The following is a 144,179-nucleotide window of genomic DNA, read 5'->3' as shown; positions in this document are numbered from 1 at the left end:
TTCGGTGCTGAGAGAGGGCTTGGTGCCAGCCCGCTCAGACGCTAGGTCTCTCTCTCTCTCTCTCTCTCTCTCTCTCTCTCTCTCTCTCTCTCTCTCTCTGCTCCCTCCCCCCTATTTCCCTCCCTCTTCCCTCACCTCTCTCCCGCTCTCTCAATGGGGGGGGGGGTTGGGGAGGAGGGAGAGAGAGAAATAGTGATGCTGTCGTATTGGAAAACATCCCTGTGCTGGCTGGGAACGGCCGGTAGGGAATCGGCGCTGGAAGCCGTTCCACTCGAGCAGATGGCTGAGAAACTTTGGCTGCGAGATAAATTGGGTCTGACGGTCTGAGGCCCAATCACAGATGGGTGGAATTCTCCGCACCGTCCCCAACGTCCGGGGCGGGGAAGGCACCTCGCTCACGCACCCCCTTTGTGCTCTGGGGCCTCTGCGCCTGCTTAATGCGGGCTGGAAAAATGTTTGCGGAGAAAGGCTCGGAGGCGCGGCCTCCCAACAAACAGTCTCATATTAAATGCCCCCTCCGTCTCCTCACCATTCACAGGACCCTTAAGGGCTGAGGAGGGCCAGGGAAGCAGAAGTCCTTTTGCCGCCACCTCCGAGCTGGCAGCCTGGCTTTTCCCCTCCTCTATTCTTCAGAGAAAAGGGCCTGAAGCGTGCAGGTGGGTGTGGGGGGCAGAAGATCCCTTTCCCTCCCCTCACCCCATCCCTTCCACTCAATCCTGGGGATCATTATCTTAAATAGGGTTGTGAGGTGTGAAGAGAGAAAGAAGCTGAGCTGCCAGAGACAGGGAAAGAGAGGCACACAGACAGGCAGCCAGAGCCAGGGAGCCAGAGCCAGAGATAGAGGCAGAAACAGAAACAGAGACAGAGACAGAGGCAGACAGAACAGGAGGTCAAATGCCTGAACCAGCCTGAGAGGGACACAATGAAAGAGGGAGACGTACACACATAATGAGGAAAAGACAGAGAAGGAGACAAGGAGTGAGATAGAAACACACACACACACACACACACACACACACACACACACAGGGAGGGGGTTAAGGAGTGGAGAAAGCAGACAGAAAAAGAGAGAGACAGAGCAGGAGAGAGCCACAAAGAGAGGCAAAAACACAGGAAGAGCTGGCTCTGTGAGCATCAGTTGTGCAGAACAGCTCCCAGAGAGCAATGGTCCCTGCACATCTGTAGAAGCCAAATCTCTGGGGAGGGGAGAGAAGGGGAAGGGAGGGAAGCAGCCCAGGGCCAGATGCTCCCCCTCAGCCTGTCTCTGGCTCCCTCAAGAATCCCTCAGGCACTAGTTCTATGGCCTCAAGTCCACAATCTCAGGCTCTGTTTCTATCCCTTCACCTCTCCCAGCCTCGGTTTCCCCAGGAGCTTAGGGGTGGTGATGGTGGTGTGAGGAGAGTGATATTGTGAGAGGGAAGAGGGAGGAGGGATGGAGGGAGGGAGGAAAGAGGGACTTGGATTGCAGTAATCAGGCTGCAGCAGATAGCCTTGCCAGTAGACAGAGGCAGTTTCCCAAATGCATCAGTCCAGCGAGCAAATATCGATCACAGCAAAGCCAAGCTCAATACCCACTTGAGCAGCACTAAATCCTGTCTTTCCCCCTGCGGAAGGCAACACCTGAATCGCCACACACCCGATCTCCCTGACAGCAGGGGTTCCTGGCTCCACTGGCTGCCCATCTGCCCCCAGCCCATCACACAAATGCTACCACTGCGTTCCAAATCTCAAAGCTCCTGCAGTCTCTGGGATAGGGAAGCTCTGTCCTTGAGGATCCCTAAGAAAAGAGACACTACCCCCTCTGCTTCCCTCCCCCACCTCTAGTCCTCCAGTCTGTCTGGGCCAGAGAAAAGGCCATTTCTGCCCGGATGATGAACAGAGTGCACTCCAACGCTCTTCCCCCCCCCCCACCATTCCACCAGGGTCCTGGACCCTGAAAGATTGGAAAATCCTCCAGAGTTGATGAAGTTGAAGTTTCATAAAGGGCTTGAGTGATGCAGCCAATCAGAATGTCCTCATTTACATAGGAATTCTGATTGGTTAGGCAGGCTTCCCTTTAAGATTTTAGTTTGAAAAACTGAAGAAAAGAACAGGCTCCTACAGGTGAAGGAAGGGGAGGGGGAGCTTAGAGGGGTAGGGGCTCAATCCAGAAAGCTTCTCAGGTCCCTTTGGCTGGGTCTTCCCTTCCCTTCTTCCTCCCAAATGTCCTCGTCAACCTAGGACTCTGAGCCTGAACACCTCCCACTCCATCCCTGGGAACTGAGCCCTCATGGAAGAAAGGGCCTCTTCCCTGGGGTCATTACTGCTTATTTCGGCAGCATCTGTGGAGAGAATTCAGAGTCCTTCAGGGTGATGATGTCAGGGGTTAAGCTTTGTCAGTCCCAAGGACAATCTTGCTCCCCAATTCCATATCCTGGGACAATTCCCCACTACCCCCAGGCTTCCCTCTCCACACATCAATGAGGCCAATTACTAGCCTGATCCTGGGCACCATCCTGACCTTGAGATCAGGTTTTCTCTTATAACCACAGGGCCCAACATGCTGTCTGACCTGCCACTGAGTCCCTGCAATTAATTGGGCCTGTTCACTTCCACTGCCTGCCCTGGATATTGCTACTTACCTACCCACCAGCCCAGCCTACCTTTATACATCACAGCATGGTCAGGATCTGGAAAGATCTGGATGTTCTCCAGTAGACACCTCCATACTCACTATGCTTACCCCACTAAAGATACAAGACAGGAGGTATGGGTTTGGAATAAAGTGGGGAGCACATGGGGTAGAAGGGTGGGAGATGGAGAGGAAGGCTCTGTATGAAGAAGTGAATTCATGAGGCTCAGTGTCAGGCAGGAAGGGCAATCAAACTCCCTACCTAGCTCCCCCTACCTCAAATCCTTCTCTCAACCCCATCATTGTGTGCCACCAGTTGGCCCACAATGACAGCATGCCGTATTTCACCATGAGCAAGGGGGGAGGAGGGAGAGAAGGAGGAGGAGCAGAGAGCATTCTTGGGAGGATGAGAGGGCTCAGGGGTTGAGAGCAGCAGAAAGACTCAGAGCAGTTCCGGTTAAAAGAGACAGCTTCCTCCACTCTCCGATTGCCCCCCTTCTACCTCACCCCTTTTACAGATTCAGCCAAGATTCTTTTCTTCCTGCTGGGAAAAGGTTCCCCTGGGGTTATCAAACAAACACTGAATCTTGTCTTCTCATCCCTCCCTTCTCTGGAGGGAGAACAAGAATATTAAGTCTACTTTAGTCTCTCAGGGATCTCTAAGCATGTTAGAATGTTATCAATTATTCTACACATAACACCCTCCTCCCCAAACAGACCCAAGATATTAGGTAGTGAGTAAAGAATATTAGCCCATCCTCTGGGGGGACTGGTGAATGGGAAAGGGGAGAGGGTCTCTCTGAGTGACACAGTTTTGATAATGGGAAAGAAATAGCCTAGAACCCTCAGACAAATGCCTCAGAGAAAGCTCCTTTCTCCTGACAGATATATTAATGTCCTTCACTCTGTACAGAGCCCAAATCAGAAAGAGGGGGGAACAGTTTATGCATCTGTGTATGTTTATGATGTATCTGTCTATCTGTCTTGGGATAAAGAAAAGGTACTGTGCCTTCCTGGATTTATGTGTATCTCTGCAATTACTTGTATATGTATGACTGTATTACATGAGTGTGTGCAAGAGAGATACAGTGTGTGTGTGTGTGTGTGTGTGTGTTTCTTTGTGCACACGTCTCCAGCCTGGCTTGGGCTACCCTGAAGCCCACAGCAAACATGCCTTGTTTGCAGAACGGAAATGCCGCAGACCCAGCCCTCTGATACAGCAACACTCAAAGCCACCTGACAAAGCAAACAGCAGAGGCCTCCCTGGGCTGGGAGCCTGAGTAGAGGGAGGAAGGGACAGAGGTCACCTCAGAGGGCTCAGATCCCCTGTCTCCTGCTTAAACAGGCAGGCCTTCCTTCCCACTTCTGCCACTAACCAGCAGAGAAGAGTTGGACACTTGGGTTCCAATATGGCTTCTAAGTCAGATTTGCTGAGACCTTGGGCAAGTCACTTTGTCTTGATATGCCCTGGTTTTTTCCTCTGGGCAATGCCAGCTTGAAGATTATGTAATAGATAGACACTAGTGGGGGGGGGCTAAGATTGTAAGCAAAGGGATCTGGAAATACAGACCTGAGTGAATTCCGGCATCCCTGGTCTGGCTCAGAGGAGAGCCAGTCCCACCTGGAGGCAAGGTAGGCAGTAGACCTGTCCTAAACTAAGAGATTCAGATTCAAGTCTGGAGGGCTTTTTCTAGTCTGATTTCTGCAGTTCCAATTTCACTCATTCCCGACTCCCACTGGCATTTTCTTTTGCTGAAAGGAACCGGCTAGCATGGGGCAGGAGGGGTTATGTGGAAGTGGAGGAAGAGGGAGGCAACCTAGGAGATGAGCTCTACCACCAGGACCCACACTGTGAAGCTGAGATAATCCCGGGCCATCTGTCTTGTTTTTGCTAACCCGCTCAGCCGGACAGCTGCCTGGAGGCCCTGGGCAGAGGCGAAGGCATGCTGAGCGGCTTGTGAACTAGGAAAGGGAGTCAGGCTCACATGGGGACTGGATGGTAGAGAAGGGAGGCAGGGGCTTTCTGCCTCTAACTACAAACATCCCCATTCCCTCCTCCTGCCTCTCCTTCTCCTTGTCTTCTCTTTGTCTCTGCAGAGCCAACATCCAATAATCTTGAAGTCACCTAAGAATTCCTCTCTGTCCTCTCTCCAAGGGTAAACAAAAACAAAAGATTCTCCCCCTTCTCAACCAGGAAACATTCTAGGCTAGGAAAGGGGTTGTCTGTTATGGATGAAAAAGGATGGCCGAAATGACCTCAGAACAGATATGTAATACTGATTTTTTTCCCCCAGTTTTTTTTTTTTTGCCCAGTGCTGCCATGGCCTTTATGTGTCTCTGACGGGAGCCAGTGAAATAGGGAATCTGCCCCACTCGGTGTCTCACACTTTACACTGCTCCAGTCTTCCAGATGCCATCTCATGCATTTTATCACCCCCAGCCAGGACCCATAAGAATGTCTCCAACTGGATGGCTTCCCTTCTGCTGTGAAGATCAATCAGTGAAGGAGTATTTATTAATCACTTACATAGCATTCAGAATTCAGGATACAAAGAAAGGCAAAAAAGACAGCTCCTGCCCTCAAGGTGTGTACCTTCTAATGGGGAAGACAATATGTAAATAACTAGATACGGTAACTAGAAGGTAATGTGAAAGGGGAAGGCATTGCTAGCTAGAGGGACTGGGACATGCCTCCTGCAGGTAGGAGAGAGAGAAGGGAAGTGCCCTATTGCCTACTGGGAAACCCACCCAACCCCATCTCTACCTTTCTCAGCTAGGTTTTATGAGCCCACATTTCCCACCAGGAGAAAGGACCCACTTCCCACACCACACACACACACACACACACACACACCACACACACACACACACACACGTCACATAAAAACTCAGACCTGTGCAAACCCAGACAAGAGTCACATACAGACTCAGACATTCTTGAAGACAGAGTCACCAACTCAGCATACACATAGCTCACATAAACCCTCATATCCCCATGAGGCAATGGAGCCTAAGAGCAAAGAGCCCTCAATTAGGAAACAGTCAGAAAACCCATAACCTGATCTCATTCAGCTCCTGCCCCCAACTCACTGTGTGATCTTGAACAAACAATTTCCCCTCTCTGGGCCTCAGTTTTTTCATCTGTAAACTGAACAGGTTGAACAACATGGCCACAGAAGGCTCTTCCAGCTTTGGAAGTTTACACACACACACCCATATATTCACACTGAAAGCCTTAGTACACACAGATCATGAGACTGTAGACTGCTTCATCATAGCTTGAAGGGACCTCTAGTCCAATGACTTCATGCTACAGATGAAGAAGTTGAGACCCAGAGAAGTTTAATGACTTGACCAAGGTCTCATAAGAATAGCCAATAATGATGGTTAATATTTATATAATGCTGCCTACATTCCAAGCACTGTGCTGAGCACTTTATAATTATTATCTTATTTGATCCTTACAACTACTACTCTGGGAGGTAAGTGCTATGATCATCCCCATTTTACAACTGAGGAAAGTGAAGCTAAATGAGCAGATAGAGATGAAATGACTTGCCCAGAGTCACATGGCTAGTGTCTGAGCCTGGATTTGAACTCAGGTCTTCCTGACTCCAAGTCTACCTATCCACTGCATCACAGAGACAGTGATAGAACTGGGATATGAACTAAGGGTGTTCAGTTCCGTTGTTTTTAAGTCATGTTTGTTTCATCGTGACCCCATTTGGGGGTTTCCTTGGCAAAGATAATGGAGTGATTTGCCATTTCCTTCTCCAGCTCATTTGACAGATGAGGAAACTAAGGCAAATGGGGTTAAGTGACTTACCCAGGGTCACATAGCTAAGACATGTCTGAGGCCCAATTTGAACTCAGGAAGATGAGTCTCCCTGACTCCAGGTCCTGCACTCTATCCATTGTGCCAGCTAGCTGCCCAAACCAAGGATATGCTGACTCTGTACACAGCACAGTTTCTGCTGTCAGTCCATCAAGAAACATTTATTAAGTGATTACCATGTGCCAGGACCTGTAGATACCAAGAAAGGCAAAAGACAAGCCCTGCCCTCGAGAAGCTCACAATCTAATAGGAGAAACAAAAGGCCAACCAAAATGTACAAACAAGCTCTGTACAGGATACACAGGAGGAGATTCACAGAGAGAAGGCACTAGAATTAAAAGGAATAGGAAAGGGTTCTTGGAAAAGGTGGGATTTTAGGGAACGCCTGAAGGAAGCAGGGAAGCCGGGAGGCACAGATGAGAAGGAAGAGCATTGCAAGCGTGGGGGACAGCCCACGAAGATGCCCAGAGCTGAGAGCTGGGGTGTCTTGTTCATAGAACAACCAGGAGGTCAGTTTCACTGAATAGAAGAATTGGGGTAGGGAGCAAAAAAGATGTAAGAAGACTGGAAAAGCAGAAGGGGAAGGAATGCTGAGTTATGAAAAGCAATGTGCAGCAATCACAAATATCATAGACATGAACAAAGCATGGCGTGGGTGTGCCCAGTGTGCTAACCCACCTGGCACACCCTAGGAGATCATTACCCAGATAGATATGCTTCATGCATACCTATCTCGCATATGTGTGTGCATATACACACACATATGTACCTATATCACACATATACACATACATATGTACATATATCTCACATATACACATACATACATACATATACTCACAAAGCACCCAACCCAGAGACTCATATATAAATGCATACTTACATCCTCATACGCTTCATTCCCCCACCCACCCACACAGTTCACATGACCACCTCTCCCTGTCCCTGGGGAATGTCTCTGCCCCTGCAGAGACACAGCTGTTGTCATCAAAGAGTCTTGACAGTGACCCTCCCCCATCCCATGAACAAGTTAGACAGAGTCTGGCCCTTTCTGGGCCCCAGGCTGGGGCTCAACTGTTTCTGTACTATTGGACTCACCCTGACTTCAGACAAACTGCCCCCTGGAGCTAATCCTGAGAAGCAGCCCAGAGCCAAACAAACAAGGCTTCAGAGGTCAACACTGTGGTATCCAGATCCCAGCCCTATCCCCAGTTAGGTAGTCTCCTAATTCTAGACAGTTCCAAGTCCACTTGGGGTGTGTGTGTGTGTGTGTGTGTGTGTGTGTGTGTGTGTGTGTGTGTGTTGGAGGTGGGGATTAGCAGCCAGAACACAGACACCTTGCCTTGACTGTCACTGACCAGGGGCATCATTTATTAAACGGTGTACGTGGCATTATACGCTCTACTAGGGATTTGACTGTCCAAATTGGTGTGGGAAACTACTGGTGTGGAAACTCCCTTCACCAGCGCTGATCAACACCCCTTTGACAATTGAGACTTTAAGTGACTTGCAACAGCCAGTGGTCATACAGATAAATGTCAGAGTGTAGATGAGAACTCAGGCCGTCCTCATTCTGCAGTCAGCTCTTGGTCCTCTATGTCTCTCAGATGCTGGGACAGGAACAAAACCATCCCTGTTCTCAAGGAAATTACCTGTGGTATTGTACTCTAGTCATACAAAGACATTTAAATCAAACCCTTGCCCTCAGAAGGTCTTATAGTCCAAAACATTAAGAGGGTCACAAAAACAAGAAATAGCTAACAAATTCCTGAGCGGAGAATCATAATACAAACACATTCAATCTAATAAATAGGCATAGTAACGACAACAGCAATGTAATGAATAGAAACATTTTTATAGCAAGTGGTTACAACGTAATGGAAATCAGCTTTCTAGGGTAGAAATCTTTCCAGTGGAAGGATCGTTCATTCATTCATTCATTTGCTTGTTAAATGAATAGATTAAAAATCATTTATTAAGCAATTATTATGGACTCGGCTAAATGCTAAGAATACAAATAGGGACAGGCCTTGCCCTCAAGGAGCTTATGCTCTAGTTTAGGGAGACAATGCATAAAAGAAAGTTCAGAAGCAAGGGCAGATGGCAAGACCCTGACGTAGACATGTGCAAGTCCTAAGGGTGTAGCAGATGGCAAGGCCCAAAGATTATTAGAGAAACTGTAGTACAGTTATGAAGGTGTATAGGAAATAGAGTTTGTATACAGTAATTGGTAATAATATATGAGTACACTTTATAAAATTCAAGGATCCATCATACAGCCATTCAAGAGCTTCTTGGCCAAAAAAAAAAAACATGATCCTGAAGCTAATCCAGTGATGAACTTGTAGAAACAACCTTAGCTAGTTGAATCCTCAGACATAGAGCTGAAGTTTTGCCTGCTTGGTGGAGCCTGCTAGAGCTATGGCCCACTGGTATGGCCTTCAAGGACCCAAGGTCACCTCCCTGCCATGATGAGACCACAGAGGAGGACTCCCTTTAGTGGAGACTTTGTATGAGCAAATATTACTACCACATATAAGGAAATAGGCCTTGTCTAGTGAGCAACTGCATTGCATGATAAGCAGTAATAATATTAGACTAAATAAGTAGTTCAGATATTAATAGATACTTTCACTGTGCATAGTGAGGCAGGGGAGCTGCATTTGTACAAAGGAGAATTAACTATGCTCTGACCAGTCTATCTGGCCTAGCAATCCATCCGGCAGAAACCAAGTAGCAGAAGATAGATATTACCCAGGTTGCATGGCTGAAAGACTGTGGACTCAGGGATGTGGGTTAGAATCTTGACTTTGACACTTCTAACTGTGTGCCCATGGACAAGTCAATTAACCTCTTTATGCCTCAGTTTCTTCACCTGTAAAATAGAAGTAATCTTATTTGGACTATCTACTTAACAGAAGGCCCCAAAGCTCCTACCTGGTTGGCCAGAAACAGAGAATATCTGCACGTGTACAAGCCACATTACACTACCATTATGGCATGTAGTTGGACAAGTAGCCATTGAGTGAGTCCCTCAGTACATACATCTTGGACAGGTGCTGGAAATGGACAGTAAGCTGAACAGGAATTGAATAGGAGGAGGAGAGTGGGCTGAGTCACCTTCAGGAAACTGTGTAATTCTTTCAGTGATCCCAAAATGCTCCCTGCTACAAAAGCCTAGTCTTTTGAACACTGATACTCTCCCATCGATGTTGCAAACCTTGAGACGCCACAATCACAATATGACTTTATGAAGAATCACAATTGCAGGTAACCCAAAGGGCAGTGGGAAGACACCAGGTGGGCGTCAGTGGACTACAGCATCCTGCCAAAAATGACTTTCTTGTGAGAAGTGGTATAAAAGACATCAAGAGGGTGTGTAAGACTGGAAAAAAGAGGGAGGTTGGTCATAGAGTAAGAATAAGGGAAAATAGATGGAATCCCCACATGCAGCACTGGTGTCCATCAGACAGACAGACAGATAAACCTTTTGTTTTTTACATCACCTTCATTTCTGAATGCAGACTTCGGAGCCTTTCCAGTTGGGTAGGGGCTCCTGATGAGAGCCCAGCCAGAATTTTCTTTAATGGAGACTTTGCATCTACTTTCCCTTGTAACAAAGAATAAAAAGGCAAGATTTTTTTAAAGTAGTTCAACAAAACCTACCAACACTTCAACCCAGTTTGGCCATGTAATCGGTGTCCCTCCCACACAGTCCCTGACCTCTGCAAACAAGGGAGGTAGACAGTTGCATTTTCACAACTCTCTTGCAGATCAAGCTGGGTCTTCATACTTCTACCGGTTTGGATTTGGCTGTTGTTGCTTCCACTTCCATCGTTGTAGGAATTATGTATGCTGCTCTCCCGGTTCTAATTACTTCACTTTACATCAGTTCGTGTAAGTCTTCCTATTCTCCTCCATATTCATAGTATTCATTGCTTCTGACAGTGCCGCAACATTTCATTATACTTATGTACTTTGATTTACTTAGCTGTTCCCTAATTAATGGGCACCTACTTTGGTTCCGGGGTATATGAGGGTTTAAGGAGGACCAGCTCCTCTAATGTGACGACTTGCTGAGCCCTTTTCAGGTCTGCTCACATCCACCTTTGGTGTCCACCTAACACTCAACCCTCACCTAACGCTTCAAGAAGCTGTAGCGTGTGCAGCAGCCACACCCTGGTAAACCATCTGGGTAGACGGGCTAAACCAGGTTGAGGGGTAACCAATAGGCCACAGACCTGTCTATGAGTTAAGGGGATGTCTACCCCAAGCATGTGAAGACTTCCCCACTCAGAATGGTCAGGTGAAAACAATTTGTTGCAATGGCCATGAAGGCAGCTGAAGCAGGAGCTATGGAGTGCTTAGAGCTTGGTCAGAGATCAAAGACACCAAGGTTATCCACTGCATCCAGGGCCATCGGGACAGTTGTCCTGACTTTTGTCTTGCCACTGGACATCATTGAGTCTGGAAGACAGAGTGAGGCTGACGACTGTACAACTCTACCTCATTTGACTGAGAATACTTACGTGCTCTTGCATGACATCACTGGTCCCCGTGATGTCATTGGTCCTCCAAAAATGAAGGGCGAACAACAACAACTTTGGTTCTGGTTCTGGTTCACCACAAAAAAAAATGCCATTATGAATAATTTCGTGGAGATGAGACCTTTCTTTCTTTGATTTTTTTAGAGTACATGCCTAGCGACATGAATCAAAGGTTATGGACATTTTAATCATTTTTTAAAGTGTACTTACAAACTGCTTTCCAGAACAGTTGGATAAAGTCACAGCTCTACCAGCGTAAGTGTGCTTTTCTTCCCACAGCCTCTTCAACACTGACCATTTTCATCTTGGACAATTTACCAACTCTGAGATGATACTTCAGAGTCATTTCAACTCACATAATATTAAGAACATCAAAGAAAGATCTCCAGTGCATTGAGTACATCCTTTATGGAGGATTTATGGAGAGACGTGGATAAGAATCACATGATAAAAAGGCAAGGAAGGCTTGTGATCCGCAGGGATGGAAAGGATACCCACATGAATGAGACTCAGAGCCATCAGAATCCATTGGAATGATGAAGATGTTTATGGTATAGAAGAGGTTCCAGATATCCAGGGGGGAGAAATCTCCAAACTCCAGTGAGTCCCACCCTCAAACTTGGGGCCTAAACTACAAACCACCAACAAAGTCAACTGGTAGGATAAATAATCCTCACTGTCCCCTGTTCAAGGCAAGAAAATAAGAGGGAAGATACGGTCAAAACACAAGGGAGTGAGAAGGATGAGCCAAGAGGCCTAGATATTTCACTCCCTGTGTAATGCATGGTCTGGTCCTGCCTGGGAGCATAGATTTAGATGTGCCCTGGTACAGTAGAAAATGTATTTGGAGTCAAAGGACCTGGGTTCAAATCCCAAGCTTACTATTTTGTCTTTGTGACCTTGGGCAAGTTATTTAACCTCTCTGAGGCTCAGTTCCTTATTTATAAAATGAGGAAGTTGAATAGGCTGTCTCTGAGGTTCCTTTCACTTCTAAATGTATGATTCTAGAACTAGATGGGCGCCTGGAGGCTACTGAGTCCAACTCCTTGGTTTTGCAGATGAGAAGCTAAGGCCTAGGGTGAGCAGGGGGTTTAATGAGCTTGCCCAAAATCACGCAGACAATACACATCACAGAGAAAACTTGAACCTGTGACCTCTGACTCCAGAGCCCAGTGCCTTTTCTACTGTGTCGCCATATTCTGAACCACAAGGCTCCCTAAGAAAAGCATTGTCCATTTCCATTCTCCTGGCCTGCCATAGATCTGTGGACTGTAGTCCTCCTCTCACTGTCTCCTCCCCCAAACCCTGCTGCTCTAGTTCCTCTCTCTGTCCATCAGCCCCACTCACCACCCAGTTTAGGAGTGGGGGGGGAGACCTCTCCATGCTGCCCTCCCCTAGGTGCAAATGCAATGATTGTCTCACCTCCCTTATATAGACAGCAAAGGTCAACGGGGAGCCTCTGTCTCTCCCCGCACCCCAGGGGGCCACTCTATGACAACCAACTGCCGTGTGCTGAGTCAGACAGGAGCAGATGAAAAAGCTGGTGTTGGGTGTCAGGGCAGGGACCAAGGCATCTGATACCCCCTGGAGTGGAGGGGAGGAGAGGGGAAGGAGGAGAAGGGGCCCAAGCAGCAGCTTGGATAGCCCTGAATAATTCAGGGATGTTTGACCATATTTGCAGACCTGGTGAGTTCCTTGCCCTGATCCTCTCTCTCCTTCTCTGTCTCTCTAGCTACAGGAAAAGCTGAGTTTCCTGGAATCTCCATCAGATCCTACACCATTCCTGGAAAAGAACAGCCAGGTGTGTCTGGGAGCCAGACTTTTCTTCCTCCATGGGGGAGGGAGGTTTCTGAGGTTTTGCCTCACACTTAGCAGTAACGTCTTAAGCACCACTATCCCACCCCCAACATTAATCAGAGGAGTTTGAAGTAAAAGGGCCGCCTTAGAGGAAGATGGGTCTTCTACCGTTATCACTGGGGCTCATTCGTTCTTTTCTGATACTTCCCCCCATCCCTGGCAAGAGCAAGAGATGTCAGGGCTGGGGTATATCAGCGCTGGCTTCTCTGGGAAAACCCCTCCCCAATTCTGTCCCTCAGTCAGCATGCCAGAGGTTACTTTTTTCTGCAATTTAACAATCAACAAGTATTTATTAAGCCTTACAGTGTGCCAAGCACTGTGCTAGGTGTTGAGAATACAAAATCCTTGCGGCCCCCCACCCCTGTATCTAACTCTTCCTATTACACCTATACCCTGAGGCCCTTAGACATTAGCTCCTCAGAGACCTTGGCTGTCTTACCCAAACCTCCTCCCCACCCCACGCACAGAACCCTAGGACAAAAACTCAACACAATGCCCAACAGGACAGGGATCGCATTGGAAACTGTGTCTGTGTTGACCATATGTATCTTGAATACATTCATTCATGCAACCAGGCTTGACAGCATACATCTAGACAATCAGAGAAACAAACAGGTAGACATGAACAGGCAGGCAGGCAATGTGAAGAGTGTGTGTGTGTGTGTGTGTGTGTGTGTGTGTGTGTGTGCGTGTGTGTGTGTGTGTGTACATACAAATAGCTGGCTCCATTGCCAAGAGGACTTAGGTTCAAGCTCCAGTCTATGAAAGCAAGTCATCTTGAGGCAACTCGGCAACTAAGAATATAGAATATAGAAAAAAAGTATAGACCAGCATTGGCAGCAGTTTCCTCACCTAAGAATTCCCAAACATATATGTATGTACACATATATGTGTGTATGCATATATTATACATACATATAAATATAGGTATATGCATTGCAGTGTGTACATATGTGCATGCATGAGGGGGTGTATGTGTGTGTACATATATATATAGGGTAAGTCCACATTAAACTAGAAAGGGCTCAGATACAAACCTGGTGATGAGTTGTACATCTGTAATATCACTTTATATAGTGTCCTGCTAAATATATTCAGACGTTCCTTAAATGCTCCTGGATGATGGGGCAGCAGTTTATAAACAGAACCAGGAGAACAATTTATACAATGACCTTGGTAATGTAAAGGGAAAAAGCATTGAAAGGCTTCACAACCAAAATCAATTAAGTGACTTCCTAGGACTGAGAGGAAAGCTTACCTCCTGCCACTTGAAAGGTGCTAGACTAGGCAGTAGACTAGTACAAAAAAGATATTAGACTAGAGGTGAGGAATGTGACACACATGTCTAGACATATTCAGTGTGTAGATTTGTATTACTTAACTGTCCATATTTGTAACAAGAGAGCTTCATCAGGTTGTGAGAGAATACTTGGCAAGTAACAGTGATATTGAACACCTAGGAGGTGCAGTGGATAGAGTACCAGGCCTGGAGTCAGGAAGATTCCTCTTCCTGAGTTCAAATCTGGCCTCAGACACTTACTAGCTGTGTGACCCTGGGCAAGTCACTTAACTCTGTTTGCCTCAGTTTCCTCATCTGTCAAATGAGCTGGAGAAGGAAATGGCAAACCACGCTAGTATCTCTGTGAAAACCCCAAATAGAGTCATGAAGAATTGGACACAACTGAACAACAACAATGATATTTTTTAAAAGAGTAAAACAAACTGTGGTATATGATTGTGATGGAATGTTAGTGTGCTGTAAGAAATGACAAAGGGGAAGGCTTCAGAAAAGTCTAGGAAGACTTATGCGAACTGATGCAAAGTGAAGTGAGCAGAACCAGGAGAACATTGTACATGGTAACAGCCACATTGTAACAATAATCAACTGTGAAAGACTTAGCTACCCTGATCAGTCCAATCATAATCCACAACAGTTCCTAAGGACTAAGGATGAGAAAGGCTATCTGCCTCCAGAGAGAGAACTGATGAATGCTGAATACAGATGGAAACACTTTTTTCACTTTCTTTATTTTTCTTGACTTTGTTTTGCAACATGGCTAATACGGAAATATGTTTTGTACATGACTTCACATGTACAATGGATATCATATTGCTTGCCTTCTCAGTGGGTAGGGAAAGATCAAGAAGAAGGAAGGGAATTTGGAACTGAAAATATTTTTTTAAGAGTATCAATAAAAATACCTAAAAATGAAAAAAAAAAGTCTGTATGCCACTCAGATCTGACTTCCTAGTTATGCTGCTACCACTAATTTGCTGTGCAACCATTCTCTGGGCCTCAGTTTCCTCCTCTCAAGATGGAGCAGCTACCAGGGGTGGGGAACCTGCAGCCTCAAGGCCACAGGTGGCTTCTAGGTCCTTGGGAAGGACCTTTTGACTAAGTTCAAGTTTTACAGAACAAATCCTTTTATTAAGGGAATTTGTCCTATGAAGTTTGGATACAGCCAAAAGACGACACTTGAGAACCTAGAGAGCCACAGTTTCCCCATCCCTGAGCTAGACTAAACGGTCTTAAAGGTCCTTTTCAGCTTTTTTAGGATGATACATGCAGAGACAAAAGTTATGCAACTGAAAAAAAGAATGAGGTACTCTGATCACATCTTGCAGATAAAAGCAATAACGTACATTTTGTGTTTCTATTTCCTTTGTGTTAATAAAAGCCTAATACTGTAAGAGGCAGAATGGTGTAGTAGATGGACAGCTGGTCTTGGAACTAGGAAGAGGTGACTCTGGGCAAATCCACCTAAGCAATTTTCTAAGACTATAAGTTGCAAAGGAGGTGCCAACCTGCACTGGCCATGAGAATTTCCTCACCTGAGAGTTTTCCATACCAATGAAATCATAAGTCAAGCCCTTATCCCTACGCTACGCAGGAGCTTATTCTCACAATTTGTTGTTATTGTTCAGTCATTTTCAGTCATGACAAATGGTATCTCATGACCCCTTTTGGGTTTTCTTGGCAAAGATACTGGAGGGATTTGCCATTTCCTTCTCCAGCTCATTTTAGAGATGAGGAAACAGAGGCAAACCGGGTGAAATGACTTGCCCAGATAGTAAGTGTCTGAGGCCAAATTTGAACTCAGGAAGATGACTCTTTCTGATTCCAAGCCTGGTGCTCTATCCACTATGCCATCTAGCTGACCCTCACCATTTGTACATCACATACAAAAGCCAATAGCCAATGTCCAACATCAGCAGCTGACGTCAGCCAGACGTGCCAGGTTAACTCCAACATCTAGGCCAGGGGTGGGGAACCTGCAGCCTCAAGGCCACATGTGGCACTCTAGGTTCTCAAGTGTGGCCCTTTGAGTGAATCCAAACTTCACAGAACAAATCCCCTTAATAAAAAGATTTGTTCTATAAAACTTGGACTCAATCAAAAGGCTGCACCCAAGGACCTAGAGGGCCACATGTAACCTCAAGGCTAAGGTTCCTCACCCCTGATCCAGGCAAAGAACAAAGGAAGACTAACAGCAACTCAGGACCCAATTCTAAAAGACACAGGGTACTCTTCCCTTCCGCTCCCCACAGCATACCCCAGGAGATGCTCTCAGATTTCTGCTCATGCTTAATCCTGGTATCTATCTACACGCTCCTAAATATCTCCTCAGGAACAGTGTCTGCATTCCCCGCATGCTAGAATTTAAGTCTCTTGAGGGTAGGGGCTTTTCCATCTTGTCATCCAATCCTAAGCATCATTCTTCCCCTCACCCCTGACTGGACCTGTGATTTCATTAGTATGATGAAAAATCTCCCTCTCCTATTTCAGATCAGCGCCTACTCTGATACTCAGTCTTGACACAATCAGCATGGGTCAGAGTTAAAGGTTTAAATTGGAATCTTCCTACCCCTAAGATGGGTCTGCCGTAGCTAGTCTGTCTTGACAAAGTAGGAACTTGTTAGATACAGTAGTATGCAAATTAATTGGAAGAAAGTAAAACAATAAACTTTTGACATATAATAAACCTTACAGTTTATATTTTTTGTTAATAATAACAATAGTTACTATTTATGTAGCACTTCAAAGCATCTTCACAAATATTATTTCATTTTACCCTTACAACTCTGAGAGGTAGGTGCTAATATGATATCCATTTGACAGATAAGGAAACTGAGGGAGACAAAGTGACTTGACCAGCAAGTGTCTTAATTTTAATGTGCAATATACCATCTACTTGCTAAAGTTGCTTATTTTACATGGTTTGGCATAAAGTGCACAAGAGCACATTTTAATATTATGAAACCATCTCATTTTTCCAAGGGTAGCCTGGAAGAAACCAATAGAATTTCAAAGATGCTTAAAGATGCAAGTTCTCAGGCCACTGAAACATATCTATTTCTATCTTCTGGATAAACATCATATCCTTATTGATTAGTAGCATGGTACAAGGCTGAGTTATAGTACTACATCTACATTTGGGTATTTCTATAATTCCAGAAGAAGTCTGCTTCTCAGTATAACAATATATTTACCAGGGTTCATCATTCCTTCAGTGAAGCCAAGACTTTAAGGCCCCTCGGAAAAAAAGATACCCTAAATAATTTTTGGAGGGTGCTTTATGGTGTGATGACGATGCCCAGATTTCAAAGGCTCACTTGACCTTTTTCTGTCAATGGTTTCAGTATAGTCTTGAATTAAAAAATGGGTTTCCTCAATAAAAATTATCTATTTCCATTCTTTAGTACTTCAGATTTTTTATTGTCTTGCCCATGACAAACATTTTTCCTTCATAGCTGTTTTTAATGGTCTTCTCACTGTTCTTCCAACTTCAAGAAATCGATACCATACTCCAGAGGAATTAATAACCAGCCCTCCAACTGCCATGTCCCTCTGAAGGTCTTTGCTTGTTTTCTGAGGATTAATTAGGCTGCTTTGTAGCAAGCTTTTGTCAGTTCTTGGCAGTTTTTTTTTTTAACCATACTTTCCTTCCCATTTTTGTGCTATTGATCCTTGGGGGTTTTTTTGTAATCTTGAACAATCTTTTAAACATTTGATTCCCTTATACCAACAATCAATGAAATATCCCTAACAGTCACTGAAGTGTACCCTTCAAGAGCTACAATTTGTGCATGTTTCCTTGAAATAATATTCATTCTTTAAAACCACAGAATTAAAAACACAACGAGATAAATGAAACAGGTGTATAGCATAAAATTCAACACTGGACTGAAAGAGAACTAACCAGAGGTGGGGAAACCTGCTCAAACCAGTTCCTTGTAGTCCAAATCAGCCATTCTAATTCAACCTAGTGTCAGTAGAAGCATGTGCAGAACTGTGGCCGTCACACAATGAAACCATAACAAAATTACTGCTTGTCCCAAGTAATTTGCACACCACTGTGCTTGGATTGGATTGGTCTGAAAGATCTTTTAGATTGAGAGGTCTTAATTTTTCATGTGTGCCATGGACCCTTTGGTAGTCTGGTGAGATCTATGGACTCATTTTCAAGATTATGTTGGGGGAGGTGTTAGTGAGGAGCGTTAAACATTCCTAATTGCAAGAAATAACAAATTTCAGTTAGAGGTTAGTGAAAATAAAGATGTGACTTTTTTCCATCCGAGTTCATGGACTTCCCTGAAATGTCTCTATGGATCCCTTGCTAAAGGGGAAGAACCCCTGTCCTAAAAGCAGGACTAGGGTCTCAAGTGTGTCTAAATATGTTTTCACAGAGCACAAAGCACATAGTGAAATCAGTATTAGAACAGCAATCACCATCCCTAACCTGGTGATCTTTAAGGCATGGTTTCCCTAGAGAGGCCAGAGCTACCAGACCCCAACCCTGCTGCTCCAGGTCACACAATGCTCTTACCAATAGGGCTTATTCTCAAGGTCAATCACGTACTTCCCAGCATCATCCTGAGAGGAATGTGTCCAAGTCTGCATCCCGCTGGCCATCTGCTCAGGGGGAACAGAGAAGAGACTTTGTGTTGGAGCGGATGTGGCTGGATCCCTGCAGCCTGACCTTTTAGACACCAGCCTGCTGCACCCTTCCCTCCACCATACACACACTCTCTCTCCTGCTCAGTCTCTTGAAGGGCACTGATGCTTCCTCCTACAACCCTAGCAGGGTTCTAGATGGGGCTGCCTTCTTTCAGCTGACCCAAACCAGACTCAACACAGAATAAACTGCTAGCCTCTCATATAGTTCCAAAACAGTGTCTGTGAAGTGCTGTGGATAGCAGAACATTAGTAAAGTATGCACTTATTAGCTGTGGAGCTGACTGATACATCAGCCTACAGTAATACATATAACCCTCTGCCTCTTACCGCCCCCCCCATCATTCCCTTCACTTTCTCTCTTTGTCTTTTTTTATGGTTTTTTAACTCTCTCTCTTTCTCTCTCTCTCCCTCCCTTCTTTTTTTTTTAAATTTTGAAAAAGGATAAACATGTTGGCCACTCTCCCTCCCTTCTCATCATAAGATCCCTTCCCTCCCTCTCTTCCTCTCTTCCTCTCTTCCTCTCTCTCTCTCTCTCTCTCTCTCTCTCTCTCTCTCTCTCTCTCTCTCACACACACACACACACACACACACACACAACATACACACAATCACAAAGTTCACAGCTAAAACAGGCCTTAAAGATTATTTAGCCCCACATGCTTATTTATAAATTGGGAAACTGAGCAGGGAGGAAGTGACTTGCTTGAGGTCACATAGGTAGGTAGTATGTAGCAGAGCCTGGATACATGTCTAAGTCCTTTGACTCAAAATCCAGTGTTCTTTCCATTATATCAGGGAATCAATTTGTCAACAAGTATTTATTATGCATCTACTGTGTGCCAAGCACTTCCTGTGCTAGGTGTTAGAAAAATAAGTACAAAGAATAAAACTACTCTCAATGAGCTTACATTTTAATGGGGGAGCCACAAGTGTGTGTGTGTGTGTGTGTGTGTATGTTTGTGTGCGTATGTATGTTTGTGTGTATATACATATAGATATATATGTGTGTATATATACATATATATGCATATATGCATGTCTATGTATGCAGCTTAAATATAAAGTGAACAAATATAAATTTATATAAAGTAACTAAATACAAGGCTACTTTATGGAGGGAGGGCTCTAGCAATTAGGGAGATAAGATTTCAGCATCATACTTTGCTAGCCTTACACACACACACACACACACACACTTCTCTTCCCCTCATCTCTATCTCCTCATCAATGCATGTATCTGTCCCTTGTGGATGTCTCTCTCCTTTCTCCATGTGTCTCTCTCCCTCGGTGCTCTGTTTGTCTCTCTGCCTCTCTTCCTTTCTCTGGGTCTCCCCCTCCCTGTCTTTTTCTCCGTGCCTCTCTGTCCATCTTGCTCCCTTCTCCTCATATCCCCCCATTAGGATTAGTCCATGCTGGTTTCCCTCCTGCTGGAGGGGGAGACAATAATAGCTGGGGCCTGTGCCTGGAGGGAGTCTCACTTGGATATTATTTTAGACGCAGACAGACACGAGGCAGATGGTGACAAAATTCCTTCCCCGTTCCCCACAGATGATCAGTTGACGCCCTGAAGCCTCGGGGTTGTTCTCCCTCAGGAATATTTCCGTCCTGACTCTGTAGCTAAATGTGGCTGCTTGTGTTAGACACCGTGTGCTCAGTCTCCCCCCACCACACACACACACACACACACACACACACACACACACACACACACCCAAGCCCACAAGGTGGCACAACGGGCTTCCAGCCTCAACTCCCTTCTCTGGGGCCCACCCCCATTCCTCAACCCCTCCCAAGCCCATAGAAGGCCTGATCTTGCCTCTTCACCCAGTCACAACCATCTTGATGACAAGGTACAATGCCTTCACCTGGCACCAAAGGGGATGAGATAGGTCAAAAATCAAAACCCAAGGGAAGGAAGCAAGAGTAACAACCCACCCAAAATGTGTCCACTGCCAATCCAAGCCCTTCCAGGCTCTGCCCAAGCACTATCCTCTCCAGGAAGCTTCCCCTAACCCCCACCTCATTGGCCTTTCTCTCTATAATCTTCCAGCACTTAATTGTCCGAAAAACACTCATTCGGGCATTTATCACACACTGACTTGTATTGTCAATTATCTTTTGTGGCTATGTCCTGTCTCCCCAACTAGATTTCCATGAGCTTTGTGTATCCACCACAACATTCTTCTTGTAAATGGTTACTAAATTCCTGTAGATGGAGGGGAGGGGCACTGATGATGATGATGATGACTATGAGTCCAACATAAGGGTGATGATAAAGAATCGTGTGCTGTCTCTCCAACAAGACCCTCAGTTCTCCGATGGCAGGGATTTTGCCTTTTCCTTTCTCCCCTTAAGTGTCTAGCACAGACCTGGGCACACACTAGCCATTCAAATAATATATAAATTGAATTGAACCTGAGCCCAGAACCCCCTATAGGGAAGGGAGAAGTTAAGTCATGGTTGATAGGGTCAGGGCCTCAGTAGAAGCCACTGCGCCCCTCTGGGCTTGAACAGCAGCTATGTCAAAGGAAGCTTAAACCTTTCCCTTCGCTAAGTGGCCCCTTCCCTTATGCCGATGTAACTATTGGGGTCACCCTGTAAGCATGGAAAAAAGGACTGGATTGGGAATGAGATGATTTGTGTAAATACCCCAGCTCCGCTACTGACTAGCCAAGTGACCTTGGAAGTAACCTTCACCTCTCTAGGCTTCATTGTTTGTAAAATGGGGATGACCTCTGTCCTGCCTGCCCCCTAAGCTGACAAGAAGTTCCCAAATGATAGAATGCCTGTAAGAGGACTTTGTAAACCCTAAAGAGCTGTACAAACGAGCATCCTGCTGGTGGACCAGCTTGCTTGCTGAGCAGTGATGCTTGCTAATGGGGTCACATACCCTCACCCCAGATATCCCACAGCCAGGAACCAATCCTTTCTCCCTCCCAAATCAGGACCCATAACTTGCCCAGCTTCAGCTCTTGTTGGGAAAATCAATGTCCCCATCCATCCTAATCATTCAAAAAAGACAAAAACTGATGGATCTGAGGAGCTGTGGGAGGCTGGTGAGGAGAGAGTTGGGGAGAGGGGGAGGATGGAGCATAGTTCCTATTTCCTAGCCCAAATACTGAAACCATGGAGGGAGTCCTCTGACTGTATGAGGATGGGGAGGGAGGGGATAGGGATGAGGAAGCTAACAAGTTGGCACTTGTACAAAGTAGAAGAAGTGGCCCATTCCCTTCCCCTTCCTAGGGAGGCCCCCTCCACCCATGCAGGGTGTGGTTCTCTCCTACCCTCCCTTCCCCACCCCATCCCACTCTGAGTCCACATCACTGCTCCAGCTTCCTCTCTTTCCTTTTGTCTGCTGGCCCTCCCGGGGTTTGGCTAAGGTTACACCAATTCTATGTCTCTTTCTTTGTCTCTCCTCTTCCATCCCCCCTCTTAAAGTGCTTGGAGGTCTTTGGGAAGGCCAGGAAAATGAGGAGGAATCAGTGACTGCCTGGGAGAGGTGACAGTCTTCCTTGCTCTACCAGGGACAGTCCGTCCCTAGGGAGCTGATGCAGGGACAGACATGCTGTGTCTCCTCTCTCTCCGCGCCCTTCTTGCTGGCTCAGCTCTGCCCTCAGCCCTGCCCCTGTGCACAGCCCTGACACTGCTTCCTAACAAACAGCTCAGCCTGGCCCAGGATGGACAGGAGGCAGTGAAGGGAGAAGCTGTGAGGGGTCAGGCTAGGATATGAATTGGCTCCTCTCCGAATTAGAAAGCATCGCTGAGCAGATGAAAATGTGTTTACTTTGGGTAAGAACCCAGGCTCTGGCTCAGGAACCTTACGCAGCTACAGTACCACATCTTCCATCAGACTTGTAGCTGCCTCAGCACAGAAACACAGAGAAATACCACATACACACATTAGACATGAGGCTTTCTAACACATACAAGGACACAAACGGAGACACAAGGCACATCAATACACATATTCCACCATGAAGACACACAGATATGCCCAGACACATACTGTGCGCACAAATAAACACCTATAGACACAAGTACAGAGAAACATATTATGCAAATACCAGGCACACAAAAACACACATACTACATCCTAGAGACCCTGAAATATGTACCCAGATACAAACACATCCAACATATGATGCACACAATACACTATATATAGAAACACAAAAATACGTGCCACATTAAAACCAAAAACAATAGACAACTGAGATACAAGTGCATACTCTATGATGCACAGATAGAAATAGATGCCACACAGAGATGCACACGAAATGACACAGAGCTCCCACTACTTTATTCTCCCCAGGAATGATTCAGGGCCACTGAATTGACTGAGGCCACTTGCTGATGCAAACCACCAGGTCCCAGTGGGAGGGGATAAGGAAAGGGGAGATAGTATCTTTCAAAGAGTTCAGACACTGGGGGAAAAGGAAGAAAGGACAGAAGACATAGGCAGGGCTAAGGGCATCCAGACCCTGGGCATTGGTTTGCTTGGAAGACAAAGGGGGTGTGTAGCTATCTGTTACTGGAGAGCCTGAAGCCTATTTCCAAAAGTGCCCACACTTTTAACTCTGTTGCTAAATGTCACCCATCTGGAAGACCATGTAGCCAACCTCCTCATTTCACAGATAAGGAGCCAACTTCCAAAGAGGCTTAGTGATTTGTCTAGGATGAAATAGGGAGTAACAGAATAAGAATTTGAACCCTAGGTTCTCTGACTCCAAATCCAATACTATTTCTGCTCTACTATGCCTTAGAGTTGTCTTTGATTCCTCCCTCTCTCTAACCAAGTCCAATCCACGTTTTTTATAAGCCTGCCTCAAACCTGCACACACTGACAGATATTCCTAAAACACAGTTCTGATCCCACCACTCTCCTTAAAAAACCATCAGTGGCTCCCACTTGCCTACCAAGTAATGCCTCCATATTTCACCTCCCATCTGCCTGCCTTGCAAAGCCTGTCTCCTGTGCCAGGAATGCTCTCATTCCTTTCCTCTGCTCTTTGGAATCCCATGCTTCCTTCAAGGCTCAGCTTCCTGATTTCCCATACCTCCCCTGCTCCCACATTATTTTTTGTTTCCTTAGTATATTTTTATATCTACTTTTCTGTGGACCTGTTGTCTCTGCCCCTCCCCCAATAAAATGTAAGCTTTTTGAGGGCAGAACCTGTTTTATTTTTCTTTTGTTTCCCTAGCACCTGAGACAGCATCTGACATAAAGTGGGCTTGTACAGTGAAGAAGGTCCAAATTATTTAGCACAGCGTTCAAAATCCTTCACACAGTATGGTTCCAGACTATCTTCTCTGCCTTTATGTGAAAAGAGGGCAAAGTCATTTTTATGTTAACTTCATTCAACAAACATTTCTTTAACTGGTAACTATGGTCAAGGTACTATGCTAGGCTCTGGGGTTACAAAGATAAAACAGACACTGTCCTCAAGAAGCTTGCAGTCTAGTGGAGGGGATTAAAAAGTCTACTCAATGAATTAAAAGGCAGAATGCAGTAAGTGCACAAGAAGGGCACAAGACAGAAACTAAACAGTCTAGGGAAAGGGCAGATCCCATCTTTCTGGGAAGGTGGGATCAAAGAAGGCTTCAAGGAGGAGGTAATAGCATTTAAGAGAGGGGAGGCTTGAAGGACAATAGGACTTCAAAGAGTGAATATGGGTGTTCAGAAGACATTCCTAGTACAGAGAAAGAACTAAGGTGCTTGGAAAATAGGAATCTCTCTCCTACTCCACTCACATACCTGACACTCCAGCTGAACTCCTGCTACCTTTTCAACCTCCCTGAAAGAAAGAAGGAAAGACTTGGAAGGAAGGGGAGCAAGGTAAGGTGAGAGATAGGATTGAGAGATCACAGTCCCAAATTTAGAAGCTAGTGGTTCCAACTCCTTTATATTACAAATGAAGAAACTGAGGCTGAGAAAGTTTAAGTGATTTGCCCAGGTCATATGGCTTTTAAATGTCAAGGCAGAATTCAAATTCAAGTCTTCCTGGCTGCAGAATAAACCATCTGCCAAGATCTCTACTAAGGACAAAAGGAAATAGTATTGATTTTGCTAGAGGGAAGGCTACTGAGACCATAAACATGAAAACAACTTCCAGATCAGGAGGGTGGGGAGACACCAATTCTAGGGAGCAAAGGGGACTGAGAAAGCTTCCCCTTGAAGAATATGAAGAATAGGAACTTCTCCCCTTCTCTATTCCCTCCTCTCCTCACTGCTGGGAGGGCAGGGAAGCCATGTGGCCTGGAGGCAAAGGTTCAAATGGGACCATTCTCGTGACTTCCACCTTCAAATCTGGAACAGCTCAGACTATGAGTCTGATGTGGTCACGGGAGATGGGGGGATGGGGTGGGGGGACATGGATGAGGCGAGGGAGAATAAGCCCGTAACATTGGGAAGATGACCCCTCACCAGCTTCTATCCACCGTGGGACAGGCTAAGCTTCAGGGGGCTTGGCTCAGGACCGTGAACAGAGGCAGGGCTGAGGGGCAGAGCTGAGTCTTCCACTGGGCTCTAATCGGAGGGGTCAGCAGCTCCTCGGGGAGGCTCCACACCTTGTTTGAACACCACAGCTCTAGCTAGCCAGCCAGAGATGAAAGCTCTCGCTACCCCCCTCGTCTCTAACCACCCGCCCCCCTCCGCACAAACCCCTTCTTTCTGCCTCCCATGAAAAGGAGTTGGGTTTAAAATTAATGTACCCACGGAGGCGGCGGCGGCGGCGTCTTTGCGCACAATACAGAGGGGATATTATGTGCCCAGAGAGAGAGCGTGTTTTGTTTGGGAGAAGCAGACAGCAGGGTTGTGTTCTGGTGGTCATCTACAAACAGGGAGAGGGAGGGGAGGGGGCGCGGGGAAGGCTGGGCAAGAGGGCACACTGCGCTCACTCCCTCGCACGCACCTCTCCCAGGCCCGGTTCACAATTAAGCCCAGTATCAAACTGAGAAAGCATCGATTGAGGCCGGGCAGGCCAGAGAGCGCTGGCTCTGTCCCCGCGCGGCCGGCGCCGCCACCGAGCCCGGAGCCGGGGAGGACGCGTCCGCTCCGCTTGGCCGTGCCCACGGCGAGAGGACGCCTGCTGTGTCCTCCGGTACATGATTAATCGGGCTCAGGGCAGGAAGCTGCAGGCGAGGATTCTGCGACAGGCAGCGCAGGGGAGGCGAAGGGGAGGGAGGGAAGCGGGGGGGGGGGTGAGGGGAGAGGGAAGAGGAAAAAAAAAAGTTTTAACGCTTTCAACGCTGGATCCAGCGCAATGAAGGCCTAGCCTGCTGGAAAGAGGAGGAGGCGTGGAGGGGTCGGGGGAGAATGGGACTGGGGGGGGGGGGCTGGGCCATGAGACTGTTTTTCTCTCTGCCCTGCTCTGGGCCTGGCCCTGGGTGGTTGCTGCCTGTGCCCAAAACGGAGATCAAAACCGAGGTGCCGCTTCTGAGCACTCAGACAAAGGGCTGTATTGTTCTTTCCGAGCTTGGGTGTTTGCTCGCTCCCCCCTCGCCCCCCCACTCCTCCCGCTACCCCACCCCCGCCAACCCCTCTGCGGCCCAGGCTTCAGGAATCCGGCTGAATCCGGTGGCCCCAAGTTGTAGGGAACCCAGGCATCCGGCTCTCCCAGTCCAGTGGGAGCCGGTGTCCCTCCCTTCCCCCAGCCCTCGGGCTCACTGCACCTGCGGTGCTGGAGATGGGGGGGGCGGTGGGGGGAGGCCACTCTCTCCGACATCCCGGCCCTCCCGCCTCCCTCGCCTCATCTAGCCTGCGACCTTGCAGCTGGGGCGTGCCAAGGAGAGATTAGAGACAATTAATATATTAGGCCTCTAATTGCTGGGTTTGGGGGCCGAGGGGAGGGGGTTGCTGCAGTGTGGCAGAGAAGCTGAGGAGGGCGATGTTACACTGAGGGAGGAGCCCAGCTCTCTTTAGCACCAGGGCTAGCTAAAAGGCCTCTGTAATCGGCCCCCAGGGGCCTGCCAGGGTCTCCCCCAATCTCCTCCTTCACCTTCCTCTTGGAGGGTGCATCTTAAAACGCTTCCCAGTTGTAGGACTCAGAATACACAAATACATACAGGAAAAGCCTGAGATAGACCCTTGCCTTCTCCACTAAGCCTGTAGCCCCACGGCCATGCTGGCCACAGTTGACAGTATGCAGAGCAGGGCCAGTTCTTCTTCAGCACCAGACACCCCTGCAGATGTACACAAATCCCAATCATTTCTTCAGAAATAGTGCTATTGCCACTAACTGGCAGTGTGACCTTGGGCAAGTCAACTGCCCTTCTCTACACCTCAGTTTTCTCATCTGTTAAAAGAGAAGACAGGACTAGATTTATTTAATGTTCTTTCCAGCTCTAACAATCTATGTTTCTATGATTTCCCTCAACCCTGCCTTATCTCTTATTCACTCCACAAAGCTCCCAACCTCAGGGTCTGGGGTTCAAGTGTTTTAGGTCCCCACACCCCCACATCCCTCCCAGGACTGTACCCCACTGTCATAGTGGTGAGACCTTTCCCTCCAGCCCAGCGTTCTGGCCTCAAGGCAGCTGCTGTTTCCTGCAGTTTCATTCCTTCCCTCCACCCCCCATTTAGACAGCAGTTCTCCCCCCCCCCAGACACTCACACCCACAGCCCGAGGTCTGTGGCTGAGCCGTGTCATCTTTAATTAAAGGCAGCCAGAGCCAAGCAGAGAGCCTGGGATCTGGCCCGGGCCTTAGGAACTCTAGCACAGCAGTACAGCATTGGGCTGGCAACAGGGATGACCTGGGGCCAGGGGAGGTGGGGAGAGGGGGAGCTAGGGAAGTGGGGGCTAGCACGGAAGCCCTGGCTTTTTCCACCCGCCTGTGAGTTGATCCACCAGGCTAGGCTAGGAGTGTGCTGGCGTCAGCTCCGAGGTGTCCCTGGCTAATCCGCATGGCTGCTCCAGGAGGGGGAAGGGAGGAGGAAGAGGAGGAAGAGGAGGAGAGCAAGGAGGAGGGTTGGGTGGTGGTGGTTGTTTTTTTTTACACTAACTGAAGCAAGGAGGAGAGGAAGTGGAGAGAGAGCAGGGCCCCTGGGGACAATTGCAGAACCGACTGCAGGCCTGGGGAAGGAGCAGGTTTGGCTTTGGCTGGGGAGAAGGCAGTCCTGGGGGGGAAATGTCTGCGTGTGTGCAGTAAGAAGACAAACAAAGAGACATTCACCAGGCTTGCCCCTCCCAGCCTACCCCATAGCTGGCTTCCTCCCTCCCCTGGGGAGTTTCTGCCTTTGCACACCTCTCACCCCCAGAGCTCAGAGCCATTCCCAGACCCCCTCCCAAACCCACCCCACCCCCATCCTACACACAGGCCTTCCACAGACCAGAAGACACAGAGGGACCTGTGGCCTTTACAGCATGCTAGACTGATTGGGAACAGGCCTCAACAAGGCCCCGGCTCCAAGCTCCCTTCAACGTCAAGTCCAAATCCCAAAGCTTCTTCCAAAGATGAAAGACGGAGAAAAAGGCAATGTTCCAAAAGACCAGGTGAATGGAGCCAAGTGAAGCTTGCTCTCTAACTAGGAGGTCACTCCCTAGCCCCTGGCCCACCCACAAATTCAAGTCTGACACAATCATCACCACCCTACTCTGAGATAATGAATCAAGGCCCATCATTCACCTCTCGGCCTTGGTCACCACCAGCTCTGGTCTCCTACCTTTCTGTCAACACTCCAGGTCACAGATTAGATTTAGAGCTGAAAGAGGCCCTCTGGTCCAGCCTCATCATTTTACAGATGAAGAATTCAGTCTGAGAGGTTGACTTGCACAAGGTCACACAGGTAGTACTACTGGCAAAGCTGGGATTTGAATTCTAGCTTCAAATCCATCCTACCTTCCATAGTGCCACAGTGGCACTGTGAGAATCAACTCAATCTGAATCCTAATGGTCAGCACCCATGGTCAAGGCTAGGGGCTTTCCCCTCCATGGTCAGCAAAACCTCCCTGGTCTACAGCTCAGATTCAATGTCTTTTTTTTTTGAGGGGGGTGAATGAAAGGCCCATAAGAGGATTCATGTCCTCATAGTGTCCTTGGAAAAGTGGTTTGACAGCAAAGGAGGGAGAGGTGAAGAAAATTGTATTTAGCCCCCATATGATCATTGGGTCATAGATACAGAACTGGAAAAGGTCTTACATCATTTCACAGATGAGGAAACAGATCCAGAGAGGTTAAATCTGCCCAAGGTTATATAAGTAGTAAGGGCAGCTAGGTGGCTCAGTGAATAAAATACCTGGCCGGGACCCTGAGTTCAAATCCAGCCTCAGACCGGACACACTAGCTGTGTGTCTCTGGGCAAGTCACTTAATCCTGTTTGCCTCCTTTTCTTCATCTGTAAAATGAGCTAGAGAAGGAAATGACAAACCACTTCAGTATCTTTGTCAAAAAGAGTCAAACATGACTGAGAAAACAACTGAACTGAACACAAGTAGTGAGTAGCATATTTGGGATTTGAACCTTGGGCCTTTTTTATTCCAAATTTCTGTGTTCAAGTTTAACCCAAAACTTCTCAGGTCTTCCTCTTATAGCATTCCTAGAAATGGTGGAACTGGACCCATGATGTGGGAGATAAAACACTGGGCTAACAGGCTTGGGTTCAGATTCTGCCTCAGATCACACTAGCTATAAATCATAAATCATAAATAAAAAAATCATAGATATGCCATGTAAACTCTGGGGCTGTTTCCTCATTTGTGAAATTGGGATAATACCTTTAGTCCCTACCTCACAAGATGGTTGTGTGGAAAACATTCAGCTAACTTTAAAAGTGCTATTTAAATATATGTCATCTACTGACTGAAATAATGTAAATGAAAATAACAAACACACACATACACACCCATATAAAACATGAACACTGTGTTGTAACGACCACAAAGGAGTTAAGAAAATGAACCTTCCCCGATTTCTTTACAGAGGTGGGGGCCTGCAAGTGTGGAACATAGCACAGACTGTCCAACTTAGTTGAGGTCAATTTTGCTGACCAGCTTTTTTGTTCTTTTTTATTCTTTGTTACAAAGGACAATTCTCTGGGTGATAGGATGGGGAGGAAGGTTTATTTGGAAATAAAGATGATGTTAAAAAAAAAGATAGCAATGAAAATTTAATAATAGTAATAATAATAAATATGTATTAGTATTTATATCCCTTTATTCAACTCAAAATGTATTGGGAACTTCACCTTAAAGGACTTGTTCCTTAAATGCAACAAACTCTAGGAAGAAAGGAATCATGTGCTATCCAGTCCTTTCTCCTCCCCACAGTATCTAATATGAGTCCAGGAGCACTTGTTAATATTCAATAAAGACTTATGGAGTGATTAATGATTGAATTATTGAGTTATTAAAATTAAAAAAAAAATGTGCGACCCTGGGCAAGTCATTTAACTCCATTGCCTAGCCAAAAAAAAATTTTAATTAAAAAAAATTTTATTTTGCTCAATTAACAAAAATTCTTCTTCCTCTCCCCTTTCGTTCCCCTATTGAAAAAGAAAGGGAAAAAAAAGCCCTTATAACAAATATGTATAGTCAGGGGGAACAAATACCCACGTTGGGCATGCTCCAAAAATACGTCTCCATAGTGGGTCTGAGTCTATCTCCTTTCAGTCAGGAGGTGGGCAGCACGTTTCATCATGAGTCCTGTGGAATTATGGTTGGTGCTTTCATTGGTCAGAGTTCTTTAGTATTTCAAAGTTATTTGTCTTTACAATTTTGTTAATATATAAATATTTCTTTTGGTCTGCTCACTTTATATCAGTTCACACATAGCTTTCCAGGTTTCTCCAAAACCCATCTGTGTCATCTCTTACAGGACCATAATATTCCATCACATTCATGTACCATGACTTCTTCAGCCATTCCCTAATTAATGGGAATCCCCTTCAGTTTCTATTTCTTTACCACTGCAAAAAGAGCTGTTATAAATATTTTTGTACATGTGGTTTTTTTTCAAAAAGCAATTATTTATCCAAAATATAAACTAGGGAGTCTGAGGCTAGGCCTCCCTGGTCATTAACCATTTGCTTCTCACCTATGGGCCCTACCCAGAGCTGGCACAACAAATCTCTCCCAATCTGCCTCATCCAGCCTCTTACCTCTAGCTTTAATTGACTGTTGGGAGGTGTGACTCACTCCTTCAGCTATGACCAACTGAGTAGTGTTGTAGAAAGAGGACTGGACTTGGAAGCAACAGAAACTTGGGTTCAAAATCAACCTCTGACCCTTATCAACCCTATGTTTGTATGTGTGTGCACTCAATTTCCTCATCCTCGGTTTTCTCATCCATAATATGGGGATGATAACACAGCAGCAGCATCTCCTCACAACACTGTTGCAAGGATCAAATGAGGCAATGTGCATGCAGCACCTTGCAAACCTTGAAGTGTTTTGAAATATGTGCCAGCTGCTATCGGGCCTGGATCTCAGAGATATCCACTTCACTCTGCTGGGAGCCTGGGGAGACTGGTGACTTTAAGGTTTCTGGTTTAGGATTCTGATTCGAGGACACATCTTATCCCCACATAATCCCCATTCTCCCTTCACCAGGCTTCTGTTTCCAGAGTCTCTAGGACTTAAGGTCTCAATGAAATCCTCAGTGGCCATGATGGAAAATTCCTGATTTGGAAGGAATCTTTTTTTTTCTTTATTAATTTATTTTGGTTTATCAACAATCACTTCCATAAGCTTTTGAGTTTAAAATTTTCCTCCCCCTCCCTCTTTATCTTTAAAGTTATCTATCCAAACCTCCCTAGGCTCTCGGTAGGAAAAAGAGGACATCCATAGAACCCACAGCCCAGTTTCTCCAGGCTCTAGGTACCACTAGAGGCCTTAGCAGAGCCTGCCTGAGACAGACATGTAGTGAGATAAGTAAGAAGAGAGAGGTCAGGAGGGGGAAGGAAAAAGCTGAGAAACTATCCCTGGAAGTGTCCATTCCTAGGTCACTGACCCACAAGGACAACCTGTAAGGTACCTCACTCTTGGACCACTTCTATAACTTTTTGGTTGGTTTCCCTGCCCCAAGTGTCTCCCCACTCCATTCAGCCATCAAAATCTTCTTTCTACTCATGATGGAAAATGCTATCCACAAAGAAGAAAGAACTATGGAGTTTGAATGCAGACCAAAGCATACTCTTTGCTATTTTTTTCTTCTGTTGTGTTTTGTTTCCTCTTTCTGGTGGTTCCTCCCATTGGTTCTAATTCTTCCTTACAACATCACTAATGTGAAAACATGTTTAATAGGAATGTATACGTAGAGCCTACATCAGATTGCGTACCATCTTGGGAGGTGGGGAGGGAGGGGGAGAAAAATTTATAGCTCAAAAGCTTATGGAAGTGATTGTTAAGAAATCAAAATAAATTAATTTTTAAAAAAAATCATCTTGCTAAAGTATAAGTCTCACCACGTCAGCCTCCCACTCAATAAACTCCACTGGTTCCCTATTACCTTCAAGATCAAATATAAAACCCTCTGTCTGGCTTTTAAAGATCATCATAACCTGGCTCTTTCCCACCTTCTCAGTCCTCTTATACCTTGCTCCCTTCCATGGACTCTGTGATCTGAAGACCCTAACCTTCTCCCTGTTCCTACAACGACATGCACCATCTCTGGCCTCGGGGCATTTTCTCCGGCTGTCCCCCTTGTATGGAATGCTCTCCCTCTTCATCTCAGTCTCCTGGCTTCCCTGGGCTCCTTCAAGGCCCAGCTAAAATCCTACCTTCTACAAGAAGCCATTGTCAGTGGCCCCTAATGCTAGTGCCTCTCCCCCCACCCCAACCCAGATTATCTTCTATTTGTCCTGTTTATCTTTTCTGTATGCAGTTGTCTGCCTTTTGTCTCCCCTATCATCCTGTGAGCTCCTTGAGAAGACCGTGCCTTTGTATGCCCACTACTTACTGAGCACGGTGCCTGGCACATGACAGGCATTTAATAAATTGTTGGCTTGACCTAATAAGGTTTATTTGTCATCTGTGTCTAAGGTAGGATCTTTCACCAAAGCTGGAAGTTTCCCTTGATTGCCTCCAACCTAGATGGGGAGATCAGCTCCCTCTTACCTACCTCCTTCTCCATTCCCCATATACCCATGACAGAGAAAGGTGGTAGAGACATGAGTCAGTTCTTCTGACCCCTGGGAGGCTTGATCCCTCTTAGCTGATCTCCCTTCTCCAATCTCCAGGGGGATTTTGGCCCCCTTACCTGTGCTTATTGTCATCTTTATTAGGGCATTTATGTCCCGGTCTTATATTCTCTATTAAATTCCATGTTCCTTAGGGGAAGAGATAGAATCTTTATTAATTTATTTATTTGTTTATTTATTTATTTATTTATTTGTGAGGCAGCTGGGGTTAAGTGACTTGTTCAAGGTCACACAGCTAGTAAGTGTCAAGTATCTGAGTCCAGATTTGAACTCAGATCTTCCTGACTCCAGGGGTAGTGCTCTACCAACTGTGCCACCTAGCTGCCCCAGAAGAGATAGAATCTTAATCATCTTTGTAACCCCCAGAGCTAACCACATAGTAGGCACTTAATAAATATTTGTTAAAATGAATTCCTCCCTTAAAATGGGTGAAACAGAGAAAGGCCTTATCCCTATCCAGGGAAAAGGACCCACATGTAAAAAAATATTCATAGCAGCTCTTTTTGTGGTGGCAAAGAATTGGAAATTGAGAGGATGCCCATCAGCCGGGGAATGGCTGAACAAGTTGTGGTATATAAATGTAATGGAATACTATTGTGCTATAAGAAATGATGAACAGGCAGACTTCAGAAAAACCTGGAAAGACTTGTATGGTCTGATGCTGAGTGAAGTGAGCAGAACCAGAAGGACGTTGTACATAATAACAGCCGCGTTGTTCGATGACTAATATTGATAAACTTAACAATACAAGGAACTAAGACATCTCCAGAGGCCTAGTGATACAAAATGCTATCCACATCCAAAGAAAGAACTATGGAAGTTGAATCGCTATCTTTTTTTTTCTCTTCTGTTGAGTTTTGTTTCCTCTTTCTGATGGTTCCTCCCATTGGTTTTAATTTTTATTTACAACTTCACTAATGTGAAAATATGTTTAATAGGAATGTAAATATATAGCCTATATCAGAATGTGTGCCATCTTGGGGAGGGTGGTGGGGAGGAAGGGGGAGAAAAATTTTAAACTCAAAAGCATATGGAAATTATTGTTGATAAATCAAAATAAATTAATAAAATAAATTTTTTTTAAAAAGAGAAAAAGGCCTTCAGAACTCCGAATGTTGTGAGGAATCACAGAATCATGGAATGTCAGACCTGAAAGACAGGGCCCTTGGAAATGCTTGTATCCAACCCCTCCTTTTACAGCTGAGGAGACTGAGGCACAGGAAGGAGATGGAAATTATCTAAAGTCACACAGCAAATGAGTAACAGAGCCTGGAACCCAGGCCTCCTGACTCTCAGCTCAGGGAAGGCCAGATAGTTCCAAGTACAGGAGAAGTGGAGGTGAAGCCCACACCAGGTTACCCCATTCATCTTCTATCTCCTGCAGATAGAACTGTCTTCAAAGACACTAAGGACCTGGGGTTTCCCTGACTAACCCACCCAGCTTTTTTGCTAATCCCATCTAAATCCTTACTGGGCTTCTACTGTGGGGTCAGCCTGATCTCTCTCTCTCCCTCTCTCCTCCTCTCTTAAACACACACCCCAGTGACCCTTCCTGTCTACCAGAATCTCTGGGAATGATGACCCAATCTGCATCCCCAAGGAAGAAAATGCTCAAATCCCTTGCCTCCCTTCCTTGGTACCAGTGAACATCATCTCCATTTCCCCAGACTCTGGCCTTTCAGTGCTGTCTTTCCCAAGAATCACTCTTAGCAACGAATCAGCTTAATAATGGGAACACCAGGAAATCTAAGACAGGGAACCAGATAGACACATGTTCAATCAGGGATAAGGGGCTGGGTGGGGGAGGATATGGAGAACAGTGGGTAGCCTTGAGTGTGGGAAACAACCCTGAATTGTTTGTATATCATTTACTAAGTTAAATCCTACCCCCATACACACACTTCTATCCCCTCGCACAAATCCAGTCAGGGTAGCCAGCTACAGGGCAGTAAAAATTGACAACCTGGCTCAAGGGAGAGAGCTCTCAATTGTTAACTAGGAGAAAGACCTGGGTTCTTTGACTCCCCTACTGGCTCATTTCCAACTGACTTTGAGTATCCCTCTGAGATTCACTTTCCTCATCTATAGAATGGGGCAGAATACTTGAACTCTATTTTACAGACAAATGAACACTGGGAAAAATTCACATCAGCCAGTGTCCTGAGATCCACATTCAATATCTAGATGCTGTGTGTAATGGGCTAGGCATTAGGGGGGGAACCTAGATAAATAAGAAAAGGCCTTATCCTCAAGGAACCCCCAGTTTCGTAGGGGAAATGGGATCTGTACAAACATAAACATAATGCTTGTTATAATTTGATAAGTGTATCCCAGCTCTACCATTTACTATCTGGGTAACCTTGGGGAAATCACCAGTCCTCTCTGGACCTCAGTTTTTTCACCTGTAAATTGATTAAGCTTTAAATCCAGGTTCTCATCATCATGAGCACATAAAAGTCCGAGATCAGATGAGAATATTTTTAGCTGGTGAGATTAGGGAAGACTGTAAGGAATGAGTAGCACTGACCAGGAAAGGATACGAATATGCAAAGATCTTAGCACACAAGTGGTGGGTTGTCAAGGCAGAATTGGAACCCAGCTCCACTAACTTCCAAGCCAAGCTCTTTCCATTGCCCTGTGCTACCTTCTTCAGGAGTGGGGATGGCAGAGAGGGAGGAGAGGTATTTCAGGTGAAGAGGACAGGCAAAGTCAAGGGGGTAAGAGGGCGTTGGGGGGAATTACTGAGAAAGGAGGTGGTAAAGAGCCCAAATCATATCAATTCTGCCCGCTGAGCACTATGTCTGGGGCTGCCATTCCTGACGAGGAACCGACATGTGTAGGAGGAAAAGGACTGGATTGAGAATCAGAGGCCCTGAGTTCAAGTTTCATTCTGCCTTTTACTGTCTTTTCTGGAGCTCTCCAACATGTCTTACTTACCCAGGAAACTCATCATTGGGAAATCTCACTATGCTGCAAGATCAGATCTGCCTGGTACTAACAACTCATCCCTCTGCCCCTCTGATGGGACCCTATGACTGGAAAGCAGGGCCATGGGCACCAGGGCTTCTATTTAAAGAAGGAGCAAAACAGAGTTCTTCTTCCCATCTACACATGCTCCAGCAACATTCCCCCCTGCTCTGGGTACCTTCTTCCTCTTTTTGTCTTCCTTATATGTGTTGTTTTTCCCCATTAGATTGTAAGCTCCTTCTGGGAAGGGACTGTCTATGTTTTTGTTTGTAGCTGTATACCCAGTGCTTAGCACAGAGCCTGGCACAGAGCCTGGCACTTAATGTTGATTGATTGATTGATAGCCATGTGATATTGGGTAAGTCACTTAATGTGACCCTGTTTTCTCATCTTTAAAATGAGAGGGTTGGTATAGATAACCTCTAAGGTCCTTTCCAGCCTTGAATCTATGGGTCCTAATGATCTGGCACCACCTCCCTATGTTGAGGATCTTCCATTCCTTTATGTCAGTCGTAGTTAGGTATTGTCAAATGTATCCCCACCTCCACCCCAATCACCAGCCTTTGCCTCTGCCAGGCTCCTTCTGCCACTACCACCACCCACGCACACACCCTTTATCAGAGACAGAAATTAATTTCCCCTTGGCATAAACTGGTTTTGATGAGCCCATGTCTCTGGCTATTTATCATGGATGTGGCTGGGAGGAAGGGAGAAGCATGACTTATGGGTATACTCACCCTGGTCTCTGCACTGCCTCTAATGGCTCCATCCCTGTCCCCCTAAATCAGTCCACAGGCAGGGAATGGGTCTCATGGGATTTACATTTGGGGGGAGGGGGACTGGGAGATGCACTAAGGTCCCCCTCGAAGGTGCCTTGGGTAGGAGCTGGAGGCCACAGTGCAGTCTGAAATAGAAACAGGAGATAACTTCATCTGAGTCCCGTTCTCTCTTAACCCTGGCATCCTTGGGCATCAGATCTACCCACACCTGTCCCATATTCCCATTGATGGTCATGAGGGTAGAGGGGCTGATTGCTAAAAGGTGGGGGCTCAGCCCCTAAGAACCTTTGAAATCCCCATCTCCTGCTCTGATCTTTGTAAAACCCGACCAACCCTGATCTCTCCCCAGACAGACATCTGGCTTCCCATCCTCTCTCCCTCCCCTGTTCCTTATCTACCCTCCCCCTTCCTAGATTTCCCACAGGGGTTGGGCTGTGTGACTCCCTGCAGTGGCCTCCTCCCAGGGAAGAGCTCCCTGCTGTGGGCAGCAGACGAAGTGGCTGTCATCCAATCAGCATTTTCCAGGTGGCAACGTCTCCATGACTCCCTTACCCAGGGACAGGATGCTAGGGGGCCAAAGTGGTCTTTGGCCTATTCCCACATCTCCTTTCTGTAATACTTCTGCCACCCCCACCCCCCTTAGCCTAAAGCCTGTCCTGGGTTCCATTCCTTCAGGGCCCTACTCTCAGGGTGCTGGCACCAATCCTTGGTTCAGCATTATTACCTGATGAGACTTAAGGAGTTCTTCCTGCCAAGGAGGGGAATTTATATTATTTGTATTTTAACAAATACCACAGTAAGTCCTAAAGAAATGACGTTCCAATAGTAGAATTTCAGGCATTCTGACAGGCATTTGGGGACTTGATACCAGGGTACTTCCTAGGAACATTCATGGAACCTTCTCTGTCATATTCCCTACTCTGAGTGGTAGCAAGTGGGCATCGTGTCAGACTTCAAATCAGCAAGACTTTTGCCTCTACTGGCTGTGTGACTTTGGGCAAGTCATTTAACCTCTGTGAGAGCCCCATTTTCTCCATCTATAAAATGTAAATAATAATATATGTCATGTTTAAGAGTAATTATAAGGCACCAGCCCTGGATTCAGGAGGACCTGAGTTCAAATGAGGCCTCAGACACTTACTAGCTGTGTGACCCTGGGCAAGTCACTTAACCCCATTGCCTAGCCAAAAGAAAAAGTAATTATAAGGCTCAAATTAAGTAAATGCCACAATAATAGCACTTATTTCTCAGGGTTGTTGTGAGGATAAAGTGAAGTAATATTTGTAAAATGCTTTACAAACTCTAAAATCCTACATTAATAATAATAATCGTGATAATTTATATAGTATACACAAATACGCATATTAGTTCAGTTCAGTCATTTTTCAGTCGTGTCTGATTCTTTGTGGCCCCATTTGGGGTTTTCTTGGCAAAGATGCTGGAGTGGTTTGCCATTTCCTTCCCCAGCTCATTTTACGGGTGAAGAAAATGAGGCAGACAGGGTGAAGTGATCTGCCTAGAGTCACACAGCTAGTGTCTGAGGTTGGATTTGAACTTTGGTCTAGTCTGATCTTCCTGACCCCAGGCCTGGTACTCTATCCACTGTGCCACCTAGCTGATACATGTGTGTGAGTGTGACCACATGTGGGTGTGTGTATACATATTGTATGTATATACATACAGACACACATATATACATGCATGCATAAGTACACACATATGTACTGCGTATATGTATACATTTGTGTAAATCTGGAAAAGGAAATAGTAAGCCTATTAGATAGTAATGCTATCTTTGCCAAGAAAACCCCAAAAGTGGTCATAAAGAGTTGGATATGACTGAAAAACAACTAAACAACAATGTGTGTATGTGCATATATATCACTTTAGTGAGCATTTACATATAGCACATTAAGGTTTGAAAAGTGTTTTACAAATATTAGCTCGTTTGATCTTCACAACAACCTTAGGAGGTTAATACTATTATTACCCCCACTTTACAGATGAGAAACTGAGATTGAGTAGTTAAGTGACTTGCCTAGGGTCACACACCTCATAAATGTCTAAGGCTGCATTTGAACTCAGGTCTTCCTGACTCCTGCTCTATCATCTGTGCCACCTAACCACCTCATAAATGTAAACCTGTTATTTTCCCCTGAGTATTTCTCCTGAGTGATTCCCCAATCATTTCCATTCAATTCAACAAACATTAAAAGGCTACTATGTAATATTAGGGCTACCCTGGAGCATCTAGGTAGCTCAGTGGATAGGGCACCAAGCCTGGAGTCAGGAAGACCTAAAGTAAAATTTGACCCCAGACACTTACTAGCTGTGTGACCCTGGGCAAGTCACTTAACCTCTGCTTGCCTCAGCTTATTCATACATGTGTAAAATGATGATAATAATAGCATTTACCTCCCAGGGTTACTGGGAGGATCAAATGAGACATTTGTAAAACATTTATTTTTTTATGAGGCAAGTGGGGTTAAGAGACTTATTCAACATCACACAGCTAGTAAGTGTCAAGTGTCTAAGGTCACATTTGAACTCAGGTCCTCCTGACTCCAGGGCCAGTGCTTTATCCATGGCACCACCTAGCTGTCCCTTTGTAAAGCATCCAGAACAGTGCCTGGCAAAAAGGTAGGGGCTATGTAAATGTTAAATGTTATTATTATTATTAGAGAATTATGTAAGGCACTGGGGGCAGTGGATACTCAAGAATGAAATAAGACAGTCCTTGGGGTTCAGTAGTTTACAATCCAGTGGGGTAGGGCGAGAAGTACACAAACCATAGCATAGTGTAATCTAGTCAATGCAGAGGAGAGGTACCCACCGACAGGAGAGATCTGAGGATGGAGATCTTTCCTTTCTCAGACACTCCAGTGTGGTTCTTTTTGTAGGTCAACTGGGTTGGAACCAGAGAATGTTAGATCTTGAAGGAATCTTAGAGATCCCCTAGTCCAACCCTCTCATCTTCCACTAGAGAGAACTGAAGACCAGAGACCTCTCCAAGGTCACACAACACAACACATTTAGTGGAGAAGTCAGGACCAGAGACCAGAGCTCCAACAGAACAACTCTATCCCTGGGACCCAGGTCTTTTTTTTCTTCTGCCTCCCTGGATAGATGGTTCAATATTTATCTCAGTGACCAACTCAATACCAGCATTGCTTCTGGAAAGATGGGTTAACTGACTCCCATAGCTTCATTCTCTTTCTTCCCAAACCTCAACACCCTTTCCCATTCACCAGTCCCAAATCCTAAATCTCTGATTTTATATGTTGTCTCCTCCTACTAAAATAAAAGGTTCTTAACATAAATAATTTTTTATTCATATTCATTTTATTTTTTTCAAATTTATTTTTATTCAAATTATTCCTATTCAATCAACAAGCATTTATTAAGTCACTACTGTATGCAAGGCTCTGTGCTAGGTTCTGGGGATACAGATCCAAAAATCTAAGTCTCTGACCCATAGGAAGTTACTCTCTTCACTCCCGTCTGTTCATAGTGGACCCTCTACCAGTCACATGGATTAACTGATACTGGATGCTGGGAGACAAGGGAGGGTGGGAACAGCTCCCTCTTTCCCATGATGCTCCATGGCCATCCAGTAGGGAAAAACAACTCCTGCCCTTGCTGCAACCTCGGAATGCACGAGGTACAGTTCAGATTTTGGACAAAGGTCTGAGTGGGTCTTATTTTATCCAAATGACTGCTTTGCCTGTGGCTCTGAGAGCTGGCTCAAGGTTCTTGTGACAAGCTCAGGCCTATGACATCCCCCCCTTTCTCTCCCTCAGGCCCAGCTCCCCGCTCCCCGATCCCTGCTCCCCGCCTCTCCATGCATCTCTCCCACCCCCTACCCAGCGGGAAAGTAGGAACAGCTCTTCAAAGCCAACAGCCTCTGAAATGAGGCCGCGTGAGATGGCGGCCACAGCAGGAGGAAAGCACCAGGCTCCCCCAGCCTCCCTCCTGTGTTGCAGTCAAGGCTGGATGGAGCCAGGCAGAGCCCAGCCAATCATTTCCTCTAGACCAAGCTGGTTAACCCCACCCTGCAGAGTCTGAGGGGAAGAAGAGAACACCGGGGAAGAAGAGCACAGGGTGATGGGGGGGGGAGAGGACCAGTTTTGGGGAAGACAGACAAGAGCTATTAAGCAAATTTGCATGTGGTATTTTTGAGTGAGCAGCTCAGGCACTCTTGGCCTAACTCCTCCCTTCCTGTCCCAACCTGGCTGTTTAGCCAGAGCTGTTAGGTGGAGGCGGGGTCCTGTTCTATCTCCAGGGACTCACACTGGAACCAGACCAGTTTCCAGGGGGATTCACAGCATCCTGGGATGTCAGAGTGTAGAAATCATCCAGTTCAGGCCCCTTGGTCTTCAGTGAGCCTGTCCATATTGTCTACTGAATATGAAGGAAATAAATTCCAGAGTTTTCCATGCATATTCACCTAAGAAGTAAAATTCTTAGATATTGTTTGCCTTTTCAAAAGGTGAGAGTGGGGTTGGAAAGACAGAAAGAATTTGGAGTTCAAATTTTTTAAAAGAATGTTTAAAAATTTTAGATGTAATCAGGAAATATTTGATGAAATCAGTAAGAATATTGAGAAATAAAATTCAATAAATTAATTAACTATATAAAGAAAACTTTATTCAGTACATAAAAATATTTTTCCACCCTTACCATTCCTTTTGGAATATTTCAATAGCATAATGCAGTTATTTACCAAATAGTCCCTGTACTCTTGCCAAGCTTCTTATACCCCCTGTGGATATGCATACCCCACATTGGAAACCTTTGTTCTAGCCCAATCCCCTTGTTTTACAGCTAAGGCCCAAGGATGCTGAATTCTCCTGTGACGGAAAGCAGTCCTGAATATTAACTCTTTCAAACACCCCATCCCTGGGGAAGGAAAGAAGGAAACAAGCATCTATTAAGCATCTACTAGTACTATGTGCCAGGCACTGTTGCCATACGCTATGTAAATAATTATCTCATTTGATCTTCATCAAAATCCTGGGAAGCAAATGCAGTTATTATCTCAACTTTACAGATGAGGAAACTGAGGCTAACAGAGGCTAAATGTCTTTCCCAGGGGTGACTTGCCCAGAGTTACACAGCTAGTGAGTAAGTGAAGCTAGATTTGAGCTCAGGTTTTCCTGGCTCCATATCTCTCTCCGCTGCAATACCCATCTGCCTCAGGAGCCCCTGGCCATGGCTGTTAGGAAGGCTGTAAGGAAAGAATCACATGGGTCAGTGTGTAGTTAAACCATGAAGACCTGTCTGCCCCACCCACCCAGGGTTAGGAAGATGCCTAAATTGGTTGTCTTGCCTGTCTACACCCTTTCTCTAGAGAACACTCCCTTCTCAACCAGATAGAATGTTTACTATGGTTGATGCACGAGAAGAGAATTCCCAGTCTCTGCTCAGAAAATTCTTCCTAAGGCTTACCCTCCATCATCCCTAAGAGTCAGAGCAGAGTAAGCAAAGATGTGTGTGATGAATACAGAGAAACATGAAAAGATCTATATGAACTGATGCAGACTGAAGTAAGCAGAGACAAGAAAACCATACAGCAACTATAGCAGTGAAAATGGAAAGAACAATGAACGACCCATCAAAAAATCTAAAGTAAATGTAACAAAATTATAAAGATCAAAGAGGACTGGAATGAAGAGATAGAAGACACCCCCAACCTACCCCTTCTTCCTACAGATGAGAGGTCCACAGGTGTTACACACTGCATGTTTTTGGACTTTTTCAATGGAGCTATCAGTTGTGCTGACCTTTTTTTTTTCCTCTCTGAAAAGTCATATGTATGGTTCTGGAGGAGGAGGAATGATATTTAGGATAACTGTGCTGATGGAAACAGAAAATATCAATAATTTTTTTTTAGTCAGAGCAGAGCACAAAATGGACAATGGCCAGCCACCCAGGCTATGAGGCAGGTGTGTTGGGATGATACTCCAGAGATTGTCCTGAGTAGGGACTCAGAGTAGCATACCCCTCAAATGCCCAGAAAAGATAATAGAGTTTGATTGATTGCCAGCTCCCATCTCCTAACTGCTTTTTCTTTCTAGAAACCATACATTTCCCCCTTCCCAGCCTCTTCTTAGAAGCTAAGAAATCCCTTGGGTGAGGAGTGAGACCCTCTTCTGTCTTCACCATCATATCTAAGATTTGTGGAGCTCAGAGTGTTGCTTCTTGGGATTTTCACATAATATCCCCATTCCTCTGCTGAGGCTACCTCCCCCCAGTCCACACACACACAAAATCACCAGTCAGTCTAGATCCTGAGGCTGAATCTAGAAGCCCAGAATCTAGAGGGGATGGGGGGGGTGATTCACTGAGGCCATATTGCCTTCAAGTCTACAAAATTCTCACTGCCTCAATCTTAACTCCAATAAACTTCAGAAAGTGTTCCTTAAGCACTTACTAAGAACAGATCACAATGCTCAGCATTGGGACAGATACTAGGGCCTGACACGTCCATGTGTACAGACACATGGAATGTACAGGAGACAGAAGATGGCAGGCTAGGAAAAAACCACAAGCAAGCAGGACAGCTTTGAAAGTTACATATTAAATGTATTATAAATTTTAAAAGAAAAGTAAGCTGTACACGATGAAGATCCACAGTTTCTTCATTTTTGTTCTATGTATATGAACATAACTATGTTCATATGAACATAGTTATGTCTATGTATATGAAAATACATATGTATGTATGCATATGAAATAACTATGTATATAGTATATGAAAATAACCATGTATATGAAAATAATGTTTGTTAAGTTTTGAATAAATGGATGGATGAATGAATAAAAATATATATATAAGACACTATCCTTGCCCCCATGAAGCTCAAAATGTAGGATGGGGATGGTACATACACACAACACACACACACACACACATACAAATATAATGATATGATTGTGTTAAGCACTTGAATTCAGTGGCCATCTTGAAGGGAGAGAAGGAGATGTATTCTGGAAAGATTGTGGAGATAGGATTGACAAGACTTAACAAATGATTGGATATAATCATAGCTATTTTTTATGTAGCACTCTAAAGTCTACAAAGTGCTTATATGTCCCCTCATTTAAATTTCACAATAAGCCTTCAAGGTAGGTACAATTATTAGCCTCAGTGGTGTGTTGATAAATGGTTTAACAATCAGCTCTCTGGGAAAATGTTCCATGTACAAAAACTTTTAAGTTTAATTCATATTATTAACAAAAAAATGTTAATGCAAATTAAACTTACTTTCTTAAGTCCAGGCAATCAACAAAACAATAAGTCAAGCCCTGATTTCTAGCATTTGCTGGTTTCCAAGGTATGAATGCTCACACTGAAAATTTCACCGTCTTTGAGCTGGCTCCAGCACACTCCTGATTATTCTCCATTTTACAGATGAGGAAACTGAGGCACAGGATGGTTCAGTGACTTGAGCAGGGTCTCACAGCGAATAAATTTCCAAGTCAAGATCTGAACTCAAGCCTTCCTCATTCCAAGTCCAACATTCTATCTGCTATACTACCTAGATGCCTCCAATAATTGCTATGTGACCTTGGGCATTTCACCTCTCTCAGTCTCAGTCTCCCAAGGACATAGGATTGGAGATAGTGAGAGACTTGAGGGTGACTCAGAGGCTGTGAACCTGGGCAACTATGAGGATAGTGGTTTACTCAACAGAAATAGACTAAATTTGGAGGATGGATGGATTTAAGGTACAAGCCCATACAGACCTGCCCTCCAGACAGGGAAGTGATAGCATTTACATCTGAGCCTTAAAGAGCACTCTTGGAGAAGGTTTGCTTATTCCCAAACAACCCTGTATCTCTAGATCTGCCAGGGAAATGTGCCACTCTTGTTTTATTGCTACCATGGTTTTCCTTCTTAAGCTAGGAGGGGTATTTCTTCAAACGCATACCCGTTCTGGAGGAAGTAGAGAGAATACTAAGTCCTCAGGATTTCAGAAGTACATTGTCTCTCTCCCTGTCTCTAGGGCAGTGGTACCTCATGAAGCCCAGACACTCTCCCCGATACCTCTACTGTAAATATGTGCTGTTGTGACAAGAAGGCCTCTTTCTACCTGTTTCCTAACACTGGGACCTAGAGATTTGGAGGTGGGTGGATTCCGAGAGGGGACAACAGCCTTGGGGCTCAGGAAGAGCAGATGGGTGACTGCAAAAAGGGACTAGAGAAAGATGTGAGTCCTAAGCAGCCAAACAAAGGATGACCCCAGGCAGGGCCAGGCCACCCCCCCTTCTTACTGCTCCCCCCTCCCCTGCTGTCTGCGGCAGGCGGCTTGGCAAGGACTACGAGGCAAGCCTGAGTTCCTGCAGAGCGTGCTTAATGCAGAGCCGGTGACATTTCTGCCGTCAGAAGCAAAACAGGAATCCGGCCATTTTGATTGAGGGCGACCAGATCACGTTGGCAATTTAATCAGATTAGAGTGTTAGGGTTTTGGCCAAGAAATGGGTTCCTACAGTCTCCCAGCTCTGTCTGATTTTCCATCCTTCCCTCTGGGAAGAATCAGGGCCTTGAGCTCCTCACCTGGAGCCCCTTTCTGATGCCCAAGGACCCCAACATTGCCTGTAGTCCTCTGACCAAATGGTCCAAGGGACAGCTGAATATGAGGTTTTATATCATCTAAAGTTGGACTGGGGGGGGTGGAAAAGAGATCATCTGTATGAGCACTTTGGCTCTTGAGTCACAAAAAACCCCAAGCTCTCCCCCACCCCCACCAAGGGCCAATTAATTTCCTGGAGTAGAAATTTGAATCCTTCCCCACCTGTCTAATTCTGGCCACACAAGTCACTGGTAAGACAAAGCTCATTCTAGATCAAGGATTTTTCACTTGGGTTCCACGAATTTAATATTTTGATAAGCTGTATTTCAGTAGAATTTATTTCCTTTGCAATCCTACATATTTTATTTTATGTATTTAAAAGCATTATTCTAAAAAGGGGTCCATAGTTTCCCCAGAAGGGTACATCACACACAAAAAAGGTTAAGAACCCTTGTTCTAGACAAGGAATTGTAGATTAATAGAGCTAGAAGAGACCTTAGAGATGCAGGAGGAGGTAACAGAAAGAATCCGGGATTTGGACTCAAAGGACCCCAGCTTCAAATCAAGTTCTGTTACTTAGCTGTATGATTTGGGGCAAAACCTAACTGAACCTTAGTTTCCCCAGCTGAAGAATAAGAAAATTGGACTAGATGTTCTTTGTGGAAGTCCCTTCCAGCTCTAAATCCCATTTTTCACAGGAGGAAACTGAAACTGAGAAAAAGACTTGTCCAAGATCTCACAGCTTTAGAGGCTGGAAGCACACACACATAACCCATACCACTAAAGACAACGGGAGCAGGAGAACTAGCATGTGAAATAACTTGGATTCTAATGGTTAGAAATTACCCTTTACACCTGACCCCCAAGTACAGAGAAGAAAAATAAATGTTGGAAGCGGATGGGGCGCTACTATTCCTGCTGTTGTTGATGCTGCTGCTGCTGTTTCCAAGTCACCAGCACCATTTAGCAATTAGAGGGTTAAGTTTCCTCCCCGTACTTGCTGCATTAACTGGAAAGGAATGAAGTGTCAACTATGTTCTCACCACAGCGGGCTGTTGGATAGCAACCCCCCCCCTCCTTCAACCAACCCACCCCTCCTCCCCTCCCACTCCCCCCTCTGAGCGCGGAACGCACACCTCCCACTGCTTCGCCCAAATTATTCCCGATCCTCCAGGGACTCAGGATGCCAGACGAAATCGGCAGCCTGGCTCTGATTCATTGCAGAAGGATGCGGATGTAATATTCCCTCCTTCCCCAGGCTTCCTCGGCCAGGTCTTCGCCCCTGAGCGACCACTGGCCTGGGTCTATCAGGGAATGGGGTTCTAAAGAGTCTGAGGAAGCGTCTGTGCGTGGCCTGGAGAGGGGCGGGGGGCGGGGGGAGAAGGGTGGAAGCAGTCCCCTTCCCTCCCTAGGTTACCAACACCTCCCCGCGCTGTACACCACCCCCCCACCCCCAGTTCTTGGGCTCTGCGGAAGGCAGGCCTGGGCGCGCTAATTAGCTTCCTATTTCGCAGTAAATAGGTCTGATTGGCGGTAATTTCCTGGCTGAGCCGCCGGGCCGGGGATCGTTTGTCTCCGGCGCTTGTGAGCGCCGGGAAGGTGGGAAGGGAACCTGGATCAAAGGCAGCTTTCCTTTCCCCCCACTAGGCTAAGCAGGCCTGAAAACGGGTTTGAAATGCCTTCTACTCCCCCCCTTTTTATTTATAGTGCATCGTCTCCATGGCAACCGCGGAGGAGGTCACGGTAGCTAGGGCCCCGCGCGTCACCCCGCGCTGCTTGCCAACGGCCTCCGGGATTATGGTCTCGAAGACGCTCCCGCCCCTAGTGAGGGGGTGGGTGGGGGCAAGAGGAGCCCTAGACCTGAAGGGTCGCGAACGGGCTGGACCTATAGTGGGTCGCCTTCATCCCTGGAGGAGCTCTGGGAATCTAGCTAAGGCATCGTGCAAGGAAGATGATGCCCTCTGGTCTTTGCAGAGAGCTTGGTGAAGGCGATAGGGCAAGACGTGAGGCCCGTGGGAATCAAAAAACCCAGTGGTTAATCCAGGCATACATAGTACAGACTGAAATGAGCAAATTTGGAAAGCCCAGGTCCCAGGACTGAAAACTGGATTCTCTGTTATCCAGGCTCCCTAGTGGTTTTATAGCATAAAGTCTCTAGACAGCATTACCACTTCCACATAGTACAGAGAGAAAAACTGAGGTCCGGAAAAATGAAGTGATTTGCCCAAGGTCGCACAGTTTGATCAGCGGCAAAGGCTAGACTACAGCCAAAATTTCTCGACTCCCAGGCCATAGATATTTCCTCTTTATGGGTTCTCTATATTTTAATGATGGCCCCAGTCCCCTCCCTGCCCCCTTTCCTCCCAAAGGCCGAAGGGCTGTACTGTTCTTGGCTCAGATCCCAACTCCCCCACCCCCACCCCTGCTCTGAACAATCTGAACCCTGAAAAAACGGGGAACTCCCTGCAATGCAGGCGTAGGACTACTGTAGGCTGGTGGGTTGGCAACCAGTGGCTGGAAGGGGCCACTGGGGAATATATTTATATGCACAGGTTGGTAGTATCTGTACATAGGATATAGGCAGTGTATTGTAGCAGAAGAAACACTGGGTTTGGAATGAAGAACTGGTTTCAAACCCTAATTCTGATAACCCTGGTGAGCCTGGGCAGGTCACTTCCCCTTTCGAGGCTGTAATTGGGAAATTGCATCTGCTTTCCAAGGTTTCTTCCAGCCCTAAATTCTATATGCTTATATCCTTATGCTTAAGAAGTGCGTGAATATTCTTGAACAAACAAGGTATAATCATGTGTGTACAGGAGTGGTTCTGAGCCAGTGCACGCTTGGGATGCGTATAGATGCCCTCTAGTTTCCGCATGTACCCCATAAGCCTGTGTGTCGCTGGCAGGGCCAGAGTATGCCTACCTCCTGCAAGGCGGGCTCATTATCACCTCCGTGATTAAGGCCAGCTCTGCAGAGGCAGGGAGCCGGCGAGCCGCAGAGAGCCCGGCGCCGCGCTCAGCAGCCCTAGAGGAGCCCGCGCCAGCCCGCCCGCCGCCTGGAGAGCGGACAAGCGGAGGCCTGGAATCTCTACAGCCCACTGCGTCCGCACACGAAGCCCTGGAAACCGGGCTCCCCGCGGCCACCGCCCGCCCCAGGCCTACTAGCTCCATAGCAACAGCCTCCTCTCCTTTCCCCTCCTTCTCCACCCCCATCTCCGGCCCCTGCAGCACCTGCCCTGCTGCGACTGGGGAGATCTTGGGGAGCTGGAGAGGGGTGATAGGATGAGGAGGGTGGAGGAGAAGAGGTAACGAGCAGTTCTGAGGCTCCACCGGATGCCGACTCAGGGGCTGAGAGCGGGGGCCACTCCCGCCTGACTTCCTTCAGACCCTTACCTCCTCTCGAGCTCTCCACCACCACCAACACCACCCCAGACCCTAGCCAGGCCGGGGGGGGGAAAGGGGGGGAGGGGACAAGGGGAGGGAGGAGAGGCTAACCAGCGCGCTTGGCCCAGTTCTCACAGTCTCTCCAAGCTACTGCAACGCAGGAAGTCCCAGACCCTATTGTGGCCAAGATCCTGGCTCCCCCGCCGTCCCAGGCTCAGAGTGGGGAGGCAGGAAATTCTGATTATCCAAGTTGACCCTCTGGGTGTGGTGCGTGGGAGAGGAGCTGGCCAGCCACGGAGAGGTTAACCTAGGCGCCCTAGAGGCTCTTTTCTACGCTCTGCAGGCGCTGGCCGGCTGGGCTAGAGGCTCCAGCTGACCATGTGACCCCAGAAAGACGCCTCAGAGCTCCTGCTCTGAAGCCAAAGCAAGGCCCCTAGATCCACTGATCCGGAAAGAGCCGCCCTCCCCAGAAGTGGGAGCTCGGGCAAGGTCCCTGGTTTTTGCCCCAACCGGGCTGGGTTCCCTCAGCCCAGCCCAGCCCATCACAGCCCGGGTTTTCCATCCGGCTCCAGCTCAGCAGTCGTCAGGGGACCAGGCTGACCTTCCTGAGCTGGGAGTTTCAATTAGCCGCAGATCAGATAAGCAGGCCGGGACGGTATCTCCTGGACACCGCGGATTTTACTCCGCCCCCGCCCCCTCCCGGCTCCAAATGGGGTCCAGATGATAGAACAATGCGTTTAAGCGCTTCCTAGGGAAGCAGGTTCCACCTGCAGCTGTGGGAGCAAGGTTATCAACAAAGAATTTCCCCTACCTGGAGCGGGGAGGCCAGGGGCATACCACCCCTTGGGGACCAGAAACAAAAGGAGAGGCCTGGCCCCTCCCTGAACTGGTTCTAGCCTGCCAGGAGGTTTCGAGACTGTAGCCTAATGATGGTAGCCCTCAAGCACTCAGTTTGCCCCCTCCTGTGTCACTAGGCAGACCAACCTTAGGCAGAGGTGACTTCATAAAGATTCCTTAGTAATTCACATATACAAAGCACTCTGCTTTCCTCACTGTGAACTGGTGACATAGATTAGGATAGTATCATTATCCCCATTTTGCAGATGATGAAATGACCTGAGGAGGTATGCCCTATCAGCTAGTAAGTTTCGAAGCTGGAATGTGAACCCAGAACTCCAGTCCAAGTTGCCCTACTTTTCACTGTCACACTGCCTATAGCACTAAAGTTTAAGTGTTTTCTTATCCTTTGTCAGTATCTCTATTCTCCTAAAGGCAGAGCCAGAATAGATGGAAGTTCCTTGAAGGCAGACAATCTGTATTTATCTTTGGGTCTTATTTTTATCTTGTATATCCCTCAGGCGCCCAGCACAGTACTGCACATATTTCAATATTTCCAGGGATGCAAATAGTGAAATACTAAAATCTCTGAGGAATCAAAATTGCTGATTACCTCCCATTCTCCCCCCCCCCCCAAAATAAAGGGCAAGAGAGAAATATATTATCAACAATGAAATTCAGTCTAAAAAGTATGCTCAAAACAGACTACAAGATATCATAAAGAGATGTATGACCAGAAAAGATGGTGGCTAGTCATGTATCTTAGACATTGGAGGGTAACAGACATGGATGGCCTATTTGTTGCATTGTTCTCTATATAATATCCAGAGACCTAAAAAGAGTCCTCAGCACTTCCAGTGAGAAGGAAGAAAGGAAGGACTGAAGGAGGGACGGAAGGAGGGAGGGAGAGAGAGAAGAAAAAGAATTTATTATTTACTATGTCCTCTATGCTAAGCACTAGGAATGCAAATATAAGAGAGCAAAACACTGACTGCCCTCCAGGAGTTTATATTCCAATAAGGGAACAAAATATATGGGGGGGGGGGAGTGGTTAAGGAGGTGTTTTGGTAAGGACATCAGGATGGTTATTGGAGTCACCGTGAGAAACTGGTTGACACATCCTTTCTGGGAATGGTAATATTGACTTGAGTATTATTCTCAGAACTAGATCTGGAAAGGAGGAAGAGTTGTTCTGAAATACAAGGTGAATGCTCACCAATCGGAAGCCCAGGGCCCCAGGGTGGGAACTTGAGTTCTGGGCTGGAGGCTGAAGCTTGAAGGTCGAAGTGCTAAGGCAGCTTGAAGATGGCCAGGAAATGTGAACAATTTATGGGATAGATGCTCTACAAAGTTCACTCTTAGAGGAAGTAGAACAGAATCCTAGAATTTGAATTGGAAGGGACCTCAGAAGCCATCTAGTACAAATCATGAGCAAAAGGAATCCCACCATAATACACACAAGTGGCCATCCAGCCTCTACTTGAAGACCTATAAGGAGGGGGACAGAAGGGAAACTCTCCATTGTTCTAGGTGCCTGTTCCTCTTTAGACAGCTCCAATTGTGAAAAAAAAAAAGTAGGGAGAACAGTGTATATAACATAGGACTTGGAGTCAGGAAGACGAAAGTTCTAATTCTATCTCAGACACTTACTAGCAGTGTGACCCTGGGTAAATCACTTAGCCTCTCTAAGACTAAGTTTCCAAATAGTACCTACCTCACAGGTTTATTGTGAGGACCAAAAGAGTGAATAGGGGCAGCTAGGTGGTGAAGTGGATAGAGCACTGGCCCTGGGGTCAGTTCAAATTTGGCCTCAGACACTTACTAGCTGTGTGACCCTTGGCAAGTCACTTAACCCCATTCCCTATACATACACACACACACACAAGTGAATATATGTCAAGCACTTTGCAAACATTTCTGCTCTATATTAAATAATAGCTAATTACTACTATTGTTATTCTGATGCTGAACTTAAATTGTCGTCTTTGCAACTTCTACCATTGATATCCCTAGCTTTTGCCCTTTATGGCCAAACAAAACAAGTCTAATTCCTCTTCCACATGAAAGCCCCTATATACTTGAACGTAGCTTTCACATCCTACCTGAGTCTTCTCTTCTCCAGACCTAAAATGTCCAGTTTCTTCAAATGATGCCTATATAGTATGTACTCAAGGCCTTTTCCGTGTCTTGGTTGCATTCCTCTGTATGTTCTCAAACTTATCGACGCTCTTAAACTGTGAAATGAACCCATATTCCAGGTGAGGTCTAAAGAGGGCTGAGTACACTGCAACTATCACCTCCCAGTTTCTGAAATTATGCCTTCCTAAATGAAGACTAAGATTGCATTCGCTTTTTTGAATGCCACTTCACATAACCTACATATTGAACTTATAGCCCACTAAACTCCCCCAGGCCTTTTTTCAGAACAACTGCTGTTTAACCATGCATCCTCCACCTTGTACATATGAAACTGATTTTTTGGCACCCAAGTATAAGAGTTTACATTTATTCTTATTGAATTTCACTTTATTAGATTCATCCCTGTGCTTCTTTTTCTGAACCTGGAATATTATTGTTGTTGTTGTTGTTGTTTTCAAAGAGGATCAATAACACCACAGAATGATGTTTTGATTTATGTGTGAATTGTATTTAAGTGAGGCAGAGTTGTTCAATATTATCAACCTCACTGTCTTCCAGAGTCATCTAAGTCCAATGGCAAGACAACAGTCAAGACAACTGTCGATGGGCTGGGATGCAGTGCATGACCTTGACTTCTTCAATGTCTGACCCGGTTCTAAGCACTCCACAGTGCCTGCTTCAGTGCCTTTGTGGCTTTTGGCACAAATTGTTCTCATTCACCAGTTCTGACAGGGAAAGGCTCTACATGCTTCGGGTTGACATCCCCTTAACTCACTACTGGATTTGAGGCCTGTTGGTTACCCTCAGTCAACCTGGTTTAACCCATCTGCTGATGAGACAGTTTTAAGAGGTGTGGCCACTATGCATGCTACTGCTTTTTGGAGCCACAGGTTAGGGTTGGGTGAAGGTGACCCCAATGGTGGATGCGCAGTCCTGAAAAGGGCTGCACCTGGAATATAGTGGAAAGAGCATTGGCTCTGAAGGTAGAGGACCTGGGGTCAAATCTGACTTTTGACATTTATTACCTAGTTAAATTTGAACAAGTCACTTAGCTTCCCTGAGCCTCAGTTTCCTTGTTTGTAAAATTATGGACTGGATAGCTTCTACAATCCCTTTCAGCTTTACATCTATGATCCTATAAGATCTCAGACGCATTGGAGCCATTTCATTCAGGGATGTCCTCCATCCTTGAGCGTAGGTAATAACCCATCCATGCCATTCCATGCTGGGTGATTTTGGTCCACATTCTTCCATAAATGCTTCACAGAAGTTCTCCTGAACATGGTTGGAAGTCTTACTCTAGGTTTTCTTCTGAATACTAAGTTTTCACAACACTTAGACCATTCATTATATTACCCTTTCTTCCTAATACATGAAACCCACTTACTTTCCCCATCATACTTGTTCTCATTGTTGTCTTCTTGCACACAGTTCATTATTGGTATAACAGAGGAAGGATGCACAACTATTCCCTTCTTGGTTCCAATCCCAAATGTGGAAGTTTGAGAGCTTCTTACAGGCTATGATGAATCAGGGATTGGTATTATGTGGTAAAGAAAAGTCTTCCAGTTGTCAAAAGAGTTGTAATAACTCAGGAGGTGCTGAGCTGGAATTGTGTGCATACAAAAGGGACAGCCTGCCCACCTCTAGATCTCTTTACCTTACTGGCCAGGAGTTAGGAAGGATTGCTTTAAGCTGCCACATGAGGAAAGACAGCTGGCCTCATTCCCCCACCCAGTCACCAAGTGTCTGTGAACTCATGACTCTTCTGTTTATTTGTGGCTATCCTTCTCTGATCTCTGTGAATATTATAACATGGAAGTCTGCAGGCAACCAGGTGAGTTTGAGAGATCGAGGGGTCCCAGCAGACATCCCACACGGGATCAGAGCCATTAGAACAGTAGCAACCAATGACAAAGAAGGTTCCTGCAGACTGATGTGGAGTTACCTTCCTGAAGGAGCTTCAGGAAGCATGACCTTTGGAGAAGGCACAGCTAGAAAGGGACCAAAGCTCAGAGCCCAGCAGAGAGACTATACCCCAAGCTTCTCAACATACACAAAGAGCCCTCGCTTTGTAGCTGAGGTTCCAGACTTCTTTCAAGCTACATGCTGCCAGTCTGAGCCCCTTGTTTTCCCTGAGCATGCCTTGTTTTACCTGGGAGCTACCAGCAAATAGGCTTTGCCTTAGCTCACCAGAGAAGTACTGTGGTGTGGAGATAACAGTAGAGGCAATGAAACAATGAAATCAAGAGGTCACTGATTTGAATGAGAACCAGAGAACCCAACCCAAATGAACTGGAAGAAAATTACTCTTGGGAGTGCCCCTAGCCAGTACTCATCAAATAGTGAAAGAGAAGAGGTGACTGCACCCTTCTTCCCTACCATCCAGAAAATACCCTCCTTAGAACGAAAATGACTGGGCAGATGTGTTTATGAAGTACAAGATGTCAATGACTTTCCAATTTTCTTAGAAAGGTTTAGAGATTCCTAAATAGGGGCAGCCCAGTGTAGTGGAGACCTGTGTTTGAACACCATCTCTGCCGCTTTCTATCTAAGCCACCTTTAGGAAGTTATTTCTTCCTCCCCAATCCTTAGTTTCTCTATCTGGAAAAATTAAAGGGTTGGTTCCCTAAAGATCCCTTTCAACTTTAAATTACATTCTGGATCCCACTGACATCTGCACTGTTCATTCTTGGTAATTGTAAGCTGCTTTCAACAGTCATTGAGAAATTCTCTTGTTTTAAATGTTTCTCCCCCAACCCCCAGCAAAAGCCTTGCCACTCTCTCCCTCAGCTTACCCATTACACTCTAAGCCCACTCCCTCCTTTGTCACTGACTCACTGTTAACCCATCCACCCTTAGCCTTCTGTTCTTCCTCCTGCCTTGAATTTCCAAATGTCACATAAATAACATGACAAAGGAAAAAAATTGATGAGAACAGAGAGAAAGGATTAGTTGAAGGAACTGGGGATGTTTCACCTGGAGAAGAGTGATCTGAAAGAAGAACATGGTAACTCTCTTATTATTGGAGTTCTTAGTATTAAAGTGTTGAAAGGGCTTAGAAGAAAGAAGGATAGTTTTGTTTTTCTTAGGCAGAACTAGGGAAACAAGAGAAACAGATTTAGGTTTGATACAAAGAGAAATTTCTTAACAGAATAGTCCTAAAGTACAAGGGACTACTTTATAAGGTAGTACCCCATCACTTAACATCACCAAGCAAAGGCTGGATGACAACTTGTCAGGGATGTTGACAAGGGGATTCCTGTTTGGGTATGAATTGAATTAGTTGGCTTCTTAGGTTCCCCTCCAGCTCTGAAAGACTAAGATGTGTGACGATCTCCCCCAGGACAACATTGTCTACCCTGAGTTGAGCTACAACTTAGAATTCTTCCATTTAGGGCAAACTTAGTTGAGCAGAGAAGCAAGAGGTGAGAGAAGAGAGCACCGGGTCAGATGCAGTCACTTCAGGAGAGAAGATAGCACATATTGGTGACTCTTCAATCCTTTCACTTCACTTAGTGATTTCATTAGCTCCCATGGATTTGAATATCTCTATACTGAAGATTCTCCAATCTACCATTCTTGTCCCAATTTTTCTACTGACTTCAGTCTTTAACGGCCTTTAAAACATCTCAAACTGAATGTCCAATAGACATCTTAAACTTAAAAACTTAAAACAGAACTTACCATCTTTCCCGCTAAACACTTGCTCCTCTTACCTGCCCCATTACAGTACAGGACAACACCATTTCCTCTCAGTCCCTCAGGCTCACAGCTTAGGAGTCATGCTGGATTCCTCACTATCTCTCAGCCCACCATATCCAAGCTATTGCCAAGGCCTGTTGGCTCCACCTTGGTAACATCTCCCAAATATGTCCCCTTCTCTCCTCCGACACTACCACCACTCTACTCATCACCTCATTCCTAGACTATTGCAATAGCATGCTGGTGGGTCTACTTTCCTCAGCTGGAATGGGGAGCTATTCCAGTCTATCTTCCACTCAGTTACTAAAGTCATTTTCCTGAAATGTAGGTCCATTCATGTTACCTCCCTACTCAAGAAACTCCAATGGTTTCCTGTTGTCTCCAGGATTAAATACAAAACGCTCTGTTTGGCATTCAAAGCCCTTAATAGCCTAGCCTTCTATCTTTCCAATCTTCTCTCACTTTACTTCCCAACAGAGAACAGCCTCCTGGCTGTCCCACAAACAAGACACTCCATCTCTTGGCTCTGGGCATTCTCTCTGGCTATCTCCCATGCCTGGAATGCTCTCCTTCCTCCACTCTGACTACTGACTTCCCCAGCTTCCTTTAAGTCCCTACTAAAATCCCACCTTCCACAGTCCTTCATTCTAGTCTTCCCTCTGTTAATTATTTCTTCTTTATCCTGTTCATAGAGTGCGTTGCCTTTACTTTGCTTGCATGTTACCTCCTCCATTATATAGTAAACTCACTGAGGGTAGAGACTGTCTTGCCTCTTTAACAGGCACCTAATAAATATTTATTGAGCAATTGAGAGGAGACAGAGATGGAAAGGCTGTCTCTGGGAGAGACCTTGTGCCAAAAAAACCTTGGGTGTGGCATCCAGAAGCCAGGGAAGAAGTGAGGGGGGCAGTAGAGCAGCACAGTCTGGGCCAGAGGCCTACCTTGGGGAGGAAGTGAAAGGCCCAAATAATTATTTACAACCTGGAGCAAAGTTGCACCCTAATCAGAATTCTGTATGTCAGGAGGATTCCTGTCTATTCTTCTGGGCTGAGGATGTAGGAATGTTCCTAATTCTCTTCACCAGTGCTCTTTCTCTCTCCTCCCTAACTCACCTAGAAGACCCTCCCTGGGCTCCAGGCAACACCCAACCAACATTGCTCCAAGAAGCTCACCTGAAGCCCCCAGAGCACTTCAATAACAGCATATTAGGATATGGCATATCCTAAAATCTCTTTGTTGATTATAAAGTCAGATCATCAGATTTTAAATCTGATTATAGAACCTGTCTGTTGTTGATTAGAAGGCCTTTCAACTGACAGGCTTTCCTTTCATCAGGGGCCTAAGGGACTCCTCTCCTGGTCTATCAGCCTCTGTGGTATCTAGCACTGGATTTTCCCCAGGGCTTCTCCTCTGGAGCTGTGCATCTGCTCACCAGTCCTCAGGTAGAGTCCAATCTATGCAGGGCCAGCATGTGGTTAGAAAGAAATAGGGTTAGAGAGAACAGGAAAAGCTTGCTCACAGGAAATGCATTCAGCTTTAGAGATGGTAAGTAAAGGGAATCAATCACTTGCTTAAAAATCCTCTAATCCACAGGGTTTTAACCTGGGGTAAAAATAGATTTCAGGGAGGCCTGGGAACTTGGATGGGGAAAATATCTTTATTTTCATTGATCTCTAACTGAATTTTAGCATTTCTTTGAATTATTTAACATTATTCTGAGAAGAGGTCCCTAGGCTTTGCCAAGACTGCCAAAGGGGTTTGTGACACATGAGAAAGTTAAGAACCCTTCTATTTTACAGGCGAGAAAACTGAGGACCAGAGAGACAAAGCGACTTGTTCTAGGTCGTGTAGTAAGTAGTAGGGCAAAATGTCAAAATTAATGGAATCAGATTAAGAGCTGGAAAAGACTAGAGATCAATTTCCTCATTTTATAGAGAAGGAAGCTGAGGCCTAGCTAGGGAAAGGAACTTGTCCAGGGTCACCTAGAGTAGCGATGAGGTGTTGTATTGAGTTGTGAGGTTTTTTTAATTAAGAAGTACTTTTCTTCTTTGCCTCCCACCTCCCCACTCCCTCAGCAGAAGAAAAAAAGAAGAAAAAACAAACCTTTGTGACAAATATCCCCAGTTAAACCAAACAGATTTCAGAATTGGCCTTAATGATGTCTCCATCTGAGACCATCAATTCTCTGACAGGGGATGGGTAACTTATTTCTTCTTGGGCCCTCTGGAATTTTGGTCGGTCATTGCGCCGATCAGGGTGAACCAGGTTTGGAAGTTAGGTCCTTCGACCCTAAATGCAGACTGTGCTCTTTTCCCCTTGCGGTGTTGTCCTTCCCTCCCTCCCTCTTCAGCTTTATCTAAGGGCCAGGCTGGCCAAGGCCAGTAAGGAGCGACCTTCAAATCTCCTTCAGGACTGAAGGCATTGAGGCTGAGCCAGTCACTCTTTTTCTCCAGGCTGGCCCTGACTGGGTCACTAAAGGGCAATGAACAGGTTGGGCACTGTGACTTTCAGTGAACAGGATGCAAATGATTATGTAAATCACATGCAAATCAACAGTTACTAAGGGTTTTGTCCATTAAATCCTGTAGCTGAGACTTGGGCAGGGCAGGGAGGGACAGGGATAGAAATGGGCAAGAGCTCTGCTGAACTCAGTTGGCTTCCTTGCTGAAACCACCCATGCCCCGCCCCATAACCCCTGGAGCTGCTGCCTGGGCAGCACCAAAGTATCCTGGGTAAGAGAGAAGCAGTATCTGACCAGCAGCCCTGCCTGCTCAAGCTACTTGGGGTGGGGGGGGGTGTATAGGGGCGGGGGAATATCTGACTCCAAAATGAACAGAAACAGGACAATCTATAGGATGGCCACAACAAAGAAAAGGGAAATATCATTGGAAGACTTAAAAATATTGATCATACAACCAATCATAACTGCGGAGGATTGACTGAAGGTGAAGCATGCCTCCCACCTCTCAGCAGTGAAGGTGGTAGACTACAGCTGTGGAGTGAGGCATACATATATTTTCAGACATGGCCAATATGTCCCTTTATTTTTATTCACCATATTTACTTCTAAGAAGGAGGATAAAGAGGTTGGGGAGGGGGGAAGAAGAGGGGGAAAAGAAAAGTCAATGAGAAGTAATCATGATATAAGAAAAATGGAAGACCATTAAAGAATTTTTTTTTAAAGGATGTCTCTGTTCCCCTTGGTTCTGGGGAAACGAGCTGTAACCACCAGTCCTCGGGCCCAGTGTTTGTGTATGAACACTCCTACACCCAGTCGCCAACATCTATTCAAAGATTCATACTCTCAGACATATATACTGAAAGAGGTACACAGACACCCTCACAGACAACTAGAGAAAGTCACTCGCATATAAAGAGACCTGGAGCTGAAAAGGACCTGATGGGCCATCCAGCTCAACCCTCTCCTTTTACAAATGACTTGCCTTTGGTTATAGGTGAGATTTGAACCCGGCTCCTCTGACTCCAGAACCAGTGTTTTTTCCATTATACCACACTGCCTACAAATAGACCTACCGTCAGAGAAACACACATATGCATAGTCTCATCCACCTCACCGTTCTGTTAAGCAGAAAACAGCCAGAGAGCTTACAAGCCAAGTAACCATGTACCTGCCCAGTCCTTTGAAAAGGAGCTGGCTGATTCCACCTATCCTGCTGAGGTCAGAGCTGGGCGGCCATAAAGTGGGAAGGAAGGGCAGCTAGGTGGTGCAGTGGATAGAGCCCTGGAGTCAAGAGGACCAGAGTTCAAATCCGGATTCAGATACTTGACACTAGCTGTGTGACCCTGGGCAAGTTACTTAACCCTGTTGCCCAACCAAAAAAAAAAAAACCCAAAACAAACAAACAAAAAAAACACCCTAGTTTTTCCCCAATAATTTTGACCTGAGTTCAAATCTGGTCTCAGACCAGACACTTGACCCTTACTATCTGTGTGACCCTGGGCAAGTTACTTAACCCCAATTGCCTCACTGAAAAAAAAAAGTGGGAAGGAAGGAATTAAAGAATTTCTGGGGAATCTCAAATGTTCCCCTTACTTTAGCCTTGGAGACACCCCATATTAGCCATTCTAGGTTCCCAAATTCCTCTGGTCTCAGGCCACTAGACAATGTCTTGCCTGCCCCCTAAGCCCAAAGATCTCCCCATCCTACTTTCTGTGGGACAGAAAATTATTTCTTGAGTAGGAGTACTCTGAAGGTCCAGGTCTTCCTCTGAGGCAGGAATGTAGTGGGGGACCCCTAGATGGCTTGGTTGTGAGCAACCCCAGCCAACTGGGTGGGAGTGGTTCAGATTAGGGAGGTAGGAAAGGAGGCTTCAATGGGATTTTCCAGCCTCTCTGTGGTGGTAATGGAAGTAGTCACTGAATCTCCTGGCATGTTTTTAGTCTTTCTGTTTCATCCCCACCTCCATTCCTTTCCCCCATTACCCAACATCTTGGGATAACTGCCTCCTCCGATGTTCTAGCCATCCTTCATCCCATCAGAGATGACTCATTCCCCACATTTAAATTTCATTACAGCCTCAGAGTCCAACCTGGACAGGGCACCAGGTCACCTTCTTCCACTAGTCCCAGGGCACAATGGGTGGGCTGAGCTTTGGGTTCAGTTTCCACCTCAGGGACATCCTCCAGAGCCAGGGTGAGAGGGGATATATCTGTTCCCATCCTCCTCTCCTCATTCTCTTAACCCCACCCTGCCTCAGTATAGGATTTCCCCTTCCTCTAGCCCACACAGATACAAAGGAGAACAGGAATAGGGATATATATGGTTCATCCATTTCATTTTACAGTGGTCCAGCCACTTCATTTCAAAACAGTGCCTGCCCTCAAGGAACTTACATTCTACTAGAGGACATCACATGAACACGGAGAGATTATTACAAAGCACATGTGAAATAAATTCTAGCAATTGATTGGGGGGTTGTGGGGAGAAGGTATTAACAACTTGAGGAACCAGGAAAAGCCCCTCGTGGGAGATACTACTTCAAAGAGTTCCAAGATGCAAAAGTCAGGACATCAGTGGCAAAGCTGAGACCAGAACCCATGTCTCCTGAGGCCAAGTCCAGTGTTCTTCATAACTCTATTTAATCTTCTCCCAGCAAGTCAGCAAGATCCAGGTTCTCATTCAAGGATTCCCAACCTGAAAGACACTCTGGATGCTGAGACTGGACATAATGATGGAGGTAAATAACCAAAGAAAAACAATGTATTCTGGGAGAATTATTTTGGGGTGCTTTGAAGGGACCAGGAAAGATATCAAACAGAAAATACTGATGATCCAGTCTCTCTTCCCACACTTGGGAGAGACTACAGGTCTAGACACTAGGACATGTTCCCTGTCACCAAAGTCCAGAAAATGAGGTCCCTGGAGAGAGTCTCAAACTGCCCATCTCTGTTCTCTGGACAGACTACCTCCCTCTTCCTGGGGTCCCCAGTCTACCACTCCCCCGCCCCGTTGCTATGTGCTAAAACAGCAGCTTTTCACATTAGGGCACAGGGCTTGGGGAAGGCTAAGGAGCTTTCTGGTGCATAGAAATTGGAACAGGAATTTGGGGCCATGTGGGAAAACTATTATTCAGGCTTCTGAGGTCACTGTCACTCCCACTGCCTTCCCCCCTCCCCCACGCCCATCCAAGAATACTCCTTCCTGGACTCTATTTATCCACCCATCCCTATCTGGCCAAGGAGCCAGTAATTCAGTTGTTCCATCCTACCATGGGCCCAGGAGCCAGCCCTCTCCCCATTAGCCCACTCCTGACCTTATCCTTCACCCACTCACCCACCCTACTATACTGAAGGCTGGACACTCCCCATACCTCACTATGGGCTATCTTCCAAGGAATTAGGAAAGAGACTCTACAGAGTCACAAAAATGGTGTGTTTGGTATGACAACACAGAGCTGAGTACCTGGGTTAGGACAGAAGTCAGCACTTATCAGAGAAGAAACTGGATACCCAAGGACTGAACATGTGTGAAGCAGAGCTCAGTTTCCATCTCTATAAAAAGAGGGGGTTGAATTAAATATCCAAAGTCTCTTCTAGCTCTAAATCCTATGCCCTTATGAATCATAAGGACATAGCCATACGACCTGGCACAAAATCAACGTGTTCCCACGTGGTCCATATGCTCACATTGTGCGCCCATACCCTGGCATGCATACACATTTTGCACAAACACACCTGGCTACCAAGTTCCTCCCGGTTCTCCTCCTTAGTGCATATAGGGAACACAAAGAGGAGAGATCTGCTCAGTGGAGAGAATACTGACCCTTAAGAAATGCAATGAGAAAACAAAGCCCCAGAGGCATCCGGCTCTCAAGGTTTTCAATAAGCCTGGATAGGTAACTGAGATGATTCCAGCGATGGTGTGCCTTATGTCTCCTCCCCCACAAAAAAAAAAAACCACAACAGGAAATTCAGACTTCAAGTTCACACAATTCACAAAATTAACCCCACTCTACTCTCGGGCCCTTTTGGGCCCCGCAGGAAGAGCCTGCCCACTCCCCAAATATCACTCCAAACTTTGACCTTCACATTCCAGGCATCTCTCTAGAATTCCCCTAAAAAGTAAGAGGATTGAAGCTGGAAAATGACCTGGTGAGGACTCCAGCCTCCCTCGTCCTTCTCCAGCTTGGTGGCCCTCCCCAGCTCTCTGATAACAAGATCTTTCTCTTCCTTCTTTCCAGCCTGGCTCCCCAAAGGATGATTAAGTAAGAAGGTGATATATCACCTTTATCTTTTGCAAATATCCAGCCTTCAGTAAAACTAAATCCTTTCCCTTACCAAATTCCCTTAGGGAATAGAGAAAGGGAGATTGGGGGGGAGGTAATTTGGATGGTCAGAATCTGAAACAATCCCTTAATTACAATTCTATTGAGTACCCATTATCTGGCCTCTCTCCCTGAGCAAGGTGCGCTACACCTTCCTCTCAGAGTTCTAGGGATGCCCTGAGAGGTTTGGGGTGTGTCTCTTCTGCCACTGACATAGGACTCTACTAGTTGTGTTTTCCCCACCGCTAGGTTCCAATGACTAGGAACCCAGTACCACTTAGCTGCCTGACATCAGTTACCTTTTACAGGGAGATTTTTTTTTTGCTTCAAAGTTGTAGCCAGAACAAATGTACAAACATTTCCCCCCCTCCACAACCCGTTGGGGGCACATTTTCCCCTATACCACTTCAGGATCTGGGGAGAGTAGGGTCACTCTTTGAATAGGCTCTTCATAACATTTAGTCCCACCAAGTTCATGTCCAGATGTTGCATGACTGCCAGGTAAGTCCTCATCTCAGCCTACCATTGGGCTGGGTCCTGAAGGTCATTCCCAAAGGTTGCTCCCTACTCCTTGGAGCATTGATGCTGAGCTGGCTAAAAAATGATAGACCAGGGATAGGTCTTCGCTAGATGCTTGGACACCAGAACCCCTGGGGAAGGTCACTATCATGACCTTTTGAAACCCAAAATCTCCAAACCCTTCCACTAATGCAGAAAAGAACAAACGTAGGGGCAAAGGACCAAAGCCTACTTAACAGGGACGAGGGCAGTCAGCCTTCAAGCGCAGAAGGCCCAACACCTCACCTCACCAGAAGCCATAAACAAAGGAGTTGAACCAAGAGAGAGCAGCAGAAAGGAGCAGCTGGAGGTGTCCCCAGCTCTGGTTCCTCAACTGCAGCCAGTCAAAAGACTGCCATTCACCATACGGCTAGCAGACCAGAACCAGTGACAAATTGTCTACCCATGCTCTGAGGCACTTCCATTACATCATCAGGACTCTCCAGGAAGCCAGATCCCCAGCAACCCTTCCCCCCTCCCCACAGACACACAGACACACATATCCTATCCCTACCACAAATAGCTAAACCCTGTGCTTCCTCTTCCTATCCTACCCAGATACCCAGAACATGGGCCAACACTTAAATCCCAGGCAAGCAATGATATAGCCGCAGTATTGTTAGACTAGACCCTTAGCTTGATTCCAGGCTAGACCCTTCCCTGTCTGTGAGAGTAAACCTAGAAACTAGATAGGCACCAGTGACTCCAGAAGGCTTTCACCTGAAGTTCCCAGTGAGCTTCATTCATCACCCTACTCTGTAGATGTGGTACCTAGAACCCATATCATCCCAAGTCACGGCTGGGTACCTAGAATCCACAGGGACTTCATAAAGCAGGAGTTCTTAACCCCAAGGGATCTATGGACAGATTTCAAGGGGGTCTGTAAACTTGGATGTGAAAAAAATTGTATCTTTATTTTCACCAACCTTTGGTTGCCTTTGTCATCCTCTGTATTTTATTTTATGCATTTTAAAGCATTCTGTAGGCTTCAACAACTACCAAAGGGGTCCATAACATATATACAAAAAAGGCTAAAAAAAAAAACCCACTGTAGAGGAGAGGTGATTCAGAGACGATTTTTCACTTCCTCCTGGAGCCAAGGATCTCCTTGGCCAAGTAGTGAGAGGGCCAGCCTTGGGGTAGAGAAGAGGACTGAAATGAACCAAGAGACTCTATTCTGGGAATTTAGTGCCTCCCTCTTATTCTCCCCCTTCTCCTAGGTGAACAGCTCCAGATCCGTTAGCCTATAGGAACACCTGATTCTACTTTTTCTCACCTCAGAGCTGGCTCAGGCAGCCTTCCCTGATCCCCAGCCTCCAACCCCACTTTCTGTGACAGAAGCTACCTGGGTACCTAAAGCCTACCAGAGACCAAAGGAAACAAGGTGATGTAGTGGAAAGAATGCTTGAATGGGAATCAGGAAACATGGGTCTGAATCCTACTGCTTACTGCCTTCTTCAACTTGAGGCAAATACTGTCTCTTCTCTGAACGTCAGTTTCCTTGAGTATGTCGTTGTTTGTCCTTCCTTCTCGAAGAGGACCATGACATCAGGGAGGGGATGCCATGACACACAAGGAAATTGGATTTAAGTGAGGGAGGGCTATGCAAAGTCACCCGCCTGGACTACACTGTCTAAGGTACTTTCCCAGCTCTAAATTCTATGACCTAGAATTTCCTGGGGCTTCTCCAAGACACAGGACCAAAGCTTGGGAAGATCACAAGTTTCCTTCCTAGGGCAGGCACCCAACCCTCCTCCCTTGTTCTCTCATGGTTCCCACTGCCACCCCCCCCAACCTGCTGATTGGGGGCCACTCTGGTCAGCCTCACACCCAGTCTCACCATCTCATAACTTTTAATAAGAGTTTAATAGCACAAAGCAGCGGGCAACAGCTTCATTTTTAATTATCTAATTTACATTTAATTTTCCCCACCAACATGGAGCATTTTATTAATGTTTTACCTAGTCAGGGCGTCTTTTTATGGGCTGTGAATACGTTAATAAAATGAATGGGAAACGTCTCCACTTTTGCATTACCCATCGGGACTGTGGCCCCTACCCTACATGCCCCCCCCATCTTCCATTTGTCCCTCCCTCTCCTTTGAAGCATACTTCAGCACCCCTTTTCTCAAGCCACTCCAGAACCCAATCCTAGAACCAACCCCTTACCCATCTACCCCAAGACATACATCTCAGACCAGACATGAAATCAGAGACTTTCAGAGCTACAAAGTACCCTAAGCAGGTCTTTACCTGGCATTATAGGAAAATATATCCAACAGAGGCAGTTTATTAGACTAAGTGACTCAGGGTGGGTCCCCTAAGAAGGACAATAAATGACCCAATGGACTACTTGACCTATAGAGAGGATCTCAAAGGGCCACAAGCGGAACAAGCCAATGGTCCCATTGTTTGACAAAGATGGAGGCGGCAAGCTCAAGATGATCCACTTTGGTATTTAGTGGAGCTGAACTCTCTTTGCCCCAAGAAGCAGTGCATGCAAATAGAATAAAATTTAGACATGAAGTGTTAGAAAGAACCCTTGACCAGGCATCAGGAGACCTAGCTTCTAGTCATGGTCCTGCAGTTAGTTAGCTATGTCAAAATGGGTAAGTCACTTCTCCCCTATGGGGCACATTGTGTGAACACTGGGCTAGATGAACTTTAAGGTCACTTGCAGCTCTAAATTCTATGATCCATAATTTCCTCATCTCTAGAACTGGGAGAATAATGCTTTTACATTGTAAGGAAAGTATGCCTCACAGGGCTGTCGTAAAGAAAAAGGGTTTTGTAAACTTAAGTACTACAGAAATTCACAGTATTATTATTATTGTTAGACAATAGCCCCCAAATCCCCATATAGACACATGGACATATGCATACACACACATGCCCCCAGTAGGGGTTAGAGAGGCCAGGTTGCCTCTCTTGGCCTTTCTCCAGTAGCTGGCTATCTCTGGGGGCTAGCATAGCAGTCCTGGCTCCATCCTGGGCCAACTGTCTTCAAGCAGGATCCTCAGATGCCAGGCACTGGCACTCAGAGAGTTAAGTGGTCTAATAGGTACAATCAATGCTACAGTGGCTAGGTATGGGGGTGGGGGCCCAGGAAGAGAAGCAGGGTTTGGAGGGGCACTGGAGCCTGCAGAGCTGGCCTGGGTATTTTTAGCTGCCTGAATGAGCTGAGCTCAGGGCTCCATGCAGCCACTTGGAAGAGGGGGGAGGGAGAGGGGACATAGTGCCAAGGGTGGTAGTAGGGAAGGGATGGGGAGGGGAGGTAGTGATGCCCAGAATACTGGATTGGGGGAAAAGTATTCTGCTGGGGCTCCCTCAAAACACAGTGTTTTGGGGGGAGGAGAAAAGTAGCTCTTAAGATCCCTTAAGCCCTGATTTAGTTAACCCCCTACTCTTGGGGAGACAATAGCCACAAGGAAGGAAATGGGAACAAAGAAAATAGTTTCTAGGGACAGTAACTGACTCTTTGGCTACTCCATGGAATGGGGTAGAACTCAGTTGGCCCTCTTCCTCTCTCCAAATTCATCTTCTTAGAGAGGAAGATAGAGATGGGGCTTGTGGGTATGGAGGGAAGAGAGCAATTCCAGGATCATTGGTACCAGAGTCAACAAGGTGTCATATACCTTCCCCCCTTAAATTCCTCTGTCTCGGAGTAATATTCAAGGCAAGGAGAAGGGAGGATGGAGCAGTGGTCAGCACCCTGATGAGACATAATTGAGGTTGATTTACCTGCTTCTCCCCAAACACCCTCCACACCTGCCCAAACCCTGCCTAGGGCCCTCTGCCTAGGACCTAGAGACTTCCTAATTAATGCTCTTTATCTTCCCCCAAAATCCACACTCCTTTCCAAAGAGGGGTTGTGGACTGCCATCCCTAGGCCTAATTCTAGAGGGAGTGGGGGAAAAAAGTAAGAACAGGCACTCTCCCCCCTACTCCCTTTCTCCCTCTTCTTCTTCCTAATCAGGGCTCTAGGAGCTAGGCTTTCTCCATCACCAGGTCAGGGCTGGATAGTTCCCATGGCAACAGATGACAGCAACAAAGAGGCTGAAGGACCACAGGGTCAGGGGTGAGATTGAGGTGGGGGGGATTGGAGCCCAGGAAAGGAGGACGTGCCAGGTTGGTAGGGAAAGAGACTGACTCCAAGACAAGTGTCAAGATGAGGTGATGAGGCAGGAAAGGGAGGGGATTAGAGGGCACCCCCACATACATATAGCCTTCCCCAATTATACCTGGAGAGAGGGGAGTGAGTGACACTAAGTACACTTCATGGAGGGAGGGGGTGACATCAGAGTAAAGGTCAAATGAATTCTGAGACCGAAGACCTCGCCTTGATCTCCCTGGAACCCGCTAGCTTCCTACCCTTTTAAGGAGGAGAAAAACCTGAAACCTGGATTAGTAGGAGAAGGTGGGGGCAGGAGACAATCTATAATGGAGGAATCTGTTGGGTGAGCTATAAGGAAGATTTCCCCCTCACCTACCCTTTGCCCCCAAAATAGTCTTTCTCTTTTAGGAGGGAAGCCAAAGGGGAGTGGGGGTGTAGTTGGAGGGTTTGGGGAAATCTATATGCAGATCTGTAACTCAATCTTTCCTTGCCCACACCCATACCTTTTTTCTGGGAGGCCAGGCCTGGGAGGTCATCTGGTCATTCCAAAGCCCGATCCAAGCTCTTGAGCTTCTCATAGACAAGACATTCTCTGTCCAAGAAGTACCATAATGGGGGGGGGGAGTAAGATGGGACATTACAAATTCAGAACCATCCCTACCCACTGCAAGTCACATTCCTTGAAGGGGCTGAAGCAGGGACCCCACCAACCCTAGAATGCAATACAAGGATATAAGCCTTCACTGAAGAGGCCTGAGACAGGAGCCCTAAACCTTGGAGAAAAGAGCTCAGCAGTGCCAAGTTCCATCCCTTCCTTTCTGGTCCCATTTTTCTCATTCTTGGCTAGGTCACCCTATCCTTCTCCCAGATTTTTGTATCCTCTCTGGATTTGATACTTCTCTCCCCAGGCCACCAGACTGCTTCCCTCTCTCTATCTGCTTATCATAGTGCTTTAGCACATAGTAGGCACTTAACAAATGCTTGTTGACTTGTCTGCATTCCCAGATTCAGGGGCCTTCTGGAGGTAAAACCCTCTGCCTCAAGGTTGGGCTCTCCTACATAGGGCAGGCACAAGGAGCCTTTGAAGCAAATGCATCCCAGACATCTCCAGGAACAGAAATGTCAGCTTCTATTCAGTTGTCAAGTACTAGGGATCTCTTCCCCACCCCACCCCCATCCCAGCTGCCCTTCCCCATGATATATCCTGGGCTGCTATCTGTATTCTTCCTCCAGTGGGTCACTTCCACAGCATCCAAGACCCTACTCACACTGGTCCTTCATCTCTCATCTTCCCTGCTTTGCCTACACCCCCAATGACCACAGAATCACAAAATGTTAGAGCTGGAAGGAACTTTAAAAAGAAGAAATTGGAAGCTGGAAGGAACATTTCATCCTATTCTCCCATTTTATAGATGAAGAAACTGAGACCCTGGAGAGGGAATGACTTGTGTTGAGGTCACATATGACCAAAACTCCTGACTATTTCCACTATATTACACTACCCTTCTGTGTGTGGGGGGGTATATGTGTGTGTTTTTTAATAATTATACTTTATTTTAAAATTCATTTCTTAAATCTTGAGTTCCTAATTCTCTCCCTCTCTCCAGACCCTACCCTACCCATTCAGAAGGCAAGCAATATGATATCAGCTATGGAATATATTTGATGAGGTCCTGGTTGGTGACCCTTTAGAGGGGTAGGCTCAAGGGAAGGGAGGTCATCCCCAAGTCAAAATGCCTTGACTCTCAATCTACGCCAACAAACTAGGGTGGGGAGGGGATGGCTAAGAAAGTAGGGAAAACTGGGACAGAGGCTCCTTGGGGCAGGGGGGAAGGGTGGTTGTACGGTACCATGGATGGGGACAGCATGTGATGGGGGGACTGAGAAAAGATCCCAAATTAAGGATTCAGTTATATCATATTTCCTACTTCCTTGGAGCTAAAGAAAAAAGAGTGATGATGCTCTGGGATTTAGTGGAGCCAGCAGGGCCAGGAAGGAGAGAATGGGAAAATGAGAAACTTTCCCTCTGAACCTCCCACACCTCATTGGTCTGGGTGCCTATCCAGCCTCCCTGAGGGCAGAATCTGTCTGCTCCTGCCCTGGGTTAGGGGCAAGGGGTGGAGGTTCCTGGGGCTAAGCACACTCTCTGGGGAGTTTTTGGCAAGCCTAGTGGGGAGAGGTGAGGCAGGGGTAACAGGACTGCAGTGATGAAGCTCTGAGATGAGGGTGATTAATCTTTTGTGCTCTGTGCATCAGCCCCCCATCTCCTCGACAAGCTCTCTCCCAGGCTGTCCCCTCTGCAGCCAACCCTAGCCCCAGGGGTTAATCTGTGCTCTGGTGGGACTTCACAGCAGCCACAGGCAGGCTAGAGACATTAATTCCCAGAAGAAAGAAGGAGGGGGCATAGCAGGAGGCTGCAGGAGAGCAGGAACAAGGGACCAGCCTGCCACCCTCTTTGGGAAATGTTTTCCTTATTCATCAAGAGGGACCATTTGTGAGGAGGGAGAAGGCAGAGAAGGCACTGGATTCCCAGACTTGAAGAACAAGGATCTTATAGCCATTTGACCTCAGCAAAAACACTACCATCCCTTCCTCAACCAGTTACCTACCAGTGCCCTCCTCTATCTTAAAGCACAGGGAAGATTCTGAGAGGAATGAAAAGGGGGATCCATCTCTGCTCCTTAAGTGTGCTGAGCACTCAGAGCTCCTCTGAGCTGCTTCCCTATCTGTCTCTCTCTTCTTCCCCCCACCTTTCTCTCCCTTCCTCTCTCCCTCCTTCCCAGCACAGGACCCTGAATGCAGTTTGCAGTTTTGACAGCAGATGTCTCTCCTATTATGATTTATCAAAATCCTTAAAGTAAATAATGAAAACATATTTACAGGAATGGACCCCAGAGGGAGGGAGTCCTTGGCATGGGGGTGGGGCTGGGGCAGCCCAGTTGAAAAGCACACATGCACATTGTGTGTGTGTGTGTGTGTGTGTGTGTGTGTGTGTGTGTGTGTGTGTGTTGGGGAGGGGACAGAGGGTGCCCAGGTACCCTCCACCCACATCTCCTCCCTTGTACCCCTGATTAGAATTAGAATTAGAACCTGACTCATGGCCTGAGGATGACAGGTCAGGAAAGCTCTGGTAGAGAAATCTTAGGTCAGATGGGAGAGAACCCAGCCTCTTTCTTACCTGCTCTCAGCCTTGGGAGCCCCTAGCTTGGGATTTTTCCATCAAACCCCTCTGTAATTCTCACCCATTGCAGATCACCCCATACCAGTGGAAATCCAGGCATCTGCTCTCACCCTAAAGGTAGGGTTAGGCCCCTTTATGGATGGATGAGGCATCTGGACATTTCAGAGAAGCAGAGTAGAAGTGGGGAGACTAATGAGGAAAAGGCATTGTCATCTCTAACTTAGGGCATTATTGGCTGAGGAGACAGAAACATACCTGGTGGCCCAAAGACCCTATCAGGGCCTCACACCTCAGCTTGTTACCATGGCTTCCCAATGTTTCTGTCTTCCAGGGCCACCAGCTCAGGATCCTAGACACAGACCTTATCAACCGGTCTCCTCCTCTCCCTTTTTCCTCCTTTCCTCATCCTCCCCCTTCTCCTCTCTCCATCTCTCTCACTCTCCCTCCATCTCTCTTTCCCTTCCTCCATCTCTCTCTCTCTTTCTCCCCACTCCCTCTATAACTCTTCGACCACATCCTCCTTGTATATTTTCCATCCATCCACTCCTTCCAATAACTCCCCCACCCCAGGCTGCAGCTGAATCTAAACCAAATGCACTAGCAGCTTTAAGGGAGATGGAGCTGAAGCCCCAGAGAAAAGATTTAAGGGGGGAAGGGTGCGGAGACAAGGGGACTTGGCATTTGCACTTGATTTAGTGCAGGTGAGAGGAGCTGAGGAGGGGTATGCAGCCAGGAGCTCAGGGAAAGCTGGCTTCTTAGGGAGGAGGGAGGCTTTTCTGAACTCAGGGTTTATCTTTATTTTCTTTCCAGCTGGGCTGTCTCTGGGGACCAAGACTCCCCCTTTCTCCCCACCTCTGTGGCCAGTCCTACCTCCTCCTAGGTCTGATTGGGAATGGAATGGATGCTAGGCTCTTAAGAGTGGGGAGAGACCTTGCAGGTCATCTATTCATTCCTCCCCATCCCCCCTTCACCATATTACAGTTGAAGAAACTGAGGCCTACATGGAGCTAATAGTGGTTAGAAAATAAGTGGTCTGCTTTCTAGTCTTGGACTCCATCAACCAGGCCATACACTGAACCCCCAGTGATTTGGATTATCTCTCCTCTGAGCAGGAGCTGGTAGTCTGTGCCACACAATGTGGCCCTTGATTAATTCAATTAAACCAACATTTATTAGGTGCTACTATGTTAAGATACTGTACTAGGCAATCCCAGTAACCAAGACAAAAATGAAATGGTCCTGCCTTCAAGAAGTTGACGTTCTGATGTCTGTGTATTTGTGTATAGGGTGTAAGTATATAAATAAAATATGAGATGGAGAGGGAGGGGAGGAATCAAAACCAAGGGTTCTAGGGATATTTGGGAAGAAAGGAAACACTTTCATCTGGGGGGGGGGGATGACGACACAGAAGAAGCACCTGGCTGCCCCCAAGCTGAGCTCACCTCAAAGGAGATAAGGCTTCTAAAAGACATAGTTGCTAAAGAGGGGTTCATGGTAGGCTTGGGATGCAGAAAAGCTAGGACTAATATGTCTTAACTGGTTTTCTGCCTCATGGGTGTCTAGTTTCCCATAATGAACTGGAGACTTCTGCCCAGGAGGGACCTGGCTACTCCTCTGGTCTCATATAGTCCTTACCTTGCCATAAAGACTTGATGGATTGACTGAAAAGCATTTGAACTCAGGACAACTGTATTTCCCTAGTGCCCTCCTCCCAGGGGAAGGGGACAAGGTCCCTGTTGGTGTTTCTGCCCTTATTTCTAACCATCTCAATGTTTGTGGACTCCAGATTTTTTCTAATATGAAAGGAATTGAGTGTTAATGCAGAAGTTGTGGGGGGGGAAGAGTAGGAGAGCTGGTGAGACCTTTCTTTTCCTCCCTTTCCTCACCCTACAGGTTTCACACCTGGAAGAAGGATTCAGCCTAAAGTAATAACTTCAAGGTGGGGAGAAGGGGGGCTTCAGGGGCACACACATTTGTGCCAGCTGGGACTCCTCTCAGCAGCTGCAGTCCAGCTGCTCCCTGAGGTGGAGCCCCCAAAGTTTCTGGTCCCTCCAGAGGTATCCGATCCCCAGTCCCCACTCTCTCCTCTCTCCTCTGGCCTCCCAGGCATCTCTGCACTGCCCCCATGACCCCCAGCCAGCTTCACGCCTGGCTGCCTGGAATCTGTAGCCGCCCTTGTTTTCTGTCCCGGGAAGGGGATTTAATGCTGGTGAGAGATGGCAGGTTGACAGGCAGAGAGATTAAAGCCCGAGGCTTTGGCCGAGAAGCAGAGTTGGCCTCCACAGACCCCCTGCCCCTTAGCACTGGAGGGCTTACTGTTCCCCCCACCAGCAACCCTTTCCTTTCCCTGGTCCTCATGGTCCAAACTATTCCCCCTTTCCAGGGAGATGAGATCTTGTCTGAAAACACCTAAGCCTACACACCCCCACCCACCAACACACTAACCCCATCAAGCCACTCTGGCCTTGCCTATCTGTGTGACCTTGGGCAAGTCGACTTGCTGCCCCTCTTCTCATCCTGGGTCCCCTCTCTTCATCAGTCTTAGCAGGCAAAACAACGCACATTCATTAATGGAGGCAAGGGAGGGACAAGGGCTATTTCATCAACAGTGGTGTTCAGTACCTTTTCAAAGAGGTCTGCACCCTCTGCTTAGCCTCTTGCAGGGGAAGTTGGGCAGCTGTGTAGGAGGGGACAGTAGAGGGAATTGGGGTACATGGGGCTGGAGATGTTAATATTTGACCTCCATCCATCCATCCATCTCTTCCAGCAGCTGGGAGGGGAGATTTCCGAGGAGGCAAGCTGGCATCGCAATCAGGCGAAAATCTCTGCAAACCCATCTTCAGCTCTAGCCAGCCCTCCCTCCCACGCCCCCCACAAAGCAATCAGGAGCTGTGGTCTCCTCTCCTAGTAACACAGCTTCCCCTTTCCCGTCTCTTCACCCTGGGGTTGGGTTGGGCTGAGGAGCTAGGAGTTAGGGAATGAGGGAAACAGGGAAAAACAAGGGAAATAACAACTCATTAGCTTTGACCTTCCAGTTCCATTCCCCCCACCCCAACTGTACCACCTAGTCATTTCTCTGGCTGTGAGGTGACCTCAATACACAGGTGTCTCTGAGGCTTTGAACTGAGCTAGTAGGGAAAGAGAAAGTAAACACCTCCCCTCCAGGTGCTCAGTCTGCTCACTCCCCTCACCCCAGGCCCAAAGCATTCTAAGGCTTAACCCCACCCCCTCAACCAGGGTTTGCTGGAGCCAGCTCAAACTAGCCCTATTGTTAAATTTTCACTGTGAGCATTTACACCACAGAAATCTGGAAACCTACAAATCACGGTTTGATTTATTGTTTTGTTAATTGTCTAGACTTAAGAAAGTGATGGCGAACATGATAATAATGCAGACTAAACTTAAAAGGCTGTCCTAAGGATTTCTTCCCCGCACCCCACCCCCAGAGCTGGTTGTTAAATATTTACCAGCATGTCCCTGCAACACTCCCCAAAGACCCCCAGTAGAGCATGATGCTAGAGATTTATTTTTAAAACAACAACCCACTTGCTCAAGGTCACGAAGTAGAAGGGCATCAGTTCCTAAGGACTGAGTAACTTGGGTCCTTTACTTCCCCTGAAGAACCAAGTAGAATAGGATTTTGAGCAAAATTAGGAGTTCTTACATATTTTTGTGTCCTGAACTCCTTGGGCAGTCTGGTGAAGTCTGTGGAGTCCTTTCTCAGAACACTGTTTTTAAATGCATAAAATACGTAATACATAAGATTATAAAGGAAAGTAATTGTGTTGTTGTCAAAATATTTTTAAAAACAAGCTTTCCAGGGCAATTAGGTAGCACATTGGATAGAGTACCAACCCTGTAGTCAGGAGGGCCTGAGTTCAGATCCACCCTCAGACTTTTGACACGTACAACCAGTTTGACCAAGGGCAAGTCACTTAAATGCTGATTGCCAAAAAAAGAAAAAACACCAACAAGAAGCTTTTCTTGTATTCTCTTGTTTTACCAGAGAAAGAAAAAAGGTAGGCAGCTAGGTGGTATAATGGATAGAGCACCAACCCTGGAGTCAGGAGGACCTGAGTTCAAATCCGGTCTTAGACCAGACACTTGACACTTACTAGCTGTGTGACCCTGGGCAAGTCACTTAACTCCAACTGCCTCAACAAAAAAAGGAAAAAGGCTCAGAGAGGGTGAGCTACCAGTAACAAAGTTGGTAGATTCTGGATTTTGAACCCTGGTCTTACAATTCAAAACCCAATACAAGTTTTACTACCCCATGGGAACCCAGATATCCTAAACTGATAACTCCTGCCTCTTTCCAACTGCAGTTTACCTTTCAGAAGATAAATAAAAATTGTCAACTCTATTCTCCAGTGGACCTTGTTCTCCTGCTGGGGGAGGGGGCTGTCCCAATGTCTTTTCTTTCTTGGGCAAAGCCTTTAACTGGTCTAAGCCATATCTTCACTTGTAAAATAGGAATAATAATACTTGCCTTGCCTACCTGACAGGGCTGTTGGGATGTATGTACCAGCATTTTGGGAAGCATAAACCATTGCATGCATTCAAAATTTCATTAGTGTAACTGCTATCAGATCCATAACAACAAGAAGTATTTTTTTTCCCATTGATCTAGCAGCATCCTCTCCAACCCCAAAGAGAGAAAAAAAAAGAACCAGTGATCCAGGCTCTCTCTCCTCTCCCAGGTATGAGACTGAGTCCCCATCTTGTCTTACAGGTTGGAGAATGGTGGGCCCCCTGGATATTAGGCATTTTGGGAAATGTCCTGAGCCTTGTTTGGGAGACACAGCCCTATAACTTGGCCTCCTAGGAACAGCCCCAGTTAGTTCTGGAGGGGTCCATGATTACATAGTGCAACTCCATAGGCAGGATTACATTACTTTCTAGGGTACACGAAGATGCACCCACTCCTTGTATGTGTGTACATGGAAACCTGTACAGGGACCCTGGATAGTGGGTTGAGAGTAGCTTACATGTGAGTCAAACATTCTGAATTCTCAGCTCCTGGGTAGATCGACTTAACATGCCCCAAGCGGGGAAACAGTGTTGAGGCTTGCACTGCTGGCTCCCACTGTTGGCATGGTTTGATAGAAAGAGTGAGTGCTGCACAAGGTGAAATCAGAGAACCACTTACTCGCTGTGTGACCCTGAACAAGTCACTTTAATTCTGTGCTTCTCAGTATCGTCTTCCATAAAATGAAGGGGGTCAGACTAGATAAGCTCTAAGGGCCCTTCCAGCTCTATCTTTATTATCCTATGGACATCCTTCCACCAAGGCCTAGGTAGGGAGGTACAGAGAGGCAAGAAATTAATCATCTATAGCTCTCAAGGGGCCAAATATTTTAGTGACTCACAGGTTCACTGGCCTTTTTGTCCATCTCAGGCTTCTCCTCAAGCCTGGACAGACAGAACAAAGAAAAAAAATCTCCCATACTTTTTCCTAAAACACAGGTCTAACCATGTCAATCCCCTAGTCTAGAAGCTTCCCTTATTTCCTAGTACCCCAGGATAAACAGATTCCTCTGGCATTGAAAGCCCTTCACAAATCTTTCTCCAGATTAATTAATTACACACTCCTCCACTTATATTTCCTATATTCTAGCTAGCCTGGCCTATGTGATGTTCTCCCATGCATTTCATCACCAGCTTCCATCCTCCATAGAATGGCTGCTTGAATACTCACATTCCTCACCTCCACTTCTTGGAAGCCCTAGCTCTGTTCAAAGGCTCAGTTGTCAGCTCAGGTCATACAGCAGAAGTCCTTTCTGATTCTCTCAGTAGTTATACCCTTCCCCATAATTAACTGGTATTTTTTTGTATTTATATTTGTACAAATGTATATTTGTATTATGTGTCCATACATTTCCCTCCCAGTAGAATATAAGCTGTTTGAGGGCAGGGATTATTTCAGTTTTGTCTTTGTAGCCTCATTGCCTGGCATATAATAAGTGCTTCATAAATCCTTGCTGATTTGGGGCAGGGCAGAGCCTGGGGCTGAGAAAGCTCCTTGTTATTTCAACTGTCTGACCTAGGACTACAGCCCATTTTCCCTGCTGTTGGGACACCCAATCAACTGCCTCTTAGCACCTACGTGAAAGTCTATCCCCACAGTTTACTTTGACCTAGGCCTTCTGGATTGAGGGATTCTAAGCCTGATCCCTCACAAAATCCTGGGAGACAACAATTTAATGGACCCAGGTCTGGATTTAGAGTCAGAATTCAATTCAAAATCCCATCTCTGCCACTTCCTGTGTGACTTTCAGAAAGCTATTTCCTCTCTCTGGGTCAAAACTTCCTCAATGCAAAATTATAAGATTGGAGTCCATGATTTCTGAGGTGTTCCCTCCAGCTCTAAAGCCCAGAAAACACATAACCCTGGCCTGTAGCTAAACCACGGGACTAACTGAAGTCAACTGGAGGCGAAGAGGGTTAGCTAGACTAGAGTGCAGCACCACCCCTCACCCTCATGCCTCTAGGTCCCTGTTCAAGTGAATTCAGGGCAGGAGAAAGGATGCTGGTAGACAATAGATGGGGGGGGGCAGCCTTTGTGAAAATATAGACCATTAGAATCAGGTTAGTTATCCCTAGGAACCTTGACTTCGTCCTGTTGGAGCTCTAACTGGAAGTTACCTGGCTGAGAATGGCCTTAAGAGAATCACTGATTCAGACCATCCATCCGCCTCTGCTCAGATTATCCTCAACCAGGCTCCAGAGGACCTAGGACTGCCTGCCCTATGGTCTCTTTGATGAAGATAGGAGGGAATGACAGGGGCCAAAGTCCTTGAACACAGACCCAAGGGAGCCCCTATTGGCCTAAGATATAGACTAGGGGCAGGAGATAGGTGTGTGTACAGGGAGGGTAGGGGGATGAGGGATGAGGGGTCAGCTATCTCAGACTAAGACAGCCTTACACAGTGTCTCTCACTTTCATAGTCTCTCATACACAACTCACACTGCTTCTCTTTTCTTGAATAGCTCTTTCTCACAATCTTTGCAAAGGGGTACTTTGGCAGAGAACAGGGTTTCCCTGGAAAACGAGGAAGGTAGAAGCCAACCAGAGACAGTTCTAGAAGAGTGGGCTGAGGACAGAATTCTTCTGTTTCCCCCTAGACCATGAAACGCTAGAGGGCAAGGCCTTGACTCCAGGGGTTTTAGCTACCAAGGGACCATGAAGGAACAAACGGGTTTCCAGAGGGAGAGGGTCCAAGGCAACCAAGGGGGCTTAATTGAATCATGGAGGGTCATAATCAGGGGTAGCTAAAGTGGAAAGGGAGCAATAAGACCCCAGCAGAGCCCCCCACCCCTGGTTGTTTTTTTTTTAACAAAACTTCCCAGGAGGAAAGAGACAATAGGACAGGAGAGGGCAGGAATGAAGGGGAACATTTGCTTGGACTGAGGTTCAGAGTCTTGGGGAAAAAGTTGTAATTCAAAGGTTAGTATTTTCTTTTCCCTGCTTCCCCTGAAGAAGGCTATAGATCTCCCTGGGCAGGGAAGCCTAGAGTGGTCACAGCAGAGGCAGAGGAAGGATTTGAAAGAGGAAGAGTAGGAGTGGAGTTCATGGAGAACAGGGGTACATGTAAGGAAGGGGAAAGATGTTCCAGCCCTGGCGGGAGGGTCAGAGAAAGGAGGAGATCTGGGTCGAACAGGAGAGGAAAGGGCATTAGTCTGGGTATGAGGAGATGAGGATGGGTAGGCCAGAAACTGCAGGGTGTGGAGAGGGTGACATGGAGATGTGAAGAGCTGAGCCTAGCCAAGGAGGCCAGCATTGGGAATTAGAATCCACAGCAGAATGAAGAAGTCAAGTGATGCACCACACCATAAAGGAGAGGAAGACAAAGCTTCTCAAGATTCACAATCTTGCTACCCCAACCCTGGAATCATCCCTGAGTCCTCAAGAGTTGGAGACACAGGATTAAACCTGCTTGAATTAGAAGAGGAGAATGCCCTTTGCTCCAAGCCCCTATTGTCATTTCAGGGCCAGCCTCCCTAGGCCTAAGGATTGTCCAACCCTTTTAGTCAATAATTCCAGAAAGGGACCAAGAACCACTCGGTCCCAGCCTTTTTCACCAACTCATTTTAAAGAATCCACCTCCAGGAAAAGTGTTCTGAGGTCTTCTTGGGACGAAACTGAAGGTCTAGTTATCGGCTAGATTGTTCCCCTCCCTGTTCCCCCCCCACACCCCCGCCAGCTCCCCGCTGGCTCTCCTAGGATTTGGAGTCAGATTCCATGCTCTGAGGACATGCTCTTAACACAATAAAACACAGTATGTTGAAAAGATTAGGAGACCTGGATTCTAATCTGCTCAGCCACCAACATACTGTGTGATGTTGGGGAAGTCACTTTTCCTCTCTTGACCCGGTTTCCTATCTGTAAAATGAAGGGCTTGGTCTACATATCCTCTAAGGTCCCTTCTAGCTCCAATATTTTATAGAGTTCTAGTCTTTGGGATCTCTAAACCCTGAGATCTGGTAAGGGGCAGGGGCAGGGGCAGAGCCAGTCTGTAAGCCGCAAGCGCCTTCTTCTTCCAGTGATGAAAGGAGGAGGGAGGTTCAGGAACATTTCCCCCACAGCCTCCTCCTCCCCCCTCCCCTACCTCCCCTCTCTCTTCTCCTCTCCTCTCCATTCTGCTCCACCTGGGGAACATGCCAGGCCGAGTTGCAGATGCAGAGCCTGCGGGGGCTATTTAAACAGCAGTGGGGGATGTGGGCAAGCGGGCAGCTGACCCATCCCCCCTTCCTCCCTCCCCAGGGCGGGAGTGACTGGCCTGGCCAGCAAGGGGCGGAGAGGAGTCTGCAGCTGTTCCTACCACCTGTGCCTGTCACGTTTCCGCCAGCCCGGTCCTCCCCCCACCCTCCTGTAGGCTCTCCCACCCCCAGTGGTTGGAGGAGGTGAGAGGAGCAGACAGGAATGGGGGTGGGGGGCCCAGGAGTCCTGGCTCCAGCCCGAAAGGCCAGGCTGGGGACCAGGCGGATTACCATGCTAATGAGTGCAGGGGATAGATGGATGAGTCACCGGACGCCGACGTGGGCAACTCCCCCCTCTTCAAACCACCCTCCCCCACCAAGCCCTGGCACTAGAGGCCCAAATCAAACACCTGTACGGGCGCCAGCGAGGGGCCTGTACTGTGCCATCTGTGGACTGTGCCCAGTGCCAGCTGCCTGGTGTTGGGGGGAAATGGAGGCGGGGGGATCAAGCCCTTGCATGGGGAGACTGGACAGTGGCCTGGTCATCTCATTCCTCGGATTCAGTGGGAAGTATGAACCCTCCCATTAGGTCCCCTCCACCATCATCCCGAATCCAGACCTCAGTCATTTTCCACATCAAGGACAAATCCCTTAGTAAGGGCTCTGAGGCTCCACACTCCACACCCCAGTTTTGTCCTGAGATTCCCCCAAGCAACCAAACCAGTCTTCTCCTTCATTCTCCCATCCCTAACCTTGGGCATCAGACATCCTTGTCCCTTGGGCGAGGCCCACTGACCATTGCCTACCTTGAATTCTAGATCTCAACTCAGGTTTCCAACCTCTTCCAGCTGTCCCTCAATCCCCTCCTCCTGCACTCCCCTGGCCCATTACCTGGGCTGAGTGTTAGCTAGTGCCTAAGGGAAAGAGGCCAGTCTGTACAGGACTGTAGGGCACATACCCGCTCTCATCAGAATGGACGGGGCAAGGAGACTGGGGGCAGGAAGCCCGTGCTTGTGTCTCTCATTTCTGGATCCTTGCACTGCTGTGGGGGCGGTCTGAGAGAAGCACGGCCACTAGCTCCAGCCCCTACCCTGGCTGGACAACCCCACCCCCCAGCTCCTCCGAGAAGCCAACCGCCTGGAGAGATCACAAACAGCCACATGAAAGGGAATTTTTCTGGGGTAGAGACAGAGTTGAAAGCTGCCTCTCCTGCCAGCATGCCCCCTCCCCCAAAGGCCCTCCAGTTCCTCTCTGGCCTGGGGTAAAGGGAAGGAGGGTGCTGGGAACTCAATTCAGACCCACTCCCACATATGCAAAACACAGGCACATCCATGCAGCCACATACCCATGTCTTCCCCAATGAATTCATAAACATTTAGGAAAAAGCTTACCTGCCCCTTCTATGCTGAGGGTGCCCCACCTTACTTCCCTGTGTCTGTGTGTGTGTGTGTGTGTGTGTGTGTGTGTGTGTGTATATATAGTGTGTGTATATATATGTATATGTATGTGTGTGTGTGTATATACATATGTATATGTATGTGTGTGTGTGTGTGTGTGTGTATGTATAAATAGGTGACCAGGAAGGTTGGCAGAGTCCTAGATTCTCCCCATGGCTCAACTGTCACCAACTCCTAGGAAGGGAACTTGAGGTCACCCTGTTCATCCCCCCACTCTCATAAAGGACTGTGCCCTTCTTTCTGCACACTCAACTAATTCATTTCCATGCCAACCATCTGTCACCATCACCAAGTTCTTCCTTACTTCTAACCTTGATCCCTCACACTACAATTTCACCCTCAAAAAGCATTCAGGTCCCCCAAAGAGCAGCCAGTATCTAGCTCAGGACAGAAACTTCCCTACCAGACTCCTCCTCTCCCCCTAACCTACATATACCTCCTCAACTTATTATCCTAATAATAGGTAGCACTTACACAGGCCCTTAAGATTTGAAAAGCACTTTACATAAACTCTCATTTTATTCTAGAATGTTAAGAGCTGGAAAGGATAAGTCATCTCATTTTATAGAAGGAGAGACTGTCCCAGGAAGGCACTTGGACCCCCAAGTCATACAGATAAAGGCAGAGAGCCAAGACCAGAACCCAGGTCCTACATAATCAAAAAATATTAGAGCTGTAAGGGACCTTTGAGATCTTCTAGTCCAACCCCATCATTTTACATATAAAATAACAGATCCAGACCTGAAGTTACTGTTATTGTGACTTGTCCAAGGTCATACAACCAATAGAAGGTATAGTATAGACCTGAAGCTAGCTCTTTTAACTCCAGCTTCCCACTGCTATCATCTGATACCCAGCACCCATGCCTATTGTGAGCTATCCTATTATCCAAACACCTCTCTAGCCTCAGTCTCCATACCTCCCATGCAGCCTAAGTTTGAATAACACCCCACTAGTGAAAAATCAAGCTGGGCCCACTGTCCCATAGGTGACTCCCATATTGACCCCAGCAGTTTTCCTCCCTGCCCTCCCCCCCAGCCCATGTTTACTCTCCCTTTCCCCTTCGGGCTTTTCAGGAACTTCCACCTAGGTGGCATCCTCACACATGGAGTATGGACCCCTCTTAGCTCCCACAGCTCAGTAACATTCCATTCCCGGGGCCCACGAAGCATCTTCATTGGACACAGATCAACACATAATAGATCACTGGCCAAGCAATGATTCCTGGAAGAAAAACCCAGCCCCTCAAAGCCCAGAGCCCAAGGACAGAGGGGAGAGCTAGGAAAAAAGTTAGGTGTCCTGGGACTCTGAGATGCCCAGGTGTGTTTACTTCCCCAAGCGGAGACTGGAGTAAGGCTGATCAAAGCTGTAGGATAGGCTAAATCCTGTTGGAGAATGCTCTGCATCTGGTAAGGAATGATTTGGGGGTTCAAATCACACGTAAGGGGATGAAGATATGCTAAGCTAATAGCTACTCATTGGAAAGGAAGGTGTGAGGCAACTGCTCATATTAGACATGAAGGTATGAGGGCAGCTAGGTGGTGTAGTGGATAGAGCACTGGCCCTGGAGTCAGGACCTGAGTTCAAATTTGACCTCAGACACTTACTGTGTGACCCTTGACAAGTCATTTAACCCCAACTGGCTCATACAAAAAAAAGGGAAAGGTATGGGGTATGGAGGAGGGGATAGTTAGAGATAAATCGATATAGACACAAGAGATCCCAAGTCAGAAAAGCAGGACCAGAAATATAAAAAGAACAAATCAGGGGCCTGGTCAAGTAGAAGCCTGGGGTGCCAGGAACAGTGCTCTATGTGTGTAAGGAAGAATAGTGGAGAAATAAGTGTAGGACAGACAAGGAATACACTATTATGTCCTCCACTCCTCCGACTCCCCAGCATGGGACCATGGGGCTGCTTTGAATAGCACAAAGCAGGGAGAGGGTCAGAAACAAGTAAAGCCCCAAACCCCCAGCTGGGAATAAAACCATGATTACTGTCAGCTTTGGGCCAGCATGGGGTCTGCAGCACATCCTCCCCACCCACCCCACCCACCATCAGAAGATTCACAGATCCATCCAGCTGTGGGTTATCTGAGGTCCAGGGACTTAGTGGGGGTTGGGGTGGGAAGATGGGGACAGAAGAGACTGCTGCCTTCTTGCTACCCCTACTAGATGAAAAGACCATTTCAAACAGTCTGTGTTTCCTCTGTTTCCTTGCAGACACCTCCTGTTCTTTCTTCCCAGAGAACCCAGCTCTTCCTGTCTCCTAGATCCTGTGCTGGGGATAGAGTGTCAACACAACTCCTCGCAAGGTCCATAGATTTTCAGGGGGGGTTTATGACACATCCACTTGGGGACAGTAGGGAGGAAGGAAAGAGAATGGAGTCATACCCAGGCCTCCCCACAAAACTGAAGATGAAGAAGCAAGATGTGAATTGAGACACAAAACATGCATTCATTTTATTCACAAAACAGCCTGGTTCGCTAAAACAATACAAACAGCATGTCCATCAGCAGTAAGAGACCAGGGCCTGGGGGGGGGGGTGTAGGTGGTGGTGGGGAGAGAGAATCCTCAGCCCCAGGGCACCCCCACTGCCCTGGGGACAGTTCTGTCTTTAACCTCAGTGAGATTATAAAAGTGATTTTTTTTCTTTCTAAGTAAAACTGGTATTAGGGGCACCTCTGTATATTGGAGCCCTAGATCCACATAAATTAGATAACAGAACTTTTAAAGTCGTCATTGTCACCATGTTTAATTTTCTTTTGAAGGACCACTGGGGTATGACATGGTCTGCTTTGGGGGGGGGCGCCCACCTCTGACGCTTTGCTCCTGGCTGCTAAGTTGCAGATGTAGATGGTTCCAGGGTGGGGGCTCTATATCACTATAAACATATTCTCATTATAAACATGAAGTGGTGTACTCTAGGAAAACTATGCACTATTTTATGATGGGAAAGAATCAAACAAAGTTTAAATGAGGTGGAGTTAAACAACTGTGCTAAATTACAGTAGTGCTTATTAGTAACTAGATTTCAAAAGGTTACTGAAAATTTACATTCTCTACACAGAAACTGCATCTTCCACACAAACAACAGAAATGTCAACACACGAAGGAAACTGATTGTCCATTCTCTGCTATTAAGTCTCCATACTTTACAGATTCATTTTTCTTTTTTTTTCTTCTTCTGCAAAGCAGTTAAATGTTTTTGTTTTTTTTATTTTTTTTTATACTAGAACGTGGAGATGTTAAAACAACAACAAAAAATATATATATAAAAACAGGAATGAAATCTGCGAGAGAATATTTTTGGTTCTAAAAGACATAGGTGCATCCATTCGTCTTCGCCCGAATCCCCTACTTGAGACAACACAAGTAAGGACATTGCACGAGATGGCCGCTCCGGGGCTCCACTCGTCACTGAAACCATCGGAAGGCGGCTCCCGTTGGAAGCATCACCTTCTGGAGAGAAAGGAAGAGAAGGAAGGATGGGGTGGGGAGACAGGAGAGACAAACAAGTGGAGTTAAGTCACAGGCTGGGGCTGGCTGGCCCCCCAAAAGCCCTCACTTGTCCCCTACCCTAGACCTCAGTAGGCTTCCTTTCCGCACCCCTTCACTCCTTCCTCTCCAAGCTGCTGCAGCCATCACCAACATGGATTGCCTCTTTTACTGAAGCAATAGAGCTTTGGAAAAGGATCTCTTCTCCAAGCCACTGATAGGCCCAGTGTAAGTGCTGAGCCATGCTATCCATAGGAAGCTTGGTCCTAGCAAGCTATCGGGATCAGAGACCCTTCCAAGGGCCAGTGCCCCGCCCTTCACCAGTCCTACGCCTGGATTCTCAGAGGAGTCCAGGTTTTGCCCTTCTTGGTATGATTACAATTTGGTTTTAGTTATGGTTTTGCCTTTCTTTGTTATCCCCCATGCTTAACACAATGCCTGGCACATAGTAAGGGCTTTAAAATGCTTGTTGACTGTTGTTTCATTTGGAGGGGGGGAATTTATAACAGCATTTTGCTGCATTAAGGAAGACTCCTCCCTCTAAAACATGTGTCCTGTCCTATCCCACTCCCCTACTTCCCCTTTGAGGGAGGGGAAGCAGATCTCTCTTATCTTGGAATTCTGCCCTCAGCTCTCAATCACACCAACAGTACTGAGGGAGGTGAAGACTGAGTGTGAGCCTGTCCCCACCCCCCACAAATTATCCTTTTCTGCTTTCTGCCTCCAGCCAGCTGGCCTGGTAACCAGGTACCCAAGCCCTCCAGAATGCCCTGACTCTTGACCAGAGAAATGTGGTTGTTAAGCTGAGTCTATATGGGGAGAGGGCAAAGAAGGGAAGTCCTCCTTAGACCCTTCTATACCTACACATAAATACCCTATTCCCCTTAGCCCCCATGAACCAAAGGAAGAAAGGAAGCCCAGTGACTTGAAATCTGGAGTCCAAGACAGATCCCTCCTGGGGGAAAGGGGCTGGGTACTAGTCTTATGAGAATCCTGCACTCATAATCCCCAAGGGCTGCCAGGTGGTCTTGACTCTCCCTGGACTTTCTGAAGCTGACATGTCTCAATCCTTTTGCCTACCTCATCCAAAGCTTACTCTAGATCATTTCCCTAGAACCTTTTCAAAATGACTGCTGAGGTCATCAAAGAAGGAAAGGAATACGGCTTGACACTGAGGGTCTTAACACTGAAGACTCAGGATGAGGCCCATAGATGTCCAAAGGACCAAGCAAACTGAGTCTGTGTGTAACTCTGTACCCATGCTTATGTCTATGTATTTGTACACTTTTTCCTAGTGAGTCAATGTGTCTATCTGCACGGCTACATTGTGTGCAGATTTTATGAACGTATATGTAACCATTTATTGTATTTATCTGTTTATGCAGTCTGTGTTTGTGTAACAAATAGCTAATTCTCTGGGTGAGGAAGGGAGGGAGGGAAACAGAGAAGAGGGAGGGGAGGGGGCTGAGGGGGGAACCCAGGCCTTTGGTGCCAGGGACACAATCATTGTTTTCCAACCATTCCTACAATTTGCAATCAAATCAAGTTGGGGGGGGGGCACAGGGGGAGGGATTGGCCTGTCTGAAAAGATGCTTTTGTGCTAGAGACATACCACACCAGCGGGCCAGCAACAGGCTCTACCCTCCAGAGGAGAGTAGTCCAAGGGAAATGGGTGGTGGAAAAGGGAGGGTATTATGACCCCTGAAGTTTGGGCCTAGATGGTATCCCTTCCCTGGGATGACATGCCTCCCAGACAACCCTGCTTTGAAGGAAAGTTATTGGAGTGAGGCATACCCCACTTGGAGAATACCCCCTACTCTGGCTTCCCAGAAGTAAAAGAATGCTAACTACCAAGCAGTCTGCCAGGTTTCGGACAACACAGAGGACCCAGGCTCCATAAACTCGGGCCATCACTCCAATGGGCTTGGCTGGCCATTCTAAGGGCTGGAGGAAATGAATCTCACAGGGCCTCATCAACCGAGGGGAATGACCATGTACCCAGGTCCTTGTTGGTTAATGAACAGTTGACCAGACCCAGGGTGGGGGAGGGGGGAGGTGTATATGTGTCAAAGCTCATTATCTATGGGGGCTGAGCAGGGGAGGGTAGGAAAGAGCTGGCTGGCTCAGCTGGAGGGACCACAATGGATGGGTAAATCCCACCCCACCCCTACTCGTCAGAGCAGTAGCCCAGCATCTAAGCAGGCCTTCCCACTTGGGCTTGTATAGAGGGATATCAGGGTCAGGGGACAGACAAAGGAGATTGAGGGAGATAGCCTGGGAAGCTAGGGCAGGGACCCTATTCTAGCAGGTTACCTCCAGAGCAGCAGAAGGCTTCTTTTTGAGCTCCTCACATTTTCTGAATTTGCAAATCTGGTGGCCAGTTTTTCGGTTCCGACAGCTGCTACACTGCTCGCAGTTTATGCGCCGTCGGCAGGGCGGGCACATGCCGCAACGTTTCCGTTTCTTCTTGCCCGAGCTGATGGCAGAAGCCAGCTCACTCTGCATAGGATATTCTGCTAGGCCCGCCATGTGCAAGGCGCTCTCAGCCAGGAACACGCCTGCGGGCGTCATGATGAAGAGGCCCGGATTGATGGGGAAGGCGCCTAGGTAGGGGAAGTCGGAAGGGCCATTCAGGGCCTCAGTGCCTGACACGGCCTCCATGTCTGGGAGCCCAGCCCCAGCCTCACTCATCAGGGGAAGGTGTTCCTGAACCACCCGTTTCAGCATCTCCGTGGACTGAGCAAACTGCTGCAGTGTCAGCTGTCCTTCGGCAGAGAGCTCTGCGGCCCGTTCTGCCTTGCTTAGCAGACTGGCCACAGCACCACTTTTGTGCTTTGAGGTAGAGTTGGTTTTGTCCATGGGCGGGTCGTGCCCATTGGCCAGCCCAGAGGCAGCAGCTGCCTTGTCCACCAGCTCACCCACCGAGCTGCCACCACTGAAGGAAGAGTAGTGGGACAGAGGCCGAGACTTCCGCAGACTCTTGTTGAGGGGTTCACTGATGATGCCACTCTTGTTCCGTCGCTCTGGGTTGGCAGGGGGAAGGGCATCATCTGAACTGCATTTCTCTACAATGCCTGACTTACTGCTGCCGCTGCCGCCGCTGCCGCCACTATCGGGCTGTGGGCTGCCAGCAAGACTAGACATGGTTGGGGCCAGGGCCGGGATGGCAACTGAGCCCCGTCAGGGGAGCTTCCCAACCGACCCCGAGCCCAGTAATGGGCTCCCGCCCCTGACGGCCAGGAATGACTCCGACACCGAGAATATGGAGGTGGCCTCAAGGCAGATGCATGGTCTAGAAGCCTGCTACTCTGCAAGGACAAGAGAGACCAGAGTTAGGACACAGCCACCCCACGGTTCTAACTCTCCCCCCAACCCAAAGAGAGTACTGTGTAGTAGTGGTATGGCCACTGACTTTAAAATCACAGGATCTGGGGTCAAATATCAGTCCTGCTACTTAATATCTTCCACTTTGGACTCTTACTAGCTGTGTGACCCTGGATAATTTTATTAACCTCTCTGTGCGTTGTTTCCTCAGCTGTAAAATGAGGAGGTTGGCCTTGATGGTTTCTAAAATCCCTTACAGCTCTAAATCTATGATCTAATGACCTATATAACCTTGGGCAATTTATTTCTCTTTGTTCCTTAAAGTCTTTACCTATAAATGGGAGGATTAGATTAGTCCTCTACTTTCTCACCTAGTTCCTATGATCCTAAAAGTTTTGGGGTTTTTTTTTCCTTTTTGGGGGGAGGAGGGATGATTGAAGATCATATAGCACCTCATGCATCTGATATATAGCACCTGATCCATCCCAGAACAAGTCAAAAGGTCACTTATAGTATCACAGACCCAGGGCTATAAGGACCCTCAGAAACCTGAGATCAACCCTTTCATTTTACAAGAAAAATCTGCAGGGGGCCAGAATATATTTTTGAGGGGTCAGTTCATAAAGTATCCCCCCAGTACCTCATCCCCCACCAGGCTCAGGCAAGGAGAACAAAGGGTGACCATAGTGTTGACGGAGGCCCCTCGCCTAGGCAGCAGGTACAGGGTATCTGAGCCAACTTCATTTCCTAATCTCTAATCCCCAACCAGGCCCCAGGAAGAAAAAGGGTTCCTATTAATGAAACACCCCTGACTCCCCCATCCCTTTACTTCTAAAGCTACTTGGAAAGTTTCTCACTCATCCCTTCTCCGTTTAGGCTGAAGAATCAACATAATGACTAATAGGTCAAACTACCTAAGATTAGGGAGATCTGTACCCATCTCCCCCAGGACATGGGTCTCTGTGAAACTAGAAAGAAATGGGGACAGATAGCCTTATACCCACCCTCCCCCAACCATGCGACCTTGTCATTTCCCCATCTTTGGGCCCACTTCTTCATCTATCCCAAATTGAAAATAATTAGATTGGATGGTCTTAGGGCCCTCTGAGCGCTAATGTTTTCTAAGTTAATATGGCCTGTTAATGACTATATTCCAGGTTTCCTAACAGTCCTGCTACATTGGGGTTTTGGTGAAGCTCTTGTTTCAGAGCAAAGAGATACTGTAGTAACCAGGCCCTGGGGGATTGGGGAGGTCCGTGGAGGGGCAAGCCTCATTTATCACGCCTTGATCCATCCCAGAAAAAGTCAAAAGGTCACTTATAGCATCACAGATCTAGGACTCAAGGATCCTCAGAAACCCTGAGATCAACCCTTTCATTTTACAGATGAGGAAGCTAAGTTCCAAACTTGCCCAGGTTCACACAGTACTATGTGATACCCTTCTCTAATGCTGATGGGGAGAAAAGAATTGTCTTATTCCGTGTTAGCCAGCCTTCTGCCTTGTGCCCTCAAAAGAAAAAAATCTGTCCTCAAGGATGCTGACCACCACTGCATCTGAGAAGATGAGGGTGTGGCTTTCATTTAGGGTAAACCCAAGAGCAGGGTCCATGAGGACCCAAGGGCTCTCAGGAGCCATCATCATGTCTTGATAGCCCAGTGGTGGATTTCTGGCATCTGTAGTAACTGCTACCCTTCTCTTCTTGGGGGTAGGGGGCAGTCCATGGTCCCCCACCCATCTGGGAGCTCCAAGAGGGAGGGTCAGAGCCAGAGGGCCTAGGCAGGGTGGAACAGTGCCGCCCGCTGAGCGGGTTGTTTGTTCATTGGGAGAGACTCACATCTGGTTGGAGCTCCACCCCCACCCCCCCCACCCAGCCGGGCACACACTGACTCTTTGTCCTGTTCGCCAGCCCACCAGGCCCCGAAGCCTCCTTTTGCCGCCCTCCTCCCTAGTCTTCCCACACCACCATCACACACACCCCTCCAATGAGTGGCCCTTGCATTAGAGGGGTGTGGGGGTGGGGATAATGACTACAGTGAGAAAGAAGCTGAGAAAAGGGGATAATGTTGGGAGCCCTGGTTCATGAAAGGACACCAGAGTCCCAAGTATGGGTAATGACAGCAGCAGGACACAGCTTTCTCTCCCCCAAAGTGCTTAGACACTTCCCCATCCCACCCCAAGGACAGAGACAAGGGTGGGTGTCTGCTGACAACACACACTGCCAACTCCACATTATCTGCAGTGATGGGAGGATGGCAGCCAGGCTAGGGCATAGATAATCTGAAACCTGTGTCTCATAGGCTCTGGAACATTAAAATTTGCCCCATGGGTAGATTTTCCCAACTCAGTTTGGCTCAGGTTAACACAACATAGTACTTGAGCAAAAAGGAGATGGTGGAAGCTCAAAGCATGACAGTGGCTCCTGAGAGCCCTTAGATCCCCATGGACCCTGCTCTTAGGCCTTGGGGCTGCTCTTGGGCTGACAATCCTCTTAGCAAGTGCTGCTAAAAGGAAGGAAAGAAATTGCAAAGGAAGGACGCCGGCAGAAGGCATTGTGGTCTGCTCTAGGCGCCCATCCTATTCAGCCCCAGGACCTGGGGATAGGAGCAGGAGATGCCAAATATTTCAAAATATTCCCAGATCTAAATCTGGTACAAAGCGGGGGGGGGGGCGGGAAATGCTGTTTTTGAAGTCAGAGGACTTGGATTCAAATCTGGAATTTTGTAATCTTTTTGACCAAGGACAAATTACTTCTTTAGGCATCGATTTCCTTATCTGTAAAATACGGGGGGGGGGGGGTGGATTAGATGGATTAGTTGGATTAGGCCTTGTAAAGGCTCCTCCAACTCCAAATCTATGATCCCATGATACCAACCTGCAGCCAAGATAGTGACCCTTCCCGTCTGTATTTGAGTGGGGGCTGGGTGCCCTAGAGGACATGGACGTGGACGTCATGTGATGATGAATGGGGATGAGTGGGAAGAAAGGTAGAGATCGATCATAGTGGACCCAGTCAAGGAGGAAATCTCCACAGATATCTGTTCCAAAGAATCCCTTTGGACCAAATTAGATGGCCCACACCTCCACTCAAGGCCCAGAATGAGTCACTCCCCCACCTCCAACTACGAGTAACAAAGACAGCATTGGGCTACAGGACCTGGGCTTCCAGTGGGAAAGGATGAGGTGGATGGGGTAGAGACATTTCTGAAAGCACCCAGGCCCAGCTCCACCCCAGGTAAAAAGTTCACTATTAAAGAGCAGGCTGGGGCCAAAAGTCAATCCTGCCAAGGTTTTGCCCCTTCCAGAATCTGCCCATATCCCCTAAGCCTCTCAGTTTAGCCTCATTCCCAAAGGTACACTTTGGTTCCCATTGGGTTGGGATGGAGAGAAGCTCAATGCAATGGTAGAGATAGTCCCTAATCCCCCAGAACAGAGAAGAGCAGGAGGAACAAAGCGACTTTGCCAGCAACAATGACCTCTTGGAGTCATCTTGTCCAACCTCCTCCCTCTGAGAACCCATCCTTGTGTCCCCTACCTCCATCCCCCTAAGAGGAGTCTATCCTTACAATGTTCCTGAACCTACTTGTTTAAGAGTCTTTGAAACCCATGGAGTCCTTCCTGGTGCCTCACCAAAATTCACCCCTATTCCCCCCCCACAACAAAATTATAGAGATGAAGAGATTTAGCTGTGAGCCAGGAAGAAGTCCTATGAAGGATGTGCCCTATAAATAGTGATAAAGGGATAGGTCAATTTTGGGCCATGTCTTCAGAAAGCCCCACTCCCACTCATTCCACTTGTTGTTGTTGTCTTTCATTCTTGAAGAGGACCGTGACATCAGGGAGGTGATGCCATGATGTGCGAAGGAATTGGATTTAAGTGAGGGAGGGCTGTGCAAAGTCACCAGCCTCACTTTCTCCTCTGGAACCATCTGGGTCCAGTGGCCAGATATACCCAATGGAGACAAGAACTGAACCACAGGACTTGGGAGGACTGTGAGTTGGGGCAGCCAGATTCCACATACTCCAGAAGCTCTAAGCTGGGAAAATAAGAAGTTGCCAGTGTCTCAGGGGATCCTAACCCTTACTTTGAACCTCAAAACCCAATAAGGATTTGTCTCCACACGAAATGAGAAGTGTGCTGCTAGACAAGAGAATCCTAAATCTTGAGTTCTACTTCTGGCTGTGTCATCTTGACCAAATCACACCCCCTCTCAGTGCCTCAGTTTCTTTTCTAGTATGAGAGCCTAAGGCTTCTTCCAATTTTAAAAATCTTGATTCCCCTTCTCCCAAATCACCAACTGCCCTCAAGAAGCCAGGGAATGAGGCAGAGTCTCTCTACCCTAGGAGGAAGCAATCAAGCTGGTGCTCTCTGCCAGTCCTAGCTGATGACAGAAATCAATAGCCAAATTACTGGAGAACTCAGCTCCCTCCTTCTCTCTCCTCAGGGTTTAGGCTCCTCCAGAGCAGGTCAAATAGAAGTCAGCTCCTTCCACCACCATTCTCTTCTCCACTGCACCCCCAAGGGAAATAGACAAGAAAAGGAGGCAGTATGACACACTAAGACTCTCCCCCCGCCCCAGGCCTTCTCCAGCTCCAGTTTCACTGGGTTTGCATCTGTTAGTCTGTATCTCCTTTGAATGCTCTGTCTAGGTCTCTCTAGTAATTATGTCTGTGTTTGCCTAAGACTCTCTTCCCAAAACCTTTCTTTGCCCTACCTCAGGCAAAGAAAACTGGAGATTCTGAGGGACAGGCCCCATCTCTTTGCCCAGGGCCTCCTTGTATAGGACCCTAACGCTGACCCTGGTCTGGACAGCAGGGTCTCCCTCATCACATCCAGACTAGCCAGGGGGGAAACTTACACTCAGGAGACATGAGATGTCAAGGAACAGGTGTTCTGGGCAAAGCACCATCAACCTAGGAAGCTGGGGCTGGAGAATCTCCACTCTACTGCCGGGGCAGAAGGTAAGAGCCCTTCTTTCAAATAATAGGTCACAGCAAGAGGGTTAGGAGGGAAATGGATTCCTCTCAAAATGTCTGAAAAGAAATGCGGGTAGAGGGGAGTAGATAGGCAAGACTCTCTGAGTACCTAAGACCTCACTCACAGAAGCAAAAAAATGTCAAACCTGGAAGGGACTGGAGAGAACATCCCGTTCATTCTACAGTTGGGGAAATGGAGCCTCCGAGAAAGGAAATTACTTGTCCTTAGTCACCCTGCTAGTAGGCAGAGGGTAAACCCTAAACCCTTTCAAATGTGTTCCAATGAACCAAAAACAGGCTAGGGTTGCAGATGGGACCTGGCGCTGTGGTTTCACTTGGAAGGAGGGAAAGAAGAAAAGATGGAGGAAGGGAAGGGAGGGGGGGAGGGGAAGGGAAAGGAAAGGAAGGAAGGAAGGAAGGAAGGAAGGAGGGAAGGAGGGAAGGAGGGAAGGAAGGAAGGAAGGAAGGAAGGAAGGAAGGAAGGAAAGGAAGGAAGGAAGGAAGGAAGGAAGGAAGGAAGGAAGGAAGGAAGGAGGCAGTGAGAAAGGATAAAAGAAAATGGATAAAGGTAGGGAAGAAGAAAGGAAGCGAGAGGAGAAAAAAAGAAAGGAAGGGAGGAAGTGCCTACCACGTGCCAGGCGCTATACTATGTGCTTTACAAATATTATTTCGTTTGATCCTTATAACAACCCTATTATGATCCCCATTTTACAGCTGAGAAAACAAAGGCAGGGGTTAAGTGATTTGCCCAGGGTCATACAGCTAGTATCTGAGGCTGGATTTGAACTCGTTTTCTTGACTCCAAGCCCAACTGTCTAAGCACTGGGCTACCTAGAAAAGGGGTGTGTGTGCATGCGTGTGTGTGTGTGTGTGTGTGTGTGTGTGTGTGTGTGTCTGTGTGTATTTGGGGGCAATGGGGGAGGAAAGGGTCCTTATATGGAAGCTTCTATTCCCTTTCCCCCATCCACCTCCAGCATGCTGCTCGCCTCGGCACCTCCCTCCTCCACCCCCCATTGGCACATCCTATCAGCCCGTCCCTGCCTTTCTCCTGCAGGCTGTTCAGAAGGGTCCTTAGAAGAGCTCCTGCCATCCAGAGATAGGGGAATCTGGCAGGCACAGTCACCAGTCACTCCAGGCTCTCTCCCCCAACCTGTGGCCTGCCCCCAAAGCTTCCTGTAGCTCCTCCTCCTTTGACTCTTTCCCTTGAGGCCTGCCTGCTTCTGGAAAGACCTTCATTCAGTTCCCTCCCTCCCTCGTCTGTCCTCCCACCCAACTCTGGTCATGCCTCATCTGTTTTAACTTAGCCTGGGGTGGGGGCAGGGGTGGGAATCTCAAGGTTGATGAATCCTCAGACCCTTCCAGCCTCCTGGAGCAGAGCTAGGAGGGAAGGGCCACCCTGACAACTGCGAGTTAGCTGAGGTCAGTGAGACTAATGTTCTGTGCTCTAGTCTGAGCAGACCTCAATCTCCTTGAGAGGTGGTTTCTGAGACAATCGCCCAGATACTTAGAAAAGAAAGGGCAGAAGACTCAAGAGTGAGCTTCACAAAAAGAAAAGGACTTCCCCCAAGTCCCTCCAAAGCACTCTTGGCCTCTGACAAGATTATCTCAGTCCCACTCCCCCAACTCATTGGTCGTCCCAGAGATCTGCTCATGGAACAGGGGTAAGTATCCACAATGGAGCTATAAGGAGGCCACCCAGTCTCCCACCAGCTCCCTAAAGCCCATGCCTTCATCCACCATTCACCAGATTGGTTAAAGACAGCACAGCCAAATTGCTCTCCAACATCTGATACCCTCCTCCACCACAAAGGCCCATACTGGTCATGAAAGTCTTTGAGAGGCTGGGGTGGCATGTGCTACCAAGGTGCCAATGGAAAGGAGTTACAGCCTGGGGAGGTTGAGAGGGTAGCAGGGTAGGGGGGAAGAAAGGCAAGCGAGCTTTGGCCCTGGGCAAGGAATCCAAAATGCTGCTGCTGGGAGGGAGAGAGCATCCATCATCATCCCTGCCAGGAATACATCCAGCCCCCAAAAAGAAATACTGCCGACTAGAGAGAGGACAACAAAGGGCTCCGTTTCATCAGCAATGCGGAGCCAGCGGCGCCCGGCCGGCCAGCCCATCGGTCATCCCACAAAGGTCTTGATTGTCTGACTGTATGTGTGTGTGTGTGGCGGAGGGAGGGAGGGAGAAGATGGAACATTGCACTGAGGGTAGACAGAGTCACCAAGAGCTGAAACACAGAGACAGAGGGACAGAAATACAAAGAGACTAAGACAGAGATGGAGGGCAGAGACAGAGAGACTGAGACACAGACACGGGGACAGAGAGACACAGAGGGAGGGGACAGGGGGAATAGACAGAGACACAGAAAGACTGAGACACAAAAACAGGGACAGAAAGACCCAGAGAGATAGCGAGCAGGACAAAGACAGAGAAAGAGATACAAAATGTCAGAGACAGAAGAATGGACGGAAAGACACACACAAACAGGAGGACACAAAGAGGCAGCTCAAGACAGACACAAGCAACTAGAGACTGAAGAGAAACAGTAGAAGCTATAAGCCAGATATAGAGAACGACAGACATGAATGGAAACCAAAGAATGTGTTGAAAGAAGATTCCAAAGAAACCACCCCAAGACCCTCACAGCCATTAGAAGTTCCCCCCCAGGCTCTTTCCTCAGAGGGGTCTCTTACTGGAGCATCTAGACTTCTCACAACCTAAAGCAAAGGGCTAGCCCAGGGCTGAGCTACCCCAACTCCTCTGCTGTGTGCCCAAGCCAAAGGTCCTCCTGAGTCATGGGCACTCTGCAGACAGATGTTACAATCTGAAGACCCAAGAAGGGAATGGCCTTTCAATCCTGTTCTGAAAGAGGTTCCCCCTTTCCTACTGCAGAAGGGCCAACCCACCATTTTCCTCCCTTTCCTCCAAGGTCCTGGTCCTCAAACACGTCTCTCAATCACACTTTAGGCCCAAGGCTAACCAGAAGCTTTGCAGTCACCTTTGATCTTTTCTGTCTTCCTTGATCTGTTCCCCTCCCCCTCCAGACTTCAGTGCCAGGGGGTACCCACCTCCCTCCACAAAGCTCTTCACACCAGCTGCAGGAGCTCCCAGCCAGAAGAAGGCCAGTCAGAGTAGATGGGGGGAAAGGGGGTGGGGACAGGGTATCAGTCCTGGACCATCTAGACGAGTTCCTGGTGTCAGGGCCTGGTAGTGGGGTGAGTCTCCTCCTGCAAGCTGATCCTCATTGGTAGAACTGCATAAAAGGGTGAACATTAGACTTAGAAGGATTCCTCCCTGGACAACTTGGTGAGATCACACCCTCTCTCTCTTTCCCATCCCTACAGGCTCATTTCTGGGAGGCATGAGTGGAGGGGGAGTAACTCATCTGGTACCCTTCTTCCTACCCATAACCCAAGTGAAACCACAGCACCAGGTCCCATCTGCAACCCTAGCATCATTACCTCAGAGGCCTACAGGAATCAAAAGTGGGGGTGGCTAGAAAGCATCAAATTCAACCCCCTCATTTTAATAAAGCAATAGAGGCCCAGAGAGCTTACGTCTAACAAGTTGTCTAAAATCACAATAGCAAGGCTAGGATTCAAACCCACATTCCCTAACTCCCAATCTGGTGTTCTTCCCACTATTTTAAGCAGCCCCTGCTCTTCTACTCAATAAGTTCCCAACCCAGGATCAATTCATGAAGGTAGGACCCCCAACCCATCAGAGTCCTGTATTTAGCTCTAAAACTGCACCCAGTGACAAAAGGAACAAGAAACTAGGTCATGGGGCTGGGAAGGTCTGGATGTGGTTCCAGGCATTGCCTGCATCACGGCCCTTCTCAAGGTCTTGGATTCTCTATCTGGGAAACGGGGCGGTTCATCCCTGCCTTCCCAATAAATAGATGTGACCTCGCTCAGCACCAGGCCACAGAGTGGAGAAGTGGCTTCCAACGTTCCCTTCTTTCCTTCTAAATGCTCTCTGTCTGCCACCGCTACACTTGTGTGTGACAGTCACCTTCAAAAAATAAAAGGTCAGACCCTGAAGAGAATCCCTGGCGGTACCTCCAACCCCCAGGGGGAGCAGGGATTGGGAATTTACCTTGGCAATCAACTCCCAATGTTCCGGGGAGGGCTGTGGGCAGGGCTCCTACCCAGGGATTCTGTACTACAGGGCTTTGGGGAGCAGAGGAAGGGGACGACATCAGCCCTGTGTGAACAGAGCGCTGTCCTGGTGTTCTAGCATTCTAACTACGCCAATGACATCATAATGCTGGTGCTGATGTCATGGGTAAAGTGGTTGGGAATGCCTTCTCTAGACTTCTCTTCTCATTCTCCATCCCTATTCCTAGCACATACACCTCCTTTAATCCATCTTGTACACCACAATCTGAATAATCCTCTTAATGCACAGCTCTGATTACATAACGTTCCCTGACTAAGAACCATAAAGGGCTCCCCAGTACCTACAAATCAAGAACAAACTCTGAAATGCCCTGCATAATGTGTTTCCAACTTATCTTCCTAGCTTGTGTCTCAACACTTCCCTCCTGAAACCAGCCTTGCTCAAACCTGATTAGTCTATTCACCATGCCCCCAGTTTACTAAGCCTGCCCCCAGTTCCCTATGCATCTGCTCATATTACTTCTCTGACAATGAAACATCTCCCCCACCTCTCCTCTTTGGCACCAGTCCAAAATCTTTAGGGCCAAGGTCAAATCCCATCTCTTCTTGATTTCCTTAGCTTGTGGTCTCACTAAGATAAAGGTCCTCACAGAGAAAGGGGAACACACACACACATACTTAGACACAGGCACACATATCAAACTGGGCACACCAGGGCAAACTGGACAGAAGGATAGAAAAGAATGGCAGCCTCAGGCAACACTAGTTGGTTGAATTGGGCTGATTAACGAGGTAAATGTTTCATCCCTTTCTGATCCCTGATACTATTCTGAGAACTTCCCATGGAAGAAAGCCACATGGAGAGACAGGGAGACACATGGAAATGCATATGTTTGGCAGTTGGCAAGTTTATCAAGAGGTAGAGGAATGGTCTCAATTATCTCAAGGTCATCTCTAGACCTGATGGCTCTATGACCAACATCTCTCCCCACAACCTCTCTGCTAGAACCAGAGCGACCATATCAACATAGGGCCTTAATTTCACTGACATGTGGTTAAAATGAATTACCTACTAGCCAAGACCACAAGAATAAAAGGGTCCCTTTGCCCCCAAAGGCATGCCAGGCCAACATTGACAGCTGAACAACAGGACTGGGGGGGCAGCTTAGAAATGGTCCTACAGTTCCCTAACCCCAGCACCTTCAGAGCCTTCCTGAAAGGAGGGAAGGTACATACTACCAGGAAACCCAAAAGAAATCCACTCAACATGGGTCTTCCCAGAACACACACACACACACACACACACACACACACACACACACACACACACCCCTTTTCACTGGGTCTTCACAAACCCCCACTGGGAGGCAGGTAGGCCAAGATCATTTACCCATTTTATAAATGAAAAAAACTGAAGTCCAAAGAAGTTGCCCAAGGCCAGACATTAAGCCAGTTGGGTACAACCAAGAGCAGAAGCCATATTGTCCCACCCCCAAGCTGTTAGACTGCCAATAGCACTATCCAGCTGACTTTAAAATTTTTACCCAGAACCCAGGGATCCGGGCTCTCTACCCAAGATCCAGGGTCGTGGTTAAAATAAAAGAGTTAGCATTTATAAAGCTCTTTAAGGTTTGCAAAGCAGTTTATACATATTCACTTATTTGATTCTCACAACAACTTTGTGTGGTACATGTTATTGGGATCCCCATTTTATAGATAAGGAAATTAAGGTGGAGACACATCAAAGTCACACATCTGTCTCTAAGGTGTATAAGGATTCAAAGACAGATTTTCTCGACTCCATGTCCAGCCTCTATCCACATCACCATGGTGGGTTAGGGGTTGGGGGGGTGGGGAGAGATACGTATGAAGACATAGTCCTTCTCTAAGATCCTCAGAGCCTTAATGAGTGGTACCTCTCCCACTAAGGGTCAGATGGGTGTCTGGTCATCACCCTGATAACTCCATGTTGCTTAAGTAGCAGGGTTTTATAGGCCACCAGGGGATGTATTGAAGAAGAAAGCATCTCTCTACCCTCAGAGTACAAAGAAAAGAGCACCTGAATTCAAATCCCACCTCTGATACTACCTATGTGACCTTGGACATGTCATTTCACTGACACAGCCCTAAGTTCCTTATCTGTAAAATAAGGGATTTAGACTAGATAACCTCTGAAGTTTCCTCTGACTCTAGAATGCTGATTCTATGATCTTGGTGACTCAGATCAGAGCTGAAAGCAACCTTAAAAAACATAAAATCCAGCTTCATTTTACACATTTTACACAAAGAGGACATGAGGGCCAAAGAAGAAAGTGACTTGCCCAAGGTCACACTGTCAACAGCAGAGTCAGAACTGAGCCCCCAGATCTAGCTTGCCTTGGTCTTTCCTCCAGAGAGCGGGGCAATGTGGATGAGTGGCTGGGATAGCAGCTCTGCGAGGAGGAAGAGAAGGAGGAGGTGGTGGCTGGACATCTCTGCAAGAAGTCAAACAGCAGGGAAACACCACTTGTTCTCCACCCCCAGCATCCCACTGGCTATCCCAGCAGGCTCCACACAAGCTCTCATTGTACGAGGGCTGCATTGCTCTGCCGCAGCTCCAGGTTCTTGGGTTTTGAGTTTCCTGGGGGGTGAGGACTGGGAAGAGTCAGCCTTAGCCACCACACAAGGCCCCCAGCTGTTCCTGCCCCGTTCCTTGTTCAGCAACTCCCCCCCCCACCCCATATCAGAGCAGGCTGGGTCATAGGGTAAAGGGGATGAGAACCACATTCCAACCTGGGAGATTTCCCTAGCCATTGTTGGAAGGGGCTCCCAAACAAGTGTGGGGGTGGCAGGGAGGAAGGGCAAGAAATAAAAAGGCAGGGACCTTGGCCTAGGAAGTTCCAGCCGGCCTGGCTGTGTTGCGAAAAAAGAAAAAGACTGCTGGCAATGGGGAGAAGAAGACTGGGAAAGACCCTCCAAGTGACTCTAGCGGGGGCTGACTGGTACAGGCACCAGTGTCCTCTGGATTGATTGCCAGGTTTCTGGCCCCAAACACTAGTTGAGTGAACATTGGTGGGAAGACAGAGATAGAGAGACAGAGAGATGGGTACCCCTCCATGTTGGCCATTGGTGCCAGCTCTCTTCCAGAATTTAGCATATGGGACTTTAGAAATAGGAAAGAGGAGAGGGTAGATTTTTGGCTGTGGATCCCTAAGGCAGGCTGCAGCCAGAGGGTACAGCAAAGCGAGGCAGGGGAAAAGTTGCTGCAAGACTCAGATTTCCCTATCAGCAGCAGAGCACACGGCCGGCCTGGAAAAAATCCTCTGGAAATTTTTGCTCAGAAACACAAGGGGCTCATACAGGGTACACACACACACACACACACACACACACACACACACACACACACCCATGATGCTGGCGGGTGAGCTGGATGTACCCTGCCCGGGGGCCTGACAGGGCAGCCACGCTCTATCAGGTCAATAATCCACAAACTAAGAGGGATTTATTGTACATGGCAGGGCCTAACAGTGCCAGAAACCCACAGCACTGGTATGTATGTGTTTTTAAGTAGGAAAAAAAAAGTGTGTGTATCCATCTATATCTGTGTCCTTGGATAGAGAGGTCTGTGGTTCCTTGCCATGCTACTGAGGCTATGGTGAGAGTGGCACAGAGGTTTATGGTAGATGACTAGTCCTTCCAAGATAAGAGCACTCTGCCGACAAGTGAAATTTTGCTAATGTGAAATGGTTCCATCGGAAGGAGGGGAAGAGGGGAAAATAGGGAAGGAGAAGGTAGGTAAGGATAGGAATGCAGGGAGGCCCTCTCTTGCAGGAAGCAGGCTGTTGTCTCACAGATGTGAGGTAGGCTGGCAAGAGTTCACTGGATGGGGAAACCTGGGCAGAACGGGGAAGCTGGAGTTTTGGCTGTCCACCCCGTGCCTATTTCCCTATCCAGTCAAGGATTTCTTATTTCATTTAAGTGAGGTTATATCTGTGAAGGAGAAGGGCCAGGCAGAATAAGCTGTGATTTATTTCTAGGACAGAAGGGTCATCTGAGCTAGCTATGCCCACCTCTCCCGGGCATGATTTTTTTCCCCCTCCCACAAAATGACCCAACAGTTTTGGCAGCTGAAAGGCAAGACTGTATGCAAACCCTGATGGCCAGGTGGTCTCTCGGCCACCTGCTCCCACCCCCTACTTGGCAATGATGGGGAATGGGGCCATAGCCTACCTACCTAGGAAGAAAACGTACTCCCCCTTGGCAAGTAGATTCATCCCTCGCCCACCACCCACAACGGCCAAGGATGATAACTGTCTGTGGCCTTAACAGCTCTCCCTGGCAGGTTTAGTCCACTACCACATCTGCAGGCTAGGGCCTCTGCGGCTGGAGCTAGAGAAATAACGAGAAAACAAAAGCCCCCAGACTGCAGGCCTAGTGGAAGGAGGGAGGGAGGAAGGGAGGTGTCGCTCTGGCCTCGGGAGCACAAAAATAATGAGCCAAGAGGGGCCGCGAGGCCAGCTTGCCCGCCCGGCACAGGGAGGCTCGAGTTGAGAGCCGGCTCTTTCCGGCCTTCGCTATCTGACCTTGACAGATGCCATGGAGCCGATGCCCTGGAGAGAAGCCGGAGAAAACTGCTGCCCTCTTTCCTCCCCTATCCTCCCACCAGCCCAAAGCAAGGCTACCACACAACTCAGTACTGGCAGTCTGGGAATCGCCCCAGATTCCTCTACTTGCCCCCCACCCTCCAGGCAAAGCCTAACTTGGCCACTGAGGTAGAGAGAGGGCTACAGATGAGATGGGGCCTGGAAGAGCAGAAGGAGAAAGCAGGATCAGAGAAAAGAGTTTAGAGTGTTCCTCAGGGCTTCTCCAACCAGAGGAACAGTTCCACTTACATTTAGCCCAGATAGCCACTTACATCTACCCAGGGACCCAGTGACTCTGATGGAGAAGACATCAACTTTCCACAGGCAAGGTCAACCCAGCATCTCCCCTGTTCTCTTCCCCACAACTCATTGGGGAACCCTCTATTATTATTGGCTGGGAGTGTGTGTGTGTGAGAGAGAGAGAGAGAGACAGACAGACAGACAGACAGACAGACAGAGAGAAAGCATTTATGATAACGGGCCTCTGTTTTCTCATCTACTAAATGAGTGGTTGGACCAGAGCATTTCTGAGGTCCCTTTTAGCTCCAACATGCTATGGTTCCATGAGATGTTTTATTTGTGAACCTGAATGACTGTCTAGGTGACTTGTGTTTGGGTTCGTGTGTGTGCAACTGCATACAACTGCTTGTGAATCACGTCATCTGCATGTGTGATCATTTGTATGTCTAGGTGCCTGTATATTTGCATGTACTTTAAGGTTCATGTGCCTATGTGTAATACTGTGGACAAGTATACCTGTGTGTAATGAAGACTGAGTACACACACCTGTGCCTGTGTGCACATATAATTGTGACTAGCGGTCCATATGTGACTCACTATGTAGATGTGTGGGTGTGAAGGGTCACGCAAGAGCTGAGGAAGCTAGACCTTGTTCTAGTCTGGGACAACTCCAGCCCCTAAAACGAGCTGGGAACAGATGGAAAGACGGACAGCCTCTGCATTTGGCCAGACCCTCAGCCCTGCAGTCGGGCAAGACCAGCTGAATCTTCCACCCCACCGAGATGGGAGGGAGGGAGGCTATGAGTGCTGCAGCTGGCACAGTGAGAATGAGAATCAGCTCTGCCAGTCGGTGCCAGTGACAGGGCGGCAGAAGGCAGTGGGTGAAGCAAAGAGAGTGCCCCCTTTCCCCCTCCCCAAGCCCTACCAGGAGGCATACATGCACCACTCCTCCAGAAGACCACATTGTTTCCTCCATCGTCTCTTTTCTTTCACCTAACCCCAGCCTTCCCAGACTATACCATCCACCATCAACTAGCATCCTAGTCAGGCTGAAAACCTCTCAAATGTGCCCTTGTGCAGTCAGGTATAGCCAGAAAGTGGAGACGAAGGAATCTGTCCTAGTATCACAAGCTGGGTTGGGGGAAGAGGAAGGAATCAGGTCTGGGGTAGGTGGTAGACCTGAGTAGGAACTGGGATGGTTGGGGAGACGGTGCCGTGCTGGAGGTGCCCAGAGGAAGATCAGTGATTCAGCACACTGACTACATAATTAAAAAATCATTAGAGGGAGAGAAAGGAGTGTGAGCTCACAGGAAGAGGCGGGAGGGGAATACCGTACCAGAACCTCTCCCCCCAAAAGAAAAATCCTACCTGCTAATATAATTATGGAAAAAAAACAAGCTCAGAGCATTTTATCTGTGAAAACAAGAACAATATCCCCAGATCTCAGCTATAGCAAAGATCGAATTGACCAGAAGCAGGTAGGTTAGGTTAGGTCTTTCTGATTACCAGGGGTTCAAGTCCCTTTAGGGACCTCCATGCCAGACAAACCCTCCTCTCCCCTGGCCTGCCCCTGGGACCTCAAGCCCTGTTGCTCAGGCTAAAGGAAACAGAAGGCATTTATAACCCAATTTTTCTCTGTGCCAGCCCCTAAGGTGCTAGCCTGCTCCTTCCTTCTCCAGAAATCTTCCCCCTGTAATCAACAAATTCACACCAACCCCCCACAACGATTTGAAGATGACTTCACCTCTCTTGATGAAATCACTCTGACCCTTTCCTCTCTCCAGTCCTCCATCGTGTTCTCATCTCCTCCCCTGGCACTGCTTCCAAAACACACAACAGAGGAGCACTGAACCCAAATCACCACTGGGCTCCATGGGCACACCCAAGGGCTGTGCCCCATGATAGCATGGCTTAGATAGAATGGCATGGGGTAGAAAACCCTACCATGAGTCCCTGAAATCCCCAGCAATGGAACAGTTTTCTTGGGTCTGTAACTCCCCACCACCCCCAGATTAGTCCAGTCCCAGCTGGAAATGGCTTCCCGCCCCCAGAAATGCAACCAGCTCTGGGGCACAGCAAGGCTGCTGCTCTCTCCCAGAATGGTGTCCGGGAACAGCATGCCAACACTTCAGGCCTGGAGGAAAAAGCAGTGTAGGCAGAAGGGGGTGGGGGTGGGGGCTGTTGGGGTAGGGAGTAGAGCCTAATTAGCCAGCTTGGGATTTCATCAGGACTTGGGAGCCTGCGCCTCGAGCTCTTACAGAAACAACCAGGGGAGCTACCTCTCACAAATGTCCGCAGCAGGGCCTGGGGTTTCTCGGGTGGGGGGGGAGGGGGAAGAAGCTGAAAAAAGACAGGAGCTACCTCTGCTAAGGGATGTGAGAGCACAGTAGAAGAGGAGAAAGAGACAACATGATGGGGAACATCTCGTCTCTATGACCATTTCCCAAGGCCAGTGGAAATTCTGTACCAGAACACTGGCTCCTTTAATTCCTATGGTGCCACCAGGCACCTCAATTAGCCGTGTTCAAAGTTTGCTCCTAATTGGCTTCATTTTCCCTCATAAATGATTCATGGTCCCCAAGGTCCGAAAGATGGGGACAGAAGGGAATCTGGAAGGAGCTTTGCCCCACTGCCTTCCACTCCCTCTCACTATACCCAGGTACCCACAGGCTGAGCTGAGAGTGGAGGAGGTCCTAACACAGAGACCATAACCCAAAGCTGTTTGGGGTTAAGCAGTGAGCAGTTGGCTAATAATGCATTTGAGATAAATTGGTGAAAATCTGGGGAAGGCTGGTTTGCGAGAGAAGACTAGGAGTAAGGGGAGGGGGAGATAAGATAGATAATGATAAAGATGGGTATAGAGATAGACACTTCACAACTCAGACCCACCAAAACACTTCATTCTTCCATCAGAAGACATACTTTCCTTTGGTACCAAGGCATTCCTAATGCCACAGTCCCGGATCACTGAAAAAACAAAGGTGGAGTTCTCCCACTTTTAAAAACAAAGTAATTGGGATATACATTGAAGGGAGTCCTCCCCCAAATTTCAGCTCCTGTCTAAAAAGAATGGGTGGATCCTCACTTGAGGAACCTAAATTAGGGAGTCCTAGTCCTGACTGGGCCCAAAGAGTCACAAAAGCCATAAAGACAAGGCTTTTGTGCCTTCCCCTTGCTGGCTGCAATTTCTTCATCAGTAAAATTGGCCTGGTCAAGATGATACTGAAGATCTTTTTCAATTCTAATATCCTACAGGGAGAGCTCAGGGATGAAAAGGACCTTAAGAAATCACCTATATTCTTTGTTATATGAGACGACTTTCTGGGATTTGGAAGGGATATGGAGGAAATTTAGGTGATGTAAAAATAAAGATAACAATAAAATTACTATTAAATAATAATCCAAAACTGATTAATTTATAATTGTATTTTCATAGAATATATTTACTTTATTAATAGAGCATTTAAAATTAAATAACAATAATTATTTTTTAAAGAAACAAGTCGGTTCTTAGGAGGACTACAAAAGTATGGGGGGGGGAGCAGCGAGATAGAGCAGTGGCTAGAGCCCCAGCCCTGGAGTCAGGAGGACCTGAGTTCAAATCCAGCCTCAAGCACATGATACTTACTAGCTGTGTGAACCCAGGCAAGTCACTTAACCCCGACTGCCTCCCCCCTCCAAAAAAAAAGGATGAGAAGGCCCTACAGGAGGGTTTATCCTAACTGCAGGCATGGGAGGGAATAGTAAGATGAGCTCTCCAGGGTTCGAGAAAAGTATGAAGCTACTGGTCCAAGTACATCTTTCCAACTTACCATTTCAGATTTTCTGTGAGAAACAGCAGAACAATGACAAATACACCAATGTAAAAGAAAATAGATGTCAAAACTCTTACCAACACAGTAATGGTCCTCTTTTCTTCCCACAGAGCTTAGCTTTTGGGGAAGCATGTGCTTCCATCCTCTCAGCAAAAAGGTGGTTGGTTGACCATAAGTACCAAGTGAGACATACACGGTTAGGTATGGCCAATGGATTGGCTTATTTTGTCTTCTTTGTTAAAAGGGAGGGTTCTATTAGGGGCTGTCATTGTATTTTTATAGAATACAATTATGTTATGAAAAGATTATTTAAAATAATTATATATTTTTAAAGAAACCACTTGGTCCTCAGGAGATCTACAAAAGCATGAGAGATAAGTGACAGCAATGCTCTTTTTAAAGAACAAATTACTGATTTTTTTTTCTTTTTGGTGAGGCAATCAGGGTTAAGTGACTTGCCCGGGGTCACACAGCTAGTAAGTGTCATATGTATGAGACTGGATTTGAACTCAGGTCATCCTGACTCCAAGGCCAAAGCTCTATCCACTGAGCCACCTAGCTGCCCCCAATTATTGATTTTTTTAAAAATGGTTGAAAAAAGGTATAGAGGATCCCTTACTATATATTCCAATGACCAGACAAGCTGGCCAAAGTAGCCTGAGGTCAGAGGTTTCTTCAGGCCCAGCCTAAATCCAGCCTGGGGTCTTTCATTGAGGCTATATTGATTTCTCTTGGTGGACACAAGAAAAGAAGGCCAGTCACAAACTGCTTCCTTCCTTCCCAGCTCAGCCCAACTACTCACCTCCAGCAGCAACACCCCTTCCAAGGCCTGGGGTTCCCCACCTTCCCATGCCCCTGCATCACACCTCACCCACCCTCTACACAGCTTCCTTTCCCACCTCTATCCTGCCTCTCTCTTCCCAGACAGCCCAAAATGAGTCTGGCTTCTAATGTCAGAGGTGACCACACACTTCTCTCTTCAACACACACTCATGCTGACCCTGAGGGCTTCTCTCACAGCACATAGCTCAGAGACATGTCCAACCAAGGCCGGAGAGGCACCATCCCTTTCTAAAATGGCCTTCCCTTCTCTTTTCCTTCCCACTCTTCTGGAAGGACTTGGAAGAGAGGACATCTAAGGACCCCTCTAACTTTATCATACTGCAGTTTCTCCTTTTCTTCTCTTCCCCCTCTTCTAGCCTCCTAGGCAGATGAAATGAAACATCAGGTGTCCAGGGTCCCGAAGAAGAGCTGGCCCCAGGCACTGGCAGGCAAAGGCTATTTTGGTTTGGTGGGCGGAGGGAAGGGAACTTGGGTTAGGTTTCCTTAGGGAGAGGTGCCAGATACATGAGGGAGTGACCCTACAAGAAAGAGAAGATGCAGGGGTGTTCGCTACTGAAACCTAGCTATCAGCCAGGGGAAAGAGGAGTGATGGATGAGGCATCAGAATTTCCCAGGAGATTCAAGAGGGAGGGAATCATTTTAGGTGAAGCCCCAACCCTAGATGCTACAGAAGAGAGGATGATGGTTAAGAGACCTAAATTCCAGTCCTAGCTTTTTTACTGACTGGCTGTGTGATCGTAGGTAATTCACTTCCTGACAATGGCTCTCCATTTCAGCTATACAGCTGGGAAAATAATCCTTGCTCTGTCAACCCCTCACAGGTTGCTGCGATGGAAGGGGGATCTGAGGAGCATTTCTCTGAGGTCCACAATTGACAAATGAGGAAATTGAGGCTCAGAGAGAGGGGAGGTGATATGTCCAAGGTCAGAGTGGTCTGCAGGTCCATCAGAAAGGATGATGCAATGTTCAAAGAGGAGAGGTTATTACCTAATCAAAATCCAGGTCTAGTAAGACCCAAGGCCCCAGGGGGAATGAAAAAACATGAGCATCCCTGCACCCTCAGAGCTCTGATAATTGCCTTCATCACCAATAAGCTGTATGACCTTGGAAAAGTTGCTTCACCTCTCTGTGCCCTGGTTTCAGAGAACACTACCACCTCACACTTGGAGAGAGCTCTCTATTTTCCAAAGGGTTTAATATCCATTACCTCATCTATCCAAAGCCAAACTCTTCATATTCCTTCTCCGCCCCTCCACCACACCTAGTGCTTCTCCTAACCTCCTCATTTCAGTTGATGGCCCCATCATCCTTCTAATCATCCAGGTTCAAGTTTGTATGGGCCTACGACTCCTCCCCCCTCACATCCAGTCATGTACCAAATCTTTGGAATCCGACCTCTACACTTCCTGTTCTATTTCCACAATCACCTATTTAATTTAAGTTTGTTCAGGTTTTTTTCCCTGCCTCTCAAATCTCTTTACCTATAATCTCTCCCACACAAGCTACAAGATTAATGGTCATAGATCTGACTATATCATTCCTCAGCTCAAAAATATTCTGTGGCTCCCTATCGCTACTTCTTACTCCGGTATTTGAAGAACTCCATGCTCTTCCCCTAACCTACATTTCTCAAGCCTTATCTCTTGCTAGTTCCCTTTGCAAATGCTACATTGCAGCCAAATCAGACAACTTGATGCTCTCTGAACAGATCCCTTGCTTTCTTCCTTTTCGTCTTTGGTCATATCCTCTCATAAGCACTTATCACATTCTTTCTTCAATTACAGTAATTTGTGTAGACTGTAAGTGTAAGTGCCTTGAGGATACCTGATCATTGTCCCGCATATGGCCTGAAGACCCTCAGCCAGGATTGACTGAACCTCTTTCTTTTTGACGATATGTAAAAGAATTGACTATATTTTAAGACTCAGTTGATATGTAGGTTAGTTTTGGTGAACTGGTTGTTTGTTTTTTCATTCTGTATTATAAGGGATGGCTTGATGGGGAGGGGAGAATGGAGCAAGGTCATTGAAAACAAAGGTAATGTAAAAACAAAAGACATCAATGAAAACTTAAATTTTTTTAAAAGAAAAAAGTATTGGCTGAATCAATCACTACAAGAACCCTACAAGGTAGCAGCTGTAAGGTGAAACCCTATCTCCATTTAACAGATGGAAGGGGAAATGAGACACATTATTGCCTTGAGGTTGCAAAGCAAGCCAGTGACAGAATTTGAACCCAGGTTTCCTGCATCCCAGGCCAGTATGTTTTTAATTATGTTCTCAACAACACTGCACTAATATGAGAGCCTTCTGAAGAGTTAAGGAGACAAAGGGATTATTCCATTCTCATTAACACTTATGTCCCTCCAGGACATACAATAACAACTGTGGCTCCCTTCTCCATCTCATGCTGGCATATCTGCACAGATAGGAAGGAGGCTAGACACCACTCCCTAAAGTAACTGAAAAACCAGAAAGGGAATAAGACCCTGGGAAGGGTATCCACATTGCTACATGGCTAGTATGCTGTGGAAAGAGTACCAGATTGGGTGTCAGGAAACCTGGGTCCAAATCCCAGCTTAATATTTACTGTGTGACCTTGGGCAAGTCATTTAAGCTTATTGAGTCTGTTTCCTTAAATGTCAAAATGACGGGAATAATATTTGGACTACCTACACACATAGGGTTATTTTGAGATGGATGCTCTGTAAACCTTAAAATGTGATACAAATATGCGCTACAATTCTTTCTGGAGATACAGGGAGAGCTCCTAGCTGGGAAAGGAGTGCACAGGCTTATTGGTCCCTTGGTGATGAACAATTTTGGTACAACAAGCCCCCAAAATATTTTGCAGTGGCCATGGCTAATTGGCAAAACAGGAAACAGACCAAGCTAAACACTATGCTATGTGACACCCTCTGTGAACATGAATTAAATTGCAATTACTTTGTATTCCTTGTATGCTCATGTTTTGATAGAATGTAAGTTCCTTGAGAACAATAATTGCTTCCTTTTCATATATGTATCCTCAACACCTAGCACATAGTAGGTATCTAACACAAGTTTTGTTGAATTAAATTTAAATGAATAGACAAGACACCAAGGATTCCAATCAATACTTTAGAAGGAAGATCAAGGGGCTCCAAGTGGACCTCTGACCCTGGATCTCCTCAGAACACGTCAGGACAACACAGCATCCCCACAAAACAGGGGAGGCCCACAAAGCTCAGGCTGGGACTAGACTTGTCTACTCTCTCTGTTTCATTTGGGCAGCCTGCCTTAGCTTCTTATGGGCTCAGGGGACACTGAGCTTGTCAAGCTCCGAAATAGATCTGAGGGAGGTCAGGGAAGCAGTCCCAGGCTTCCTCCACTCAGAGCAGTACTACACATCCTTAGCTCCCCTCTTGGTGTTGAAGCCTCCTACTTCAGCTCCACAAGGATGCTTGGGCAGTGACTGCAGTGGAGAACCGAGTGCATCTTTCTGAAGAGGGTTCTGGGTCAGGAGAGAAGGGAGCGGAAGTGGAGAAAGGAAGACGAACAGCCAACAGTCCCCAAGAGTCCAGCCTGTTGCCAAGATATAGTCACCCTACTCTGGACTCCCCCACAACTGACCCCAGAACATTCAGCAACCTGATCCCAAAACTGTTTCCTTGAGGGCCAAAGTCAGGAATATTCCACCCATACTCCTGTGAAAAAACTGTTTCCAACCACCTTGAAAGGTGCGGCTCCCCAAAAGTTCAGAGATCTGGCCCCTACCTTGCTATCCCATCAGAACTTAAACAGTAATGGGGAGAAAGTATGAGAGTTGGAAGAATGTAAGACTTGGCATAAAATACTTAGATTTGACTCCTGAGTGTGCCACACAGGTGACCTCTGTAACCCTGGACAATCTACCTGACCTCTATAGACCTCGATTTATTTGAAAAATAAAAAGGTTGGCCTATATGATCTCTAAGATATTCTCCATTCTAGTAAATACGGAAAGGGGTGTCATCCCAAAGGGTGCTGGATATACCTTGTTCTGATGCAGACCCTGGTGAACAGCCAATATGATAATAATAATACCTAGCATTTATATAACCCTTTTAAGGTTTGCAAAGCACTTTACAAATATCTCATTTTATCCTTACAACAACCTTGGGAGATAGGTGCTATTATTATTTTAATTTACAGATAAGGAAACTGAGGCAGGCTGTGGTAAGTTGCCCAGGCTTACCCAGCTAGTAAGTGTCTGACGCTACAACTGAATTCAGGTCTTCCTGGTTCCTGGTCCAGTACTCTATCTACTGTGCCACCACCCCAGCTGCCTCACTCATATTCCATTCCTTCCTCCCTGAGGGGCCTGGGAAGTTCTCTCAGCTGGATTCCTTTTATAGGATTTACTTCTCAATTCTGAGGTACAGGAAATGAGGAATCAGTTAAAAGAGATTGTGAGTTTCAGGGGGAGGCACAAAGGGTATGACTGAATGACAAGTGGGAGGGGAGAGACAAAGTTGGGGAAATCCTGAGGTGGGAGCTAAAGAAGTAACTTAGAGTAGTCTCCAAGCCCTGTAGGAACCACCTTTTTACCACCACTACTCCCCCTTCAGGGAATTACTCATTGAATATGATTCTTTGTCCATAGTAAATCCAAATTCAACCCAGACACCACCAGATTCAGACTTGAGATTTTGCCACTCTTTGCTTAGGGCTTTCTTACTGCTGGAGAGAGTGGGGTCTGCATCCTGAGGCCAGCAGCCATGTTCATTCTGTTGCCCACAACAACTATATCAGACTGCCTCCGTGCCTCAGATTCTCAGTGTGAACCCTATCCCCAGGATACTGGCAGGGTGGGAAGGGATTTCAGGGAAAGTAGGGAAGAGAAACTACTCAGACACTGGGTCCTAAAGTGGTGGGAGGGGAAGCACTAGTTTTTGTAAGGGGTAGCAAGGGAAAAGCAAAAGATCAAAGCCAACCCTAAAAATGATCCTAACAGCCTTTTGGGGGAAAGGAGACAATTGGGGTTAAGTGATATTGCCCAGGGTTGCCCAGTTATTAAGTACTAAGGCCACATTTGAACTCTGGTCCTCCTGACCCCAGGGCAGTGCTCTATCCACTTCACCACCTAGCTGCCCCACCCCAGTAGTCTTAAAAAAAAAAATCAAAACTTGGAGGAAACCTTGAAGATCATCTAGTTTGACAGATAAGGAAACTGAGGCCCAGAGAAAGAAAGTGATTTTCTCTAGACACAAATTAAGTGATCCAGGTGAGACTTATACCCAGGCCCACTGCTATTATTATCACCACATTCCCACTCGCCCACATACATACCCTGGCCTGGACCCAGAAACATTTCAATGATTTGGGGGGTTGAGGGAGAGACAAGGAAAGCAGGAACACAGAAACTCAGGTCTAGCTCATTGCAGGGGTAGAGATCTCAGACAAGAGATATTTGTTATAGGCAAATTAACTTCAACAACATCGGTAGAATTAAGCATGGTGGGTCAAGCAGCACCTAGCGTCTTCAATTAATTAACTTTTCCAAATTAATTCCCAGAGCAAAACGCCATAATTCTATCTATATCATGAGGCAGTGATGGGCAGAGAACAGGACCAGGATTGACACAGTCACCTTCCCACCCCTTAATTAGGGGGCTGGCCTGAAGACATTGGTTTCTTCCCAAACAGGGCTAGCTGACTTCCCTGGGAAGGGGTGGAGATGGGGGGTTGGGTAGACAGGGCAGAAATACTAGGTGGAGAAAGGAGAAATTTAAATCCCTGAACACATTTTGAAGGTTCAGTGAAAAGAGAAAAGAGGTGATTGTGGGAGACAGCCAGCAGCCAGTAGCCAGTTTAAACCCCCTTCCCTCAACCACACTCCTGCTCCCTCAAACCCAGCGGCAGGGTCACCTCAGCCTGGCGAGGCAGTACACTGTTTACGTGGCCGCCATGGCGTTCTAATTTCCCAAAGGGGCTGAGATTAATTAGCTCACACACAGGCATGGAAAGAGAGAGAGAGGGAAGGAGAGAGGCGCCCACCACTTCCCTACCAGCCCGGAAGCCTTAGATGGAGTGATTCTGAAGGTCAGAGACCAGGAGAGCAGAAACAGGAACCTAGAAAAACAACTTGTACCTGAATGGTCCCAGGGAGCTGGCAAGCAGCACAAGGAAGGGGGTGGGGCTGTCCAGAGGGTCTGTCCTCTCTTACAGAAGCAGATAAAACTGGTAAGAGAGCTTTGGAAAACTTAAAGCTCTACATAAATGCTAACTGCTAGGATTATTATTTACAAGGAGGTGGTGACGGTAACTCTACCCATGGATATACTGTTTTTATCAGTTTGAGAGAATCCCTAAAGCTATGAATTGGATAGGACCTTAAGAGACCATCTACTCCTAACCAAGAATCTTCTCAACTACACTACTAACCAGTGGGGGAAGGTCAGAAGCACTTATTAAGCACTAAGTTCTTTAGATGTACTAAGTTCTTTAGAAATATTATGTCATCTTATCCTCACAATAGCTCTGGAAGAGAGGTGCTATCATAACCTCTCATTTTACAGTTGAGGAAACTGAGGCAGACAGCAGCTAAGTGCGTTGGCCCAGGGTCACACAGCTACTAAGTGCCTAAGGGTGGATTTGAACTCAGGTCTTCCTGACTCCAGACCCAGCACTCTATCTACTTTGCCACCTAGCTGTCTAGTGGTCATACAGCCTCTGCTTAAAGACCTCTAGTAAAGGGGAACCCCCTGCCTCCAGGGATAGCCCATTTATTTAACTTTTCTGTGTTCATTCCATTTATTAGGAAGCCTTTCCTTATATTATGCCTAAATCTATCTTACTTCGAAATTCCTGCCCACTGTTTTAAGTTTCGCCATTGAGTGCCAGGATGAAATTCTCCCCCTTCCACATAAAGGCCCTCCCAATACTTCAAGACCACTCTCAAGTTCTCCACTCCCAAATACTTTCCTCTCCAGGCTAAATTCTCCCAGTTCCTTTCTGATATCATCCTGATTGCCATCTTCTGGACACATTCTAGGTCATCAGTGACCTTCCTAAAATGTGGCACTCAGAATGGAACACCAATACTCCAGATGTGGGGTCAGACCAGAGGAAAACACAGCAACATTCTCACCTACCTCATTCTGTACACCGCACCTCTTTTAATGCAACCTAATGTTAGAATAAAATTTTGGGAGTGAGGCTGTATATCAATATCACATTGTCAACTCAGATTGAACATTTAGTCCACTAAAAAACAACAGAAACCCAACACCAGATCTTTTTCTTTTTTGGCTAGGCAATGGGGTTAAGTGACTTGCCCAGGTGCACACAGCTAGTACGTGTCAAGTGTCTGAGGCCAGATTTGAACTCAGGTCCTCCTGACTCCAGGGCTAGGAGCTCTATCCACTCTGCCACCTACCTACCCCATACCAGATCTTTTTTAAACTATTTAACCACACCTCCTCTGTCTTGTAGAAGATTTTTTTGAAATGTGTAAGGCTTTACAGTTTTCCCTATTAATTTTCATCTTATTCAATTCAGCCCATCTTTCTGTTTCTAGCCTTTTAAGATACTTCTAGAGGCTAACTGTTATCCAGTGTGTTAACTATCCCTCCCATCTGCATGTCAGCTGCAAATCTGACAATAACGTCTATGGCTTTATCCAAATCACTGATTAAAGAAAAAGAAAAGTTGAACTTTCCACACCCTGTGAGGGGAGTAGTACTAAGATTCTTCCCATTTTACAGACTGGGAAACTGAAACTCAGAAAAGTGAAGCCTATTCTGATACAGGCAGCAGTGGAAAAGGCAGTATTCAAACCCAGATCTCCTGACTTTACATACGGCATCTTTTCCCACCTAGATTGAATTGTTCCTATCCTTTCTCTTGAGTCTTTTACATGTTAAGGCCCTTAACCTTCCTAGGCCTCTGTTTCCCATAGCTCCAGTTATTTTGGTGATGAATCTGAAGGGACTTCTAGAGGACCAGAGATAGGGCAATTGTGCAAATGGCACTTCAAGGTCAGGTGTTGGGAATATTTGGGGGGGATGTTGGAGGAGTACAGGGGGGACAGGAGAAAGAGAAATGAGAGAAGATGCTGGCAGAACTACAAGGTTAGCCCACCTACCTCCTGGCAGGAGGTGTGACAATGCTGTCCAGGGGACAGATTGGCTGATTTTACTTCATCTTGGGGGGGGGAAGGATGGAACACTTGCTCAGGGTCACAGTGACCCAGGACAGAATATATATAGGGCAGGGCAACCAGTAACACACTGAGAGAGCCCTCGTTAAAGACAAGCTCCTTAGGCATCCCACTCCTTCCTCAGACTAGCAGGAATTTGGGAAAGAGGGATAAAAGATCGCAACAGCAATTTAAAGGGTAACTTATGGGATAATTTCCTTCCTCCAGCATAAACTGCTAGCTCAAGTGGGTGGACCTCAGTCCATGAGAGTTCCCATCTCTACAACCTGAGCCTGTCCCTTTCCCTGGAGAAAGGCCCACACATGGATGAATAGAACCCAGGTCCAGGTGGAGGCCAGAGGCACTGAGAGGAGGGGAGAGATGAAGGAAAAGAGAGGGGCTTTGTTGAATTTTAAACCAGTCTCTCAAGCCAATTCTCACACTCGAACATATTCTAAAAGATATCTGCTCTCTCTCTGTCTCTGTCTCTCTGTCTGCCCATCTGCTTGTCTGTCTCTCTCTCTCTCTGCCCAGTCCAGCAGGCTCTCACACTCCCTGGTTCCCCACACATGCCCATCCTCTTCCCTCCCTCCTACTATTCCTCATTCCCCAGTCTGATGGCCAGCCACCTATCACAAACACACGCATTCCCAGCCTGGCCCTGGAGCTTGGGATGATCAAACACTGAGCTACATGCTAACTCTGCCTCCCAGCTCCAAATCTCTTCCATGTCTTAGAGAGAGGAGGAACCCTGGGGCACTGGTGACCAGCTCAGTCCAGCTGTGTGGCTCCCTACCCCACGCCCATCACCAATCTAGTGCTTCTCCTGTATTCTTCAGGCCTCCCACCATTAGATAATCAGCCCCTTTTGGACAAAGTCCTTTGTTCCCCAGAGCCCCAGGGAGTTCATATACGTGACAACTAATGGTGCACGTAGGCAGGGCAACAAATAAACGACTCTGGGGTTGGGTTTCAGGCACAGATAGGTCTGCTCCCTGGCAAAAAGGGGGCCCTGGAACAGGGGGAAAAGCCAAAGTGACGCCTCTACCCACATGTAGCAACATGGGAACTGCCTCCAAGTCTGTGCCCCCACCATCTGCTGCGGGCCATCTGGGCCCCAGAGGTCTTAGGAATAGCTCTGATGGCCACGAACCCCACTATACCTCAGCCTCTTAAGTCAGAGGGGGATAGAACAGAAAGGCTGCTTTTAAACCACCGACCATAATCCAGGCCATCAGCCCGGGGCAGTGGCCTCCTCTCTCACCCTTCTGGTCAGGAGGGAGTCAGTTCATCTCTTTGTTTCAACTGCCCCACCATTAAAATTTCAAAACCTCCCTCCTCAGAGTGTTAAGAGAATGGATTCAATTCAATAACCATTAAGAGCCTACACTGCCTGGCATAGAGTCAGGTGGTAGGCTTAGAAAGACATATAGACTTAGAAAAGGAAACAGCCCCTACTTCAAGAAGCTTACATTCTACTGAGAGTAAAAAACAAAATGAAACAAAACAGTGGATATAAGTGAAAAAATATAAAACTGTTATCAAAATAAATACAAAGTTACACAGTATGGGGGAGAGGGGGGAGAGTGCCATGAGAAAGTTCTAAGACAGGAAGTTGCCTTGTAAAAAAAGTGTGACTTGGGGGGCAGGCAGGTGGTACAGTGGATAGAGCACCGGCCCTGAAGTCAGGAGGACCTGAGTTCAAATCTGTCCTCAGACCAAACACTTGACACTTATTAGCTGTGGGACCCTGGGCAAGTCACTTAACCCCAATTGCCTTAAAAAAAAAAAAGAAAAAGTGTGAGATGGATTTCAGTGTGGCAAGGGCAGACATCCCAGGCATGAGGCACAGCCTGAACAAAAGTGTGGAGGTAGAATAATGGCAATTATGGATTTGAAAGAGCTTTAAAACTCATAAAGATGACTCCGGACAAGTCATTTAACCTCTAAGGGTCCCAGGGAACTCTCTAAGACTACAGACTGCAGAGCAGGTGGCTAGCTGCATTGGTAGAAGCTGCAGCCTCATTGGAAGTTCCTTATGCCATTTGAAAGTCTAATTTTTTAAAAAAGTATAAATAACTGATATATAAGATGGCAAGTTCCCAAAGGGTAAAGATTAGCTTATCATCTATAATGTCCAGCACTAAGCTACGCACATAGTAGATTTTTATTATTTTCAGGATGAATGAATAGCAACATCATTTACATATAGACACGGTTCAATCAATAATAAAGCTATGTTACCTGTGAGTTTCCATCCAGAATTCCCATCACTGCAAGAGCTGAGGTATATAGAAAAGACCAGGAGAACCGGTCCTTGTCATGACTATCCCTTGGCTAGGCTCGGAGGCCTAGGGTGCTTCTGAACATCTGCTGCGATCCAGAACAGACCCTAAAATCCTAAAGCACGAGGCAGTGAGATCTTGGCAAGATCTCTGGCTCCCACCACTAGGTGGGTTTCTAGGTGAACTGGATCAACACACAGGATGGAGGAAGACATGCTACATGCACATGGTGACACTTCCTGCCTGCCTTCCTAACTACCACCAGCCCAGGGATCCTTATACACTTTCCTCATTTCCTGTGAACTCCCTGTTTTCTTCAATTCTGGGTGTGATCAGAGATCTTCCCAGCCCTTCCCTTTCTGCATTTCTAATACTTCCACCTGGAAGTATTAGATCAGAGACCTCTGGACGTTGGATTCATCCTTTCCCCATTCCTCCACAATGGGACAGCACCCCCTTCCCAACCCAGAGAAGTTTCCTTTCTCTCTTATCAGAGGCTTTTATAGTCCTAATCTCCCCCAGCTACCAGGTGCCAAATTCTTCCTTAGCCCTTACTTGCTCTGTCTTGGTCTGCTATCCACTGACTTAGAACCACACCAAAGCAGAACGGGAAACAGGTTCCCTTACCACTAGAAGTCTGTGATCACTGGAGGTTGCACGAGGGAGCTAGATAACATTTGCTGGAAGATATTCCACCTTGCTGCTCAAGATGGACTAAATGACCTCTGACATGCTAGGGTTCTGGGACACTAAGAGTGACCAGGATTAATCCTAACCCTTTGGGTCAGATTTCCCTTTATCACGTCTTCAACTCTACCTCTTCTCAGAGAGAAATCTTTTCACTTTTTTTGTCTTTATATGTCACCGGTGACTAACACAGTACACAGTAGGTGCTTAATAAATGCTTGTTGCTTGATAGCATTGCCCCATGATACACAGGTCTATGCTACATATCACACATCTATATCCTAGGGTTCAGATGAGTGATTGCATCGGAGGACCCTGGGTCTCTAAGGACTGGGTATTTATTACCAGTTACCTTGCTAAGGACCATCCAGACCACAGCTTTCATAACGTTCCAAGATAGGCAGACTGTAAGGATCCTCTCATCAGCCTCCCAGAAGGAGGACATGAGATTAACTCAGAGGAAATCTGACTAGGGTAGGTATAGTTCTTTTAATAGCAGCAAACCTTCACCCCACCTCTAGGGGTGGTGTAGGGAGTGGTCACACACAGACCCAGGGAAGGTATTCCAACCTATATCATCACCTGAGCTTCCCTACCCTGGACTACTGCAGAGGATTGTTTTCTTGGGGCTCCTGCCCTCCCTGCCTGAGGTCCCTCATTGCCTTCCCTTCCCAATGCTCTTCTCCAGATCCCCACTCCCCCTCCCCAAAGCTCCAGTCCTGACTTCTTTCCCTCCCAACACCATTCCTTCCTCCTACTCATTCCTGAAGATTTTCCTCAGCATCCCTCTCATTGTACAATGAGCCCTTGCTCAGCCGGAAAAGCCACAGAACCATTTGGCCTACTTAACTCATTGGCTGCAGCCCCAGGTCAAAGGGTGCCAGGGTGTCAGAAAACCGGGGAGGCAGGGACCTCTGGAACCATAAGGTAAAAGATGGAGACCTAGAGACTCTAAATAATAACTTGGGCTCAGGAAGATAAGCGCAAATGTCCTATAGGTAAAAAATTTTAAGAAATCCTTTTATTCCCCACCATCACCATATAGATAAGGACTCTGAAGCCCAAAGACACATGACTTTGTAACAGCCAGAACCACAACTACAAACCATGTTTCCTAGCTCCTGTTCTAGGGTTCTTCCTACTCTCTACATTGATTCCACCAGAGAATAAATATGGTCATGAACCATTCTGGAAAACAATGTGGAATAGCCTAGAAAAGCCACTCAACTGCATATACCTTTTGACCCAATGATATCACCACTGGACATATATCCCAAAGAGGTCAGAGGCAGAGGGAAAAAGTCCCATATATACAAAAACATTTAGCAGCACTTTTTATAGTAGGAAGAGAATTGGAAGGAAAGTCAGTATCTATAAACTGGCACATGGCTAAATGAACTGTGGTATTATGAATGAAACAGAAGCTATTAATGTATCACAAGAAAAGATGGCTAGTAGAAATTTAAAAAAAAAACTTGGGCAGCCTTACATGAACTGATTCAGAGTGAGGTAAGCAGAACCAGCAATGTCATTTGTACAACGAACACAATAACCTAGGGGAAACAACCCTGAAGGACTCTAGAACTCTGACTGATAAAGTGACCAACTGTGACTCTGAGAATTGATTGTACAAGCATGCATGCCCCCCACACATACCTTGTCAAGGAAGGAAGGGGTGGTCTGTAGGAGCAGAATAAGGCATGCATTTCCAGACACAGCCAATGTGTTATGTTTTGCATAACTGTATTATTTGTTACAGGAGGAGATTCTAGGGGGACAGAGGTAAAGGGGGGAGAGCATAGGGGAGTCACTGGGAAGTGACACTGATGTACATAACAAAGTATCAATAAAAATGTTTAAGTTTAATATATACACCTATCTATGTCTCTCTCACTCTCTCTACACACACACAGAGTCACGGATACCCTCCCCACCCCACCAGAATCTTGCACTTATGAAAGGTCTACATACTAAAAGATAAAATCATAAAATGTCAGAGCTATACAGGCCTTACAGATCCAATATCTTAATTTTATAGATGAGAAAACTGAAGCCCAGAAGCGGTGGCCCAGAGCTTCAGAAGGACAAATCTGGTGTTCTTCCCACTGTGCAGAATTCCCTTCATCATCACCATTCTCCACTTTACACTCTTAAAGTTGAAATGTCAAGCAGGGAAGGAGCTCAGGTCCCTACCCTCTACTCCCACATCCCCTGAGGTCTCAAGGTTCCTGCTTCATCCTCCCAGTGGAACTCTCACAACACACTCACTTTATCTCTCTCTCTCTCTGTCTCTCTCATTAACTCTCGTCTCTCTCTCTCTCTTTCTGTCTGTCTGTCTGTCTCTCTCTCTTTCCCTCTCAGATCTTCCCTAGCTGAGAATCTCCTTAGTCTCCCAACCTAGCTGCTCCTTCCCTGGCCCCCAAGCTTATAATGACACTATCGACCAGGACACATCCATGCTGATTAGCTGTGTGTCAGTCTGGCTCCCCCATTGGACTGTGAGCACTGTGCACTCCATACTCCATGGTCTTCCTGCTTATCCAGGGGACCCCAACTCATTAAACGTTCATTTATCAGCTGCCTATAGAATGAATGACTGGTGAGCAGTGAAGTTAAAAACCTTGGCTGGGAGATTGTCCAGCACCATCCACCCCTGGGCGGGGGGGAGGGAGGGGGGGCAGTCAGGGGCTCCAGGTTCCCATGGTAATGATGACTCTCAGGCCTAGCAGAGTCCACCTTTGCTCCCCCATAAATGTTACCCATCCAGAAAACCCTCTACCCATTTTCTAAGCTAGAGACATAAACTGGCTTGCAGAGAGGGAGGTCAGACGAAGGCCCCAAAGCTGAGACACCCTGTTTCTGGGCCAAGTCATGTGCCTTCACTGTGCCAGTTTGCTGGAGGGGCAATGGAGAGAAAACAAGAAAGCCTCCCTCCCCCTCCCACCCTCCCCAGCTGAAGGAGCCAGTGAGAACCCAGAAATGTGAAAGCAGGAAGGGCTGGAAGCCAGGACTCCTGGGGCCCTATCCAATAGCAGGGCAGTGGCCTGGGAACCAGCCCAGCAGGCCTTTGAGTAGAGGGGGGTCTCAGTCACTCCACCCATACCTCGTGGCTCCTAGAACTCAGGCACTAGGGACTTTGGGGAGGATAGGGAGTGGGGAAGTCTGTTGTTCTCCCCCCTCCTCCAAAAAAAAGCAGCTCCCCAGCCTGCTGCCTGCTGGGGGAGGGGGAGGCAGGAGCCTCAGAGGAGAGCAGCCACTGTCCACACAAAGCCTGGCTGCTGGGGAAATCGATTTTCCGCTTCTCTTTCTCGATTCTTTCCTCTTCTCCACTCCCTCCCTTCCCAGCCAGCAGCTTGTCTCTCCCACTCTGTACCACCCCTCCAAGACCTGTCAACTGCTAGCAAGGGGCTGGATTTTCTCATTTTAATCTCCAAGGTGCATCAGCATGAAAACTTTGCTGTTTTGTCTTAATCTTTACCTGAGGTCATATGGTTTATCCTTTCCCTAATCCTCCTATGCCTCTGCCTCCTTCACAGTGGAAACTTCACCCATGGAGGGGGGGGAAGGGGAGAAAGGGGTGGTGGTAGAGAACTCTATGGTCAGGCAAGAAATTCTGGCCCATATTTATTAGGGCTCGCCCCAATTCTACAGCCTTCACCGTGGCTACTGATTGCCCCCAGAAAAATCAAGGCAGCTCAACTCCCAGGAAACTTCGGGGGATATTTTAAAGAATCAGCTGCAGGTGTGTGTGTGTGTGTGTGTGTGTGTGTGTGTGTGTGTGTGTGTGTGTGTGTGTGTGTGTGTGTGTGTGTGTGTGTAGAGAGAGAGAGAGAAAGAGTGTATATGTGTGTGTGTGTGGAGAGACAGAGAAAGTGTATGTGTGTGTGTGTAGAGAGAGAAAAAAGAGAGACAGAGAAAGTGTGTGTGTGTGTGTGTGTGTGTGTGTGTGTGTGTGTGTAGAGAGAGAGAGAGAAAAAAGGGAGAGAGAGTGTATATGTGTGTGTGTGTGTGTGTGTGTGTAGAGACAGAGAAAGTGTATGTGTGTGTGTGTGTGTGTGTGTGTGTGTGTGTGTGTGTGTGTGTCCCCTGCTCAGCCGGAGGCGCTGACTGTGTGGGGCTGATGGGAGAGCCTGTGACTCACGTCTCCCCAAGCTAATCTTGCTGCTTCTCTTCAGCTCGGCGGCGTCCAATACTTTTTTTTTTTAAACCAGAGACAGGGGAGGTGGAGGAGGACTGCTCGGCAGGGAGGGAGGCCGGCCAGATTGATAAATAATCTTTGCCTTCAGAGGCCTCAAGAAGGCCAGCACTATGGCTGGCATCTCCCTCCTCCCCAACACACACACACACACAACACACACACACACACACACACACACACACACACACTCCTGGGTCTAGGCTCCTCCACATCACAGCTCTGGTCTTCTCCTGTGGGCCAGGCCTACTGCTGTCACTCTGGTTCCTATTTCATGGAAACCCGAGACAGGAAAAGCCTATCAGGTCATCTTGTCCATCCCCTGGCAGGGCTGTTCCCCCTCCCCTGATGAGCAAACAGCAAGCAGAGGGGAAGGAGGAGAAAGAAGGGAGAAAATATTTCTGAATAGATCAAATGCAAGTGGGGCGGGAGGTGGGGTAAGATGAAGAAGTTGTGGGAGGGCCAGGGACTGGCAGCTGCTCTGGGGCCTCCTAGATTCTGAGCTGTCCACTAAATATAGCCTTGCCACCCCTAAACATGCCCCAATCTGACTATTCCCCTAAACCAGTCTTTGCCCAATAGAGGTGGCAAAGGGCCCAATGTGACCGGCCCCAAGACCTATTCCAGATATGGTGCTTTAAGATAACCCTAATAATGCACAGGAAATGGACTACCTGAGCAGAAGTCCATCCCATGGGGCAGCTAGGTGACGCAGTGGATAGAGCACCAGCCCTGAAGTCAGGAGGACCTGAGTTCAAATCCAGCTTCAGACTAAACACTCGACATTTACTAGCTGTGTGACCCTGGGCAAGTCACTTAACCCCAACTGCCAAAAAAAAAAAAAGTCCATCCCACCCTCACCCTCCTCAATACAGGACAATGAATATAGGAATCCGAACCCAAAGTCCATGTTCCCAAGTCTCAGATAAGTGGCAGTCACCCAGATTAAGGGTCAGACTCAAGATTCAAACCCAGGCCCTGAGACTTCTCCATCCACTTCACCATGTGGCCTTATCCTCAAACCTGGAGCAGCAGTTTCCCTTGTTCTGTAGCTCACAAGGAAACAAACCTTGTCTGGCAGCAAGGGTCAACCTTCTTAGAAAGGATGTCCAAGGACGCCAATTGATACTGAGGCCCAATTCAGAGTCTCCCAATGGTGGGAGCCAATAGTGGCAACTGCCTCTTGGTCACCTATATTCTCTGAGCACTTCACGTCCCTCCCTCCCAAAAAGGTCTATCCTGAAATAACCAAGGTCCCTGCCCTGACTCCAGATCATCCCTCATGCCGGGTCCTTCACAGGGCCCCTAGACCCTTGGAAGAAGGGAAAGTGGATAATGTAGGGAGTGGCTCTGGCCCATTATAGCACCCCAGCCACCCCAATCCCTACTTTTAGCACCTGAACAGCTTTCCCTGGGGGGGTCTGTGACCATCTGATACCAGGCCCTGGTCCCTGGAGCCCTCACAAACCAGAAGCCCCAGACAGAGTACCCCGATTTCAACCCCCACCCAATTTTGCTCACAGCCAATAAAGCTACTGGCCACCCTCAGCTACTCAGTCTATGAACCCCACCTCCTCCGAACCCCCAGCCACAGGCAGAGACTGAAATGTGAGGCTGGCTTTCTCAGGAGGGTCCCAGAGGGCTTGGGGGGGATGAGGGGAGGGAGAAAGGGGCAGTTTCTGCTTTGCTAAGGCCCTGCAGGGAGGTGGGTGGACAGTCCCCTCCCTGCCCGGCTGATCTCTAGCCCAAGAACTGAATTCCCCACATGCCTGTCTGTCTTTGACAGCTAGCTCAAATACTTGGCTGCTCTCATACCCGCTGTTCCTGAGCTCTGCTCTCCACCCGCTGCCACCATAGCCTTTTTCCCTCCTCCTCTGCTCCCTCCCTCACCTTCCCTAGAGGTCTCTGTAGATGCCCTGGGGCAGAGCAAGGGATAAAGAAGAGGGGGGATGTAGAGAGGGGCCATCAGCTCTGTCTCCCTCAGAAGCTTAGGCCTAGGACAGGATTTCCATGCTGTTCAGGGCTAACCCATATAGTCACTGTAACCTCCCCATCCCTAAGGGCCCCAGTAGTGGCCAGTTCTGGCAAGGCCCAGCCATGAAGACAGACCCAGTTAGATTCAGGAACCTGCCTCCAGTCCTAGTCTCCTGGACACTGACTTTCAGTGTCCAGCCCCACCAGTCACCTCACCATCCGGGAACTGGCCCCTTGAATTCGGCTCCCTTCAGATAGTAGGCACATTCCACCCCTTATACACCCCCCCACCAGGAGGCCAAACCCATAAACAGCTGGAACAAATACAAAATGCCTCTCCCTAAAAACATCCCAGGCCAGGGCTCAGAGGCACTCCCCCCACCCAAATTATGCACATATCCCCTCCTTCCCCAGCCTCCTCCACCTCTCACAACTGATTAAATAGTAATTCACCATCCCCACAGCTCCTTTCTCTGGGGCTGAGAGCCCTACAGTAAGGGGGAGGGCTCTTTGAAAATGAGAACTCCACAGGGGTTCTCCTCCCTCATCCCAGGATACCAGCACTGGGTTATACTCAAGCTGGCTACCTCGAGTCTCAGGGATATTAGGGATGACTGAAAGGGAAGCAGATTCAACCTCCCCCCACCAAGACCTAACCTGGGGCAGAACTGGGGTTTATGGGGAGGAAGGGGGGAAGTTACAGAGGCTCTCCTCTACTTTCCACCCTAGCCCTGGACAGGACAGCTTCCCTTGGGAAAGTAGAGACCTACAGATGTCAGAGAGGAAACACTTCCTGATACCCAGCTGGGATTTTCCGATGCTCTCATCCAATGGGGCCCGCCCCCAACCAACACGCACAGTCTCTCAGAGAACCACCCAGACAGTCCTTTGTCTACCCACAAACCCACTGCCATTCCTGGGCTATGGAACCCTCCCCTCCCTCTCTCTCTCTAGACTGGGTCTTTGCAGGTCATGTAAACCAGACTGGACATCCAGTACAACAGGAAGGATTCAAATCAGACACAAGGAAAGACTTCCCCAAACACACTGGGCTGTACAGAGTTCGTTCCTCAAGGGAGCCCAAAGCTGGGCTGAGAGGCCACCTGGGTTGCGTTAGGGGCGGCACTTCCTGGAGGCAAGCAAAAGGAGAGAGGATAACCCTTGGAGGTCTTTGCAACCATCTGCCTCAGCTTTACCCAGCCTGCAATGGTTCCCCAAATTCCCACGGGGAGGAAGAGAATCAGATTCCCAGCTTAGCATTCGGACTGGCCAGCAGGGGGGTGGGAGCAGTAGGTCTCTTCTCCCCATTGCACAGATGGGGGATGCTGAGGCCCCCGCGGGGAGGGAGGGGGAGTCGCCGGCAGGGAGTGAGTCACAAGGGGAGCTGGGAAGCGGTCCCGGCTTGCCCTGCTGTTGCTGGAAGCAGCAACCCATGTTTCTTCCTCATGATGGTTACTCGGGAGCGTAGGCGGGCACCGAGGGGCAGCAGGCATGGCAGGCCTCCGCTCAGCCCCTCCCAGCCACCAGATCCTGCTTACCCCACTGCCAGATTGGGGGGGGGGACACAAGGGGGCAATTGTGGTGAGCATAGACTGGTGGTTTCTCTTTCCACTTGTGTTTAAAAGAAAGCCTCTATAAGAACTCCAAATCACCCCATCCCTCATACCTCCATTCCTACCCCAAGTCATTGGAGAAGACCTGGGTCCTAGGCCTGGTTCTAACTACTAAATCAATGTGAGTGACCTTGGGCAATTCATTTTCTTTCTCTAAGACTCAGTTTGCCTCTTCATAAAATGACATTGGGTTGAACTAAATGAGCTCTAAGATTCCTTCTAGCTTTAACATTCCTGGAGCTCTTAACACTTGGATAGGTCATCCTGAGGGGAGATGCCACCAGGAATGCTTTTCCTAGCCTAGCTGAAGCTTTTGGGCCCTCTCCACTAGATGATTCACCCATCATTAGCCCAATTAACCAATTTCCTACACAGCTTTGGGAAGGCAAGGAGAGCAAAGTGGGTCTCTTCTCCCCTTCAGCCCTGGTTAGCCCAGTCCTGAGCCCTGCCCCCCTTGCACACCAATCCACCACACACCATTGGTATGTGTCCCATATACCTCCCAGGGTACCAGCCCTAAGAAACTGAGCTTTCCCCACACACACACACACACACACACACACACACACACACACACACACCCCATCAGGAAGCTCAGACAAGTTCAGGCCTCACTGGCTGGCTATTGGAAAACATAGGAGATTAAACAGAGGGAGAGTAGGGAGGAGGCTGAGTGGTTCCAACTCCTATCCCAGTGACTGTCCCTTACCCTGTCCAGTCTTTTCCCCACAGATTTCAAAAAAGACAAAGAAAGTGAGGGATGGGGAGACAGGGATAGAAAGAACCCACCCTCCACCCCGACTCCAGAGCTGTCTTCCTCTCCTTGCCAACACAGTGCTTTCCCATTCCAGGCCACCGGACTATTCCCAACACCTGTGGTTCATTAGAGAGGAAAGAGGGGAAATGCCCAGGGCCCTCCCACACACAGGCATCCATATACACTGGGGTTCCCATCCCCTTGGGCTGGGAGCCAGCTCCATGCCCCACCTCCCACCAGCTTCTCATATGCCAAGCCAAGCTTTTCAGGAGTCCCTCCTCATCACCCACTTCTTCCTCCAGGCCTTCTACAATGAATTCCCATCAATCCCTGACCCAGCTCAGCCATTTGGTCATGTTCTGGGTAAAGAAGGGGAGCATGAGAGAATGATGAGGGCTCCTAGTCCCCCCCCACCCCACCCCTAGCCTGGAGGCTAACAACCAAAAAGAAAGTAGGGAAGCTAGGAAAAAGAAAGCAGCTCCCTCAGGTTTATCCTCAGACCTGCTGCCTCTGGTTGTAGTATTAGAGCTTAGAGGGTGATTTCACACCCATGATCTCATCTGAACCTCACTAGAGAGCAGGGAATTGCCGAGTCCGTTTTACAGACAAGAAAACTGACACCCAGGGAGCACGCCCCAGGATTTTCCCATCACATTTTCTTCCAAGTGGTTTCTCTGATCTTTCAGTCTGCCCCTGAAAAAGCCAACTGTGTCCCTTTCACCAGCTCCAGCTACCCCTTCAAAAGAAAAGCAAACCCTCCTCCCTTACTGCTACCTCTCTGTTCCTCTTCCCAAGGAATCCTAACAGAGATCATGAAGCCTCGATGTTCTCACCCCCTCTATGACTAAAGCTAAACAGGAGATACATATAATATATGTATATAACACTGCACACTACAAAGCACATTTTTTCATATCAATTGTGACACAAATTTTATTATCCCCATTTTGCAGTCCCAGAAACTGAGCTTCTAGTACACACTGACATGGACATATGTGAATAAATTGTATGTGCTAGCATTCTCCCCACTTGCCCCCTGTCCATTGGCTTAAATCCTAGGTATCTGTCAAGTCTCAGCTCAAATGTCACTTCCTCTGTGAACTTAGAAGTGATTCTTCCTCCCTTAGGGCTCTCCCCTCCATCACTATGTCCCTCTCTGGTCACTTATCACACTGTCTTGTTTTGTGGTTGTTTATCCCTATTATGTTTTATCCCTATTACTAGCTGGGCATTATTCATCTCCACCCCTTCTCCCCCCCCCCACAGGCTCCAGAGTTTGGCATGAGGCTTTCTATACAGTTGGTGCTCAATGGAATATGCTTGATAAGTAAATTAGTAATCATATATATGTGTAACATACATGCATATCTATGTATATGTATGTACGCACACATACACACTGTGCTAGTGTGTTTCTCATGGAGCAGGTAAATTTGCTTTGATTTTGATTCCTTTACCAGAAACAATGCTGAACTGAAGAGTCAACTTTGCTCCTGGACAGACCCTAATTAGATTGGAGGTGCCCAGGAGTCTAGCCAAGAGGAAATTTTCCAAGGTTTTCCTCATCTACCACAGGACCTGGGTTCAAATCCCTCCACTACTACTCACTACTTGTATGACCTTGGGCAAGTAACCTAACTGCTCTAGGTCTTAACTATAAGAAGATTGGGCTAGACCTCTAAGGTCCCTTCTGTTTCTAAATCTATAACTCTAATGTCCTCTGACTTTACACTGGGCTGCAGGCCCAGACAAGAATCAGAAAAGCATGACTGGCCAGACCCTCAAACTCCTCAGGGCCCCTGAGATCCTTTTCCCCAATAGGACCTTTAAGGTCTTTCCCTAACTTTTAACTAGCAGAGCCTGTCATGTCCTGTCCTGAGTCAGCCTCCCTCCAATCTGAGGCACCTAAGGAGCAACTTCAGAGCCCCAGAAAGAGGTGCTCACTCCCCTAAAGGCAGGCCAGAGCAGGGCTCCTTCAGGGCAGAGCTGGAGGGGAGGGAGCAGAAATCTGGGGGGAAACACACCTGGAAAAAGGATGCAGGCTAAGTGACCCCAGTAGAACTGGTTCTTATAAACCAGGGAGGAAAGGGCTATAGAAAGTCCTATGCCTCAAAAGCTGTTGGTCCCATGAAGACCCCAAATCCTATCACTGACCCCCAAAGAAGTGGCTGACAGCATGAGGAGTGAGAATTTGTGTTTTTCATGTATGCAAATACATCAGCCTGCAAAACATATGTTTGCATGTGTGAATGTTCACAAGTGACTGTGTCCAGGGTACCAGACTCAATGAGGCCCTATGGGAGAGGGGGGTTGGGCAGGGCAGGGAAAGGCAGTTCTAAAATACTTTGCATAGTTCTGGTCGCCAGATTTCAAGCCTAGGGCAGAGCCCTGGGAAGGGGCAGAGGCAGGGGGCTGGGAGATGTTGAGCTCTGGATCCCTCCCCAAATAAGGGAACTTAGGAGAACTGGGGGAAGGGGGGAGAACCAACTAGCCCCCATCTCCCCAACTAGGCCAGGTAGCTAACAGTTCCCACAAGTAAAGATCCTTGGGAGGCCAAGGGAAGGTTGGGAAGGTTTCCCAGTGACCAACAAAACCCCCCCTGCACACACCCACCCAACATATGCGTGTTCACATCCACACAAGACTTTCAAAAAAGCTGCCCAAGGGAGGGGAAAGGGGCAGGACAGTGGTTCCTGAGGCCACCCACTAGGGGAGAAGTGTCCTGAAGTGGCCCCCAGCTCAGTCCACCAGTTGTCCCACCAACTTCAACCCCCACCCCCTAAACACATGCATGCATACACATACAGGAAACAAGGCCCACCCACAGCCTCATGCCTCAGAATCTAAATGTGCTGATATAATTCTGGGACTATGATTCCCTCTCCTACTGGAAAGATAGATTCCAGACTCCATGAAACAGAGGCTATTCTCTGCCTAGGAGGAGAAAAGAAAGGCAGAGAGCATTGGTTAGACTAGGGGCCTGTGTAAGGGGACCATTGGAGCCCAGCTTCCTTGACAGGTCCCCAGAAAGACTGTTACAGGGAGACAGAACTGGATATTTCCTACTGACTAAGGTCCTCTTGCTGGCCTGACCTCCCTTCCTTTCCCCTCCCCTCCTTTTGGGTTGCTGGGCAGGCCTGGCCCTGCCTAGCTCAAGGCCAGTGTTGGTGAACGGGCGGGGGGGGGGGGGGATAAATATAGAGCCATCAGCCATCCAAATTCCTGTGAGGGCTGCAGCCAAGCAGGAGTACCCATTGCTCTCAGCTCTAGGGCTCAGAGCCTCAGTGGCCACGGCCACCACTGCCCTCTTTCCAAACAAACAGAAAAATAAATAAAAACCAGCTCTCTCATGGACAGCACAGCTGGGGGTGGGGGGGTAAGGAGGGAGGAGACAGGAAGAGGTGGACTCTGGGGAGGAGAAGCAGCTTGGACCAGTTGCCGAGGTTTCTGAGGTTTCTGTTCCGGCAGGGGAAGGAGATGGCAACAAAAGAGGGGGAAAGAGAGAGAGACAGAGAGACAGAGATAGAGAAAGGGCAGAGACAGAGACAAAGACACAGCAGAAGATATGGGGGGGGGCCCAGCGTGAGATGTAAGTAACAGAAACAGAGTAAAAAGGATAAAGATAGAGACAGGGTGGAAAAGAGACAAACACAGAGCAGATACAGTATGATAGAGAAACAAGGCCAGAGAGACACAACACAGAAAGCCTGGAGGGCCTCCTGGAAGAAGCTGCCCTCTTTGCCCTCTCATTCTGCTCAGGCCTTTCCCCAACAATTCTGCCTGGGGGAGTTGGGTATATATTTTGTCTGCCTGGAAGAGCCAGTATGGTTCCTGGGGTTAACAGGAGGTGGTCTCAAGGTGTCAAGGATGCTAAGTCTGCCAAGGAAGGGGAGGGACTAAGACCATCCATCTGTGGTAGGGAGGCAGCTGCAATGCAGGGGGAAGATGGGGGAGAGCAGGTTGGAAGAAAACTGGGCACCTCCCCCGATGAAGGTAAAACAGTTTCCTCTGGACAGAAGACTAAGCCCCTGACCCCTCCCTGCAAAGTGGTTTGACTAAGCTTGGATTTTGGCCATTTGCTCAGTTAAGGGTCCCATAAGCTGAATGAAGGCAGGAGACTTGGGCAAACAAGATGGCCTGTCTGTTCCTAAACCTAGGCCTAATCATTCTGTCTCCAAGTCTGTCCCTGAGATTACAGCACAACAGAGGCCAAAGGAGTAGAAAAGGACAGAGGAAAGGGAGGAACTGGTAGCCAGAGGGTTCCTCCAGCAGGTCTGTGAGCTGTGGGCATGCTCTCTGGCTTTAATATTATTTCTCTTTTCCCTCTTCTTGCAAAGGACAGGGACGAGGTGGTTACAGAGGTTGGGTGGGGGGAGCTCTGTGGGATTAGTAATGGGATGGAGAGACCTTTATAGCTCTGTGAGCTGATCTGTACGCAGCCCTGCATTTTCAAGCTGTCTCCAAAGCTGCCAGCAAACCTCGGGGAGGCCAGGCCGCCTGTCAGCCCAGCCACCGAGGAGCCTCCTGGGGAGGAGGAGGTGACCTCCAGCCCTTGCCTCCCCAAATCTCCTTACAGGCTCCCTGTCTGTCTCAGGGAATGGATTGAGGCAGCTGACCTCTCCTGGCTCAGTCTGGAGCCTGGAGAGGAGGGGGAGACACTCCAAGGAATCATGAGTTGGGGAAGAATGGGGCTCTTAGATCTTCACGAGCAGTGCCCCCACTATCTCATTACCACCATCCACAAACACTTACTGAGAAGTTCCTGTGTGCACAGCATGTGATACTCCCTACCCTCCAAGAGTTTACAGTCTAGTGGGAGAGACAGTACTTACCCAGGAAGTGTTAACAATAGCATGAGAGCTGTCTGAAGGCCACAGATGATGCTAAAAAGTCTAATGGATAGTATAGACAGTGAGGGCAGAAAAAAGAGTTCAGGAGTGAGTACCACTAAGCACCAGTCATACCCCAGATGCCAGCCACAGAGATCTAACCAACCCAGCCTGTGAATGGAAAAGATCAACCTTCAAGAGCTTCCCATTCCAAACTTCCAGGGTCAATACCAGCACCCCCATTCCCAAGATGGAGAAACTGAGGAATGGCAAGGCAGCACGGAATATACATATTCAAAAATCACACTATTTGGAATTAAAATTACCCCAAAAATGGTAACTGGTTCCATCCCAGTGGAAATATACAGCAAGAATCCAAATAATGTGATCATTTCAGGGGATTCATTTTTCCTATTAATCAGGATTCAGATGTAATAAAAAGATCATTGGCCTTGGTACTGGAGAGACTTTGGTTGTAATAGTCGCTGACACTAGCTGCATGACATAGGGGATATGATTTCAATTGCCTGGGCCTCAGTTTCCTCATTTGTAAAAGGAGAGGTATCACAAGGCTGTTGTGAGGAAAAAGCAAGTTATTATCGTTGCTAAAGGGCTAGCACCCAGCCAGGGCTCTATCTCCCTTGTCACCCGGCCACTTAGATATGAGCAAATGGAGACCAGGGTCTAAAGGGTTAATCCTCCCCAGAGATCTCTAAGCACTAGCAGGATCAGTATGACTGGGGAGGGCCTTGGTTCCAGAATGGAGGCCAGCATGGGAGGCAGGAAATGAAGAAGAATTTGAGATCTAATTGAGCTGGCTGGGGGATTAGGCAGCAGAATGCAATTATGGGCACTGGAGTTGAGCCAGAGGGGCAGGGTTAACACCCTGAGTACAACACAGCTAGGAGGGACCAGGTGACCAGAGCAGTGGGGGGCACTGATCAATGACTTCCACTCCTTGGGGAGGACCTGTGTCTAAGGTCATTTCCCACTCACCCCCACTCCAAAAAACAAGCTGGAGCTAAAGGGAGATGAGGGAGGTGGGATTCCTAGGCCTAAGTCGTCGTTGGGGAAGATGGGGAACCCAAGGAACCTATATGGACACTTACTGAAAAATTCCTACCCCCTTTTAGTAAAGGAAAATTATGGACAATCAATGTCACACACACACACACACACACACACACACACACACACACAGAGGAAGCTACACAAAGACAGGAGAGGCCCTCCTAGGGTAGGGTAAGGTACATCTTTACATATTTAACACTATACCCATCTCATGTATACGCACACATGCGTAATCAAAGGTATATACACTAGCTGACAGGTGCACCCACAGGCACACACACATATCTACAATACTCACAGGGAGATCCTTCTCAACCTGCAGAAACACACAACCATAGCCTTATGCTATTGTATGGCTTCTGGGGAGGAGGGAAAACCAAACCTAGGACCTTAAAATCCTTTTATTCCTGTAATCACAGGCTGCCATCTCAATGGATAAGCGCTGTCTCCCAGGGCCCCAGTCTGTCTTCCTCCAGCTTTCCAAATTCTGGGTATAGGAAAAGGTGTCAGCAACAGAGGACCAGCCCCATGAAGGGGGAGTGAAGAATGGTTAAGGGAAAAGGAACAAACAGGGATTGTGAGTCCCTGGGAGGGCAGAAGTCTAAGCCTGAGGGGTCTGGGCCAGGATCTCAGAGACGGTTGGGGAGGAATCGGGGTTCCCTTATGCAGAGACACAGGGATTCCCACAAACTTATAAGCATCCAAAGACATGCTGTGTGAACATACACCAGAGTTTGTACAGATTTCTATACACTTAGGGGTTAGCACAGACCCTATCTTGACACAGCTTCATGAATAAATGGAGAGGTACTTATTAGGTGCTTATTATGTACAAAGCACATTAATACAGGTATACATCTGGAGACATACAAACACACTAGGCTTGGATTTCTTATACTGCCAACCCCCCAACCACACACACACACACACACACAGTCTCACACTCACACCCTTCATCACAGGCACCTCTGTCAGCTGACAATGGATCTGAGTTTAGGCAAGTGGAGATACCGAGGAGGGAGAGGGATCCTGGTTTTTCTCCAGAGAACCAGGCTGGGGCCCTTTCCCAGTTACATACCGAGGTGGGGTTGGGTGGACCTGATTTGGGGGGGAGCCTAAAAAAAAGAGAAAGCAGGGGGAAAAAACTTGAGCGGGATATTCTTGCTGAGCAACAGAGCGTGAGTAACTGGCGGAGGCTTTTCGTGGTCTGGTGAGTCTAAGCTATGAGCCAAGTTTAACTATTAATACACTTAATCAAGGATGTCCCAGTACGTTCTCCATATACCCCACACCCCTCCCATACTGGGGATGGGTGAAGGGAGGTATATGGAGAACTCACTGGGACATCTCCAAACACTGATCTAGTGTGTGAAAGTGGAGGGGAACACCTGAAATGGGAAGGCCTCAAGTTCTGCCCCTGCCCTCCAGGAAATTGGGATAGGTCTATAAATATAGACTTAGGTGTGGGGAGGACCCCACTACCCAAACAGTTACTTTGGGATAATTCAAGCATTTATTCTGGGAGGCAGTATCTCAATTAGCTTATACCTCCAAACTGGGAAAGCAGCTTTGGGTGCCCACCCCTTCCAAAAAAAGAGACATCCTTAAAACAAAATTTCAACTACCCTAGAGTCTAAGCCCAATCTAATTACCCTCCATCAGTTTTTCCATGTGTCAAATGGGTAGAAGAAACCTATCATTCAAAATGTGAAGACTTAATGGGGAGGAGGTCCCAGAGCATCCCTGACACAAAGTACTGCTGGGGAGAGGATGGGAAAGAGAAATAGACTCCCAGCTCCCTTCCACCCACTGGGGCAGGACATCCCTGGCTTCACATGATAAAGACCTGCAGCCCATAAATCAACAAGCTTTGCCCACTGACTGTTAGAACCTCAACCCAATCACCTGCTGAGCTAAGGAAAAACAAGCCTACCCTAAATAAATAAATAGATAGATAAATAAATAAATACATAAATAAGATGCTGTGGTTAAACCTCTCCAGCACCAAAGGGAAGGGGATAAAGGAGGGAATAATACATTTGGGCCCCACAATGTGGGAAAAGCTCTGCTCATCAACCATCTAACTGAAAGGGGTCAGGTTTCAGAAAAGGCACAGTAGGACCCTCAATTAATCAATGCTCCCCCCCTCATTCTCCACAGATGGACTGCATCCAGCCCTCTCAAGCTCCAGGAAGATTTCTAGAGCACCTTCCAAACTACCCAAGGGGGTGGGGTGGGGGTGAAGGCAAGGGTGGGGAGGGGAGCTCCTAGAAAGGGAATACTCCCTCCCATCAATATTAACATTATTCTGCATACCCCTCCAAGCCCCCAATCCTCCAAGGAATCTTCCTGCTTCTCTTCCAGGGAAATCCAGGAGGCAGAGAATCTGTTCTATCAATACTGCTGCCCGCCCCACTTCATCCAAGAGCTGGGTGAGTCTCCTTTGCTTTCCACAATTCCTATAGAACTGAAGCTCCCTATTCCCACAGGTGTAGGGTATGGGTATATACTCCTCTCCCAAACTCTGGACGAGCTTTTGGGAGCTGCTCCCCCCACCCCCAGAGGTCACACTCAATAACCTGGGATGATGGGTACAGAACCTGTCTTCCTGGAATGTCACCTCCACCAGGCAGTGGGGGAGGAAACACTGAAGACTGTCTCTCCCCCCAGCCGCCCCACACCCTCCTCCCAGTCTGTCCGCTCCAGTGCCGGGCTTGGCAGCTGCGCGAAAATGCCTGAGTGTTCAGATGGCCCTCCCCAAGCAAGCCGGCACCCGAATGACTCCAGCGTGGCGCTCTCACATCCCCCGCCAGGCGGCCTCAGCGGAAAAGTTGAAAGAGATTCAGTGTTTTGTAGGCAAACCCCAGCGGGAGTTGGGGGAAAGAGGGAGGGCACCCCAGTGGGTCCACCCCCATTCGCAGGCACACTTCCTGGACAAACTTAGTCGGGGTGGGGGGTGAGGGAGGTCTGTAGCAACCTGAGGAAAGAGCCCCTTCTCCCCATTCTGGAGTAACCTGGGCAGTCAAAGGGCAGGAAGACAGAGGTCAAATCCCTCGTTCTCCCAGACGACAACCCCATAGTCCCACCAAGCACCCTTACACTTGGCTCGCAAACACCTCACTGTTCCGCAGGTGCGGGAGGCTTAGCCTAAAGGCTACTCAGGGTCCAGGGACAAAAGAGGGTGGGGTTATTACAGGACTTTCAACCCATCTGGCCCAAAGTCTCACTCTCCCTAGGGGCCTCGGTCATTAATTTTTACTCTGGTTGCAATGGTCACTAAAAGGCACCACCCCTACTCTTTCCTTTCCCCCTCAAAACCTGCGTGTTCCTCATATCCCCCCCCCATTCTTTTACTTCCTGGGAAATGAAAACCAAAATTATTTCTCACTTCCCTAGGGACCTCAATGGTTCTGACAGCTCCTAGGATTTTTTTCCCCCTCTCCCCACAGCTCCCCAATGCCCCCTCAAAAGGACAGCATTTGCCATAGTTCACAAAGCTAAGTCCACGATCGCACAGTGTTCCCTGTGCCCCTACTCAACAGAAAACCAGGGTGGGGTGTGAATGTATGTGTTTTTGGGAGGAGAGGGGCTGCGCTAAAGGACGACTTTCCGAGAAAAAAATTAAATTCCTCCTGGGGCGGGGTAATTTTACATAGACAATCCTAGTCCAAAGGGGTTAAAGGGGGGAGGTCTTCCACATGCCTAAGGGGGAGGGGGAGTGAGAAAGAGCTAAGGGGAACATAGTAAGAGCTTAATAAATGCTTGTTGACTTGACTCGCCTTGGGAGTCTGGAAGCCGACAGCTACCGGGAAGGTGGGGATGGTGGCGGACAGCACCACAGCCTCTGCCCCTTCACAAGAAGTCAAGTACCTACCCTGCTAAGGGGTCCCTGATCATCCGATAAGGCACCCCCTTCCCTCTTCCTCCCGCCAGGCGCGTCTTCCCTCATCCCCTCTCCTACCCTCCCCGTCCCTGCTAGTCTTCGCACAGCAGAGAACGGCACGGCCCGGCACGCCGCACAGCACAGCACAGCCCACGCTGGTCGCTAGAGACGGCCCTTTACACTGGAGAATCCCAAATACTGGGATAGACGAAGGGAGGAAGAAGGGGGGGGGGGGAAGACGAGCGGTGGAAGGGGGGAGAGACGGGCAAATACTTTGAAGGGGGAAAAATGCCAAACTTGGTCAGCCTGCCCAGCACCCCGTACCCCGGCGGGGGCGAGGACGCGGAATGAATAGATCTAAAAGTATTCCGATCCCTGCAGGACCCCGATTCCGGCCAAACATCGCCCCCCCAACTCCGGAGGTTGGGGGGGTAGGGCGGGAAGAGGGGCAGCCACGCGTGGCCAAGGGCGCCGGGCTCAGAGTTAGCACCCACACACACACCCTAACCTGGAGCCAAGAGTGGTAGGAAGGTGGGGGGGGAGGTGACGAAGAGAAGGGGACAAAACTAGAGAACGTGAAAGGTCAAGCCTTCTTCATCCCCATAGCCACCAAGGCCCCAGCCCTCCCTCCGCCCAGGGCATGGGCACAGGGCACCGGTACTGGCGCCAGCCCCGGGCTGAAAGGTCAGCATCGACCGGCAGGCTTGAGAAGGAGCACAGACTCCCTTCTTCCCGAGACTCAAAGATCCCGACCTGCCCGAGGTCAGGGACACCCTCCAGGCTGAGGACCCCAATCTCTCCCGGGAAACACCGCCTCCCACCCACCCCGCCCCCCGCCAGGGGAACCCCTTTCCCAACTCCTCGGAGCGCAAGGCTGACCCCAACTGGGAGAGGGGGGCAAAGCCGTACCCAGCCCCCACCCCAGTTCCGCGCCGCAGAGTGGTCACGCCCCCCCACCCCCGACCCTAAAACCCCGCTTTTTGTCTGGACTCAATGATCTGCGACCGAGCAGGCAGCAGCCCCGGAATCGCAGCGGAGTCCTAGCCGAGAAGATGGTCTCGGAGGCTGGGTACTTGGGCCCAGACTTCTCCCGCCCCTCCACGACCTCCTGAGTCCATGCTCCCCACACCCCGGAGGGTGGCGGCCCCCAGACCCCAGACCCCCGCCCGCGGCTCTCCGCACCTGAACTTCGGGGAAGCGAGAGCCTGCAAACTTTCCGCCGACTTCCACCCAACTCTGGCCCCCCCCCACCCCCGTCCGCTTAGCCTGCCCCAGGGGAGACGGGGGAGGGGCAGGGGGAGCCCAGCCCCGGGAGGGAGGGGAGGCTGAAGGGGCGGGGAGGTTGCGGGGGGGGGGGAGGACAACAACCCCGACACCTACCCGAGCTCTCCGGAGCCGCCGCTGCCGCCGCCAACCGCGAGGGGGGGGGAAGAGGTGGAGGGAGAGGAGGAGGACCAGGAGATGGGGGGGCGATGGGAAAAGCAGGGGGGAGCTGCAGCCGATCAGCCGCCGCCGCTCCGGGCAGCAGTAGCAGCAGCAGCAGCAGCAGCAACAGCAGCAGCAGCCACCTCCTCCGTGCGCACTGTCGCCGCCCGGCTTAGCCCAGGGAATCCAGAGCGGCAACAAGAAAGGCGGGGGGGAAAAAAGCACCTGCCCCCCTGTCCGCTTCCTCCCAGCCTTCCCTCTCCAAAAATTAAAAACAACAACAACAACAAAAAAAAGACAACTAATACTCAAATATTGAGAAAAGAGAGGAGGGGTGCGCGCGGCGCCCGCCGCCGGGTGGGGGCTTAGGAAGCAGGGCGCATGGCCCCGGAGGGGGCGATGCAGACTATGTACTGGTCCCGGAGCTCCGCCGGGGCGCTGAGGATGCAGTGGGGCTCGACTGCCCCAGCTCCCTCCCAGTGCCGCTGCTGCTGCCGCCGCCGCCGCTGCCGCCGCTGCCTCCGCCTCTACATCCCAGCTCCACCGCCGCGCGCTCGCTAGCTTGCTCGCCCGGGCTGGAGCTCCGAGCACTGAACGCTGCCCGGGGGCTGCAGGCAAAACCCGGACCGGACTCTTCCCACTCCCTTCCTCCCCCTCCCTCCTCTCTTCCCTTCCCTTCCCCTCCCCTTCCCTCCCCTCCCCTTCAACACTCTGGCCACTTGGACGCCGGGCCCCGTCGCCGCCTCCGCCACTGCCGCCGCCGCCGCTGCAGCCGCAGCAGCAGTTCTCATTTCTTTCTCTCTCTCTCTCTCTCTCTCTCTCTCTCTCTCTCTCTCTCTCACTCTCTCTCTCTCTCTCTGTCTTTCTCTTTCTCTCCCCCCCCTTTTGGGGTCTGAGTTCTCGCTTGCGTTTCTCACTAGTTCAGCTATTCCCTACAACTTTTGAGAAATATATATGTATATATGTGTGTGCGTGTGTGTATATGCACACACATATAATACTGATTTCTTCCTCGGGGCTTGAAGAAGTCAGTGCATTTCATAAAGATTTCCCTCTCCCTAACACCCCCCCCATCTACCATAATGCAAGTTTTCAGAAAGACTGGGCCGAGTCTCTCACTTAACGGAAAAGAATGAAGTCTGTATAAGATAACACTATATAACAGATCTAAGACTTCACAAACATAAGGAGTAATAATATCTGTGTGGTCTTTGCAAGTTGTAGTCTTCAGAACCTAAAGGTGACTAGATATATGAGTATAAAAATATTGGGGGTGGTTTCATATTCGACATAACCATAACAAGCCAAGCCAAGCATTTATAAAGGGCCTACTATATGCTAGGCACTGGGTATATACAAAGACAAAAAATGAGAGTCCCCAACCTGTTCCCAAGGAGCTTGTGTTCTTTCAACCTACAGTGAATGTCGGATATGGGGAGAACCTTCAAAATCACAACCCACATTTTAAGGAGAGCTTAGAGAGGGAAAGTGAGGGAGCTCTTAGACCTAAAACTCAGTTCTGGTTCACTAATGGGCACTGCTTGCTCACAAATTTCCAGGACTCAGGTTCCTGATTGTTTAGCAGGTTATTCATCTATCTAATCTTATCCTCCAGTGTTTAAGGCCAAATGCTCCTCCCGGTATCCTCCTTCTCCTCCAATAACCCCTCTTATTGCTAAACTGCAACTTAAATGATAATCCAAAGGGCATTATAGGAGAAAACATTCAAATTTTCTTTTTCCATGCTGGTGAGGGGATGGGGCACAGAAAATCTAAAATACCAGATAATCCAAAAATGGTCTCTGTGGGGTTATGTAAAGTTCTCAGTCAATTTCTGCTAACAACCTGTACACTTATTTACCTAGTAACACCTGAAGGGTAGTAATAAAATTTTTTTCTTTTTCCCTTCCAAGAGAAGAGAAGAGATGTGGTGAATGATTTTTTGCCCCAAAGTGAATATTTTCAGAAGATAATCCAGGCACAGATAATAGTTTATGTATCTATGTGGCCCATATGCATCCAGATGCATGAACCAAGGAGAGGGGAGATTGAAGTGGGTTTTATCTCTCCTTCAGCTTCAGTCTTTCTAACTGTCTCTCTTAGTCCCTGTGTTTGTCCATCTCTGTCTCTTAGGCTCTATCTCTTCCATTAGCCTTGTCTGTCTTTGTGACCCAGTCTCTGGGGTACTAGGGGCTATGGGGCAGAGCCAACTCAGAGAAATTCTTGGACCTCCCTGCTCCCTTTCCAACCCCTCCCCAGGTTCCCAACAGATATGTACTCCTGCTTTCTGGGTCTTGTCCCAGCCAAAGGGCACAGGGCTTCAGGAATGCACCAGGGGCCTTCTGCCAAGGATTGGGCTGGGGACACTGTGACTATTCACAAAAGGTTTGGTTTGGACCCATCTCTTCAGCCAGACTAACCAAATGGTCCCCTGGCTTTGCAACTGAACATCTCCAAGCAAATAATATGCTCAATGATGGAGAAACTGAGGCACAGAGAAATGCAATTCCATAGGTCTGAATGGAAAGCCCAGAAGTCTGAATTCCCAGACTCCAACAGACTCAACATCCATGATGATCACAAAAGCAGTAGCACCTGTCACCAAGGTGATAAGGACTAAAGCATACTAGAATCTCATATTCTTTCATTGTGGAGGGGTAGAAAGGTCTTCATCTATCATTGCCCTAAACTTTGTCTCTTTTTCCTACAGGGGGTAGGGGAAGAGAAGGGGAAGTGGAATTGGCCTACCTCGGTGAAACTATAAGCTTCTAATTACCCGCATCTTTTTGTAGTGCCAGTCCCTGTTTAAGGCTAATGAGCAAAAACCTTTCTAAGGATCTCTGGTCTGGTCACACTGGAGACCTCCCCTGTTGGCTTAAATTGCAACAGGAGGGATTTAGGTTAGACATAATAGAGGAATACTTCCCCACTGAGTATTGTTAGATAGGGGACTAGGTTTAGAGAGTGGGGAGGGGAGATTAAGGTGAAGTCTCCTTCCCCAGAGATCAAGAACAGAAAGGATGTCACCCCAGTCCCCACACAGAACCTTCCCTGACTGAATGCTGTGAAGTACTAGGTAGCTGGCCCAGGCTGGGGAGCTCTTTTCCTTGCTTCAGCTCTCTCAGTCTGAGAGACCCTAAAGGGACAGAAGCTAGAGGCTGATCCGGTTTGGGCAGAGGAAATGGGGCCAGAAAAAGTTCTACACATTTGAAACAAAAGCAAAATCATGAAAATAAAATTCAAACCCAGATCCAGAATAGGTGTTAGCAGTGACACTCCAGGTGGCCGGTGCAGAAATACTGTAGCATAAAAGAGGGAGAGACACAAGTTTCTTCAGCCAATTTGCAACTTTTGAGGCTCAGCCTCCATTTTAGGGGGAGGGACACTCTCTACCCACCTAGTCTCCTTCACCTACCCCCACACCTCCAGAGGAGGACTACTAGGAGGGAAGTATCTCTTATTGTTGTCTGCAGTTGCAATTTAACTCTTTGCCGGTTTCCTGCAGTCAGTCATTCCACAAGTATGTGCTGACCTGTTACCTTGAGCCCAGCCCTTTGCTAAAGCCAGTAGGGGAGAAGGAGGAGGGGGAGGAGAAGGTAAAGGCAGTCCCAGGCTCATAGGAATTGTTGAGTTGGAGGGATCCAATGTGTGCACAAGCCCTACCAGCTCCAAGCTGAGGGGCCCACTTGACTGATGTGAACAAAATGCCGAAAGAACTTGTGTTCTGGGCATGTCCTTTCACCTCTCCAAGGCTCAGTTTCCCCATCAGTAATATGTGAGGGTTAGCTAATGATTGCTAGGGAGCCTTTCTGTTCAAACAGGTAATCGGAACCTAGAGGCCTGGGAGAATGTTTTTTCACAAGTTTGCATCTTCCTCCCCCACTTGTAGTCCCGGAGACCCAGCTCTTCGCTAGGCACTGTGGGAGTTCCATGAATATGTGTGTTGATTTGATTTGATTTGGTTTGAAGGACAGGGAGAATTTCAGCCTGGGGTGGGATGGCTCAGCAGGTTTGGAAACGGAAGTCAAGCTCAACTCTAGAGGGAAAATGGATTCATCAACACCTCAATGGACCCCTTCCCAGCCCAGCCACCCCAGAGTCTGGGCTACAGTGTTTAACACAAGAAAGCCCAAAGCTTTCCACCCCCTGAACTCGTACATTCTTAAACAAAAGACCTTCTTAAACAAAAGACCTTTAGTTGGGGTAATTCAGTTACCTCCTAAAGCTTCTAGTGGGTCTGCCTGAACCTTACCTTACAACTCTGAAAATAAGAGGAGAAAACTGGATTTGGGGGCAGAAAAGACAGGCAATGTGGAAGTGTGGTTTGGGACCCACAGAACCCAGCCTGAGGGAGCCTGCTTTCAGTGGAGACCAAAGGCAGAATCCTCAGTGTCGGAGAGTCACTAAGGAAAGAAAAAAGTCTCCCTTCAGAGATCTTCTGAATCTCAGAGATCTCCCTAGAAGACATGTAAATGCAAAGACGCCAAGATCCACATAAACGCCGACAAGGGGGGCTATGGTTCCAATACCTGTAGAGCTAACTCCCAGTCCTATGGAGGCTCCGAGGGGCAGGTTTGTACCCAGGAGCTGAGTCTTTCCTTAGTTTCTCTTCTCTGCTTCCCGGTGACATTTGTTATCAGATTCACCTCCATAGATTAGACAGAAAACTCTTTGAGGGCAAGAGCTATAAAATTCAGTCTTTGCATCCAAATTCTTGGCACCAAGAAAGCATTTAGCTAAAGCCTTACAGGTAGTAGGCACTTAATTCCCCTTGCTGGGGAATCAATTAACTGTAGGCACAACTAAGATTTGTTGAGTGACTTCTTTTCTTTTTTTGGAGGCAATTGGGGTTAGGTGACTTGCCCAGGGTCACACAGCTAGTAAGTGTCTGAGACCGGAATGATTTCTTTTCATAGCACATCTAGATGGAAAAAACATAATCCAAAGGTTCTTAACCTTTGGCAGTCTGGTCAAGCCTATAGACCCCTTCTCAGAATCAAGTTGTTTTTTGTTTGTTTGTTTGTTTAATTTAGGCCTAAATTCTGACACCTTTTCACTCTTCTCTCATAAGACTTCCTTAGCTGGGCTGTAGTCCAAACTACCACTACTTTCTTTCTCCACATCTTTGTCTCAGTTTCCTCATTTGTAAAATAAAGAGATTGGATTAGGTCAGGTCAGCATGGAATCTGTGGCTTTTAAAAATACTTTAATAATTATATTTCAATATAATTTACTTTTCTTTATAATCTGATGTATTTTATTTTATTCTGAGAAGGGTCCATAGGCTTCACCAGACTGCTAAAAGGATCCACAACACAGAAAAGGGGATGACAGACCCTGCCTCGATGGTCTCTGTTTTCTCCCAGCTCCCACATTCTGTGGTTTTATGAGTAGCTTATGGTGCTCCCCGGACGTGCTCTCCCAAACACACCATAAGCATCCCAGCTGTGCTACTCCTCCACCTAGACTACCTTCCCCTCCCCCCCATTCCCAATTTCTGCCTGTTAAAATTCTAGCCATGCTTCAAGGCCCAGCTTAAATGCCAGCTTTTCAATCAGTTGGGGGTGGGTGGTTACCTTCACCCTGCAATGAGGTATCCTTGACACAGGGATTCTATTCTTCCACTCAGGGGATGGGGGTGTGCGTGTGTATGTGTTATAAATGTAAACAAACCCTCGGTTGTACACTCAAGCTTCAATCAGATTTTTTTGGGGGTGGGGGTATGGATAACAGCTGAAGTTGGAGCCTGCCCCGAGGGTGGGACCAAGCCAAGCTAATTTACCTTGTGAGCTAGGGTTATGGGAATAGGTCTACCTAGAAAAGGGAGGGGGCATTCAGAGGGGAAGCAAGTGTCAGGACTCTTTCTCCTGCTTGGGGCATTGGTTTTCCAAAGACACAAAAGCTTATTTGTGATGCCTGTGTCCCCCTGATTATCTCTGTTCCTGGGAGCCTGCGTCTTCATTTTAGAGGAGATTGATGGAAGGTACCCTGCAATGACTGGGAGACTTGGGGCCTCTAGTGTGCAATGTTAGCAGTTAAACTAGGGCAATGTGGCTGAAGGTCATGGGGTTAAAGTCAACAGAACCTTAGAGGCTGTTTGTAACAGAGATTGGATTGCAAAATAGTCCAGCTAGGTCAGGGGGGCAGGATGGTCAAGGTGTCCTGGGTTACCCCTTGCTGGATTCCTGTACCCTGTCCTCCAAGGGTTGTTGGGGAATTATACACATAGAACCATAGAAGTTAAGGACTGAGAAGAACTTGAAGATCACCAGGTAGACTAGCCCCCTTTATCTAATGCAAAGAGGAAGCTGAGGTTCAGGGGGAAATTACTTGCCCAAGGGCACACAGCTAATTAAAGGCAGAGTCCAGACTAGAACCTAAGTCTCCTGATTCTGAGGTCAATACTAGGTCTAAAGGCTGGAACTGAACCAAAAATAGGAAGAACTCTAAGGCAGTCTTGAACAGTTCTGAAGTCAGGGCAGGTTCCTAAGATCATAGATCTAGAATTAGAAGGGCCCTTTGAGATCATTTAGTCTAGATGTAGAGGTGAAGTGAATTTATTCCAGGTCTTTGATCCAAGGATCCCAATCTGAATTAAAAACAGGAAGAGCAGTCTGAGAAAATTCCAAAGGAAGAGAGAGGGAAGGTCAGTCAGACTTACTTAGTGCAATATATGGGCTTATTGTATGCATATGAGCCTCTGATGGCTTTGGCTATTAGAGCCTTTCCCTTCTCTATGTCCTCCCTGGACCACTCACTACTTAGCCTGTTGTAAACTAGAGACCTAGTCAAGAGATGGGGCAGGGAATCTGTTTGATGTAAGGAACTGGTTTCCTACTGACTGGTTTCCTCAGGTTTTAGCACAATGCATTGCACACAGTAAGACCCCAATAAATACTTGTTATAATGGATGGCTCAGCTTCCAAGCTGAACAGAGCTGACTTATTTTACCATTTCCAGGACCTTGTGAGGCTTCTTTTGAGAGTCTGCTTCCTCCACCGACATTAGCTTGTAAGCTCCTTGAGGCCAGAGACCGTTAGTGTTTTGGGGTTTTTTTGCCTCCCTTGGTATCCCCAACTTACCACAATGGCTTGGCATATAGTCAACACAATAAATGCTTGTTGACCTGACTACACAGATTGACATTCCTCCTTTAAAGATTTGGTAGTATGTCTTCAGTCTTTGAGAACTGTTCTGGCTGAAAAACTCATGGCCCTGAAGATAAACTGGTTAACTGAACTAAGCTAGGTTGGTCCTCTGGCTAAGCCCAAATTGAAAGCCTTTCCTATCCAGCATAGCTAGAGGACTCGAGATCACCTGTACCCCTGGTGATGACACACCCTTGACACAAGTATTCAATTCTGTCACCGGGGAGATGGGGTGGAGGAGCAGGAGAAGAAAACAGGTGAGATGTTTTATTTATTTATTTTTGTTTGTTTGTTTATTTGTTTGTTGGCTAGGCAATGGGATTAAATGACTTGCCCAAGATCACACAGCTAATAAGTGTTATGTGTCTGAGGCCAGATTTGAACTCAGTGTACTCTGTCCACTGTGCCACCTAGCTGCCTGGAGATATTTTAAAAAAGAAAAAACAACAACACAAAACAACCACTACTCTTTACTCTCTAGGCAGCTAGAGTTTTTTTGTTGTTGTTATGGGGGAAAAGGGATGGAAAGCAAGGAAGGAGGGGTCCTAAGAGTTGTAATCTGCTCAAGGTAATTCACCCTCTCAGTAAG

General features: G+C 47.7%; 1 protein-coding gene across 9 annotated transcripts; it reads right to left on the bottom strand.

The window, feature by feature from the left end:
• Positions 1-82,558: 82,558 nt before the first annotated feature.
• Positions 82,559-137,053, bottom strand: CXXC5 (CXXC finger protein 5). 9 transcript variants are annotated; one of them, XM_078150466.1, is made up of 4 exons: positions 136,398-137,052; positions 94,988-95,172; positions 85,933-86,927; positions 82,559-83,583 (listed from the first exon to the last, which is right to left on the bottom strand). In XM_078150466.1, exons 3-4 carry the CDS (start codon positions 86,761-86,763, stop codon positions 83,539-83,541), a joined length of 876 nt encoding a protein of 291 aa, XP_078006592.1. In that variant the 5' UTR covers positions 86,764-86,927; positions 94,988-95,172; positions 136,398-137,052; the 3' UTR covers positions 82,559-83,538. The 9 variants fall into 9 exon arrangements, with proteins under 9 accessions (XP_078006592.1, XP_078006593.1, XP_020860743.1 ...); XM_078150467.1 differs by having other exon boundaries at positions 85,933-86,922; XM_021005084.2 differs by lacking the exon at positions 136,398-137,052 and adding an exon at positions 136,200-136,274.
• Between the last annotated feature and the right edge of the window lie 7,126 nt (positions 137,054-144,179).

This window comes from Phascolarctos cinereus, unplaced genomic scaffold (genome assembly GCF_003287225.1).
Source record: "Phascolarctos cinereus isolate Bilbo 61053 unplaced genomic scaffold, phaCin_HiC Scaffold_2;HRSCAF=192, whole genome shotgun sequence".
NCBI lineage: Eukaryota > Metazoa > Chordata > Mammalia > Diprotodontia > Phascolarctidae > Phascolarctos > Phascolarctos cinereus.
This window is presented reverse-complemented; position numbering and strand designations above follow the sequence as displayed.

Bases quoted from the DNA above. Each gene is read 5' to 3' on its own strand.
- CXXC5 (XM_078150466.1), bottom strand. From the start codon at position 86,763: ATGTCTAGTCTTGCTGGCAGCCCACAGCCCGATAGTGGCGGCAGCGGC. The intron at 83,584-85,932 runs GTAACCTGCTAG...CTTTCTCTCCAG, and splicing joins AGCCTTCTGCTGCTCTGGAG to AAGGTGATGCTTCCAACGGG.